Consider the following 139621-nt stretch of genomic DNA (forward strand, 5'->3'; position numbering starts at 1 on the left):
ATTCAACTGTATATATGTAGTAATGATGACTATTTTTGATGGACCTTATTAACTCAGAGTTGTCGGGGTTGCTCTCAGAAGACAGACTGATGTCCAGTCAGTCCGTTTAAACTGCAGACGTTTTAGATTTTCTGTACAGCTGGAAAACATTTTTATTTTGAAGGCTTAAGTTTAAGACTTCCGGTCTATTGGGACGGGCTTGACGTGTTTTGGCAGCACGTATATTCGAAAGTCTCGACTCAACCGCACTTGGTCCAAGCTCTTTGATGCACTACGGTGATTGGCTTAAAACCCGGAAGTGAGACACAGCAACAACCCAATTGGACATAGGTGTGTCAATCAACATCTTCTCTGTTGCCGTGTTTATCTGCAGCCACTTACTGTAATACATGCAGCATTACGTCTACACACGGTCACTGGGGTTACATTTAAAAATATATACAACATGTATTGTACATATATTGACAAAATGTCTCATTGGACCGTGGAAGGACTTCCGTGACGTAAACTACGTGTGACGGTAATAACCATAGACATATGGTAATAACAACGGGCCAGGTGATGATCAAATCAGGCTCCAGTCCCACACAATGCAGCTGTCTGGTATCTACCAGATTTTGGTTTCTGCTGCCACCTAGTGGAGAAGTGGTTAGCACTGCGCAGCAAGAGGTTTCCAGGCCTGAATCTGCCAGCCAGCTGGGGCCCTTCTGTGTTGAGTTTGCATGTTCTCCCTGTGTAAATGTGGGTTTCCTCCAGGTACTCCAGCTTCCTCCCACAGTCCAAAGACATGCAGGTTAATTGGTGACTCTAAATTGGCCGTAGGTGTGAATGTGAGTGTGAATGGCTGTCTGTCTCTATGTGTCAGCCCTGTTACAGTCTGGTGACCTGTACAGCGTGTACCCTAATTCTCGCCCAATGTCATAAACTTTATTGCTTTTTATAAATATACACTCATTCTGGGTTTGATGCATGCAACATGTTCCATTAAATCAGAATCAGAATTAGAAACACTTTATTGATCGAGTATGAATATAAGTATGTAAATATAAAGTAATACATTCAATATAATAGAAATAAAAATGTGCATTAACACTAAGACAGTAGGAAAAAGATATACATCTTTTGGGTATACATTGGGCTTTCATTAGTCATACTTCTTCTGTTATTATACACATATGATTACTGTCACACATGTATACTGCCAGGTATTAATACATACTTTCAACATATTGTACCGCAGTAACCAGAACTATAACTATAATATTATTACTTTCATTAATGTTGTTGTAAGCTACTGTCATTACCTGCATCTCTCTCTCTCTCTCTCTCTCTCTCTCTCTCTCTCTCTCTCTCTCTCTCTCTCATTGTGTCATATGGATTACTGTTAATTTATTATGCTGATCTGTTCTGTACGACATCTATTGCACGTCTGTCCGTCCTGGAAGAGGGATCCCTCCTCAGTTGCTCTTCCTGAGGTTTCTACCGTTTTTTTTTTCCCCGGGGTTTTTTTTTGGGAGTTTTTCCTTATCAGCTGTGAGGGTCATAAGGACAGAGGGATGTCGTATGCTGTAAAGCCCTGTGAGGCAAATTGTGATTTGTGATATTGGGCTTTATAAATAAAATTGAATTGAAAACTGAATTCACTTGCTGGGGCAACAAAAGAATGGGGACGATGTGGAACGCTCAAAAAGCACTAGTTTGGACTATCCTACAGGTAAACAGCTGAATTAGTAGCAGAGTAAAGTATCATGACGGGGTATGAAAGTGGCATCCTCGAAAGGCTCAGTTGTTCACAAGCAAGGACGGTCCCTTTGTGAAAAACTGCATCAGCAACAGTCCAACAGTTTAAGAAGAACGTTTCTATAATATCATCAAAAGATAAAAACAATCTGAAGAAATCTCTGCATGTAGGGGACAAGCCTAGTATTGAATGCCCATGACCTTTGACCCCTCAGGCAGCATTGCATTAACAACGGACATGACAGTATAAAGGATTTTACTCCGTTGTTGGAGAACGCAGTTTGTCACTGCATCTACAAATGCAAGTTAAGACTCTACCATGCAAAGTGAAAACCATTTATCTACAATATGTAGAGTTCTCAGGGCCCGAGCTCATCTGAGATGGACTGTCCCTGTCTTAACTTTTTTGGAACGTATTGCAGGCATATGATTCAGAAGGATTGTATATTTACAAAAAACAACAAAGTGTATCAGTTTGAATATTCGATATCTTGTCTTTGGATTATATTCAGTTGAATTTAAGTCAAAAGGGCATGTAAATCATTGTAAATAAGTGGTCCCATTTTTATTTGTAATCTTCTAGAATTCAACTGATATGTAACTGTAAATTCATAGAGAGGTAGGTAATTTGGTGCTTTACTGGAAAACTAATTAAAATTACACAAAGTGGGAGCAACTGTAACTGCTGGATAAGGCGGGATTTTTTTATGCGTCGTGGTAACGCAGACCTGTCTGTTTTTGTAAGCTGAAACCATTACCCTCAGTGGAAACAAAGCTTTTATTTACTTTAATTTCACAGATAAGAAACAATAAATTGTAAAGACAATAAAGCCTCCACAAATATAGCATTTTTAGTCTTGTGTGTGATTTATCCTGGCTTCATATGAGCAGCTAATTTACACAATGTAAAATGCCTTGGCTTGTGCTAATAATGTTAGCATGTTATATTTATTTATAAAACGTTTAGTATAAGACAGTTTTGTCAGTGAACCTTGTGAGTTGTAATGGAGCTGAATTATGTGACGTTACCATTGTTAAATGTTGTTGTCCCTGGTTTTATATGAGTAGAGAGAAGTTTGCTAGCTGCTAGGCTAATTTATACAATGTAAAATGCCATAGGCTTGTGCTAATAACGTTAGCATGTTGTATTTGTGGGGAAAATGTGTCCAGATAAAGACATGTGCTTTGTCTGTGAATGCTGCGAGTTACAGTGAAGCTGATGTGTGTACTTATGTTTGAAACTGTCTCTATTAAGCCATGTTTAATGTGTGTTTAATGTGTGTTTTGAATCAACTAAACTTTACAGCACTTTACAGAAACCCCCTCCGCTGCTGACTGCAGAGTAACACAGACACACCACTGCACAAGTATACATGCTCACAACAGCATAGGCCACGTGCGTAGGCGCACAAGTATATATTCCGCTTAAGGTGAAAGACTGGTGTGACCTGTCGATCAAACAGTTTTTCAGATTGTAGACCACTGTGCCCCTAAATGAACACCCACAAGATACATTTACATATAATTTATATAACATTTATTCATATCAACTTATATAATCTCATAATCAATACATGGAGGGAATAAAAATTACACACACACACGCACTCACACACACACACACACACACACACACACACACACACACACACACACACTCAGAGTTCTCAAGCAGATTGGGACATTGTAATCATCTTTGTGTTTTCATTGACGTCTTCCTCTTCGGGTAAGGGATCATACTCTCGGCGGTAGAGCAAACGTGTTACCAGCGTGATGATGAACATCTCCAGGATCAAAAGCTGCTGACTCATCACTGCGGAGACGGAGAGGTGAAAACACAACAGGCGAGTTAAAGGAGACTCCAAGGAGCCTTTCCTGGTGTGGCCAGTAAATGAATACAAGGATGGATTTACTCATCCTTGACGGGAACAAATGGAGGAATTGTATGGATGGATGTTGACTCACTGTATCCTCTGGCTGCGGGGGAGAAGGGCGGTGCACAGGCGATGGTTCCGTTCAGTGCCAAGATATTGATGATGGCTGTTTGCAGCTGGCTCAGGACCAGCACCAGCTATGAACACACACACACACACACACACACACATGTGCACTGTTTAATCAAACACAGCCCTATAACCTGACATGTTATTAGAAGTGTTTACCTACAGCCTCATATATATGAGTGGCAAAGGTTACTGTCCACCATGAGGTGTGTAAACAGCTGCTAGTGTGCAGTACGTGTGTTTTAAAGCGTCTCCTGTGCCTTACCTGGTACATGGCGTACTTGGGGATGATCTTGAGCGTGCGCAGGGCAATCCTCAGGTGCATGAACAGGATGGCTACAGGCCACAGGGCGATGATCGTCAAGATGCCCACGAATGGGTTGATCCATATAGCAGCTCCTCTGATGGACAACTGAAACATGGTCACACACACGGGAGAGTCAGGAAGTTGGCAAAGTTAACAAAGAATAATTCTGAGACAGTGTGATTAGATAAGCAGGGAGTCATGAGGTGCTGCTAAAAAAAGGTATTTTATTTAATCACCGGCACCATCATTTCTCCATATTTTTAAATTAATAATACTAACATTGTTATCTCTCTATAAAGAGTCTACAAAATGGATGTAGTTGCGAATGTTTTTCTCTCCTCTGCTGTCATCTTTCCTGAGGAACTCAACCCCCCACATGACCATTTGTAGTTCACTAACCTCATGTTGCATTGAATTCATGAATAAAACTTTTTCTCACATGCTTCCTGCGATTGAAGAATCCAAAAATTGAGAAAATTTTTGATAAATGGAAGTCACAGGCATCCACAGTTAACAAACAAATACAATGCATGCAGTATAATGAAAATCTCATTGATCCAGAACGAAAAATGAAAACCATCTATGCTCTCTTAAAAACCACTGACCCCATGGGAGTGTCCATTTCTTTCATACAAAGCGAACATAAAGCTTTCAGCATGTTGCACACTAGTCCCATGCCACAGCGGTCAAAAACCTTTTGCTCCTCTGAGGTGAAACACCTGAGGGCAACAATGTTGTTCCTACCTTTACACACTGAAGCTCCAAATATCAATACAGCACCCCCCAGTGTGCACCCATAGTAAATACAATTCATGTCTGCTGAGTGACATGACCTATTTGGCTCTTACACTAACTACAATATGATGTTTTTAATATAGAAAGCATTTGTTTATGAACTTCTGTTACAGAGTTTTTCAATAATTGCATGGCCTGCACCAAATAACATTCAACAATTTCTACAATCAGGCTTCCACCTCACCATCTGCGTCGATAGTTTCCCGTCTCCAAAATGTTTGTAAGCATGGGTCAAAGCTTCTGCCATCAAGTCTGTTTTTACAGATCACAACTTTTGCATGGGAAATTGCTTATAACACTTTCAGGCCTCGTTCTGTTTCAACGCAATGTTTACAAATGAGGCGAGGCAAGTTAAAGGTTTTTGTCAGTTGGGTCTGGCTTTGAAGAAAGCACAGAAAACTTTCCCTTTAAGTTCAGTTCCCCACCAGACAGGCTGTGTGTTTGTGAGGTACTGAGCACACCACTGGATAAATGAGGCTTTCATTATACTGCACGAGTTGTGCGAGAGTTTGCTGCTGTTAAACAAAGTCGCCTATAACTTTAATTCAATGAAAACTTTCTCCATTTCCGGATTCTTCATTCACCAGAGGCTAGAAAGTTTTCTTCACAAATTTAACAAAAGGGGTGAATAATAGATTAGAATATATCTTTATATCCACCATGGGAGGAAATGTGTCTTCAGCTCACCAAAACACAAAAGACAACATTGTAAAAAGCAGACAAATAGTAAGACAAGCATATAAAGTCATTACAATACACTGAAACACTGTAGATCAGCTCATTGTCTGTCTATGCTTTAAAATCCATCAGTCACCTTGTTGATTTAAAGGGAAATTTCGGTTTATTTCAACCTGTCTCCTATCGTCCTAAATTTGTTTCAAGTCACTAGTGACATAGAAATAAAAGTTAGCATGTTAGCCGTTAGCCTAGATACAGCCGTAGTGTCAGACCTGTTAAAACTTAATTGAACGGGCATCCCTTCAAGTGCAAAGTTAGTCCACTAACCGCCCTTATTTATTTGAGCCAGAATACACTGACGAAGAGCTTCATGAAATTGAAGAATGGAGAAGGAGAGAGAGGGAGGCACAACAGGTAACGTTAGAGGACGACAGAGGAGGAATGGCTGCTGGATGGTTTTAGCTCTGGAGATCGGTGGTGTAATGTTACCTGTGAATGCTGTACCCCAATGCCCACAGAAGAGGAATACCTCTGTTGCAAGGAATGGGAGCAGTTGCAGCCTTAGCTAAATGGTAAACAACAAACATGGCAGCACACCGGTAAGGTAAGCCAACACGTTTACATGTAATTTTCTATATGTTCTCTGACATTTATCCTAACGATATGAGGCGGTCTTTGTGGAGAAAAAGCTTGTTTAGTGGACTAACTTAGCACTTGAAGTATGCCCGTTCAATTACATTTTAACAGGTCTGACGCTACGGCTGTATCTAGGCTAACGGCTAACATGCTAACTATTATTTCTATGTCACTAGTGACTTGAAACAAATTTAGGACGATAGGAGACAGGTTGAAATAAACCGAAATTTCCCTTTAAGCATACTGATGGCACTTGGGATTCATTTTTATTTGCCAGAGGGACTCTACAGCGCCTCCTGGAGCTCAAGAGCTCAAACTGGCTGAAGAGAGGATGGGAGCTTCCTGCCAACACACTCCTCACTTTCTTCAAGGGCTTTTGAGGCTTGCCAACTATTTTACTTGCCAGTGTCACAATCTTAGAGAGTCTTAGAGACTTGGATGTTGAGTTAAGATGACCGTACCAGGTAGGAAGGTGAAAACACCACAGTCTCGTATGCTATCTCTCTCTGTGAGCTCACATGGGAGTCCAGAACTGTACCCAGGTATTTAAAAGTTTCCACAGTAGTTGTATAATTGATATTCAAATAGTTATTAAGTAACTAACTAATGAGTCTGCTGTTGTCGCTTTATTTCACATTTACAAGCCACAGGAGGTGGAACCAGAGTTTTTTCTTGTGTGAGGCGCAGCACAACGAGAAGAGGGACTCAAGCAAACATCGACAGTTTGCATTGTAATGAAGTAAGAAGGTAAAAAAGGGTGTTAATGTTCTGTCAGGAATCTGTTAACGGTTCAGTCATGCATGCTAACTTTAAACTACCAGGCAGATGTTTAGCAGATGTAATGTTTAACATGTTCACCATGTTAGAGAGACAAAGACAACAATTGCGTTTATGAGAGTGAGTCATGGATTGTTGATAATGATGCATTGGCACTGAGGCAAGATTATTAGTCTGTCTTCTGCAGAAAATATAAAGAAATCCCTTGTAAATCACAAGCAAACAGTAAACACAGTGGGAATCTGGCGTGTGTGACTCATCATCTCGTAACACAAAAACTTGAGCAAATAAATAGAAAATAGAGATATAATAGCATGAAAGGAGATGCCTCCATTATTTCCATGTCAACAACTCACATCAGCAAGGTCAAACGTCCCGTTGGTCGAGAGGACAATGGAAAGGATGGTGAAGGCAATCTTCAGGAGGGCAAACTGAAAGGATCCAAGTTTGAGCAGGAAGAGTGAGCGCCTGGATAGGGAACAGAGGAAACTATTTTACAGAAGCCACTGATGACAGATAAATGGATTCAGTCTCCAAAAAGGCATTTTAAAGACTTGTCAAGGTCCGAAATCCCTGAACTCATCCTGTATAATTACCGCAGGATGTTTAGAACAATTCAGCGTGGTCCTCATTGGCCTCGGACATGTCCATAATCACGCCCCAACATGTGGAACAACAACATCAATAGTCCCCCTGTGATGCAAGATACCATGGAGAGGAAGCTAGGCACTGAGTGTCTTGGCTTGACTATCATCATGGTGTATAGTGGGAGGGTTTGGGTGAAAGGATTTGCACTGAGTGAACGCCTGTCAAGCAGTGCACATTTATCTAAGGTTATCTGAACAACAGAATCTAAACAGACTGTTCCTGCTAAACACACAACAAACAAAGCAGCACGACAGACTTGTGTGAGGGCAGCCGGCGTTAACTCAGCCAGAAATGGGCATGATGTGCCTGCTGTGTAAAGAGAGCTACAACAAACACTGGGCCCCGCCTTTGAAGAGGTGAACGAACAGGAGCGTGTTCAACCTGCGGTGGGGTACATCTACTCTGAGTGTGTGTACAGAGATCTCTGAGGTTATGCAATCTTTAAATAGGCCAAAAATGACATCAAAGCACGAACACGTGGTCGAAACCATCTTACAAGCTGCACAAGACCTGTGCTTCATTAGCACTGCAGGATGTTGCCGTCACCACCTCAGCAATGCAGCCATTTCTCATAAAAGAGATGGTTCCGGTTTATTTCAAAGTGGTGCACAGTGTTTCCCAGGAAAGCAAAAGCACTGAGTTCCACAGAAAGTAGCCACCTGGATTGGCCACTATGACTGACTGCATAGAGATTAAAATCTGCAGCAACTTGCCAGCAGACCTAATCACCTTGCGCACTCATCCACACATGCCAGTATGTTTATTGTACATGTGTGAGGCTGGCTTTTACTGCGGATGTACGGTTTCCTAAGGGAGCTGGAGTCATTTCAGGCTAATTGGTCGTATTTACGGGAAATACACCAGGTTAACGTAAACTGGAACTTTCCTTTACAGCGGCAGTGTGCCAAATATGAGGACCATGGAACAATAGCACTTTCAAAGAAACATTGTCCCCCTTTGAACCGCCAGTGACCTCTGTTCACTGCAGCTTTTAATACGGACAGTTAAAGACTTTTTATAATGCCCGCTTTTTCAGATTCTTGCCGAGAACTTGAGAAGAACATGAGAAAGTCAATACCACTCTCATGTCTGTGCAGTAATTATGTAACTGGTTAGCTTAGCTTAGCTTAGCTTAGCATAGAGACTTGAAGCAAGGGGAAACAGCTAGCCTAACCTGTGTCAGAAGTTAACAAAATCCACTACCAACACCTCCAAAGCTCAGTCTTTAACAGGTTATACTTTGTTTAATCTGTACAAAACCCGGGGAAACAGGGGTCAGGCTAGCTGTTTCTCCAATTTCCCATCTTAGTGCTAAGCTAGGCTAATTGTCTGTTTAAGGAGCATATATGTCAGGAATCAGGTCATGAAGGACCCAAATGCAGAGCAGGAGGCAGGTTTAAGGTTTAACAAACTAACTACAGCTGATACCAAAACTCCTGAGGCCTCTCCTGCTGAGGACAATGGGAGCTAATTTGTACATACACTTGTTGGGAGCTGTCCAACGACACATACCGCTGATATCAAACTCAATATTTACTGAATGTTCCTCAGAAGCTGTTCACACCCAGGGAGTTTGGGGAAATAAGCAGTGCATGTTGCACTCGTCGTATATTTATTTACCGTGTGATGGCGGCGCGTGGCAGGCAGGGGCAACAGCAGCAGCACGGCCCTGTACTGATCTTGAGTGTATGTTTCCCTGCTCGCTTCAGGAAGGCCTCGTCACCACCCAACTCCTCCAGCATCATGATAAGGAACTTGAAGACCACAATGGCAAAGTAGCTACAGGGATAAGAGGAGAGATTGGTAAACAGAAGGAGGTGAAGAAAGCAGTAACAATGAGAGAAGGCGGAAGAGTCAGGAGAGAGATTAGCAGAAGAAGAGAAAGTAAAAGCCACACATGTTGCACAACACTGTCACTGTTTTCTATTAAACCCTCTCGAGGCTATGAAGTTCAAGTTTCAACATCTGTGGTCTTTTACTGTGGGGCTCTGTGGGTAAAAAAACACACAGCTCAGAGAAAGCGGGAAGGTGAGTAAAAGAGAAGCAGAGAAAAGGAGACTCACCAGCCGGAGATCATATCAGTAAACATGGTGGCTCTGGGGATCCACATGCCCAGACACGACATGGTGCCAATCACCTGAAACAGAGAGGAGAACCCAAATGAAGATGAAGACACAATATATTTGACCATTAATATCCAGAGTTTTTCAGTGTTAATCTTACCGGTGCCGCCCCCGTCACCCAGATGATCACACTCTTCTTATTGGCGGGCACTTTCTTATAGATGTAGATGCACTCTTCAATGAAGATCAGCATGGACACTACGGCCATGAAGGTGAGCACCGAGTATAGGATGATGCCAAAGAGGTCCAGCTCTACAGGGAGAGATGTGAAATTGCAACAAATTAGCATTGCTCTAATTTGAGCTGGGACTCTGGACCCAGAGGTCGTTCTCTGGAAACTGAAACTTGATAAAGTCTTTATGAAGGTAATATGTATTTATGTTAGCCTTGAAATGTTTGTTCAGGCAGGCTTGATTAACCGCTGCTGGAAAATAACTAGCAGTGGTACAACAAAGAATGCTGCATGTCCTGACAAGGCGAAGAGTCCACAGTCATACCAGCAGCTCTGCCAGGCTGTACTGAGGCACAGAAGTACTTTTTCATTAGTGCATATAATCACATAAAACTAAAAATCATTGCGTATTTGTAAACTTGGAGTTTTTCATATCTACATATAGCGGGTCCTCGTCCACAGAGCCCACCATGTTGCACCATCATGCTTCTACAGTAGCCCAGATTGGACAAACAAATCACTGGCTCTAGACAAAGACTAAAAATAATGGACGCAGCCAACATAATGTCACCCACTGATTTGTGGACTGCCGTTTTGAAGCCTCGAGTTTGGCATTTTGGCCGCCACCATCTTGGATTTCTCGAGCCAGGCATGCAGATTTTTAGGCGAGAGGGTGGAGCTGTGGAGAATACGCACGCACGCTCAAAACACGGCAAGTTGAGTGGCCTGCAGTGAGGCCTAGCAGACAGCCTGTCAGTCAAAGTGGCCACGCCCTTAATCATTCAGAACTTTAAGCCTTAATAACATTTAAACGGAATCATTGATTCTGAATGAATCTGAATTGGAGCCAGCCCCCAGTGGCCAGTCGATGAACTGCAGTTTTTGGCTTCACTCGTCAGCCCTGGAGGTTGCCACCTGGCTCTAGATAGGGTCCTCTGCGTTTTTATTTTACCTTAAGGCCACCACAAGTAGTTCCACTAGTGATGGGCAAAAATTAACAAACAAATCACTTTGAACAACTATTTTTAGTGTCTGGTATGCAATGGTTGTAAGTTTTAATGTAAGAACAACATGGACGCTTCAAAGAAAATGTTGTATTTTATTGCTCAGAGCGTTTAAACCAGTGGCTTCCTAACTTTCTGTGTCCAAGGCACACCAAAGGGCGAGCCAAAATCTCAAGGCATATCTGTTTTTATATCAGTAGCTTCTATAAGGTGTGTTATCACTCTTATCACAATATAAGACAACAAAAATAAGAAAAATCAGACAGGAAGCTTTCGTGATTCTTCTCTTTCAGTGGTAGGTCGTCTTCGCTGGTGCTTTGTAATTTACTCCGTACAATTAAGTGACCCATTGTTCCACTCACAGGTTTCTCCTTTTAAATGTTATCATCCCTCACACTGGCTGCCAATCACGGCTTTTGATGTGTCACACAGTTAAAATTACCATGCGTAAATGGCGACAAATACGTTCCCTGTGACGGTTTTAGGTTTTAGTTTGCCTCTTTATTAGAAAATGGGTGCACGTAACATACTGATACAGTCAATTAAAAATTCATTCTTAACTTTTTGTATAGGTCCAGCTGAATATTGCAAAACTAGGCTAATGTGTGGTTCTCAAAATCACAAAATCACAAAATCCCACGGCACACCTGAGAACCACTGGTAACAACACGTTGATAATGAAGAGCAAAGGAAACATGATCAGGAACTCATTTTTATATCATTCCTACTCCACATGAATGCAGCACATGGTTGTGGAGGTAACTGGGACGTCTGCTTCCTGGCCCTCAAAGAACAACAGGTAGTTGGTCGATGCCTTTTCTGTAACATCGTATTGAGGTTACATTGCCTACCTAGACACAAGTTGGATGCCTAATCATTGCATTACATTGAATATTTTATCTTTATTAATGTAGACTGATGACTGGTTTGTGGGACTTGCAGCACTAGCTTTGCAATGTACTATAACGGAGTATCAAGGTATTAAACTTGAAGGAATCGAAACTGTGAACATAATCAGGACTCCCACAGAAATGTAAGAGCCATATTTTTAGGATTAACCAAATACTGATACTGTAAGTCAACAATGATTCAGAGTTAGTTTTGAATCAGGGTGAAATTAAAAACAGCAATGCAGGAAAATCAAATGCAGATGGTTGCCATAGACTTGTATGTTGACAAAATAAGACAAGCTAGAAGTTGGATGGATCCTCCAGCTTTAGCATCTGTTGGACAGTGCAGTGTTTTCATCATGTCATATGATATATACGAGCGTGATGAGGTTCGCATCATCAAATTAAGACAAACAGAACTGACAGTCAGAGATGGAAAACAAGCGACGATGTTTGACTTGTGATTCTAAATCTGAAAGCAGCCATACACACATACATTATCAATGCATGTGGGAGGCATTTCGCACAATGCAAGAGAAGCAGGGTGTCATTTCCTGGAATAACGTAAGAGGATGAACTCAGCAGATGTTTCAGACAAAGGAACATATAGGATATGGCAAAGAGTGGGAGGAAAGGTTGCGCAAATTGTTACAGTGTGTTCCCTGTAACTGAGCAGTCATTTATTCCCTGGTATTCAAAGCCATTAGTGGAGATCAGTACACAAGCAAACACAAAAACATTCCCTCTTTGATGTCTTCTGTCTGTATAGGTGGTCACTGTGTCCTCATGTTGTTTGTTCAGCTCCTTTTTAATCATTTGGAATTCCTGTTGATAACGGACACAGCGGCCTTTTTGAACCGTTCCTAAATTCTCATAATGATGGTCCATTCCGTTTTCCTTCATCTCCTTTAACGACTTCTTTGCTTCTATTTTTAAACATTTGACATATTATGTAATCGCACATGTTCAGCTTTATGTGGTAAAGAGACTGATGGTGTTTTTCACTGACAAACTGATCCAGATGGTACCATCAAAACTTTAGCCCACCCAGAACTACATTTTTGAGGCTGATATCAAGACACAATATTTGGGAGAATATGGGAAAACAACAGGTTGACATTCCCCCCCCCCACATATAACATTCATGGGTCTAAATATTTTTAACAAGAATCTCCTAGATCTGAACTGTACTTGCTGTATACAAAGTAAATGTAACACACAGTATGCAATGAAGGACTTGTATCGGTGTCCGTCATAAAGAACACCCAATGGAAATTATTATTATTATTATTATTTGCCTTTTTCTTTTTAATTTAATATTATCATTATTATCATTATTTGTATTTATTGATGCTGTTTGTGTTCCTATTTATTTATTTTTGTATACCTGTGCGTGTGTGAGTGAGTGCGTGTTAGAATTTTTCACTTGATTTAATACAGCTTGTCATCATGTATGCATTTATATTTCATATTTTCATTTTAATTTCTTTTTGTATAATGTTGAAAAATGAATAAACAGTCTTCTTCTCTATATTTAAAAAGAGATTAATGGTTAAACTATTTAAACACTATGTTTACTAGAACTACGCAATCTTGTTACATTTATTTTATTCCGTTTCATTTTTTATTTTTTTAATTTCTTCTTTCCTATTTAATTTTTGTTTCTCTTATTTAACCTTATTTTATTTATTATTTAGTTACTCTTCACCCCATAAGATGTACATTATCTATTTTCCTTGGCTAAACAAGGCCAGGGTGGGCTCTCTATAGAGAGTGATGTACGGAATTTATGATTTATTCCTTTTATATGTGCAAATAAATAAACAATGAACAAACAGATTGTTAACAAAAAAATTAATTTTAAATAACTCTGACCAGGATAAGTAGTGATCTGGACATTTAACAGCTGAAAAATAAACATGACAGAGCTCTCTGTTGGACAAAACAACAGTGACTCTACTCCTTAATTACCCAGTTGTTATTTATTGGCGGACACTAATACAACATATCTGCAATAATCTGTTTATATACTGGCCCGGCCAATTTATCGATCAAGCATTATGAGATTACACCAGAGCAGTGGTTACCAGCTGGTGGGTCACGGTCCAAAAGTGGGTCGCCGGTCCATTCTGAATGGACTGCAAGTAACTCGCAAACATGTCAAGTTTGTAAAAAACACAATTTTATTTTCAAGTACAGTGAATTTCCAGTACAGAGATTTTATTCTGAAGTGCTGTTTCCTGCTGTAGAGTGAGTGAATCTCGGAGAGCTACTTGACAGAGACAGCAAACTAGCTCAACAACATGGCCAAACGCAAGTGTGATGCTGTATATTTTAAACTGTGTGGACCTTGAACTAATGACTGAGGGTGTTTTCACATATAGTCCTTTTTAAATGACCCGAACTCAGTCCTCTTAAAGTGCACCTAAATGTGGAGAAAAGGGACCAAGTTCTTTTTGTGTTCACATTGTCAGTTCATTTGAAAAAAGGCTCAGTTCTCTTTCTGGTCAACTTCAGCTCTGATGGGGCCTCAATCCTCTCTCTGTTCACACCATAGCCTACATATAATATATACAGACATAGTTCTGTTTTTACTTTTACTTCTGTGGACCAAACTACTCCTAGTCCTGCATCCTTGCAAGCGTTACAGGCGGACATGGTTTCATCTGTTCTATCAAGCGTCCCAGTGCAACAGTGTGTGATCTGGAGGGCTAAATACAACAGCAAAGAGCAAAGTGAATCTGGAGCGTGTTGTGCTCACAAGGCACAGGTTAAGCGAACTGCAACGCAGAGTTGTGAGCTCTCTTGGAGTGTTCACATACGCTAAAACCAACTGGACTAGTTGAGAACCACTGCACTAGAGTATGTATTCTCTAATCTCTCATGAGTAAACAAAAATGGAGAAAATAGATCTTAAAATAAAATAAAACTTATTTTGATTCGAAAATTAGTGTGCTTATTGGGTTACACATGATCTGTGATCTAACATTAGACAAAATGGGTATCTTTAAACTTCATTTAGGCTTCATCATGAAGTGAAAAAATGTTTTTTTGCTTAAAAAATACACTTCAAAAAGGTTAAAAATGCACACAAGCCTGTAGTGTTTAACAGCCAAAGTGCATGATGCAAAGTGTTGCACACAGAAGGCAGAGACTGAATTGATTTTATAGGTTTTTTAAGATAAGATGGTAAAAACAGCAGCAGGCAGTGGAAAACAAAATCTTAAGGTGCGACTTCATAAAAAAACCTCAACATAATGCGATAATGACTGCACTTTAATGTACACCCATTTATTATGATTCATTCAGAGATTTACTGCTTAAGGATTTAAGTAATAAAAACATTGCTAAGCTCGGTTTAAGTGGATTTTCTCCTGAACTTGCTGCAGATGTCAGGCTGCAGAAACCACCGAGGAGAGTTAGGAGCAGTGAAAAGCAAAGTGAAATGGATTAGTCAACATGAGTCAGGAGCTACACACCACCCTGGTGAAATGGATTAATGGATTTTCTTGATAAGTTTATTGAAAAGTTATAACCAGCAGCAGAGGGCTGAGCTGTGTCTGAACAGGTAACTGGGCTGCTTTGTTTACAGCATGTTTGAGAAGAAGGTACAGCAGAGATCCTGAGAAAAATCCAAGGGTGCCCAACACAAATCTTATTTTTTTTATACAGAGAGAATATATAAGTGTGATCTGATGAAGTTTGTCTGCTTCTTAAATGTGGATAAATCTCTATACTATCTTTAAAACCCATGAGAGGACCACTAGAGGCTGTACTGAGGACATCAACCACCCCAAACTTCCCAAAGTGGGAATCTAGACATGCATGTACCCGTCATTAATCACCACCACGGCTCCAGTTTAGCCCCTTTCCTCCCACTGTCACCACACACTGATCTACAGTTCAGTAAGCAATAAAGATCCCACCCCAACACAGATTCCTGCAGCTGATCCGGTGCACCGAGTGCACCCGCTTCTGCAAGAATCATCAGGCGCAAATGTTTTGGGGAAACAGTGCTCAGCTGTGTCAGAGCCAGTCTACTCACTGAGGATGATGTCGATGGCGAGGGGAGGTTTCTGCTTGCAGCTCGGGTCAGTGGTTATGTTCAATCCGCTATCCATGATGGCTGCTGTCGGGAGGTTTTCCACAAAGTTGTCCCTTTACATCCGCGGATGCTCGGTGCGCAAAAGTGTGGACCCGCGCTCTGCCTCCTGTCCAAAGTTGTGAAGAGTGTCCACAAACTTTCCACGGAGAATATCTACCTCCTGGGCAGTGGGCACCCCCACAAACACTTACTGCAATCGCTGGACCCGCCTCTTTACCCTGTCACTGTGAGTCGTCTGTCAAATCACCAGTACACCAGACTCACAGTGAAGCCAGGTTACCACTTATTAGATTAGTCACCAGTATACAATGTAATATCATCATAAGAATAAGTAACAGTGAAATATATGGCTGGAGGCAACAATTACTAAGTGAAATGTGGAGACTGACTGAAGTGTAGTTGATTCAAAACACACTTTAAACACACATTAAACATGGCTTAATAGAGACAGTTTCAAACACAAGTACACAAATCAGCCTCACTATAATTCACAAATACTTGTCACTATCTGGACACATTTTCCCCACAAATACAACATGCTAATGTTATTAGCACCAGCCTATAGGATTTTACATTGTATAAACTAGCCTAGCAGCTAGCGAACTTTTCCTCTTCTGATATAAAACCTGGGACAACAGCAACATTTAACAAAGGTAACATTACAAATTTGGCTCCATTACAACTCACAAGGTTCACCAACAAAACAATTGTCTTCTACTAAACATGTTTTCCAAACGAATATAACATGCTAACATTATTAGCACAAGCCTATGGCATTTTACATTGTATAAACTAGCCTAGCAGCTAGCAAACTTTTCCTCTTCTGATATAAAACCTGGGACAACAGCAACATTTAACAAAGGTAACGTTACAAATTTGGCTCCATTACAACTCACAAGGTTCACTGACAAAACAACTGTCTTCTACTAAACATGTTTTCCAAATGAATATATGCTAACGTTACAAGCCTATGACATTTAACATTGTATAAATTAGCCTAGCAACGAGCAGATATTTCCTCTGTTCATATGAAGCCAGGATAAATCACACACAAGACTTAAAATGCTATGTTTGTGGAGGCTTTATTGTCTTCACAATTTGTTGTTTCTTATCTGTGAAATTAAAGTAAATTAAAGCTTCATTTCCACTGAGGGAAATGGTGTCAACTCACAAAAATAGACAGGAGGTCCGCGTCGCCACGACGTGTAATTACATTTCTGGGGAGGTGCACGTCAGGCTGCGGTGTCGATTCAACGCAGAAGTAACGTTATAGATTCCCAATTAGCCTGGAAACTGGAGGGTTGGAGGTTTAAGTGTCTGTATGGACCAAATATGGAGTATGGAATGGGAGCCGGAGAAGTGCCAGTTTCTGAGCACTACCAGCGTGCCTTTGACTAAGGAATTGAAATCCCAACTCCTTGTGGTAGCCCCATCTTCTAACATCTCTACTAGGTCCTGTTTGTGCGTGTGTGTATGACAACACAACGAAAAACATTCCCCTTGGAGATCAATAAAGTATATCCTCTCATTCTGAAACCTGGAAATGAGTTACCATTTTATCTCTCAGGTTCCCTCATCTTAAAGTCAGTGGGTTTTTCCAAATACCCTTTTGGTTACATGCCTGAAACAAGGTCTGTGACTAACACAAGGACTCATTCCTGTGGCACTCCGTGGTCTGTATCTCAGACCAATTAAAATGATTGTTTCTTGTGAAGCACATTTGTGTTAACAATACAATAATATGTTGACTGGCTGCTACTATTTTGAGCCCAAGTTGTAACACCTTATTTGTCCCATTTTACCTGATGTCGCACATTATCTGACTTCACTCTACAGTATAAGTCAATCTCTACAATTAAGACACTTTCCCGTTTTGTTCTACAACATACAATACATCAGTAAATACCCTGTTTGAGAATTTCGAAGCTTCTATGTGTCTTAAAAAAGGCGGTTGCTAACAAGTGACGCAAGAGACGCAGGCTTTAAACTCTGTGTAGATGTGAACCCTTACAAAGTCGTTGAGGTCACATGTGAGTCGTTGACCCACCCGGCCATTGTGTGTGTGTTGTCAGGGTTAGATGGGTCCAGGTGTGAATGGGTGTTAAGCTTAACACTCAGAGCTGTGTTCTGGGTCTGCCCCAGGGACTCCTACCAGGTGGACGTGCCCAGAAATCCTCTGACAGGAGGCATACAAGAGACATCCTGATCAGATGCCCAAACCACCCCACCTGGCTCTGTTTGATTTAAAGGAGCAGCGGCTCCACTCCAAGCTCCTTCTGAATGTCTGTTTAAGTGTCTGTATGGACCAAATATGGAGTATGGAATGGGAGCCGGAGAAGTGCCAGTTTCTGAGCACTACCAGCGTGCCTTTGACTAAGGAATTGAAATCCCAACTCCTTGTGGTAGCCCCATCTTCTAACATCTCTACTAGGTCCTGTTTGTGCGTGTGTGTATGACAACACAACGAAAAACATTCCCCTTGGAGATCAATAAAGTATATCCTCTCATTCTGAAACCTGGAAATGAGTTACCATTTTATCTCTCAGGTTCCCTCATCTTAAAGTCAGTGGGTTTTTCCAAATACCCTTTTGGTTACATGCCTGAAACAAGGTCTGTGACTAACACAAGGACTCATTCCTGTGGCACTCCGTGGTCTGTATCTCAGACCAATTAAAATGATTGTTTCTTGTGAAGCACATTTGTGTTAACAATACAATAATATGTTGACTGGCTGCTACTATTTTGAGCCCAAGTTGTAACACCTTATTTGTCCCATTTTACCTGATGTCGCACATTATCTGACTTCACTCTACAGTATAAGTCAATCTCTACAATTAAGACACTTTCCCGTTTTGTTCTACAACATACAATACATCAGTAAATACCCTGTTTGAGAATTTCGAAGCTTCTATGTGTCTTAAAAAAGGCGGTTGCTAACAAGTGACGCAAGAGACGCAGGCTTTAAACTCTGTGTAGATGTGAACCCTTACAAAGTCGTTGAGGTCACATGTGAGTCGTTGACCCACCCGGCCATTGTGTGTGTTGTCAGGGTTAGATGGGTCCAGGTGTGAATGGGTGTTAAGCTTAACACTCAGAGCTGTGTTCTGGGTCTGCCCCAGGGACTCCTACCAGGTGGACGTGCCCAGAAATCCTCTGACAGGAGGCATACAAGAGACATCCTGATCAGATGCCCAAACCACCCCACCTGGCTCTGTTTGATTTAAAGGAGCAGCGGCTCCACTCCAAGCTCCTTCTGAATGTCTGAGCTCTTCACCCAATCTCTACGGCTGAGCCCAGCCACCCTCCGGACGTCCCACAGATGCTTGATCTGATTGAAATCTGGGGAATTTCAAGGACAGGTTGAAACTTTGAGCTCTTTGAAGTGTGTTGCGGTGGTAGCTTTGGAGAGTGTGGTTCTGTTGGCTAGTTTATGGTAGCACCACTCCACTGAACCAAAACACTCAAAGTCCTTCCAACTTAGTCACATACATACAGTCTTTATCAGTGTTGAATCTCAGATGTGCTCCATTCTTGGCTCCTCTGCTTGTTTTCAGAACAACATGTACATTTCTTGTGAAATTTGCAGTGCTGCGTTTGGCTCGGCCAGTCCTGGCAAGTTACATGACACATGAACTTATTGTTCTAATAGGGGAATTCCTGTTTAACTGGGAATATTTCCACAGGATACTGGAGAAAAAAACCTCCTGTAGGATAGATAATAAAGCTGAGGATCAGGGAGGGAAGGTTTACAGTGTGTGTGTGCGGGAGGGGGTGTTTCTTAAGAATGGAGCCCCTGGACAACACAAACACAGTCACTCACATCACATGCCCCCTCGTTCCCATAGCAACACATGCAGCCTTATCGTCATGTGAGGCATTTGCTGCAAATCTTTTTGCACCCTTGGCTGCATTTGAATAATTTTCCACAACACTGAGAGGCCTGTATTGAGGTCCAGTCACTGAATTTGAGCTAGCATTACACTCAACAGCAACACAGCCTGAGGTGCAGTTGTTATCTCTCATGAGAACTCGCCCTGACTTTTTTCTTTCACTTCTTAACATCACTTCTGCCCTGAGTTATCTCACACCCAAGTTTTATTGTGAGTCACAGCTGCCTGTCCGATCCAGCAAACTTGGCCTCCAGAGGTTAAAATAACTTGAACACATTTGTTTTTGCTTTGCTTACAGATCAAATCGCTTTATCCTTGAGCTGCGTGTGCAGGCACATTTGAGGAATGATTGCGAGAGAGGACTGAGGGGCACAAAACGGGCAAAATCAAAGTAAAGTACCTTAATACCCGCCTCGACACAATGTTGCATATCAGAAGTTTGACGCATCCCCGTCTCACTTTATGTGATCATTGAATCACTGGACTCAAGTCTGAGCAACTTTTGTTTCCTGTTGCGTCAAGGCACACCTTGTCTTACGTCTCTGTTCGGAGGGGGTTCAGACCCAACAGGAGGGATTTGTCCTGACTGGCCTGAGTTTATGAAATTGACAAAAAGAGGTCCAAGAATCCACAAAGCAGCCACAACACAGCGTCACTTACAGGAAAATGACACATTTAAATGAATTCTGCCTCAGTTTGGATATGAACAAGTCTGTTGTTAAAGAGAGACAGACTCTGAGGACGTTTACATCACAGGAAACATTCTTGGAAGATGATTAAGTGAAAAGCCCAGCTCACTATGACAGTTCTGATTTCACTGGGATGTGAGCAGCTGTAAGCCAGACACTCTGATCCACTAAGAGTCACTAAACTCCAAACATCGTCACCTGATCGCATCATCCATTGAAGGGTTGATGCTCTGACCTCCTGTCATGAGACACTGCTGGCTGTGTTTGTACATACTGGTGTTACAACCCCAAATCACAGTTTAATGGCAGATTTTCCCTTTAATGGTTAAACCATTCAAAGGTCTTTCGTGAAACTGCGGCTGCTTCGGCCTTGTGGAGTTAAGACTTGTTTGTTTTTTAACAAGTCAGTGTTTACTCTGCCGCAAAGACTGACACGGAGGTCATTGCCTTGGTAGCTAATGGACAAGCACCTTATTAACACACATGCACAAAACAAGCAAAATCTAAGAGATTAAAAATACAGTTTTTTTTCTTAGAGATGTGTTTTTTGTCAAAAGATTTTTTTATTCCATTGCATCAAATGCAGCCATGACTTGGCTTTTAAATTACATAGTATATGCCAGATCATGCTGTCATCACCTTGGCTAGTGTGCTGTACAGGTCTGCAGAACAGATGTGATATAACAGCGGCCGGTTCTGTCCCCACATGCCAATTTAGGATTTACAAACAGCCATGTCGGGCGCTGTTGTAGAGGAAATTAAAGCAAAGCAGGAGGGATTAAAAGGGATGGCCGAGCAGTCAACAGCAGAGGTGAAGGGCCTCGATGTTAGACTGATAGCAAAGGTGAAGGTTCATCTGGGTTCCTGAATCTCATTCCACACAACATGTTGTCCGCCTTCAAATACTTAAAATAGCATGAAACAATTTGACTGTTTTAGTTTTGGGTCAGAGCTTCTCAAAAATCATTCATTTTAGACTCAAACAAAAGTACAAAGTTTATTGATTCTTACCACTGTCTTTCTCTGACAGCACAAGGCCAAACACCATAACTGCATGCTGTATTTGCATCTTTGTATAACCTCAAGTCATGTTTCATGTCAGGAATTTAGTCCTTGCAGATGCCAACACTAAAAAAGCCATTACACACAAACACTGGCCTTCTCTTATTCTCCTGTAACAATGTAGATTCTGCTGTACAGTCAGTGTTTGTGATATGTGACACGTTTTATTGGAGGAGACAAATGCACACTCTAAATATTGAGGGGGACGTGTCCCCTGCGTCCCCTCTGAAATCTACACCTGTGGTTTCATATGTTGAAACTTCACGTTTGTTTGCATTTCTTTTTTTCTGTTGTGATTTGCTGTAAGGTTTTGGCACAAAAACACTTGATTACAGTTAGAAAAACATCATGTTTTGGCTGGAAATGTTCCAAAGTCACATTAAAAATCACCCACTTATGTGGATCTCGAGCATGTTCTGCGGCTTGGCAGCCGTCTTGCCTAGATGTCACGCCATGCACCATCCCCTCGTCCTCCTGATGACAAACTCAGCTCATATACATGTAATCTCAACTACGTCATACATATGAAATGTAAATGGAACATTACTTTGGAGAAACGTGCAAAGCCAAAAGACCACAAGTTTGAAATCTAAAAACATCTGGAGTCACTCTGCAGTTACACCTCCACAACACAAGTGGGTGGAGGTTTCTATCAAGTGCTGTAGAGTGTAGTTGATTCAAAACACACTTAAAACACACATTAAACACACATTAAACATGGCTTGATAGAGACAGTTTCAAACACAAGTACACAAATCAGCTTCACTATAACTCACAGCATTCACAGACAAACACTTGTCTTCATCTGGACACATTTTCCCTACAAATATCATGCTAACGTTATTAGCACAAGCCTATGGCATTTTACATTGTATAAATTAGCCTCGCAGCTAGCAGACTTCTCTCTACTCATATGAAACCAGGGACAACAGCAACATTTTGAAAAGGTAATGTTACAAAATTCAGCTCCATTACAACTCACAAGGTTCACTGACAAAACTGTCGTACACTAAAAATGCTTTCAACACAAACATAACATGCTAACGTTATTATCACAAGCCTATGGTAGGGATGCACCGAAATGAAAATTTGTGGCCGAAGCTGAAGCCGAATAATATTAAACGCTTGGCCGAATACCAAGTACCGAATACCAAATATCGTTGTTTAGTTTTTCATTAGTTTTTGCAGATGAACCCCCTCCAGATTAGTGTTGTCAGGGTACCAAAATTGGATCCCACTGTACAATACCAGTGAAAGTATCACGGTTCTGAGTAGTATCACGATACCACAGCGAAAATGAGGCAGATGTGCCTTTTGTTGTTTGTGAAAAGATAAATCACTTTTCTATTATAGGCTACATCAATGATATTTCAATGGAATAAATTACTTATTGACTTATTCATACTTCTAAAACAGCATCAATCAGTGATGAACATAGGGGGGATCAAAATAAAATAAATAAATAAAATAAGAATCAACCAGCCACCCTCCTCCCCTTCATAAGTAAAGAACAGTCCCTAATGTGCGGTGAGGTTTGTGGGCCGTGAACGGCTCGTTTCTCCTCTGACACATCACATACCTGTGTTCAACTGGCTCGGCTGTTCAGGTACTTCTGGGCCGTCCACACGCCAAGAAGAGGATATTATTGGAGCTGACTTCTCTGTCGCCTGGTAAGCCGATGGCCGCCGTATTTGACAAAAATACATTACTGTCTGTGTCTGTGACCCCCGTTCAACCCACAATCGCTGGGATTCGCCTTTCGTTTCTGCTGCTGGTTGAAATCTGTAGGCTGCTTGCACAGCGTGCTGAATGATTTAAGCCTATTTTCCTCGCTCAAAACTATTTTTAGTCGCAAATGTGAGTGCGGTGACAGACGGATCGCCACACTGCTGACATTTTACTCCGCGCGTCACGGCACGCTGTTTGATTGCGTTATCAAAACATGCCGCTATTATTCGGCCTTGCTTTTAACTTATTCCAACGAATACCGAATGTGTGTTTTTTTGCAATATTTGGCCGAATATATTTGGTTACCGAATATTCGGTGCATCCCTAGCCTATGGCATTTTACATTGTATAAATTAGCCTAGCAGCTAGCAGACTTTTCCTCTACTCATAAAACCAGAGACAACATGACAAAAGGCAATGTGACAAAATTTGGTTCCATTACAACTCACAAGGTTCACCGACAAAACAACTGTCTTATAATGAACACGTTTTCCAAATACAACATGCTAACATTATTAGCACAAACCTATGGCATTTAACATTGTATAAATTAGCCTAGCAACGAGCAGAGATTTCCTCTACTCCTATGAAGCCAGGATAAATCACACACGACTTAAAATGCTATTTTAGTGGAGGCTTTATTGTCTTCACAATTTATCTGTGAAATTAAAGTAAATAAAAGCTTTGTTTCCACTGAGGGAAATGGTTTCAGTTTATCAGACCTCTGTGGCTCGCACCTCAAAAAGCTACATTAGCTGCTGTTAGCATAACACCAGGATGGTTGGCAGTCAGGTTGCATTATGGCTATTGTAGTAGCTATAGTTTCACAAGGAAGAATGTGAGTATAAAAATATCTATATATATATATATATGACTCCGACACACTGATTTTCAGCATCATAAGCCTGATAGTGTTACAGGAATGCATCAGTTTTAAATTCATCAAAAGACCGCTGACAGCAAAGTTAGACGGGAGGTTTAAAAAAACATTTATTGTTATTTTCACGTTAATTGTGTAGAGGCATGTACTTCATTCACAAAATAGGAACAGTAAAATTAATCAGACAAGAAAAATATATATGTAGTCTTTTTCTTACATTATCAATATATATATACACACATTGTAAAATAGGACATTGTAACAAAAAGAAACCAAAGTGTAGCAATAAGCAAGTTATGATAGGCTACATCTGCAGTGTGAATACAGATGCAAAATGTTTATACAGTCTTTAAAAAAATTAAATGAAATTAGACTCAAATTTTTTAAATCCTTTCTCTGTTTTCACAGCAGTTTTTATGGCTTCATTTATAAAGTTGAGACAGACCAGAGTAAAGCTTATTTAAAGGAACACTTCACCCCCCAAATGACCATTTGTATGTCAATTATTCTCCCCGTGTTACACTGAATTCATATAGAAAACTTTGTTTTTCTGGCATGCCTCTTTGGTGAACGAAGAATCCAAAAACAGGCAATGGGGGTTGGTGTTAAACAACAGCAAAACTGTATTAAAACATCTGTTTACAACCTCTCAAACAACTTGTGCAGTGCAATCCAGGTTTTATTCATTCGGTCGTGTGCTTGGTACTTCCAACACACATGTATTTTCACTAAAATATTACGAACACATCCGCGTAAAAAGTCTAGTAGCTTGCCCGAGCTGTTTATGCAAGATGTTTTGAACATTAACATTTCGTTAAAATGCATATGTTTGGAAGTACTGAGCATACAACTTGATAAATGAGACATGGATTATGCTTGAGCGGTGTTAAGAGTTTGTGAACAGATGTTTTGATATAGTTTTGCTGTTGTTAAACGTGGACCCCTTTGACATCAATTAATCAAGAACTTTCTCTGTTTTTGGATTCTTTGTTCGTCATGGAGGAATGAGAGAAAAGCCAGGTTTTCTTCACAAATTCAACGTAACTTGTGTGATTAAATGAAATACAAATGATCATTCTGGGGGTGAAGTATTCCTTTAAAACATGACGCACCGAGCAATAATTGAAAAAACCCCACAGTCTGTTTTAACACCATCACCATAATCCCCGTTATCATGGTAAAACATGTTTTGTTTTTTTTTTTAAATTACACAAGTTAGGCGCCATGCTTTTGAGCATTAGTCAGATGTTATGTATGTACACAGACATGTAAAAATCTCATGGCTGCACAGAAGCATTTCTCCCAAGACAACAATATTACAAAAGAACACTCAATTAAGCATTACAAAACACACACGCGCACTTTAGTCTCCAGGCCAAAAGCCCGGAGAGAGAATATAGGCAATTTGTAAAACGACAAGACGACAGGTCCAATGTTTCAGTCAGTGGCTGTAAGTGATGAGGGGAACGAACCAGGCTCCTTAAAGGTGACAAAGAAATATTTTTGTCTTTTTTTTTAATGTTTTTTTTTAACTAAATGTTTAAATTGTGAGGTTTAAAAAAGATCTACACATGATCAGAACCTTGGCTTGGATCGTGATCTCTGACCGTAATTTAATCTGCTAAAGATTAAACCACAGTGTGATTCTGATACTCAGCCACCATGAACAAATGTCCTCCAATCACTGCTTTGTAAAGAGTACTTATAAATACACTCGGGCTCAAAAGATCAAACATGATTGGAAGGATGAAACGTAAACATAAAGTCCAAAGAGAAGGCTGTTTTTAACGCTCCAATCATTCGATCAGATCCCCCCACACTGTCCCATCTGTGGTACATTCAGCACAATGATTACTGAGAAACACACCGTACGACACCACTAGCTCACTCAGCACGATAGAAACAGCTGTAAACTTTTACATCACCAGAGTCGGGTGGGATCTAGTTAGTAGGAGGCTCTTCCAGCGACAGTCAGGGATGTGATCAGACAGACACGAGTGATGACAGACATCATTTGCTGGGTCTCCCTCCGATGTGAGTCGGAAGGTTGCATAATAAATAACAAAATTCCTTGGTAAAAGAACTTAATCCTGAACAGCTGTTATTTGGTTATACTGACGAAACTGTCCAGTTTTTAACAGATATGCATGTATGTGTCCTGAAATCTAATTAAGATACAGATTTTGTTCGACCCTCTGAGTCACTGTCACATCCCAGGTGTTCAACACTGACACAATAAAACAGTTTAACACAAACTGAGGCTCCTTTAACAGTTCAAGGTCACAACACTGAGCTGACCCCCAGGTACATACAGAGTAGATGAAGTGAGAAGAAGCTGTAGTCGACACCTGTTTCACATAAGATCAGGTGGGTTCAATTCACTTTCATTCCAAATGAAATCCTAGATGAGTTGTTACAGGAAAAAAATGCATATTAATTGCATGTTGTGAGAAGATTTAATTCTGAAGAAAGCTGCACCTGCAAATTAGACTGAAAGTGAATTGAGCCCTGAGCCACATGTTGATAAAGTTCAGAAAGACCTCCATCTGAATGAGGGCAGATAACAGGAGCTGTGTCGCCACCTGCCGGCCAGCACTGGTATTGCAAGGACATCATGACCCGCTACGGGCAGGAGGGACAGACAAACCTTGTAGAAAATATTGCGCCACACAGATTGGTTAATAGAATTTGGTCATGATGATATTGGCCAGTGAGGTTTAGATAAAGCTAGGATGCTGTAAACACTTCAGGTTCAGAGGTCAGAGCTCCTGACAGGTCAGCCCTTATTTGGCAATGAGTGTTGGTGTCTTAGTAAAGGCTGAAGCACTGAGCTGTAGAAAAAACAGGCGGTAGACATTGCGGGCTGCGAATCACCAGTCAGCATACTTACATATGATTCTAAAAAGAACAGGAAGTGACGGACGCTGCACATTGTTTGAAACGCATCTCCCAGATCAGACTGTTCGTTAGTAAGCAGCAACACAGGTTGGCCACGAAAACACATCAAGCTGATTCTTTTAGTTGTTAGTAGACTGCCACTTCAACTGTTACACACAAACAATATGCCATAAATCACATGATCATCCAACATCCATTATACCTGGGATGCTTTTTGGATATGATTTAAGAAAAAAAAAAAAGCAGCACGTTGTTTGATGGACATTGATAATCTACAAAGTGCAAATGTGCCACCTTGTGCTCTGATATCCAAGTCGCCATCCAAAACCTGGCAACAGTCTTCCCTGTTGTGCACGGGGTCCAGTCCGCTGAACCGTGCAGAAGAGTCCTCTGTGAGATAGTCCAGGTTTTTGGTGGGAAACATCCATCTCAAGTTGCGGATCACAGATGCGCTCCAACATTATGAGTTAAAAATAAATGACAAAAAAAACCTATCACGCAGGTAAACTGATCCATCTCCTCGGGATGTACTGCCTTCCTAAAAACATAAATGTTCAAACAAATACTTCTCCAGCTTGTCCCCAACTCTTCACTGCAGCTTTGCAACTATAAAATGAGTCCAAGTGCACCCAGGAAGCTTTTGGCACCAAAAAGTTCTCTCATTAAACACCAAAAGTAGCTCAGATTCCTTCCAGGATTCTTGATTTTTTTTTTCCATCAGCGATAAATGCTCCACTTGTGAGAAAAACAAAACAGCACGAGGAAATATGTATACAGCTGAATGTATGAGTGTTAGCATGTGTGTGTGTGTGTGTGTGAGAGAGGAGGAACAAGCTTGTATCACATGTCCTGTGAGGGCAGGTGTGAGATTTGCTTCTGACACTGCATGCCAAGACGCCAGTGCCATAGATGCATTACTGTGCTGTGATGGGCCAAAAAAAATTAAAAAAAAGCATTTCCATAGTTACTGTGAATGGGTCTGTGGGGATGGGGTTGCGCTGGGAGACTGTTGCCACGGTGACAAACATAACTGTTGCGTTGCTTAAGGCATCGTATTAGATGACTGAGGAGTTTCTCCTGTGGAAGAGAAGAAACAAAAATGATTAGATACATGACTGCTGATTACACTTAATATTTACAGAACTGTGCCACTACATGACAGGGCAGGACTGTTCTATGTTCTGTGGCTCTGACTGGTTGATTTATTGATTGATGGTTGTTCCACCAATCGTGCAGCTAAGGTGATGCCACACTGCACAGCTCTGTTAACTCTCAATTAAGGGAGTGTTTGCAGCAGGCAGAGGAAAATTACCTTGGCTAGTTCGGCTTTGGGACTTTGGCTGATGGATTTGTTGATGCATAGTCTGTTGTGTGCTTACAAAAGAAGTACGGGGCATGCAGTAGCTTCGTGGGTAGACCAGGTGTCCCATATACAAAAGGGAATGTCATGCTGCAGGGGCCATGGATTCGAGTCAAACCTGTGGCCCTTTGCTGCGCGTCATCCCTTCTCTCTCTCCCCCTTTCACACTGAATACTGTCCTATCAATTAAAGAAAACCCCCTCCAAAAATTATCGAAAAAAATGTAAGTATTTAAAGGTATACTATGCAGGAATTTGGTAAAAAAAAACATTACATAGACTCACTTCAGTTAATTACTCTAATTGCTATGACTGCACAAAGCTACAGTCATGCACAGTGTGGCCACAGAGCTGTGCAGGTGTTGTGGCCTTGTATTGTCCTGATGCTCTGCTGTTCCTTTGCATGGATTCTCTTCTATCTTGACAGTTTCTAATTGCTGTCGTTAATGCTGTCTTTATGTCCTTATGCTGTCTTTGTCCTGTGAATTTTATCCTTTTATTGGTTTCAAAACATCCTGCCAAAGGACTGCAGTTGGAAATCAGCCAGCTGGCTAACACGCTGATTAATGTGCGTTGTCCTTAGACATAAAATAAATGAAATTAAATGGTGTGTGCGTAACCTTAACGGGGTTGTAAGTGAAATTCAGAGTGCATTAGTTATCTCAACAAGGCTCTAAACATGACAACAACACAGAGAAGGAGTGTGACTTCATTCTCTGCACAGGACATCATTACTGCAATATATCTTTGCATAGCAAACAGTGGATTACTGTTACATTAATGCTCTGAATGTTGTGGACAGAACCTTTAATTTGGAGTTAAATATCATAACTTTGTTAATTAATGTTATCACCCACCCATTTCCTTGTCATACTAGGCCAAAGAGCCATGATAGATCAATTCAATGTTATATATAACTTGGATTATGGTAGCTACAGTCGACCACTTCTTTGCTATATTTTCATCACTTTGGCTGCAAAGTTCATTTTGTTACAAAGGGAGACAATGATGATGATTCTTCCTTGCACACCTTAAATATATGTCAACTATAAACAAAAAGAGTGCCAATGTGTCTGTCGGTATCAGACACTTAAATTTAATGGTTTAAAAACTTTTTTAAGGTAATTTCTGGCCAAATTTAAGACAGATTAAAAATCATCTTTCTCTTATTCAAGCACTGTAGGTGAATCTAAATATAGGCTCCTGTTCAGAGGAAGATTTAATGTAGGAATAAGGTTATTAGAATAAGTTAGGTTAATCTACATAAAGTAAAAAGAGGTTCAGAGGTAGGTTTAACGAACATCAGACATGTAAACTTTGACATGAATTATTTTGACAAAAGAAATTAAAAGACGGATAAATTACATTAACCCTTTGAAACTTGGAGTAACATCACTTTTCTTGTGCTGCTTTCAGACGCCTTTCACAAGTATTTAAACCTATGAACCTTGAGCACATTGGGGCGATTTCTTTCAAAGGTCAATGAGAAACTTGGTAAGAACTGTCTCACAAGTTGAAAAAAACAAAAAACAAAAACTCGAAGCTTGGAAAAAAAAAATATACAAATATATATATATATATTTATAATCTTTATTAATACATATTTTAAATTATGGTACAGAATTATTTGAATTTTAAAGCATTTCTTCCAGGTCATTTCCTTGTTTGTTTGTTTTTAACTTTCTTTTTCTTATAATTTTTTAAAAATTCATTTTTACTACTTTTCTTGTTTGTTTTTTTATTTATTAATTTCTTCCAAATTTTTTGGGGTCATTTCTTCTTTCATTGCTCACTGCCTTCTTCTCATGTTTTTGTAAGAAATCAAGCCAATTTGCTAGTTTTAAAGGGTTAAATAAAGATAAAATGTTTGTGGAAATTAACCTCACAAATTCAAATTTAAGACTATTTAATGACTTTTAAGGCCTAATGTTTATGAAACTGAGTTTAAGGACTTTTTAGGACCTGCAGACACCCTGAGTTCAAGTGGAAAAGACCAAAGTGTGTGAATCAAGTCCTCTACAAATAACTAATCAGACACCCTGCAGCAATTTAACTTCCCACATCAGCACAGAAAATAACCTTGAGATATTTTTCAGCAGTGACATATGCAAACAAAAAGTCAGACTGTACCCAGACTGACTAAACACACATTTACCTGGTTAGGACTCGCTCTCCAGGGAGATTGTAATAGTTTCACTTTCAGCTGTGAAGCCAAACAGAAAACGTGTTACAGTGACAGATACCAGACGGTGAGCTGTTCATGTTAATTCTGCTGGTGAAACATTACCAACCCTGGTAGAGCTCACCTGATTTGAGGGTGTTATTAGCCTGATGGTCTCCGATGTTGTTGGCATGCTGGTCGTTGCTCAGGAGGCGATCCTGCGACTCGCTGACGGGGCTCACAGGGACATCAGCAGCACTGGAAACATGCCCAACACATAAAAAAGCAAAATGAGCCGGGCATCCACAACTCATTCAAAAACATAAATCCTTTTCAGAGCCATGTGTCAAATGATATATCTTTTATTACACTGTGATTGATCACCTTTTACTGGGCTCAGGCTGCAGGGTCACCGTGGCCTGCTCTACATCAGCGTTGACCAGCCGTGTAGGGAACGTCAGACCATCTCCCTGACTGTTGTGAACAAGCAGGACAGGAGAAAGTCAAGATTAGCAGTCTGCCTGCAGGGCAACAAACTGCAGTTGCAAAACATCTGTCAGACACATTTTTAAATACTTCAACCACAGAAAAAAATGCTTAGCTTGAATCCAGCATAAGTGCTACAAGAGCCTCTTTATCATGTCTACATTTGTCTCCTTTACCTGGTGAAGACGGGCAGCAGCCAGTACTTCTTCTGGTCTCCAAAGACCTGAGCGATATTCTTCCGGAAACCCAGAGAGAAGCCGTTCTTATCAGAGCCCGTCCTAAAGACTGGTGCTCTAAAAGCCTCTGCAGAGAGGGACAACATGGAGAGAGAAGCAAGGACAGAGAACACCCAAGGTCATCAAGCAACCAACAGATTAAATTTCAATTGATGAGAAGAAAAGGAGTGGACTGAAGAGAACAATCTGTGTGTGTGTGAGAAGTGGTTATCACTTTCATATCTTGAAATTCATTTTCTTGAACGTTACACAGCCCCTCCAGGATGTTGCGACTGCAGCAGTAAATGCAAATTCAACCAGTCCCTGTGAATTCTGCGCATCACTGAATTTTTGTCCAATTACTGCATCTTTTCCGCAAATTTGACCAATCATCGTAGTTTCCCATGAGATTCGGCAATCACAGGAGTCCCCCGCAAAACATCACCAAACTGACTGGCAATTCCCTGATGTTTGCACAAAAGCAAACAACACTGATTGACAAACACTCTTCTACCGCAGAACACACTCTGAGACTGGCTGAAACATGTGGACAACAGACAAGACAGATCACCATGACACAGGCTGCTGCATCTTGATCTTTTGCACGTGTGAAAAGAGTGAACCCTGAGTTACATTAAATATGCATGCCTCATGGTAAGAGCTGTAAGAGCCACGTGAGCATGTTTTTATATTTAGTAAAAAATGCCTGTGTTGATAGCACATATCATACAGGTTCTGATGATATTTACACAACCGTTTCTGTATATTTAGAGTAGTGTTTGACAGTGGACTATACCAAAGTTATGTTTATATTAACTTGACTTATGTGTTAGAATACAGGCACAAGTTATTTACACCAGATGTGGTGCCATAACGCAGTTTAGTGCTCATGACAAAAGGAGAGTGTGGACAACTTGCTGTGTAAACACGATATGAAGTTTGTTTTGGTTTGGGTTGTGTCATGCACTGTTGACGTGTAATAACGGGCAATATGTGAGAATATATAGAAACAGGACATTAAGTCGGTAGTAGATTGGAGGAGATGTAATTTTCGAAGGACTTGGCCTGCTGTTTTGTTTCTTTTTTTGTATTCTCAATAAACCTTGTTCAACTTTTTCCCTGCCTTATGTGAGCACTGTGGATCTGCAGTGAAGGAACAGAAACACAAGTCAAAACCGAGACGCCTCACAAACTAAGTGTCTTAGGAACTTTGATATGTTGACACAGCCACTATAGTAATGTTAGTATAGGATAAATCACAAACTCTTGCCTTGTCTTGCCTTTGATTTTTAATGAATTATACAAAAAAATCAACTATTTCTTTCTATTCTCACTTGCTTCTCAGGGCTCCAGACTAACATTTTTTAGTAAAAGAACTGTAGCCTCTAACGGAAAATTTTAGGAGCATAAGCAGAAAATTTAGGGGCACACCTTAAAACTTCCTGCAATGCAACTATTCAGATTTTTTGCCATTTTAACTGTATCATAAACTACATGTAGTCTACTGTATATTAACAATAGACTGTTTTAATTATTGAAGTATTTAGCATCACAGAGATTTGTGGTCAGTGGAATGTGAGGATTCTTAAAATAACACCTGTACATATGTGAAGCCCTGACTATATCTGACTGATCTTTATTGAACGCTGTGGTCTTGGTTTTTTTTTTCCTTTAAAAAATATTAACCTTATAGTCAGACACAATTTATCTAGCCTCTGTAGTTGAGGGGACAGGTCGAACAGATATGATGCTGATCTACATGAGAATTCATGTAAAATGGAGGTTGAACCATGAAGAGAAATTACAGCTCGCCTGTAAAGAATTTCAAGAAATTAATCTATCATAATTTAAACAATTGGAGACTGAGAATAAACTGATGTGTGAGTCCTGTCCTTATTTACATACATGTCCGTTATTGAGCGTGTGTAGCCTGTTATATAGAGATGTATTGATACATTTTTGTTTAGTCACAAAAAGGCTATACAGAGATTTATGTCTATCAGCTGCTTGCGGTCTCGCCCTTGCAGACTTAACGTGATGACAGTAAATACGTCACACTACGTGCAACTGAAGTCCATGAGGGCTAATTCTGCAAGTCCAGAGGGTGGTTGCAGTCGGGAGCCCTGCTTCTGCAGTTTTCATTGCAAAAAAAAAACCAAAAAAAAAAAAACCCTGCCTAACACTGCAACAAGACATTGTGGAAAACCACTTGTGTTTTTGACCTGTTTAAATGACAGAGACATTTACTGAATGTGTGCGTTTGTTACCTATAGTGGACCTGTTCTTCCCCACGAGCCACAGGTGGTAGCTGAAGAGGGACAGAATACTGATGCAGAACATGGCCGCCACAAAAAAGAGAAACAAGACATGGAATTTGGCGTGAGTGTCTGGCAGCTCATTCTGGGGAAGAGACGGGACAAAAGGAGAGCGAGACACAAATCAGTAACAAAGTCACATCGACGATATTTATGGAAAGAAAGACAGAAAGAAGAAGAGAGAGAACGTTAAAAAAAGGGGAGGAAAAAGCAGAGTAATAAAGAGAAACAAAAACGGCTGTCATGTGAACCACGTCACTGCACGCACATCACGACAAAAACCATGGCAACGATGGTGAGGCACTGCAACACTAAAGGCTTTGGAGGACAGCTGGGGTTACCTTTGGGCAGTTCTCTGCCGATTTCCTCCGGCAAAGCTTTAGTACAAACAGAAACAAGACTTGTTAGCAACACCAGGAGAGAACAGGTGGGAGGGGAGGAAGCACTTAGAGATCAGTGGGCAAACACATGTCAAGGCCAAGTCGGGTGAACGGGGGAAAAAATGAAAGAAAGAGTGGGTGAGTGTACAAAGTGTGCCCAGAAAGGAGAGAACAAAGGGATGAAAGAGGAAGAGATGGGGAGAAACTGAAGTGCAAAAAAAGAAAGGAGGTGTTTGCGCCTGCATGAGTGGTGTGACTGATGGTTCTGATAGTGGAGAGGGAGACAGCAAAGAGAGAGATCAGAGAACAATGACCCAGTGTGCGAGAACTGGGGATAACAGACGGGGATACAGAGAGGGGGTCGGAGGGCGAAGGGTGAGAGAGGACAGAGAGAAAAGAAAAAAACCCACAGAGGAGCGGTACAGCTCAGCACCATGCACAACCAACCCAGAGGATGCTCATCCAGGCTCTGACATGCAGCTGAATCTGCATCCTCTGTAGCATCACACACACATTCACATTCAGGGCGCGTTGTTACTCACTGTCCAAAACTTTATGAAATATTGCAGCACAGTGGCTGCAATGAATAAACAGTACACCAGCGAGTAAGCCAGGAAGAGGATGAAAAACTTGTAGTTGGAGAATCCCACACAGTTGTTCACCCTGGAGACACACAAACACGGAGAAGTCAGGTTTGACATCACTTCCTCTGAGTGGAGATCTTATCTACCTGAACTTTGAGGGCTTTGTGTTGCTCTTAAGGTTACACCAGGGCGGTAGTTTGCTTTCTTTAGCACAAAGAGCTCTGTTGCTTCTTGTATTTGGTTAATCAAGGCTTGAGAATAAGATCCATGTGGATAATTAAGTTGTTTTTGAGCAGTTTTGAGCATGTTGAGCTAAAATAAAGTATTTGTAACATTAACTATTAGGTCTTTAAAACGAGTAGGGAACAAATGAAAAAAGCCATCAGATCTGACTCCTTATACTCGTTAACCTGCATGAAGCAAGTGAAAAACACTTGTAATACACATAAGACTGTACAAGAATAGCAGGCGTAGCCACTGTGACGTCACCAACTGGTTTATGGACCTAAGTTTTCACTAGGGCTACAACTATTGATCATTTGCCTCATTAACTAATCTATTATTTTCATGATTAATCATTTAGGCTTTAAAATGAATAAAAAATAGTTAAAAATGCTTATAGCAGTGTCTGGTGTGTCATGTTGGATGTCAGTGACAGGCCGGAGAACAGGTAAACAGTAGAGAGGAGCATGGAGGCCAGTGAAACATCATGGTGGTTGCTTCTTTCTACATATCTCTTACTTAGTCTCTCTTGAGCGACGTTTGAGCGCTGCTTGGGCTAAGACAGACAGCATTATGTTGGCTTGTCATTGCGTCTCGCCAGTAAAGGAGCTAAAATTAGCGTGTTCACCCAGGCGTTGTGTTCGCATCATTGCCGATTGGAGCTGGAGGTGATAAATATCCATGTCGACTGCAGTCATTCAACGTGGGTGTGAATGCCAATTAAAACCTTTCCCATTACATTAAAAAGACAGATGTTAGTGGGTGTTAACGGGGTTCTTGTGCAGTGGGAAAGGGGCTAAAGAAAAGCAGCCAATTCTCACATTTAAGAAGCTGGAATAAGCTAATGTTTGACATTTTTGCTTGATAAGTAACCGAAAAACAAATAATCGATTATCAAAATAGTTAGCGTTTTTTTTCCTTTCAATTGACTAACCAGATTTGATTGGATTTTTTTGGACCCGAGTAACTCGAGGTGACCATATTTGGACCAATGTAAACAAGTGAGTTATATAAAAATTCTGCAGCAGCTGTCATGAAGGTGAAAGTCAGCCATCGAGACCAGAACTGTTTTTTGTATCAGGCTGTGAACATGTTTATTGCTGCTGTAAAGCTGGGCATTTTAACATGTGGGTCTATGGGGACTTTGGCCATTCAAGGAAACGCAGTTTTTGGCAATTCCGCATTGGCTACATTTTTCAGACCTGGAGGTTGCTGCTTGGTAACACCATATGTTTTGCCCAGGAAAAGTAAAAATGAAAGGGATTAACATTCAATAGCTTGATGGGCCTGTTGCATTAATGCTTGGCATGAAGTGTCATCCAAACTCAGAGGGGTACAAGTAAGAATAACACGTGAGATGTCATCAATATACAGTATATCTATTTGTTGAGCAGGTCTTACATACCAGGGACAGTGGTGGTCCATCTTCAACACACACCTGCCACACCCAGCAAGAGAGCAAAAAAAAAAGAAAGGACAGATTTAAAAACACAAGAAAAGACCGACATAAAAGGATCAGAGATGAGAGAAAGTGAAAAATATTGTGGTTGAATCAAAGCTTGTGTTCAATAAATACTGTTTTCTTACATGTCACAGGCGGAGCAGTGATGACAGCGGTCTGGCTTGATAACTTGACAGCGGTCACAGTAACGGATTGCTGCATCGTGTCAACACAACATCTTGTTATTGAACAGCTCTGACACACATTCACATTTAGACATACACACACAGACACAGACGTACCTCCAGCTCCTGTGCGGGTATACAGAGGCAGACTGGTTGCGGCTCTCCACAGGATCTCTTGCTGGGACTCTGGCCTCTCTTCCTTCTCATAGCGCTCCTTCTCAGCCTTGGGCAGGCAGAACTGGAGTGAGAGAAACAGTTTTTTTAAAAAATGTCAGCAGGGGATTAAAGACACGCAGACAGAGTAGGCTTGTTTTGGAGAGTTGAGTTATTGTACCTCTTTGGAGGGGTTGGCAGGCTGAGTGAAGATGGTCTTCCAGTAAGACCACACAAACATGATGAAAGAGAGGTGGAAGAAGATCAAGTAGACAACTGCAGGGGAAGATTAAACAAAACATCACTGGTCAAATATCATACACCAACAGTGAACACAAGCATTACCATTAAGGAGCTGATATAAGGAACTGCTGCTGTCACTTTGGATACATCACTGTACATCTACATATTAAATTAATGAGAGAGGAATGCTGAACGAGGAGCTCAGCACCAACATCAGCACTTTGAGAGATCACGTTTTCTGTGCCAGCCTTCTTTTTTTTAGCTAAGTGTACAGAGCATATTTCACTGGACGTCAGAGAGATTATCCCAATACAGGGCAAAGTGGCTTAGCGCTGTAAACTTACGTTCACAATGTGATACACAAAAATGACTGTGATTCACCCAAAACACTTACTCTGCTCTCCTATACTGGGGATGGTGACTGTGAGGGGAAAACAGAGAACAAAAATGTTAGATAAGGAAGACCTTAACAGTGACAGTTATACAGTAACATTAAAATCAGTGGTGATACATCTGATTGTAGGCTTCAGAAATGCTTTACTACATAACCCCAAAAATTAAACATGGATATCATGTTAATAGTAGGGCGGCATGGTGGCGCTGTGATTAGCATTGTCACCTCACAGCAAAAATCCTGGTTCTAACTCGGGGAGCACTTCTGTGTTGAGTTTGCATGTTCTCCCTGTGTCAGTGTGGGTTTTCTCCAGGTACTCCAGCTTCCTCCCACAGTCCAAAGACATGCAGGTTAATTGGTGACTCTAAATTGTCCGTAGGTGTGAAAGTGAGTGTGAATGGTTGTCTGTCTCTGTAGCCCTTTTTAAACAGGAATTGTGCAAATTTGCAGGAAAGCCCAATCAGTCTTTTTTCAGCATTGGCAGTATAAAAACAAAATCGGGGAGTGCAGCAAAATGCCGCCTACCTAATTTTGTTTATACAGAATGCGCCTTTTTCGGGCCAATGGGGGGCGTGAGCAAGTTACAGAACATGTAGCTCAGTGTGTGACGTAACCAGTGACGTGGGAGGGAAGCTGCGGCTGGTCAGTCCTTCTGCGATTCTCTCATAAGTCGGCCCGTTCTTCACTGTCCCCGTCATCTGACGGTTAATGGCCTCTTTGCGAGGGCAAGGAGGGCGAGCAATTCCTTGTCTCCCCAGTTGCTCATCTTTACAGTGTCTGTCAGGTTTGCGTTTCCCTCTTGCTACTAGCTGCTCGCTAATTCCTGCTATCAGCTGTTTCCTGTTTATCCACCGCCAGTGGGTCACACATGTGGCGTCATCAACAGCTCCTCCCACAAGTCTTCAACAGCCCCTCCAGTTGCGGACGGCCGCCTCGGTCTGTTTAAACTAAAAGGGTTCCGCCAATATATCTACCCTGCGAGGCAGAAAATTGGACACCTCGGATCAACTCGCCAATACGGCTCTGTGTGTCTAAACGCTCGCAGTTTGCCGGCAAAATAGCCCAACATTTGCTGAAAATCTGGCAGTGTAAAAGGGGCTAGTCCCAAAAGGTGATATTTTAATCAACAAATTATTGATTAATTTTTTTTTTTATAAAACTTTTGGGAATTTAGGAGCTCCATATTTCTTTGACGTACAATAACAATAATATTTTTAACTCAGAAAAACAAGATGAAAACTTTCCTCGGAATTCTGAGATAATAATGTCGTAAAAAAAAAAAAAACCATAACTTTTTTTTCAGTGAATGCATAACGCTTTCATATCTCTCTGTGCTGAAGTATTGCGTCAAACCATCTGATTTATATCACATAAATATAATGTATGCATATAATGTCATGTAAATAACCAGGTGCCTCTTAAGTCAATAATATTTCTTTCCGTTCTCACTCTGTCTCCGTCTCCAAACGCCATCTAGTTGCCTTTTCACTATCCATTACGTGTAACTGCTCTTTTTGTACGCTTTTGTACAGTTATGGCTCCAGACTCTGGGTGTGTTCCAAATTTGCAAACTTCTTCTTTTTACTTTTAGTACACACTGCAGCTGCCATTAAAAAGTATGTACTGTTGCATGCAGTATGCACACAATTGGGACGTCCTCATAACCTTAAGCAGTGAAATTTGACCCTCTTGCTTTCATATCTGTTAACTTCGAGATAAATCAAATACCACTCACGAGTGCTCCAGAGACGGAGATCGACTTGAACTTTGCAATGTGTGTAGTTTAACTTCAAAGTTATAACTGCATAGATTGTAGGTTCTAACATAGTATATTTGCGACAGTGAAATTACAAGTGCAGTTCTCTGTCATTGTTATTTTTATAGTTATGTCCTGTTGTTGTTTGTGATATTTCTGGTTATTATGTTCACCTAAACCATCAATACTTCTATTATTACTGTTTGACTGGTCATCAGTTACTTGAATGTGCTGTCATCTGTCATTGCAGGCTCAGGCGATGTGACATATCGTCCACTGTGCAAAGGATTGTGGGACAGATTAGCCAAAAAAAGCATGCTGGCTTGCATACTGCAAAATCCAACTGGATGTAGAAGAACATCCTGGTATTTCTGGCATATTGCCTTTGACATACTATGGATTGGGACATATTAAATCTTTTACTGGCACCCTATATAATATGGTAGTGTGGATACTGGAAGGCACAGTCTGTCTTCACTTCCCAACACTTGTATTTTGAGTGCATTTGGTTGCCGAAAAACAAAGTCAATGATGAATTTGACTCTTAAAGTTGCTGTTATGATTATTATTTTAAACTGTCGACACCTATCGCATTGATAACGTTATTGTGAACTCCTTTGGCGACGTAATCATGTAGTAAAAATCTGATATCATGACAGTCCCATCTACATTTTTCCTCAAGTGGACAATGTAATCTCGCCACAAGCTGCATTCACACAACCTTATCTGACCACTTACACATCTTATCGTCCATCTTGTGAAGAGACTGATCTCTCAACTAGTGTTGTCTCAGTCAATATCGGACTTTCAGTTTCAAATTTTAGGCCAATGTGGGACAGAAAAAGTCCATTAAGTGAGAAAAATGGGAAGTGGAACATCAGTAATGGACAAACCCCAAAGTAACTTTCATTATTAACGTTCTTGTCATTTTCATTCCTTGGAAAAACACTGGATAGTTTTAACTTCTCAGCTAAATATCCTTTAATTAAAACTATCTGCTAAAGATTAATCACAGCTTGTAACTGTGAAGCACACCCTGGACAAATAAGCTGTAGGGTGGGGATGGAGCACAGATATGGACTCAAGTTAAGCCACATTCAGACCCTGACACCAGATCTTATCCAGTGGAGGTTTCTGTGATCTTAAAATGAAAAAGTTTGGGAAGTTAAATCAATCAAAGTCAATTTAAGGATTAATACTCCCCCATTTTCTCTCCTCTTAATACCCAAACTCTCAGGGCTAAATCAACACATCCCCTGTGCCAACTAATTACTGGTAGTCTGGGGAAGTATGCATCTGGTCCGCCGGCCAAATACCGTTTAGTTGGCGTTTTAATTCTCCATCCAGACTCCATTCAGCGCGACACAAAACAACACACAGGCAGCGATATTAACACCACGGAAGTTTCTGTGTCCAAACCACATTCCCCGTTAAAATAAGGCGACGTAAAGCGGTGGCGGCGAGCAGATAATTAGCTGTATCTACATTTGGACAGGCTCGCCAACACCATTGTTGAGCTGCAGTCCATTTACTTCCTCCTGGCCAGCAGCAGCAGCAGCAGCAGCAGCAGCTGTGTGTTTGTGTGGACAGCTCAGTGGAAACACCGGCGGTTTAACGGCTGTAACGAGGCACCGGACGGCGGCAGGACGACTACTTACATATACAAAGCTCCACCACGTAGGCGTAATACGACCAGCAGACGACCAGGGCGATAAAAATCACAGGTATCCATGCTAAGCCCCGTTGACAGCATCTCAGTACGTGTGTGGGCGCCATCTTTCTCCCTTTACTGGGGAAAAGGGAGTGTCGATGTGTGACGTCACCGGAGCAAAACGAGACTAGAGGTCAGAAAATATTTTTTGGGGGAGAATTAATTAAAGACTGAAATTAAGCCTGGTCATTACACTCTTCATGCCAAAATAGACTCTCAAATACATGTAATGAGCATTTATGACATATTCTATATTGGGGTGTGTGTATTTTATTGTGCCTTCCATGTTTATACTGTATTTAGTGCATATAGTGTGGTTGTATGATGTTTTGAACTACATATTTTTAATAACATTTTAGGTCTACATGTAAAAGACCAACTATAGGGACAAGAGCTGAAAATTAGCAATAGCTGGAACTATGTTGCATCAGCCCTTTCAAACAAAATAAAATAAAATAAGTAATTAAATTAAATTAAATTAAATTAAATTAAATTAAATAAGTAAATGAAATAAAATAAACTTTTTTTTTTTTTTTTTTACATTTCCGTTTATATAATTTTATTGTGCCTTTGTGTAACATTTATCCAAAAAAAGGGAAATTATGTATTTTTAACAATAAAGTTTTGACAAAAAATAGTCTGGAAAAAAAATCATGATTTGGATCCCTTTTTTCAAATCATGATTTGAAAAAAGGGATCCATTTCCACCACCACTGCTTTTTTATTTACAAAAAAAGGAAAAAGAAAGAAAAAATAGAAATAGCACATTATATAAACAAGGGCAATTGTAAGTGCTTTTACAGAGCAATAAAATATAAAACATAGGAAAGGATACCGATTTACGATAAAATAGCAAAGAGGAAAAAAGATATAAAAGGTAACAATATAACAATATATAACAATAACAATATTGTAAGTTGCTTTTTTATTCACTAAAAATAAATAAATAAATAAATATATTTATAATAATGATGATAATAAATAAATACATATATTTATAATCATGATAATAAAAATAAAGTTTTGACAAAGATAGGGATCTTTTTCCACCAACACTGCTTTTTTATTCACCATAAATAAATAAATAAATAAATAAATAAATAAATAATGATAATAACCATAAAGTTTTGACAAAAATGGTCTTGGAAAGAAAAATCAGGATTAAAAAAAAAAAAGGATCTTTTCCACCACCTCTGCTTTTTTATTCACCAAAAATAAATAAATAAATACATTTATTTATAACAATGATAATAACAATAAAGTTTTGAAAAAAAATGGTCTGGAAAAAAAAGTCATGATTTGAAAAAAAAAGAAGAATATTTCTCCACCACCACTGCTTTTTCATTCACCAAAATAATAAATAAATTAATATAATAACAACAATAATAATAATAAATAAAAATCCCTAAACCTTATACTTGTCAGAATTACAAGCTGTCTATAGGTGCTGTATCTATATATAGCCTATTTATGTATTCTTTTACAAAGCAGCAGCTGACTGAGGGGTGGTGTCACTGACTTTGTGCCTGCCCCTCAGGAGGACAGAGGAAAGCCCAGCAGCAGGAAGCACTCACAGGAACCTTCTGTACTTTGGACCATTGACCCTCCTTTATTTCTAGACTTGGTTATTAGTCACCTGGACCGCGATTCACCAGGAAGCTGAGGTCTAAAGTTAAACTAATATCCTGTAACACGTTAAAAACAGCGATAATGACTTCCGCTGAGATGCACGTGGAGACCTATTTGTCGCGCATCGGGTTTGCGGGCCCAGCCGAGCCCAGCCTGGAGGTGCTGCGGTCGGTCCACACCTGTCACCTGCTGTCGGTGCCGTTTGAAAACCTCACGGTGCACAGCGGCGGGCGCGTGCACCTCGCTCTCCCTCTCCTGTATGACAAGATAGTGACGCAGCGGCGGGGTGGTTTCTGCTTTGAGAATAACGGCCTCTTCTCCTGGCTGCTGTCCACGCTGGGCTTCCAGGTGACTCTGCTCTCCGGTCAGGTGAGGAACCACATCACGTGTCGCTACGGGCCACCTTTTGACCACCTGGTCCTCATGGTGAGCCTTGATGGGCAGCGCTGGGTGTGTGACGTCGGGTTCGGTGCCTCTGGTTTCAGTGCTCCCCTTTCCTTGGACACCAGTGGCCCCCAGGAGCAGGGCCACAGGGTGTACCGCATCAGAAAGGATAAGGAGATGCACTTTGTGGAGTGGCAGCAGGAGGAGAACAGAGGGGCACATGGAGACTGGACGCAGATCTACAAGTTCACCCTGGAACCTCGGCGGCTGGAGGACTTTGAAGAGATGTGCCAGTACCATCAGAGCTCCCCCAGCTCCATCTTCTTCTGCAAGTCCATCTGCATGATCTTAAAGCCAGGTGGGAGGCTCAGCTACGTCGGCCGCAGACTGACCAGCACCACGTTCCCAACAGAGGGAACAGTGTTGGAAGCCACAACCAGGGAACTTAAAGATGAGGAGATACCTGGTATTCTAGCAGAAGAATTTAAAGTTGTACTGAAGTCTCCGCTCATACCAAAAGATGAAGAAATCACACCTCCGCCGGTCATGTATTGATCATGCTTCCACAGGGGACATCTTTACACCTCTGTAGGCAAAGTGATGTAGAAATATATCTCATCAAGATGGCTATAAACTATCTTTGACTCATGAAGTAATTATTTGAAGTAGAATTACCACCTCATGGTTGTATGCCTCTGTGCACCAGTCAGGTTGCATGTACAGCTTACATCCATCAGTGACATCAGGGATGTCACAGTGAAGTTGACCCTTGACCTTTTGGATCTATATTGGGTCTGTTCTGAATTGCATACTTTTTTAAAAAAACTTTTAGTAGGTACTGCAGCTGGCCTTAAAAAGTATGTACTATTGCATGCTGGACATACTACCTCCCCACAACATTACGTGCTGAACTTTCAGAATCATCAGAGTGGATATAGTAGAACATCCTGGTATTTTTGGCATACTGCATTTGACATACTATGTATTAGGACATACTAAATCTTTTCCTGGCTTACTATATAGTGTGGGTATTGGAATGCAGTCAGTCAACACTTCATTATTTTGTCCCAACAGACATTTCTGTGCAATTTTGTTATAATATGTATGAATTCTTGCAGTTTTGTAAAAAACGTGTTGTGAGTGGACAGTGACCTTGATCTTTGACCACCAAATTCTCAGCAGTTTATCATTGAGCCCAGCTGGACATTTGAGATATCCCATTAACGAGAAAGACGGACGAGGTCACAGTGACCTTTGACCGCTAAATACTAATCAGTTCACTGTTAAGTAGACGTTTGTGCCACATTTTAAGAAATTTCCTTAAAGGAGTTCTTGAGATATTGCGTTTACGAGAAAGACGGATGCAAGATCACAGCAACTTTGACCCACAACCACTAACATGTAATCAGTTCATTGTTGAATCCAAGTGAACATTTGTGCCAAATTTGAGGAAATTGTCTCAAGGTGTTTCGGAGATACAGCATGAGAATGAGATGGACGTTTGACTGCCAAATTCTTAACAGGTCACTGTTATGTGGATGTTTGTGCCACATTTGAAGAAATTCCCTCAAGGTGTTCTTGAGATATCGCGTTTACAAGATAGACGAATGCAAGATCACAGTGACTTTGACCTTTGACCACCACAATGTAGTCATTGAATCCGAGAGGACATTTGTGCCAAATTTGAGGAAATTATCTTGAGGCATTTTTGAAATATTGTGTGAACAAGAATGCAACAGGTGAGGTCACAGTGACCTTTGACTTCTAGTCAAAGGTCACTGTTCTAGTCAGTTTACTGTTAAGTGGATGTTTGTGCCACATTTGAAGAAATTCCCTCTTGAGATATTGAGTTCACGAGAAAGCTTTATGCAAGATCACAGGGACTTTTGACTTGACTTTTCACGACCACCAAAATGTAATCAGTTCCTCATTGAATCCAAGCAGCAGTTTGTGTCAAATTGTGCCATATTTGTATAAATTCTTTCAGGCATTCTTGAGATATTACATTTACAAGAAAGACAGATTCAAGATCACAGTGATCTTGACCTTTGACCCACAACAAAAAACTGTAATCAGTTCATCCTTGAGTCCAACTGGACATTTGTGCCAAATTTGATTAATAAAGACCTGCCACTCCATCATCAACCTGTTGAACAACCACTACATGTACAGTACTTGTCTTGAGAACACATGAAACACAGGAGGATAAATTGTCAGTTTGATTTAATAAATTATACATTACACTTTTAAGATGTACAATGGTCATTGCATTAATCCATGTCTGTCTTCTTTTTTAAGACAAAGTCTGCGTTCAAAGTATTTACACATGTACAATTATCAGGCAGCACTTTACAAAGCAAGGCATGAACGACAATACAGATGTTGAGCTTCGAATCAAACCTCCAACCCTCACTCTCCTGCCTTCTCCGTTTGTCTGAGGGGGATCACTCAGCTGCCCCGTGATTATAATACATTTTCCCCATCCCTCCTTTGATGGGCGTCAAAAGGGAATTCAAGGAATTGAACGACATCCATCAAATCCACCGAGATCCACAGGCGATTCAAAAGGATTACGGTCCGAGGACTGAGCTGAAAATCAAAAGGGTGGGGGGACAGGATGTACGCAGGGTAACAGGTGCAAAACTGTGGCAACGTGTGACACAAAAATCTACTCTGCGACAGGGTTGGGGGGTGGCGGGACTGAGCTTGCTCTTCCAGCTTTCCGTTCGTAGTTGACAAGCCTCTGCCCAACCAGGTACCTGTGAAGAGAGATTATCCCAATTAATATAATCTCCACACTGGTAAATACGTGATGGCTTCTACACTGAAAGATCCTCACTTGTCGTTCTTGATGTGTTCATAAAGGCGTTTGAACTGTCGGATCTGGAAGGACAGGATGCCGATAAGCGAGACAACCATCAAGAGAAATGGGTAGATTCTCCTTTGCATCAGAATCTCCATCTCCGGGGTAACTCCTGAAAAAGTAATGCACTTGGGTTATGAATTGTTTCAGTCGCATTAGCTGACACTGTAGTCACTGAAACCGTCATCGGGAGATAAGACGGATTACAGTATCTTAGAGAAACCTCTGTAATTTAATGTAACTTCATAGCTTGCAGCACATTCACAGGTTTAATCTAATGGAAGCTGTCAGTGCTTTAAGTGGATTTAAGTGAGCAAGGCCAGGGCTTTATGCCTCTCCTCTTGCAACTGATATTATATGCATTACTCAGCACAGGGGAGAGTGTTCACTGATACTCGTCTCTTAGTTTGGTGCTCCAGTTTTGGAGGAAAAAAACAGCAATAATTTCAAAGCAATAAACTTTCTAATTGATTCCTGTGTTCACATGTACTCACCCACAGCAGGGACCACCCCAGCAGCGATCACATATGGCACGCACAAGGACAGTAGCAGGACTGAGATGACCGGAGCTGCCAGTTTACGGATGATGAACTGGAGATCAATGTTGCGAATTCCGTTTGCATAAACCTGAGGAAAAAGTACACAATTGTTATACCGTGCGGCCAATTACAGTGTAATTGATCCTTCTCTTAAGCTTGATTAATAGTTGGGAGCTTGATACTTTTGATGAGTGTGGCTTGATAGAAATGATGTATTTTCGACAGGAAAAAGTGTCACTTGATGTTTTCATGTCACACAACTGGAGAATTTTGTTATGTCCCAGTGTCCTGTGTTCACTCTCAAAATACAAAGGTTTTGGCGGGTCCTTGAATGCAGCATAGGCATAGCGTTTGACTCTTGGGTTGGATAACTGGTCGTTAGATTTGATCAAAACTGATAGATGGATAAACACCTGCTTGCACATGAAAACTTTTAGATACAGAGCTAATGATGGCTATGTTTCACTTTCACTGTGCCTGATGTTCTGCTGCTCCCCCTGTGCCCAGAGTACGCTCTGCGCTCCAAGAGTGTGGTGCAATAGATAACCAAGCGGTATATATTGGAACAGCACTCCTGATGAACAGTTAAACTCCCAAAGTAAAAAATCTATATGTGGCAGCAGATGTTATCGTGGCGGTAGGGTTGCAACGGAATGAGATTTTCATGGGGCGATATTCCATCTCAGAAAATATCTCGGTTTCACTGTATGACGGTATTACAGAATTTATGTTATCAGTAAGAATGATGCTTAAAGGAATAAAAGTGGCGGGGTTATTTTTGGTTGAATAAACATTTTATTACTGTAACTGATGATCTAAGTATGTGTTAAAAGTCTCCCCCTGAAAATGACTAAAATAAAGTGGACATTATCCGTCCAGCTGCATTTTTTTTTTCAATATCGCAGATGAGCAAATATACATGGTATGCTAACTGTCAGCTTTAATATCACACTGGTATATTGCTTCAACCCTTCAGAGTGGGCGACCACAAATAAATCAGTGCATGAAAAACCCTGGAAAACTCCATATATACAACAAGATTTTCATGTGATTTTTAAACAGCTGTCTGTGCAGATTACATTTCACTTAATGCGACCTAAATAAGCTCAGACCTTACAAAAACGCAGGGGGGCTCTGGTTACCATGGAGACGACGAAATCTTTCACCAAAGCATAAACAGAAAACATTGTGCTGCCCAACCATAAATCAGGTGTTAACCCTCTCTTTAGGTGGGAGAGAATGCAGTGTCAGTTAGAAAACAGCACATATGGATGTGGTAGGGATCTACTGTTTGCTTTAAGGCCGTCAGCGCAGAACATGGGAACATTAACTGGGGTTCTCTCAAATTAAACTACAGACTAAAAGCCGTTCAGTCAAATTTGTATTCAAGTGTTTGTTTCTTATCCCATCATGACACTAAAAACTATTTACAGTAGTGAATACTTGCTGATCAAAAGAGCGATATCCATCTAAACCCACCTGCTCAATAACAGTCTTCAGCCACCACTGAGGGCCCATGAGGGTGATGGCAGCAATGATTTTGGCATGGAGCACTCCAAGAGCCCAGTCCTGTAGATAACATAGAGATTAACAGATGGCCATTGATATAAGAAGTGAGAATTATATGACAATGCTAAGGAGCCACAAATGGGCAACAACAGTGAAGCACTAGAAGTAAGCCCCTGTAGAGAGAGATGGAGAAAGACAGACATACAACACAGACCTGCCAAGGGTAGAAGAGGGGCGTTTGATCCAGGGGGACTCTGAGCGGAGCCACAATGACCAGTTCAAACAGCAGGCCCAGTAGCAGCGGGATGACCCCAGCGACCAGCAGAGCTACAACCAGAGTCTTCAGAATCTGCATGAACAACATAAGAATATACAATGAACATCATAAAACTTCTAAATAAATAAACACTCTGATAAAAGGAACAAGTATGATAGTTTAAGTGTTATTCTCCTTTGATGGCACCAAATTTATTCCTAAACTGCTGCAGCACTGACAGAGTTAATGTAAAGGTTGGGATATTACGACTAAGCAAATGGATATCGACTAATGATCTTGTAATAAGCAGCCAACCATTTAACGAAAACACTGCATTAAGATCCACCTCTCAACAATCCAATTGCTGGAACGAGGACAACACATTACAATACACCGCTCTGCTGCCCAGTGTTGGTGTTTGCCAATAATGGAGGCTGCTCAGATACCTACCATGAGCGTCCACTCCTGGACTTTACGTGCAATGACGGTGCGTCCCTGGGGCATCCACGCCAACAACACGGTGACTCCGCGGATAGACAGCCAGCAGACATACAGGCCGCACGCTGCTGTGTACAGCTCGTGGATTTTGGAGTTTCCTGTCCAGAAGGACATCAGCCAGCGGCCGGTGAACACTGAAACACAAAACAAACATGACCTCTCGTCAACTTTTTAGAGTAATCCTTGGGTCTGGTTGATGAAGAAATGAAGTACTATTTGAGCTAGAACTTAAAGAAGAGCCACTTAAACAGCAGAGGCATGCATAGTATATATATATAGATTTACCCTTTAATTATGGTGTGGGTGTGGGTCTTCAAGGCAGAAAATAAATAGCTGGCTTTCTTTTATGCCACCACATCTTACCTGGTAGGGTGAGGCACACCAGACTGGCCACCAGCAGAGTGATGCACATGAACGCTATCAGCAACACAATCTGAAGAAGAGAGGACAGTGTTAGAATAAAAACAGACGTAATAAAGTAACCAAGCTTGGACATATCTGATCATGATTCTCCATTCTCTGTAACACTATAGAAATGTGTCTATGCTGTATTTCATAAACTACAACTGGAACACGTAGGACAATTATAACATCAAGGCCTTTGACATGAAGGAGGAGTTTGGTTGCATGGCCTCAGTAAGTGGTACCTACAGCTTTGGCACACTTCTAATGTTGTGCTGAAAACCACAATTACCATCTGGCATGTCTTTTTTAAGGAGACTTTGTGGGGAAAAACCTACAGTTTCTATCTTATACACAGCTATGAATGATAACACATTTCGACTTATATTAATTAAGTTTTGTGCATCATCACTTCAGAGTATGTTAAATGGAATTCACGCAAGAATTATGAACAAAAATTCATATAACGCCGTCAATCAAGGCATGTGAGCAGAGTGGAGCGATAGTGATAAATGTGAAAACCACAAGACTTTCTCACTCTAAAGGGGAAGCGAAGGGGTCTGTGGTAAGGCTGGAATCCAACTGGTCCCCCTTGCTGCAAAATGGCCTGATGGGCTGCATGCAGGCCCTCGCCAACAGCTGGGGCAGGGTTGTTATTGTTGTTATGGTGACCAGGAGGAGGGTTGTTGTTATTGTTGTTGTTCACAGGCTGGTTGGCATCATTATCGTCCTGCTCCCCGAGGAGGTAGGAGTGCAGGTCTCTGTGCAGGTAAAGATGTGAGAGCGGTTACAGACGGCCAATCAAACAGAAAATAAAAGTGTATTCAAGCTTATTGACTTACAGTAAATATCCAGCACTGACTGTCCAGGCCCTGACCAGACCTTTGAGCCACTGGCGAGTGTGTCCCTGCTCCAGTAGAGCTGGCAGCACAACCTGGAGTAATAATAGCTCCAAAGACAGCTCGCTGACCGGGGCATCACTGAGGGGACAGAGGTGGACAGGTCAGAGAAAGCCATTTCAACAGAGTGTGCCAGGGCATGAACCACAGACCTCTGTTCACAGTTGTTCCTTACAGCACATACTCATAAGGGTCACTGCTGCTTGTTTTAAAAAAAAAAAATCATGTTTGTTTTACAGTCAGTATTTCCCCTTTTGTTCAAATTGTACTGTGGTAAGATGTTTTGGCTACCTGGCCTGAGGAGGAAATGGTTTCACGCACCATTTCATAAGGACAAAGCTGCAGCTTTCACACAGCTCATTACTCAGTGGCCTTTATTTTTATTTCTCCTGCTGGTTACCTGTAGAGCATGACGTTGTACGGGAGGAAGGTGGGCAGCAGTACTTTGATCAGCCTGATGGGCAGCCACAGCATGAGCAACACGATAGAGCCGAACACAACCACGGACAGGATGAACCGCCGCAGGTGTCTGTAGATTGGCAGGTGAATCATCTCCTGCACTGGATTAAAATCTGGGTCATTGAGGTTTCTCAGAAACCACAGCACTCCCGGCCTCAGCACCTGCCGAACAAACCATTCAAGTTAATGTTCAGCTTTTTATCACAAGCAGAAATTATCCTGCAGTAAACTAATTTAGGAAAGTAGCTACATTAAAAAAACAATCTTACCTCTCTCAGTAGGAGGATGAAAGAGGCAAAGTAGAAGACATAAACCATTCCCACAAGCCAGTGCAGGAACATGGTGGTGCCAGGGGCTGATTTAAAACTCAACTCTCTGTCTTTCAGGGAGGCATCAAACATCTCCTGCAGGAGGAGGAAAAGAAAAATGTTAAATAAAGACCGCATTTAGACTGATTTAAATTCAGTGTTGGCTCTGAGATGATGCATCCTAATTGTCTTTGCCGAATTAATGCACAGTCGGCTGGAAGATAAAATGTGCTATGAATATCATTTGCACGTGTCATATGCTTCACAAATCAGAATCAGACAAAGCTCAATGTGTTTCTGAGAGTACAGGCAGGATGAAGGATTCCTCCACTGCTGCTCAAGTTAAGCAACTTTATTAGGTACACCTGTTCAACTGCTGGTTAACGCAACTCGATGCATTTAGGGAGTAGACATGGTCAAAACGACCTGCTGAAGTTCAAACCGAGCATCAGAATGGGGACGAAAGGTGATTTAAGTGACTTTAAACGTGGCATGGTTGTTGGTGCCAGATGGGCTGGTCTGAGTATTTCAGAAACTGCTGATTGCTTATTCCACACAGTCCACTTTCAGGCTTTCACAGGTGAACAGCTGCCGAGCAGGAGGGACATGGCTCCCTTCTGCTGCGTAAACAGCTCCACCTGTTCCGAGGCAGGTTGATCGACTCAGGACAGGCTCATGAAAACATACCCACTGCTTTACAATGTGTATCACACAGTAGGAGGGAAAGCTGAGGTGGCCACTTGAGTTGGAGGAGGACACGGGAGTGTGCTTAGTGTCAGAGAGTGAAAACTTGCTGACACACGGAGACTTGCAGACAACGAGAGGGAGGGAGAGAGCCGCAACGCTGAGGCATATGTGACACTTTCCAGTTGGTGGAGCCAGTTTGTTTTCTGTTTTTCTGCGTTAATAAATGTATGAACTGTGTGATCAGCAGCATCTGCTTCTGTCTCAGCTCTGTTTAAAGCCACTTCAATGGCTATTTGGCAGACGCCTCTATGGGGTAGAGAACACCACTCTCATTTTAGCAAATTGTGTTTAAACAACATGTCAGCATCCTCTGAAACCTCACAGGGAAGAGAGCTAAATGCATAAAATTAGACAAGCTGTCACTGACACTAGAGAAACCCTTTGAGGCTGGTAGAAAACATGGATAGCATTTCAGAAAAGTGTTTGTCACTATAAAATATGTATCTGTAACTACATAAGCCAGGTTTTTTGTTTTGTTTTTTGTTTGGGAGGGAATAGGTTGTGATATTCAAAATAATAATAATAATAATAATAATAATAATAAAATAATAATAAAAAAAAGGCTTCCAAAAAACAAGAATGAGATAATCTAACAGAATAAAACAGACATATTGAAAGTCAGGACAGAAAGGAGACAAAAAAAAGAGAGTCCTACTAAAGAGCAGATGTCGAGCCACCAGCCACAGATCAGTGGAAAAACACCAATCTCCACAACAACCAGCAGAGAGACCTGTAATGCAAGCAGAAGTTTGTCTCAGTTGCACAAATGTAGATATATTAAAAACTCAAAATCCTTAAAAAAAAAAAAAAAAGGTGCTGAAACCCAGTAATATGACATTTTCTTTTCAGGCACTTTTCAACAGACCAAGGCCGCCTCAAGCCTGACTATTATGATTATGTTTTGCTCTTACTGTACTGAAGCATTGTTATCATGCTCTGTTCAGGTAGTTCATTCCAGCGAGCAAATACGTCCGTCCATGTTTCCACCAAGGACGGTGCAGACACGAGTTACACAAAGAGGAAAATGCTCTTTAGAGGCGTTACCTTGACAACAATGTAGCAGACTCCCAGGAGACGTCGGGAACGCTGGAACCTGACCAGAGCAGCCAGTCCCTGAGACAGCCATTAAGGATCAGCACTGCTCACACACACATACACCCGCACAGACCAAACAGAGTAAATTCACATGCACCGTCTCTGCTTGTGACAGGATTATGTTTGTTAGAGTGCAGGGAATTAGGGCTTTCATTATTGATTAATCTGCCCATTACTTTCTCCATTTATCATTTTAATAAAATGTTAGAAAGTCAGGAAACATTAGCTGTGTAATTTCACAGAGCTTCAGGCGAAGTCTTTAAATGGTGTGTAACATCTGATAAACAGTCCAAAAATCAAAAGCTATTCAGTTTATTATCATGTATAACAAAGAAAGGCATTAAATTAACAAATTTATCTCCTCTACTGGGGCTTGATGGTGTTAGGCGAAAGGATACATGACAAAGGATAAGCGTCATGGCCAGCAGTATGTAGCCCACGATGGTTGTGATTAAGCCCTCAAAGTGCGAGGCTTGGACCTGCAGAAAGTACAACATTGAAGTAATTAATTACAGTCTAAGAGACACTTGAATATTGCGTAATAATGCAAAGTTAATTACAGCAGTTTCTTACATATTCCTCAAAGCCGAGACCCACGACGGAGAAGTGTCCAATGTGGTAGGGACAAAATGCTGAACGAGGGGAAAAAAAGAAGAGCTTTATATATTCATCATATATATGCAAATGCAATCAACCTGCACCACTGCTATAATTACATAACATGTCTGAGATATTGGTGTGAAAAAAAAGAATCAGGATCACACCATTGTAAAGAATTTGGTTTCATGTTTAGTGTTTTTGTGGTACGTTGGGGAACAACAATACAAAATAAATATCTTGATATTTTATAATCTCCTCAACAGCACTTCATTAATGCTAGGACTGGTTAGACAAAATCGAACAGAATATTTCTAATCTAATACCCTCTCTGATGCAATAAAGTTGTATGGATGACCTTTTTTCCCCATAAAATATCAACACAATAACGACTAAGTGGGTTAAAGCAAGCATTAAAACAAAAAAAGTCTGGTAAGTTGATAGATTTACATCACTTTACTGTAATGCAGCCTTTAAAATGAGGGGGAAAAAAAATCACCATTTATGCCACATCATGATACAACAACATCCAAAATCTAAGATGATACATAGTCTTACGTCTCAATAACGATACAATATCTTCATATTGCCCAGCCCTGAATGGAAATAAGCCTTTTAAGCTTCATTTGACTTTAGTCCTTGATGATTGTAATTACTGCTGTGCAAAGTTATTCTGTACTTTTAATTGTTAAAGATATTCAATTGATTAATCTTTTAGTGTTCTCAAAAAATACTGAGTCATTGATACATGCTGATTTCTGAATATTTGAGATGGTTTCAGCACTCCTTTTCTGCACCATCAATACATTGCTACCAGCTGCGCTCTCTTGCTCTTTTTTTTCCAACAGCAAACTGACACACACCTGCAGCGCCCACATAGCTCCTCCTCCTCTCACTCACTAACAGCACTATCTTCTCATCTCGTCACTCGTCTCATTCGCTCCAGCTGAATAAAATAATTCTCGAGTTTTGTTACAATCTGTGATAATACTATTTAACTTGATCTGATTTTCTTTTACTTATTTCTTACTTGTAAATTTATAAGATAATACAGTTTTTTGTTTTTTTGCACTTTATCGACTTTTGAATGTGTGACAATCTCAGAAGGTTTTTTCAACATGTGCTCTACCTCAAGTTTTAATATTCGGTAATTTTCCCCTGCTACAGGGTTTTGTTTGGGGATTTTTTCCTTATCCGCTGTGAGGGTCCAAGGACAGAGGGGTGCCGAATGCTGTAAAGCCCTCTGAGACAAATTGTTATTTGGGATATTGGGCTTTATTAATAAAACTGAATTGAAAAATTGAATTGAATCTCATGAAATCTTCTGCTCTCTGCCACTAGTCAAGAAAAGCTATCATCATGTAGCTTAGTCACATTTTTTCTCTCAATAAAATCTACAATTGTATGCCCGCATTGTTGGTTTTTCCCTTAAGTATCGAAATGTTATCAAATATAGATAAATTTCAAGGTATTGTATCAAAGGTAGAAATCCCAGCATTGTGACAACACTACAATCTTTATACTTGTGATGCGTCCTTGTTTTAGTGTACTCACCAAAGACCAGGATGAAGAGTGTGTTGAGAGACACTACCCAAAATACATGCTCCTACAAGACAAAAGAGTCCAAGTACAATTTTAACTGACAGACTCATCATACAAAAGTATAAAAGAAAAACATCACTGACGAATACGGATTATAAAGACTTACCAAAAATACCAATGAACCATCCAGGCCAAGCATCTACAAGGGAAATGAAAAGATTTTAAGTGCTTCATGTGCAGACTAGATGTATAACACAAATGGAAAAACCTCTGATGGTGTTTTGCAAATTGTGTACAAAGTATAGGAGATGAGTTACCCTCTCCCAGGTGAGTTCCTCCGCCGCTCTGTCCCACTCCAAAGCATTCCAGTTCATGTCATCTACAGAGAAACACATTCACTTTAAACACAATGAAGATTAATACATTCACAATCGTATCTTTATAAACAACATAACTCCATATCATTGCCAAAATTAATTCCATGCATATCTCCCTGCCTGTCAGATAAGGCCACAGCATTACAGAGCACCATATGGAGACCAGACAACACTGTTTTTATTTAGAAAAATAACACTCGAAACACTGTTAAAATTACATTATTAATGCTGCGGTGGGAGAATCTGTTTGCAAAACAACCTACAGTGAGAGCTTTCCCACTGCATTCATTTAGCTGTGCTGACACCCCACAGCTAGAATAATGTATAATACAATCACAATTCATTATGAGCCTGTTTGGCCAAGCCTGCTGCAAAATGAGTCCATTAACCACGGCGAAACAAAACAAGTGGGATATGAGTGCTACGGGAAGCATTGTGACATATCGTTACATCATTCTCAAATTAATTGTATGCTCTAACGCCAGTGGTATTGTTTGCTCTGGTGTTTCTTAGTGAGTGAAAGTGCATTTCCATAAACTCTGTAGTTTTCTATTGTAAGAGCATGCTGCATCAACAATACCCCTTTTTGACAGTCATGGCTAGGCTTGGTTTGAGTTGGTTTAGTTTGGGCTGTCAGCCTAGCACAGCAGTTTGCCTTTATTGAAGAGCAGCTGCTAACAAGGTTCCGCTAATTCAGTTATAACATATTTCATTCCCTATAGGTTTTTCACAGTAAAAGTCCTCTGTTATTTTGTTAAACAAAAACTTATAGTGAAGCAGCAAAGTAAGTAAATGTTAGGTTTTCGAGCAGCAACTTCTAATATGACAGTGAGCATTAAACAGTAAAATAAAGCAGATATCTAAAGTAAAAACAGGACGCAGGAGAGAAACTAAACTCCAAAAAACCAAAGAGATCCAGTTAGACGCTACAAAAGTCCTGAGAGCTGAACATAGAGACTTTTCAATACGCCTCTCTCTCTGGTCTCCTGCAGACAGAGGTGAGTGGAGTCTTGCAACACACACGCTTGTTTGGGAGGGAGAAGGGGGATCGTCAGGGGTTGGCTGGCTGCAATCAGTGAGACGTCATTGATACCCACTTGAGGGTGGGCGACCCTGCTTTTAGACCTGCACTAGAGTAGGTCCACCTCCTGCGCAGCTTGGCACATCTAGGCTGACAATGGAAAACCAAATTGGCACGGCATGGCTGTACTCGACGCGGCCAAGAATGACAATGGAAAAAGGGTACAACAGTCTTGTGTGCTGGCTTAACTGGCAATGAAGCAATTTGGAAACATTTGGTTCATGACCTTCTTCATTTCATTTGTGCATGAACTGTGCACCACTTTCTGTGTTTTGTGATGTTAAGCTATGTTATTTTGTAAGGTAAGGTAAGGTATTCCAGCACATCTCCATAAAACCTGTCCAGGCAGAACACAATGTGTAGTGTGATGGACACACAGGCAGTGTGCCAGTCTTAGTCATAATCACTGTTTGTTTTTGCTAATACACGTCTTGAATACCGATAAAACACCCTTAACATGGCCTGACAGTTCCTGTGATTTCAGTACTGATCAAAATTACGACTCTATCTGCCAGAAAAACCAGGCACTTTGATTGTGTTTATTTCCTTAACAAATTCCAACCTTGTGCTCCATTATTGGGGTCTGCGTCTTCAGCTGCTGCTCCCTCCTCTTCTTCCAGCTCTGGGTCATCACCCTGGTCTGGGGGGACATCAGGGGGCTCAGGCTCTGCTTCATTCTGGGCTGGCGGATCAGCTGGGGCTGGCTGGGCTGCAGGGGGCTCATCGGCTGCTCCCTGGCCTGCAGCTTGTGCCTGTGGGTGAGGGGAAAGGATACATGGCTTTAACGTAGGAAAAGGCAGTGGGGATGAACGTGTGTGTATGCGTGTGGTTAAGATTGGGAGTACATGTGTGTGTTAGGGAAGTATACTGCTGAGTAGGATGGATTATGGTAAGGTATGGCAGCTAAATTAAGCACACAAAGAACTGTGTGTGTGTGTGTGCGCACCATTAACACCTTCATTACTCAGTTGGTATGTTTAACATCTGGCTGAAAGAGCTGACTACTGTGCATACTCGCAGAAGTCAGCGTAACTGAATGACACTTATTTTTGTTTTTTTGACAGGAAATAACTTTGCTAGATTAACTGACTGGCTATCACTTAATCAAAGTACCTCATTGGCTTGTCCGGCTGCATTAGGCGGTGGCGGCTGGTGCTGCTCTAACCACTGGGGAGCCCCACCGTGGACTATCTGTTCTCTGAGCCACACCAGGCTGATAAATGCACACAGCGTGCAGGTGACGACAAAGCAGCCCTGTAGACAATCTGCGAGCAGGTTCTCTCTGCAGGAGCACAAAGGTTAACACTTGTGCAAACGCACTGAAATAGAGCTTTAAAAGTAAACTTCAAGGCAATGAAAAGAATAAGTTGTGTAGTGTGTCGTAGGAGAACTGGTAACATCACTTACGTAGAGAGCATGTCCAGCGGCAGTGTCAAAAGTGAGCTCACGGAGCCGGTAAACAGACACTTGTAGATGCGACCTGACAGAGAGAACATATAAATAAATTCATTTTGCACATATTAAATACATTTTTATTGCTGTATTGAAACCACTTACATAATATGTGTGAAATAAATAGATGTAGCCGACATGTTTTACATTGAGAACTGAGGGGGATTTACATATATTTGAACATGCACCACATTGCCTGTTATGTAATGCTGCTAAAGCTGTAATTCTCTTGATCGTGTTAAAGCATGAACATGAGCTAATATGGGAAGCTTATGTCACAGCCACTGTATACAATATCATCTACTTTCAAATATAGTACATAAAATTATGAGCCATTGTCCCGCATTGCTTTGATGGATCAATTTATGAAGATGGGAAACAGATGAATGTTTAAGATAATAAAACCAGCAAACAACTGATACTAGTTGTGAGAAAGGTGTACTCTAATATAATGTGGCCTTGAGTACACTCTCTGTTCATCTCTTTATTTGTGTCTGTGTGTGTGCTGCTTACATGCAGTGAGAGGAACCACCCCGAGCCATGCGAAGGCCACCAGTGTGTAATGGAACCAGTAGCGGATGGCCGTGCCCACACTGGTCAGCAGGCCGGCACAGATGTCCTGGATGGGCAGACGTGAGGGCATGTCTGGGGAGTAGACTGAGGTGGAGAGAGGGAAAGAGACAAAATGGTGCATAAAACTCACTTTCAATGAATAATCACATGTAAATAGGACTGATATAACTAGAAAAACAACCATATGGCTCTTTCTGCAAAACTTGTTTAGGAGACCCGAGGCTGTTCAACACGTTAAAGTGGATGATCCATCAATGTCACAAGCACTTACTTGGTGTGAAAGCAAATCTGTGCTTGCATAATTCACAGTACTCCTTTCTGCTGTGCTTCAGCCACTGGACCAAACTGCAAAGCAACATTTAGACAGTCAGAAGCAGAACACGATTCAACAAACTGAAACATATGCTAGTTTTTATAATATCGTTTTTTACTACCATGAAATATTCAAAAATTATCAATTGAAAGGCAAAGGTATGTGTATGTGTGAGTATGTATATATACATAGTTTGTGAATACATGCATAGTTTGGGTGTATGTACATATTTTGACAAAGCAAAATACGTGTCATGATTGGATAAGGATATGAAGATGAGATTATTTTTTGAATAAGGTATATGAATTTTTATTTTTTAAGTATTTTTGTAATTATTTATATCTTGTTTTAAGACAAATGTTATTGGTAATTCATTTAATATATTAGAATTGGTCTAGGAGAACTACAGCTTTACACTGATGGGGAGCTACATAATTTACTATTATGAATTTATGGAGAAGGGGTGGGAAGAAATATGTTTGTACTTCCTCCCGCTCCTTTTTGGACATGTAAATCAAATAATTATATGTTGTTTTCAGTTTTCATGCTTCCTTTAATAACCTGCGTTTTTTCACTTTATGTCTGTCTACCACTGTTTGCTATTTAAATGTTCGAAATAAACTGCTATTAACTAACTTAATATTTTGTATGTTTGATTTTAGGGAGAGGTATTGGAAAACTGGACATTCATTTCAATAGCAATTGAGAGCTAAAGCACAGAATTTAAAATCCTTAAACAGTATTAAAAAAAACCAATGATTGTGTGTTATTCTCTGTGTGTGTGTGGTCACATTTGAAATGTTAAAAGGTCTGATTTCAAAAATCATTTTATTGGTTCCTACTAGTTTGGACATTTGACTTTCCCAAATGTTCTTCACTAAGCCTTGGGATTAAAAAGATCCAACTACATACTATCACTAGAAACAACTCCTGTGTTGCAGATTTAAAAGTGAAGTTTGTAAGATTTTGGGAGGATTCGGTAGCGTCCAGCAGTGTTCGGGGTGTCGGTGGCTTAGTGGATAGATCAGGCGCCACATGTACAAGGCTGTTGCCGCAGTGGTCCGGGTTCGAGTCCAGCCTGTGGCCATTTGCTGCATGTCATCCCCTCTCTCTCCCCCCTTCACACTTGGCTGTCCTATCCATTAAAGGCAAAAATACACCAAAAAATATCTTGGGAAAAAAAGAGAAGAAAAAAAAAAAGGAATTCCCTAAGTGTTCATTGTTGAGGAGGTTTTTACCGGTAGCCGAATTATCTACAAAGGTCTCCTCCTCTCCTAAACAAATGGACCAGGTGAATACAGCAGTTTCACGTTACTAATCAGTCTAACTCCAGAGCTGCTCATTGCAGTTGGACTTCTTACTACGGTGGCCGACAAGAAAACACAAAGTTATTACACAACAATCCAGTGGTTTTCAACCTTTTTGTGCCCAATCTCAAGGCACATCTGTATTTATATCTGTGCACAACAGCTTCTATAACATGTGTTAGTACTCGTCACGACATAAGACAATAAAAATACGAAAAAATAAGACAGGTAGCTTTCGTGATACTGTTGGGTTTGTGAAATGTGTGGTTATCACAAAATGCCACGGCACACCTGGACTGGCATCACGCACACCATTTAAGAAACACTGCTATCATCTATTGCTGCAGATAAATCCCCCTACATCCTACACACTGGTCCTTTAAACCACAGTGTAGGATGTAAACATTGTAAGACCAAGACAAAGCTCCATCGTGTTGACCTGATATAACACACGGCTATGATGTGATGAAGACGCACTCTTAGCTGTCATGATCTCTGGGCCCAACAGACACTGACTGAGCATTTATCATGTCAAGTCATGGTCAAACACTCACTCTCTGATTAACAACAAACAAGAAGGGCATATCAGTTATGTCTAATCTGATTCATGCTTGTATGTTGCTCATAGTAACACCACCCCAGCTTGTTGTGACATCGGTCAGACTCTGGGATTAACAAATGGGTTATTACGTAAGAGTCGTTACACCATCCGATTCCTACACATACGACAGCATATAAGACCTGTGCCGTTTGACCTACACAGAACAGGGTTTACCTAACTTTCAGTTCAACTTACATCATCCAAGGTTCCCACTTTAAACCCCTGACCAGCTTTAACACAAAGCACATTGTAGCACATATGTCTATTATGTGAGTCAAATGTGAAACAACCTAAAATTCCCAGAAATACCCAAATAATTATTAGTCTATTCTAATCCAGACCAGCAGTCTGTAGTGCATAAAGCATGCCTGCTACCTGAGAGCTGCCTGGGGTTTGTCTCTATTTGATTTTTATTCATTTAAGTAAACACAGTGCACGAGGATAAACATACCGTAGCTGAGGTTAACTGCGGCCAACATACCCTCAGCACGACTACACAATAGCCTGTTATTCTAAACTTTGTGGGGGTTGGATGTGAACGAATATGGATACAGACGGGGGTACAATTACCACAGAACAATCCAGGGCCGCCCTTTGCTTCTGCCTGGGGATTTCTATGCACCTGACCCTCTTGTAACCAGTGACGCTCGCACACAGGACAGATGAGAACCCAGCACAATCTCCAAAATACCTGCAGGGGCTGGTATCGTTTTCACCATGTCAATACCACACACGGGGTCAGTAATCTGGGACACTGTGCAACCTGGATGTGACACAGGACGAACCTGTTCCGCATCCTTTCGCGGTTCTTCAGTTACATTTAGTATCAAGCCGCCACTAAAGGAACAATCACAGGGCCAAAATTAAGCACCAAATGATCCTATTACTTGGCAACCATCTTGAAATATAGAGCCCCATTAGGAACAACCATAAAAAAAATTTAAGTACGTGAATCATTACACCTTGTTCTTTCATTAATAATAAGTTATAAAGCATGCATGTATCACAACATTGTGAATAACCTTCACAATCAGTTGTTTACAGTCTATCTTTACTACAACTGTACACAGGAACATTAATAAAGATAAAGTTTTGGAGTGACTAATGCAACAAGTCAACACAGTATCCAGTCTTTGCCTAATTACTTACAATAGAGTCAATGTTCTTTTAGTGTACGTGTAAACCTATCTGTAAAGCAAGGAATCTGTGCATGTGTTACTGTATGCATGTGTATACTTCTTGCTGGGGACCCAATGGTGTGCATTGTCAAAACTGGTGCTATTTGGACACCCAAATGGACACCTATTAATACTAATAACTTTAAATAAGGCTCAGTAGCTCTGTGCAACAACAGGGACGGGGCTTCAGGGCTCTGCGGAGGATCAACCATATCTCGTAGTGCATTTCACCAACGTTTCTGATCCAAATAGCCATGACTAGGGCATGTTTTTCTTTGCCATACTAACTTATAATATTGAAAACATTACCCCCAGCAAAATACCTCCATTAATCAATTCACATCTCACAGTGCATTTCACAAATGTTTCTGATCCAAGTAGCCATGACTTGGGTATGTTTCTCTTCACCATACTGGTACTTAGAAACAGTGCACACAACTCAAAATCTCAAGATAATGTCGGGTGCACAGTTGCAATAAGGACTAAACAAACAAACAAACAAACAAACAAACAAAACAACGGCACTCACTGATCCATCTTCTTTTGTATTTTAATTGTGGACAGGAAACGAACGCCTTTCAGCATAAAGTCATCATCAGCCATCTTCACCATACTAACTTATAACACGTTACCCCTGGCAAAAATACATCCACCAATCAATTCATGCTCTGCTTTATAACAGCAGCAGCTATGTCAAAAGGGACTAATACACCTATTTGGAAATTAATACATCCACAAAATAGATTTGACTCTTGTTTCTGACCACAAGTAGGTGCAACAGGTGAGGTTGTCAGGGCGAATTTAGTGATGCGGGAGTCCAGGGCAAACTTTGCCTTACTTTACTCTTCACCCTTTCTCTAACGGGGAACGTTGGTAAGTTATTGGCAGTGGTAGAGGAAAAAACTATTAGTACCACACAGCAAAAGTCCTATATTAGAATTTTTAGTCAGTTTTCTGAGTGCAATGTTTTCCTCTGAATTGGAAGTACAAGCACACAGTAAGTACCATTAAGTTGCGTAATGCTGAAGTGCTACAAGGGCCTTTTTTTTTTAGTTTATTTAAGGGACAATGAGATAGAATAGCAACATATCTAAAAATCATAATAAATCTAGAGCTCTTTGGGCATCCAGACGTATTGATCAGAACCAAGGGATGTGCAGTGCTGAGAGCGAAGTTGTTTGAGCTGTTCTTAAGAAAGCTGCAAGCAACAATAACACAGCACTTCAGCTGTAATGAACAGGCATGTTTTGAAAGGGCACTAGTGTTAAATTAAGGGAGAAAGTTTAGTGGGGAGGGGTCTAGGGAGAAAGGGGGGAGGTCACACTACTGAAGAGCCTCACACACTTACCATTCCTGGTGGATAAACTTGATACTGCCAGTGCAGACACAAGGGTGGTACAAGGGTTTGTCTGGGGTCCCTTCAGAGCGGCACACACGACAAATATCCGCTGCAGACACAAACAAACACACACATTACATGTATGCTAGCATATGATAGAAAAGCAAAGCAAACAACTCGGAGATGTGTAGACAGAGTAGGAGACTGACAGTAGGAGACACAAGGGGGACTGGGTGTGTTGTGACAAGTGTCTTAGGGTATGAGAACACCAAAAGTTGTTAATGCAAGACACTAACACAAGCAGGATGCATCAATCTAAGTGAGTTACACTGGTTAAGCATAGGTCATACATCATGAGGCTGGTGACATTACCAATAACCTCTGGACCTCTCTACGCTCCCTTACATTACACTGCTGCTTCCCCGTATGATCTTACATTAAACTCAGCTGCATTAAAACAACATTTAGCAATAATTTCCCATCTTCCTGCATTAACCTAACGTTACATTAACAGGCTATTAAGCTATGCTACTCAGCTAAGTTAACCACTAGCAGGCCAGCCCAGCAGCAGGTTCGCAGTGATGCACTTGCGAAGCTAACGCTAACTTAGTTCACCCCAGCTGAGAAGCGACGACAAGCTACGTCTTTAGTTATTTTAGTTATTTACCTTCTTCGGCAGTATCCATGTTGTTCGCTAAGCACCGGTCACCGTTTCTTCCAGGAGCAATTTGTACAACGAACCCATCCACGACACAGACAATATCGTTTAGCTAGCTAAATTAAGCTAGCGAGACGAGTGTATCCTTATTTGTCGGATGCATTAACAGTCATAAAATGGTTTCCCCACGGACTTGAACACAAGAGCTGGCTCCGTTGTGTCCTCTCACATCCAGGCTGTGTCCGCCGCTCAACGAGATGTTTAATTTTCACGGTGTTTTTTCTTTTCAATGTAAAATAACGTTACATCCTCCGTTTTGCTGAAATGACAGTTTAAACATGGGAGACAAATGGCTAGCTGAGCTGGCTAACGCATGCGCTAACGTCACTGCTGCCTGCTCCTGTCACAACAGTTTGACTTTACGACAGCGGCTCAGGTTTGACGGCAGGGACACTTCCATAACAACCGTCACGTGGTTACTGAAATGCCAGCCATATTATATCTATAATTATAATACCACTTCAGCCTCGCTTCTAAACACAAATAAAATATTGTTTGAGCCTACATTACATAAAGTTCAACTTAATTTCATCGACGTGACTGTGTGATAGCTGCAGACACTGAGTATCAAATATCAAACCATGTTGCATAGCGACATCTGCAGGATGTTACTTTAACCAACAACTTTTATATAACATAAGTTGCACCTTTGCACTTTACAGAGTGGTTTGGAATCAGATCCAGCTTGTTGGAGATATCTCACTTTGGTATTTAATAGCAAAACAACTCTTCAAGTGTCAATCCTCCATTTTGAAACTTGGAAGGTTGATGGTATGTGTGTATATAAGTAAAAGACATTAAAATAACACACATACAAAAGCCTATAAACACAGATTAAAGCGGATTAATGGCATGTCCATAAAGGGCACATAAGCACAGAGCAAGAATGCAACTATAGACAAATGCACATAGCAAGGCACATAAACAAAAACAACAAGACATAAGCATTATTAATAAAACAATGATATAACCATATAACCAAAAACATGTTACAAACTGCCATCGTATTTTACTTGCGTTTAATCACTACATATGCAGTTTTTGATGAAGAAAAATTGATCATATTAAGTCAATAGTTTCCCTGCTTTTTGTTTCAATATTTATATATTGTTTATATTTTTATATTTCTAAGTGATGTGTTTCAGCAGCCCAAAGAAAAGCCTGCTGTATCAAATTGAACTGGATATTTTACAGTAACCAAGATAGCGACAGAGACAACGACGGACAGCAGATCAGCATGAGCCTTGCAAGGAAAACTACTGTACACAATTCTACCGTAACACTTATTAGTCATTGAACAGTAAATAACTTAATCATGACGTGTCGCTTGGCATGAATTCGTACTGTGCTGCCAGTCGGGCACAGCAGCGGCGCCGTGGCTTAGTTGGTTAAAGCGCCTGTCTAGTAAACAGGAGATCCTGGGTTCGAATCCCAGCGGTGCCTTTTGAGAGGCATGCTATGGTGGTGCATACCGATTTACTATAGGAAGTGAAGCGACCACCAAAAACTCAAAGTGTATTTCCTTGTGCTTGGTTGACACCAGCAAACATTGCTAGAAGTCCTTGCCAGAGACAAAGGCCAGAAGTAGCTAAGAGTGCTACAAGGGAAGCCTCTGTCTTGGTTGCCAGAGTTAACCGTAAAGAGGGATTTATACTTGTATGGCACAGCCTATGCTGTTGTGAACAGTTATACTTGTGTGGTTTTGTGTCTGTGTCACTCTACAGCTTCACCTTCAAAACACAAGTCGGAGGTGGAGGTTTCTGTGAAGTGCTGTAAAGTTTATTTGATTTAAAACACACCCCAAACACACATTAAACACACATTAAACATGGCTTAATAGAGACAATTTCAAACACAAGTACACAAATCAGCTTCACTATAACTCGCAGCATTCACAGACAAACACTTGTCTTTATCTGGACACATTTTCCCCACAAATACATCATGTTAATGTTTTTAGCACAAGTCCATGGCATTTTACATTGTATAAATTAGGCTAGCAGCTAGCAGACTTTTCCTTTATTTATATGAAGCCAGGGACAACAGCAACATTTAACAAAGGTAACGGCACCAAATTTGGCTCCATTACAACTCACAAGATTCACCACCAAAAACAACTGTCTTATACTAAACACGTTTTCCAAACAAATATAACATGCTAATGTTATTAGCACAAGCCTATGGCATTTTACATTGTATAAATTAGCCTAGCAGCTAGCAGAGATTTCCTCTGCTCATATGAAGCCAGGATAAATCACACACAAGACTTAAAATGCTATTTTTGTGGAGGCTTTATTGTCTTTACAATTTGTTGTGTCTTATCTGTGAAATTAAAGTAAATAAAAGCTTGGAAATGGATTCAGATTACAGAAAGAGGCAGGAGGTCTGCATCACCTTGGTGCGTAGTTACATTTTTGGGGAGGCGCACGTCAGGCTGCATAGGGTACAGCACCTATGTCGGCTCTACGTCGACACAGAGCCTATGCCGTAGGTATGGCGTCAATTAGATGTTTTGAAGGGGTAATCGCAGAGTGACGCAGACACACCACAGCACAAATATAAACGCTCACAATGGCGTTAGTGCGTAGGCTATAGCGTAGGGTCTGCAGCACAAGTATAAATCCCCTTTTAGACTAGTCATCTAGTGGGCTGGATTGGACTCTGACGGGCTGGTTCTGGTCCATGGGCCATATGTTTGACACCCCTGATCTAAAATGTATATACACTGCAGAGTTCAAGATAAAGACCAGAGCAAACATATCTCAATTACTAGCTTGCTACAGTTCAGCATTTAATTTGTTCACCATTTTAGGTCCCAAAACTCTTATTATACCACAGTGCTATTGGTTATGGATTTGATTGTTTTCTTGTTTGCTGTAAAAGGAATCAGTCAGTGCCAGATTAATCAATCAATCAATCAATTTTACTTTCAATGTTTTTATGACTTTTTCTGGTTGGGTTGACAGAAAGAACTTGAAGCTACCACAGAAACGTTATATTTTGACCATATACTTTTTTCGCTATTATTATCAGTTATAGCAGAAAAACACAGTACTGCCATTTTATTTTAGTAGCCTATAAATTCCACCTGTCAAGTGCTCTTTGTATGTTGTACTCAGAAATATGGAATCACACAGCTTTTATTTTGAAGGTTACTGCAGGAATTTTATTCTGTGATTGATCTAACTTGACTTTGTTCACACCAGCATTACGATCATCGACTCTGGCTGCGCAACTTTTTTAACCTCGCGAAGGACTTCAGATTGTTTCCTCTTTCACCGCTAAATCTGACAGCAACACGGTAGGTGTCTGATCCATGCAAACTGATTTATACATGCATATCTAATGCTGACATTCATTTGTTTGAGGCTAAGAAGATATAGTGGAAAAGGTTTGAGGTACTGGTGCAAAATGCTTTGTCACTGTGTCATTGAATGCTTATGTAATCAGGTTGAAATCAGTGGCAACCTTGGTGTGACAAACCAAAAGCAGAAGCCAATTGAATTTCATGAATGATATTATGCTGTTTCTACTATATAGACTGGTTGAGAACTGTCAGTATGAGAGTTAAGGAATCACATACTCATATACTTTGGTGTCTTATTATCTTAAAAATATTTTTAGATAATTAAGATAAAAGAATCATATCACAAGTTTTTGTTTTTTTTAACACAGAAATGTAATTTATTTTTTGTAACATGTCCCTTGTAGTTGACACCAAGTCAATCTTAAAAAAAGAATATTACATTACATTTACATTAAATTTATGTCCAATAAATGTATTTTTAAAGGTATTTTGCTTGCTTTTAACTGCTTATACTTAGTGTATGTGTGTGTGTGTGTGTGTATGTTTAAAAGACAAATAATCACACATCTTTTTTTTCCCCTCAATTTTCAACGAAATCTTTTATGACTCTCTCAGCGCTGTTTCCTGAAGTATGGAAAATGAAAAGAACCAAGGCCCTCTGTCCCTGAAAGAGGACATGGCTTAAAATGTTTATTTTGAAAGGCATAGAATTAACATACACTTCTAAAATCTTAATTAGTGCCATAAACATGTTTGCTGCATTCCCCCTTTTGAAACAAACACTGACCGGGAAAAAGCCTCCTCCAGTTTAAAAACCACCACACAGAGGCCTCCTATATTATTCATATGTGGCTCACATGGATGTGGCCTCCCATGGTGGCAGAGCTGGTTTAAGTGACTCCCAGTGACTTCCAGGTCCAAGCACATGAGAGAAACAATATTTTCAGTGATGCACCCTCTTATTCCCTCTCCTTCTGTCACCAGATGGCAAATGAAGCCAAGCCGTGCCCCTGTGATATCGGTGATCGGATGGAGTATGGAGGGCTCGGCCAGGAGGTCCAGATAGAGCACACCAACGCGTATGTGGTGAAACCATCCGCTGCATCTGACAAGGCCATCATTGTCATACAGGACATCTACGGGTGGCAGCTCCCCAACACAAGATACATGGCTGACATGCTGGCTGCCAATGGATACATGTGAGCAGAAATCAATGGACAATGATAGTCTGCTAAAAGCAAGTACAGGACATAAAGGCTGTATGACTTGTTTGTTGTTTTCCTCTGAGCAGTGCTGTCTGTCCAGATTTCTACGTCGGAAAGGAGCCATGGAGTCCATCACATGACTGGTCCACATTTCAGGAGTGGCTTAAAGACAGAAGTCCAACAAACATAAACAAGTAACTAAAAGCCTGTTTACACCTTATTAACCAGCTGATGTCCATGTTGAATATGAATGCAGCTTTAGCAGGTGTCCTGCCTTTAAAGGGACAGTTCTACCCAAAATCTAAATACATGTTTTCCCTCATACCTGTAGGGCTATTCATTAATCTAGATTGATTTGGTGTGAGGTGCTGAGTGCTGGTGATATCGACCATAGAGATCGCTTCTCTTGAGTGTAATAGATCTAGATGGCACTTGGCTTGTGGTGCTCAAAGCATCAAACAAATACATCTGACAAATTCAACAGCGATGTCTCTTTACAGAAAACATGACCTCAGCACTCTAAATATTCCACAGACTTTGTTGTGAGCAGTTTCATGTAGGAACTATTTTCTGTGCCCATCAACTGCATCACCATGCAGAAGGTAGAGTGCATCTACTGCTAGCTCACCTGGCACCACTGCTCAGCTGAGGAGGACACCAAAAATGTTTTAATCCCATGTCATCATGAGTATGAGCCTCTTGTCTATGAGTTGATGCACACTTTGTGGTGCCAAAATAGTGTATTTGATTTTGGGGTGATTGTCTCTTTAAGGATGTCTTGTCATTGTTTTCACCTTTATAGTCATTGAATGGGGCCATTTTTTTCTGTCATCTGGTGTTTTGGAAGGCTTGCTGATAACATGCATTCATTCTCTTCCTATACATATTCGTTTTAAGACATCTCGGTTACAATATTTCCTTTCTCCAGAGAGGTGGACACAGTGCTGAGGTTCCTCAAGGAGCAGTGCGGGGCCAAACACATTGGAGTAATCGGCTTCTGCTGGGGTGGGGTTGCCACACATTATATCGCCCTGCAGTATCCAGAAGTCAAAGCAGGAGTGTCATTCTATGGTATGTCGAAGGGTCACAGTTTACTTTATGTTACCTGTGGCAAAATGTGTGTATTAGAAATCAGCAATCCTTGTTTACAAGTTCTGTTTGGTTGCTGTACATTAGTTTAACGATGGGCTTGTGTGACACTGTGCAGGGATCATCCGTGAAAAAGAGGACAGGTACGAGCTGAAGGCTCCTACGCTGTTCATCTTTGGGGACAATGATCACGTTATCCCGCTGGATCAGGTTAGTGCACATTAACTTTGTAGCTTTCGTAAATGTATGATACAGGTATAATATTGTCTTTTCTGGTGGTATAACATGCCTGATGCTTCACTCTGGTACTGTAAATGGCATCCATAACTCAACATCTGTATGCCTTTATGTTAAAATGCAACAAACATCAAACATTTTTAAGTCAGAATAAAAGTCTTTAAAAAGTCATCATCTCTGCTGTAAAACCACTGACAACCATCCTTTTGCTCTGCAGGTGAATTCCCTTGAAGCAAAGCTAAGGGAGAAATGCACAGTTGATTACCAGGTGAAGATCTTTCCAGGTCAGACTCATGGCTTTGCCCACCGTAAGAGAGAGGACATCAACCCAACTGACAAACCCAGTATCCTGGAGGCCAGAGCGGACATGCTCAACTGGCTCAACAAGTACATGTAACTGAAGTCAGGAGTCAGCACAGACAAACCCAAAAAGGTCAAATGTAAAATGTAGAGTTGCCTTTTCACAGCGAGCTGAGGGTGGGGCTTGTTTGATTGATGACATTCCAGTTGTTTCGTAAATATATGATCTTTTGGATGTCCGAATGTTCATGTATGAGGATTGATAATCATGTTACTGAAATGTGAATATTAATTGTGGAGCCAAAACTATTGAGCACTTTTGCCTTGACCAATTTTTTTTTATGCATCAATTTATAATTTTTTTGTGTAAATTCTCAACTTTTATAAAGACATGTAATAAACACCTAACGTGGAATACACACAGAAATATTAAAGGCTTGAAATCAGAGCGACAGAGCGTGGAACTTTCAACGGACCAACATTTTAATGGTGACTTTTGATACTACAACAGCTTGAACATTTTGTATCAAATGATAAATAGCAATATGCAGTGCGGTTTGGACATGATGCTCGGGGAAGTGCCTAAAACCTCTAGAACAGCTCAGAAATCTTCAAATGTTTCAGGAGGCCTTCAGTCTTCGCTCTCTCCCGGGCTGCGGATGTCGTCAATCTTTAGGATCATCTTGACGACCTGTGTAGCCAGCAAGATCTGCTGCTTCTTGCCGATCAGGGTCTCGACCACGTGTTGCTGCTTCATGTCTGTGTAGGAGGAAACAAAAAAGCCATTAAATATCATGTTCGGCTTTGACGTTAAAGTGGTGTTAACATTGTGTGACAGTTGCGTCCTTACCATTGGTGTTGTTGTGCAGACAGTCGATGCCGAGGAAGGAGTTGTTCTCTCTGACCTGTCTGGCTCTGACCTCTGCCATCGTCTGGATTGGGTTCAGCCCGCTGTTCTCAGCCAGCGCCATTGGGATTACCTCCAGAGCATCTGCAAATGACCTCATGGCATACTGCTCCAATGATGGGCACTACAAAGGAGGGGAGCCGAAATAAAGATGATAAGAGCAGCAAGAAACTCAGAGCTTGCCATAAAGTGTCAGAAACATATTTACTCTAATTCTCAAGGAATACCAAATTTAATTTTGCTCAAGTCCAAAAGTATCTGTAGGTTTTAGTGCATCTCACCTTATCTGCAGCCTGATTAACAGCCAGAGCACATGCGATCTCTGAAGCTCCTCCTCCATACACAACACGGTTGTCTTTGACCAGATTGCGTATTACACACAGAGCATCATGGAGAGCGCGCTTGGCCTCTTCAATGATCTAATGAGACAGATGAAATACAAAGTGAGCCAAGAGAAAGTGACAACACACACTCATATGTCAACTTTGGGGTAAAAGTCCCATTTGTGTTTACCATTTTGTTGCCTCCACGGATGAAAATGGTTACAGCTCTGGTGTTTTTGCACTCCTGGATAACCAGCATGCGATCCTTTGTGGTGCCGAAAGAGATCTCCTTCACTACACCAGCTGTACCAAGCTTCTCTGGTGTCAACTCAGAGAACCGCGGCACAATGCGGCCTCCTGTGGCTATGGCGATCAGCTGCAGAGAAAACAAGTGACATGGATGATTAGACAAATACTAAAGTGATTTGTACTTTGTGCTCATCAGCAAAACAGCTCAGCATTGCCATAATATGTGAATACATGGTTTACTAAAGTGATGATGAGTGGAGAAGTATTTTGTTCATCCCTAACTTTACATCAAGGAGTTCTATCACGTAAAAAAATTCTCTCACCTCGATCTCAGGCCCTCCGACCCAGCGCACTGCTGGCAGCTCATTCTGCAGCAGAAGGTGGTTGGCTTCATCATCAAAGCCCCACTGGCAGATGGCCAAGTTAGCACCATTGCTTTTGACCTAAAAGAGAGATGCGAGTTTACATTTTAACATGTGCCAATGGAGACGTTAAAAATCCAGCTCTTAGCGCTTGAGATGCTGCAGCATGTACCTGTTGGATCATCTCCTCAAACTTCTCTTTTTCATATGTCTGCAGAGCTTTGTAGTCCTCCACAGAGGTCACATCCAACTTATGCTTGGTCTTGGGCTTAGGTGGCTCAAACGGGCAGGTAAGGATGGCAATTTTAGCATCTTTCAGAACCTGAGAGGCGACAAAGAATAATGGGTGTCAGCATCCTTATCCTACAGTGCTGCTGGCCACAGCATTGCAAAGCTACTAACAGTGTCCTTATGAGTTCCAGACTTTTAACAGGCAAAGCCTAAATTATTTCCATCAAAAATGTTGAAATACTGGGATATTTTGTGATAGTTACACAGATAGAGGGCAGACACACACAAATTTCACATTTGTCCTATGCACTGTTGACTGTTTGATTCCATGCTATCAAAGTCAAAACCAGAGACAGAGCTGATGACATCATCCGGGAGTGATATTCCCCTTGTTCGTACCTTGGGCATCTGAGGGTGGCTGAACTCCTTGTCAACTATGACTCCCTTGATGAGCTGTGTGTCCTCCAGCTTGCCTCCCACTTTGCCCTCCATCTTGATGAGCTCAAAGTCTACGTCCTTCCTCTCCATGTCAGCCACAGTGAGGATGGCATTCACTGCGATCTCTGCCATCTGCCTGTGACACCGGTTGATACTGAAAGACAACAGTAGAACTTAGAGATGCAATATCTAAGCTAATGTCACACAGTACAGTTATTACTATATATGGTCTCCTGTCATGGCAGAAATATATGATAAGGAAATGTAGCTTCTGAGTAACTTACATTTTGGATCCCAGCGTTGTCATGGCTGTCTCAATGAGCGGCTCTGTGTTGTTGACATCGCAGGGTAAGGTTTCAGCAATTTTGTCGAGCTGCTCGATGGCAATGCGTGCGGCCTGGTCATAACCGTCGGAGATCCTGATGGGGTGGATTCCACGGTCCAGCAGCTGCTCAGCCTGTTCAAGCAGAGCCCCAGCCAGCACTGAGGAGAATAAGGAAAATACAGTAGGTTAGTAATACCAACGATTGCTGGAATATACTTAAAAGATGTCAGGTTGCCTTGATCAGAGCTGCAATAATTTAGTTGTTGTCAAATACACTATGTAAACATGCTTTAGCATACTGCTAATGCATGCCATTTTGTTCAATATAGTTCCAGGATGCTTTGAGGTCTTGGTGCAATGATACAGCCAACATAGTATACATCAAGACATATAGACGGTGTTAACAGAAAGTCATGAATCTGATCAGAGATACTTAATTGATTCTCAGGGGACACTGTGATTTGTTACAGTCGTTCCGATGTAAAGAAAACAGAGTTGAAAGAAGTAAGAATAAGTGTATGAAATAGAAGTGTGTAAATTTAAAGAAATAAAAATGTGCATTAAGCTACAATGTATAACACTAGTACTAAAGATATTAAGAATAAATATATATATATATATATCGTCACTGTGCTGAATCTGGTGTGCAAAAATATACAAATATGTGCACTGTGCTGCATTACACTGTATTAACTAGTGTTACATTAAGAAATATAAAACATGTATTATGCTACGTTGGTTAACACAATATATACATCACTAGAACAAAAACAAGAATAAGAATAAACATAAGAATCATCTACAGTTATGTGCACTGTATAATGTATAAATATATACATTCAAAAAGGTGTTGGTGAGAGTGAAGTTGTATACTAAAGAATATTGCACGGTTGAATAATTGCACACATTACTGCACTGTAAAAAACAATTGTACCATCAGTCACAATTGCACTGTATAAACATAATAAATAATTATGAATCATAAATGAAGATACGTGTATTTAGGCCAGACAAGTCCAGAGAGGACCCAATAATCTCTCCTCTACAGTAACAATTATTGTCTCCTTTCCAGTAACATCCATCTAGGGTGGCATGATGTCATTATGATAATCCCAAATCAATCCCTATGCCTTATGCATCTACATTAGGACCTCCTGCACACCTAGCCTAAGGGTATACATCCACCTTTGCAGCCAAATGCCTCCAGACCCCTCATCTTTCCTTCGCTTACCAACAACTCCAGTGGTTCCATCACCAATCTCATCGTCCTGGGATTTGGAGAGCTCCACCATAAGCTTGGCAATCTGGTGGTCCACATCCATCATGCTGAGAATAGTGGCTCCATCGTTGGTTACAGTCACCTCTCCATCCCTGTCAACCATCATCTTGTCAAGACCTGCACGCAAAAATGGAGAACAGTGATTTAGGGGAAGTGTGATGAGAAAAAGCTGTCACAACTGTGTGAGAAAGGGATACCAAATTTACAAAGTCTCTTTATTTTAAGCATCTATACACTGTGTGTGAGGGATGTGGGAGTCAGATGTGACCACACTGCATTGATTTGTACTCACCATTGGGTCCCAAAGATGTCTTGAGAGTTGACGCGACAGCCTTGGCTGCCATAATATGAGACTGCAAAACACATACACAAACACAACTCATAATGTCATCTCACATTTTAGATAAAATCTCCTTATTGGTCTATATTCCAAAACAGATTGAGGTTGACATCTACAAGAATGAGTTCAAATTTTCATATGGCGAAGATGTGCATCAATAATGGCCATTTTTGGGCACAGCCCTGCCTAATAACACCCGCCGGCTAAACGCTATACGGAAAGCACATGGGCCTTGATGCTAGCATGACTAGCTTATCCTTTGGATAATGCTATTCTGTTGCTATTGCACCAACAGCTCAGCTTGTCAGTCGCGTATATGAATATAAATCATAACCCTATATATCTACACGCATATCGTGTTGGCTTAACGTAACCAACGTCATGCAACTAAAAGCAAAGTAGCATCTTGCTAACTGCCATGCCGCATTTTCCCGTTAGCTAGCCCATTGTACCTTCAGTGCGTCAATGCCCGATAACCGTGTCTTCTTGTCCTGGTCTTTAATTATGATGAAAGGCCTTCCATACTCATCGAAAGCAAGTGTCCCCAAAGCGGACATGTTGACTGAGGGATTGGGACACTTAGTAAGTGTTCACGGGGTAAAATAAGAGGTTTTTACGATGGAAATCTGGAGTGTGGCTGAAGTGCAAGCCGCACGGGTCTGCCGGCGACTTCTGGAAGGATCCACGGGCGGGGAGGGCGGAACCAAGTAGCCTTAAGTCGGTCTTATTACACATTTAAATACACATTTACATAAAATGACAACAATAACTAAGGAAATGTTTTGAAATTAGCTCAAAAGCCAAACACAAGCTTTTCAGAAAGAATACTTTCGGTTAAGAACTAAAAACATCTTTTCTTGTGATATGGTTTCTTCCGATCACGTCAAACTCCCTGATCTCGCGAGAATACCAGATATGTTACAATTCAATGAGAGTGATTGAACTGAGGGGATTTTAGCAGCTGTTATATAAAGGTAAAAAACATTTTCTCGGAGATTTTCACACAGCATTTACACTTGCTTCTAAATGTACTGTACTTATATTTAATAACACCTGAACTTAGTTTTAAATAGGGTGAGTTTAGCTCGAAAATACACACTATCCAGGGAACAGAAGTTGACATACGGCTTGTCTTCAGTGTGTCGGAGATGGCAGTTATTAGCTGCTAACATTTAACGTTAGCTAACACATTCCTTTTTTATTTGAGCATTAGATATGTTAAGATGAATAAATTGCTTGAGTTCACGAGCACTTGGGTAATGCTCAGGTAATGCTACGTTAGGAACTGACGCAACATCCGGGTACTTTATGGTGGTGTTCAGGGCTGTTGTGGTCCACAGCGTAGCGAAGGAATTTCTGTGGCAGCTGTCAAAAGTTGGAGTATGTCGGTAAGATGGGATAGCTTTAAAAACACAGGTGGACAACTCAATGTTTGCTTTTTAAATCACCTTAAGTGTTGTTATATTGATTTAGTCCAGCTCTGTATTGTTTACCCCGTCGTTTGTGTTGCACCTTTCTTTCAGGGCCTCTCAAATAACAATGTTCATTAATGTGTTTTAGGAGAGTCAGGGCCTTACAAGGGATTAGGAATACATGGCTGCTTTTGAATCAGCACCAATGTAAATTTGACTCATAAGACTACCTTAATACGTTAGGTATACAAGGTGTGGTAGTAAACACAGTATAAGCAAGGATTTAATACATCTGCAACAATATTTTGGCAGCATGTCAAGGCACATATGGCTGAATTCCATGTAGCTGGTTCAGTTTCAGGGTCCTGGAACTGTGTATGCATAGTTGACTGGGACATTTGAATGCAACAAAGCCATCTTCAATGATATTAGTAATATCACCTGTGCTTTTCTTACTATGACAAGTTAAATTTGTGGGGAAAAATCTGCGTTTACGTACTCCACCCACCTAAACATTGTTATAAACCAAGTACCCCAACTGATTGCAACAGTACCCCGGATGATGGTAGCCCCTCAGCAAGACAATGCACCATGCCACACTGCAAAAACTGCTCAGAAATGGTCCAAGGAACGTGACAAATAGCTCAAGCCAAGGTCAAGACAAGCCTAGTATGATCAAGCATATGTGGGACAAACCAGTACCTCAGAGGTGCTTTGTCCAGGCCTCGACAGGTCAGAGCCAAGTCCGATCTGCGGTGGAGCCTCTTACTTGTCGAGACATGGAGACAGGACCTCTGGGGGTGTCCTGTGTTGTCTGGCACCAAAGCGTTGTCAACAGATCATTTGAGTCCTGTGGGTTGCAAGGGGAATTTGAAAGCCAGGTTGATTCCTTGAACTCTTAGTCACGTCCCTGGGGTCATTCCTGAGCAGTTTTTGTGGTGTGGCATGGTGCATTGTCCTGCCTGAGGGGGGGTGCACTGCCATCAGGGAGTGCCATTGCCATGAGGGGGTGTATTGGTTTGTAATGGTGTTTGGGTGGGTGCTGCGTGTCAAGTGGCACCTGCATGAATAGCAGGAGCCAAGGTTCCTCAGAAGAGCATTGTATTGTAACAAAATGATCAATGTTATTCACTTCACCAGTCAGTGGTTTGAATGTTTTGGCCGATCGGTGTATGTGCATCAACAAATCACGTTGTTTCCTATATTCTCTAGCATGCCCAGTCAAGCGAAGCCTCGGTTTGTGATTCTCTACGGGTCTCAAAAGGGCCAGGCTGAGTCTCTAGCAGAAGGAGTAGCCGAGGCGGCAGAGGAGCAAGGACTGGTTGCTGAGCTCAGTTGCTTGAATCAGAATGAGAAGGTAGCGTTGCACATTATGAGCTTTATATTTAAAACGTCATCTAGCTCATGGCTGCTGGCAAACAATAACACATCAATAATATCTTCATGTATGTTTTGCCTGATGGTTTTGTGGATATTAATTTGAGTTTTCACATTGATTAGTGGAAACACCACTCACTGATTAATCATATAACTGGTTCCAGTACAATTTGGAGAAGGAGCATGCCCCAGTGATCTTTATTGTGTCTACTACTGGAGACGGGGAACCGCCAGACAATGCCCTGCAATTTGTAAAGCGCATCAAGAACAAGGCCCTCTCTGCTGACCACTATAAACACCTTTGCTATGCACTTTTAGGTAAATTCTATGATGAAAGTCTGAGGTAGCTTTTCTTTAATAGCCCATATGTGAATATGGGGAGCTTGATATGCAAAACATATTTGTGTAAATCATTACGATGCAGAGCACTGCACTGTGTTTACTTTCTGAGCAGTTGCTGGCTTGAGAAATCTTCATCTGTTTTCCTCTGTCTGCTTCAGCTTTAGGAGACACAAATTATGCAAATTTCTGCAACTGCGGGAAGACAATTGAGCGTCGTCTACAGGAACTTGGAGCCAAACAGTTTTACCCGACAGGATATGCAGATGATGGTGTAGGGTAAGTTTTGCAGTATAGACATCCAACTTTCAGCATTTGACTTTTGAGCCAACCATTCTCTTTCTTTCTTATTTATTTATTACACTGCTGTGTGTAATTTGTTCTCTCCAGGCTGGACGTGGTTGTGGACCCTTGGATTGAAGGACTGTGGAAAGCAATCAAAGAAGCCTTATCTGAAATGGCTTCTGATAGGACTGGTTGCTTCAAAGGAGAAGCAGGGGATTCATCAAAGAAAACTCCTGATTCATCCATACCAGATGTCCATCTAAACCTCTTGAGCATAACTGACCACCAGAACTGCGAGTCGACCAGAGTGTCTGTAGAAACAGTTTCCAAATCTCCAACTGCTGCTTCATCTTCAGCTTCTGCTACACAGACTGCCGTTTCTGATCTCAGCCCAGCTTTTCCTGCAGGGAGCCCTGGGTTGGCATCCCAGTCTCATGATACTGCCAGTGTGTCTACATCAGCACAGGAGACACAGAACGGGGACGCTGGAGTTCCCCATGTTGCATTGGCAGCCTCACTGACGCGCTCACTGCCGCCACTTTCTGAGTCCTCTCTTAATGTTCCTGCTTTGCCTCCTTCCTACCTCGATGTCTGTCTTCAGGAGGCGGATGCTGTGGAACAGGTGAGGAATGACGAAGCTGATAAAACCAGTATTTGTGCAACCTTTCATCTCATAGATGCTTTCCTTCAGGTTGTTGGACCGTTAAACAAAGATACTCTCCATGAGGTTCCCGTATCTAAGGCTGTTCAGCTGACCAGAGGAGATTCAGTGAAGACGGCTCTTCTCTTAGAGCTCGACATCTCTGTAAGCTTCACAGAATAATGTTTATTTCTGAACATTTTCTTAACCTGCAGTATTTAGATTAAGATGCAGTTGGAGTTAAGAGCTTTTTTTTCATTCTTAGGCTCATCAAATGATGACCTATCAGCCCGGCGATTCGTTTGATGTATTCTGCCCAAATCAGGCAGCTGAGGTGGAGGACTTGCTCCACAGATTGGGCCTTCATGACCAGAGGAACCATCAAGTACACATTTCTCTGCTTAAAGACACTAAGAAAAAAGGTAAAGTGTGCCTGATAGATTGTTTTAATATGCACCCAATGTACTCCTGACATTGAAACACAGCATTACAATTACCAACACAGCACTGACAACAGAGTATCTTAACAGTGACGGCACATTAAAAACTTTGCATTTTAAAAGATCTGTATCTTTCTATAATGATTTCCACATATTCTTTCCTCCCTGGTTATAGGTGCCAAGGTGCCACCCTACATTTCCCCAGACATTTCTCTGCTGTCCCTGCTCACATGGTGTGTAGAGATCAGAAGCGTCCCTAAGAAGGTACTGTGTGTGCAGACGTTTCTCTGCAGCTACTTACTTTGCAAATTGCATTGGCCAGGCCGCCTTTGGATGTGGCCCACTAAAACAACAAGTAGGATATCAGCATAATAAGAGGGAAGACATTTTTTAAGTGTCATGTTTTCTCCAGCGAGAGCACACTGCTTTTATCGCTGTTGTCAAAGCTCAGAGAAAAGTGTATTATATTTTATGAAGAAGTGCAATTATATTTGACACAGATGTTCCTATTTATTTTAGGACGATTTACTCGCTGAACTGGCCCACTTGTCAACCACAGCACCCTTTTTCAGTGGTGAACTGATGCAGAAATGTTGGAGGGCCTTTGGGGCAACAGCTGTTATTTGGGGGACAGGGGGACATTTACTGTGGAGCCAATGAGCTTTGCAAGGACACAAATGCACAGGGTCAGTTTGGATCAGGGGTTAATGGTCAATTCTGACTCAAAAGCATACTGCTACATTTTTGCACTGTTCTCGGTTCATTACCTTCTCCTATGAAGAAGTACAATTATATATGACACAGATGTTCCCACTTATTTTAGGAGGATTTACTGACTGAACAGGCATGAGTACCGAAATAGTTTATGCCAGGACAGGGTCTGGACCAAGAAGATTTGCTTAGGTTCAAAGTTTGGTTTGAAAAGCTCAGGCATGACTGGATTTCTTACGAGTGCAGATAGCCTCAAAGAATACTTAAACTTGCCTGGGCCATTAAAGGACTATTTCACTCTCAAAATGAACATTTGTGAATCAATTAGTAATGCAGTGTTACCTTGAAGTGAAGAAAACAGTCTTTTTCTCACATGCCTGCATGGAAAACGACAAACATATTGATTTATTGACTGATTTAGAGCCAGAAACATCCGTTTACAAACTCTGACACAACTTGTGCAGTATAATCCAAGTCTCATTTATTCACTCGTATTCTCAGTACTTCCCAACCACATCCATTTTTACTAAAACATTACGATTTAAAACAGAACTGAAAGTGAAACCTATCCATGCTTCTTCAAAGCCAGACTCCAGTACCAAGATTTTTTAGTGAAATTGCATGTGTTTGGGAAGTCCTGAGCAAACGACTGGATAGATGAGACTTGGATTACACTGCACAAGTTCTATGTGAGCTTGTAAACTGATGTTTTGATATAGTTTGGCTGTTGTTAAAGGAGGTCCTCAGTCAATCAGTAAACCAATATGTTGGCAGTTTTCCATGGAGGTGAGAAAAACAAAGTTCTCTTTGTGGGTGAAGTACTCATTTAACACAGCTGATATGTAGAGATGTCAAATGGCCACAGTGTGGAGCTTTGGCAGTGCCTAACGTTTGGCTGGGGATGAATGTCACCTGATTTTCTGACCCTTGCAACATTCTTTAAAACACTATTACCGCAGTGACAGTAGCTAACTGGTGCATCTCGATGCACTCCTTGTCTAATTTCCATCTCTCATGTTATTTACGCCCTCATTCTGAGTTTTACTAGGCGAGTTAAATTCATTATTTAATAAAAACATTATAGTCTAAACAAAATGAAAGCCATTAATTTCCCCCTGGCATGAGCTGCATCAGTAGTTTACTGCTCTGTGTAAACAGCACGCTGAATGACAAAAGGGAGACGATTTATAAAACTGTCAAAATATGGCAACAATTCAATTGCTTCTTTAATACAATACAATAAGTACAACAGTTTAAGTATTGCTCATCTTGCTGCATTGTTGGAGGCACAAAATGACACAGCACTTATAAGGCAATATTGTTTATATGAGCTTATAGCGGCGGCACAGTGGTGCAGTGGTTAGCATTGTTGCCTCACAGCAAGAGGGTTCCTGGTTCGATCCCCCGCCCCAGGTTTGGGTTGGGGTGGGGGAGCCCTTCTGTGTGGAGTTTGCATGTTCTCCCTGTGTCAGCGTGGGTTTTCTCCGGGTACTCCAGCTTCCTCCCACAGTCCAAAGACATGCAGGTTAATTGGTGACTCTAAATTGTCCATAGGTGTGAATGTGAGTGTGAATGGTTGTCTGTCTCTATGTGTCAGCCCTGTGATAGTCTGGTGACCTGTCCAGGGTGTACCCCGCCTCTCGTCCAAGATATGATATGCATTAAGATATTCCTTGGTCTGTATGATGAATCAAGACACATTAGAGAAACATAACTCCTGATTTCTGCAGTGATTTTCTATCAGAGAATCTTTTCAACTATCCCAATCAAATCTGTAACGTGTCATAAAAACATCTTAATTGTAACAGCCACCATCGGTTCAGTGGCCTGCTGTATATAAGACATGTGCACAGGCTCATTTTCTCCCCCGTGTCATAAAATTCCAGCACAGAAATTGATTGTCTCGGGTCAAACTGTTGTCTACAGACTTACAAGGCTGTAAGAGTTTTATTTTACAGTGCCTGTCTGTGTAACCCAAGCAGTTAATCTGTTTTACTAAAGCAGTTACAACACCTATAAGTTTTATACTTCATGATTTCTAGGATAGTGAAAGATAATTACCTCAGCCTCTTGTTAAGCACAATTCCCAGTTATATTTATAACGGCATCAAATACAGTAAGATATACTCGGCGTATCTTGGCTTGCCATTTCTATTGAGACAAATTTGAATGTTATTACTGCAGCCACTCAAAGACTGAATCAGATGCAGTGTTTTCTTCGACACTAGTCAAATAATGGTGAAGTGCTGCCTACACAGGACGGATTGAAAGATGGGGATAATAAGTGTTTCAGTGCAACTAATGCCACTAATCTCTCCATACATGCACTTATAAACTATAATGAATAGCTGAGATTACACAGAACACTTTGGCATGACAAATATTCAGAAGTTGTGATTACTGTATCGGAGTGATTAATGGCTGCTGAATAAAGCAAAATCACTCCAAAAGTTGTTCAGGAGTTGCATTTTAATATTTCTTCATGATCCCTTTATTTTTTTAATCCTTGTAATTTGCATCAGAGCCCACAAAAAGATTAACAATCACTGATGAAGCAGCAGTTAAACAGCACCTCGTCCTCAGCACATTTAGCATAGTAATTTGATCGCATTAATTGATTTTGATGGATTTGTTTTAAGGATTAAGAGAATGTGTCTTTGCCTCTGCTGATTTCTCAGTAGCTTTAAAAGCATTTAAAAAACTAAATGACAATTTTGTAAGGGCAGAAAGTGCTTTGCGAATAATAAAATGGCTGTGTTTTACCAACTGGACTGGTGTCAAGGTTTACCTCGTGCTGAGGGAGAGTAATTTTAGGCACATCACGTAGGTGCAAGGCTTTCAATCAAACAGCATACATGAGGAAGAAAGTATCACCTGCACATTTGCTCCTTGCCACAAAAGTCTGTGGATGGTTTACATGGATTTAAGATTTCTTCTATTTTGCCTCTGCCTAAATGTAGGTGATGTCGACTGATATATGGCATGATATAGACGAAGGTTTTACAAAGTAAGATATATGTTTGATATTTTGGGGTGGCACAGTGGTGCAGTTAGTATTGTCTCCTCACAGGAGGAGGGGCCCTTCTGTGTGGAGTTTGCATGTTCTCCCTGTGTCAGCGTGGGTTTTCTCCAGGTGCTCCAGTTTCCTCCCACAGTCCAAAGACATGCAGGTTAACTGGTGACTCTAAATTGTCCGTAGGTGTGAATGTGAATGTGAATGCTTTTCCTGGGGGACCCCAAGGTGTTCCCAGGCCAGATGAGATATGAAGTCCCTCCAGTGTGTTCTGGGTCTGCCTCAGTGCCTCCTACCAGTACGACATGCCCGGAACACCTCCAGCGGGAGGCGCCCAGGAGGCATCCTGATCAGATGCCCAAACCACTGCAACTGACCCCAAAGGAGCAGCGGCTCTACTCTGTGCTCACTTCAGATGATCTCTAGGAAACTCATTTCCGCCGCTTGTATCTGCAATCTCATTCTTTCAGTCACTACTCAGAGCTCATGACCATAGGTGAGGGTTGGGACGTAGATGGACCAGTAAATTGAAAGCTTCATCTTCCAGCTCAGCTCCCTCTTCACCACAACGGACCGACGCAGAGCCTGCATCACTCCATTCTACCCTCACTTGTTTCTCTGTGTTTTATTGAATTCTGTCTTGTCAGTTTTACCACCCTGAGTAGTTTGGATAGTTAAACACACCTGCCACCATAGAGCTATCAGTCTATTGGTCTGCATTATGTATGAATGTAGGTGTGGTTTCAAACATTTTGACCTGATGTAGATCCACGTTGGCTTGAAACATCTTGCTTAAAATTGAATTTTTTTGGCAAGGTTTAAGTGTGCAGGCGTTACTTTTTTCTTCTTTTCATCAAGGTTTACCTCTGCAGTTTGCATTTACACAAAGACTTACACTTTGTCCGTGTGCAGTGTGGCATTGAAATCTCTCCCACTACTGTGTTATAAAATGTATTAAACACCTTTTTTTTTACAGTTGTGAATGGAAACCTAAGTCATAAGAGCTGCAAAAAATCTTGACCTAAGTGCAGAGCAGCTTCGAGTGACTTTACATCCAATTTCTGTGTCTCTGTCAGGCATTCCTGCGAGCGCTGGTGGAGCATACAGGGGACAGTGTGCAGAGGAGGAGACTGCAGGAGCTCTGCAGCAAACAAGGCGCCGCAGACTACAACCTCTATGTGAGAGACCCGAGCCTCAGCGTCTTGGAGCTTCTCGCAGCCTTCCCATCCTGCTCACCTCCTCTCAGCCTCCTCATAGGTCAGAACGCCTGCTGTTATGTATCTTACTCAGCCATAAGGTCTGCAGCTCTCTGAGCCCATAAGAGTCAGGGGTTATTTAGCAGAAATCATGCTTGCCAGATGTAATGCACGTCAAGTTGCATGAGCACCACTCTGAGGTACAAAATCTGGTCAAACAGCATGTTATTTTTCATCATTTTTATTTTACTCTTCATGTCACATAGCAAATAAGTATGCACAGCATTAATTAAGTGACTTATGAGAAAACACAAACATTCAGGCATATTTAAAATGTTTTTCACTTTGTTTTTTATACACATTTATTATTATAATAGATGCATGTTTAATTAAATGCAGGCTTTCATGTTGCCTGAAGCAAGTGGGGAATTACAGTGATTGACATGAGATTGGGATTTACTCTGCACCTGTACAGAAATGTACAATTATTTTTCAGCTGTGAAGCTACATCTATCTGGACATGTTTCACCCAGTAGGGGTCACTGTAGCCCCAGCAAAGCGAGCTCAATGAGCCAAGTCTCAAGGCTGATTTTGTGAGAGCATTTAATTATACTGAATGGTCAGACCGTGTACATCAGAGGGCTCCCCAAAGGATCAACACTCATTTCCTTGTCTCATTTTTAAGTCCATGTAGCTCCAATATGGTTCTTGTGTCGCAGTTTCTGTGGATATAATGGCAGTATTATAGCTGCAAGTCAAGAGATATTTTCTTAGTTTATACAGAACTTCCCTGCGTGCTAATAATATTGATAATTTTTTTGCTGCTGCCCAGCATCTATACCTTCCCTCCTTTGACCCCTTTGAGCCAACTGTTGGTAGAAAGCTAACAATTTCTCCCAACTCATTAAGATAGTTGGCCGGTCATTCAGTATAGATCTAATAAGCGTTGACTGAAACTTACCAGACAGTGAAATTAGTTGGGCACAGCTTTACATACAAGTTGAGCTGTCCTCTAAAACAGCTGTGTCACAGCTCTTGGCCTTCCCCAATGTCGGTTATTTTTGGCCCACTTGCCAACCACAGCACCTTTTTTCAGTGGTGAACTGATGCAGAAATTGGGAATCGGGCCGATCGTGCCCTCGTGAAAAATGTGGTGTTGGAGGGCCTTCGGGGCAACAGCTGTTATTTGGGGGACAGGAGGCCGCTTACCGTCGAGCCACTGAGCTCTGCAAGGACACAAACGCACAGGGTCAGTTTGGATCAGGGGTTAATGGTCATCTCTGACTCAGGATGTCACTTGTAAAGCACACGGCTGCATTTTTGCACCGTTCCCGGTTCATTACCCCGAGCGAAGTGGAGGTGTTTGCTGATCAGAGTTTATGCTGTTATACACTAACTATAAATAATGAGGAGGGATGCATCTAAGCACAGATGTCTTTGGCCAAGTGCAGGCAGGGTGTAAAAGTAAATGCTGGATATAAATTGAGAAAGATACCTGCTTCCCAGAGTCAGCGCTCTTGTTATATGGTCCATTGTTTCACATAGTGTGTCAGATGAAAACTTGGGGTCATTGCCCCAGGGAGCTGAATGCTGTCCATGAGCATCTTTTTCAATTTACTTTACTGCAGGGCTCAAATAAATTGTACAGGGGTGCAGTTTTTTTTCTTTAGCTTGATTGTGACCTGTGGAAGAAAGTGAAGTAAAGTAAAGCGAATATCTGTCTGTATCCCAAAAGGCCAATGCTCCACTGTATCTCCAGAAAAGCTTGAAATCTAAAATGAAGTTTCCCGGTCACAGAGAACGCACCGCATCACATATATTCCCACTTTATTCATTTACGATATAATGAAATGCCAGGGAAAACCTTTAAATGGTTGTGGAAAACCATGAGCTTGCAGGTCTTTTTCTCAGAAGTAACTTGAAATTAGCATTTGTAGGCTATTAAAAAAAAGAAGAAATCTTCCCAAGGAGAATTCTTCTTAATGCTTTAATGCTAACAACCTCCCTAATTTCATCCACAGCCAAAGAAACCATCCATATATCTTAAGAGGTATAACTTTTATGTCCAACCACATTGCTATATCATTTTTCCCCCCACTAAAATGGTACCTCTGCATATAAATTGCAGCGCAGAGACTTCTGAGATGGAATAGATTATATTGTTGTGCAGTATGATCGATGATACCCCTGAAAATGATCATTTCTGAAAACATAGCGGGGACCCTGGGACTGTATTCTTTGGAACAGAGATCTTTTTTTGAAATACATATTCTAAGATGTATCCTCAAGCCACTCACTGCAACCAAAAAAAAGTGGCTTTGCACCCAGAGGTTTTAAAAGTGATATATCCTTTGTATCTACCAGCAGTATCATCATGGCGCAGCGATGTGAGATGATGGATTGATTGTCCTCTGTTTCGGACATGTGCTGTCACTCCGTGATAGAAAGGCAGCAACTCGAGCGGCATGCGGCTGCAGAGGATTGTGTTAACGTACATGATACACCGCCTGATGGAGAGGTGTGTGTTTCCATCAGGTGCTGATGGAAAGGATTGCAGGATATGTTGTATGTGGTGATTTGTCCAAACGGATTTTGCCCTTCACTCTGCTTTGTTTCTTTTTGAGAACCACTGAAAATGTAAATGTTTTTTTTAATCCGCTCTGTTGCAGCTTAGGGTTTTAATTATTAAAATAATTACTGCGAGTTGCATCCACAGTAAAAGCATATTGATTATAACAAAGCAAGGCCAGTCTGTAGTCTTGGCTCAGTAATACATTTTCAGCCTCCAAGTCTAAATATTTCTTCTTTTTCAGGACAAAACTGCCCCTCACTGAAGTTTTTATTTCAGTATGATAAACATTTATGTAACGTTACATTAAACATAGGACTGGCATGATATCAGCTTATCGTGGCCAAAAGATTTCTCTGTACCAATATTACTGCGATAGCCATTGAAAATTTGAAAAAAAAAGGTCACTGTAAAATTCATCTTTAACTTTTTATTGTGCATTTCGTATCTTTTTTGGCAAATGAATTACATTCAAAGTATGAGTGTAGGGAGGTGGAAAGAGAGTCTGTAACCATAACTGTACAAAAGTATACAAGAAGGAGCAATTACACTTGCTCACTGTATAGTGAAAAGGTAACCAGATGGTGTTGGGGGAGGGAGACAAAGCGAAAACAGACAGAAACAGAAATGATTTAAGAGGCACTGGATTACTTACACAATATTATCACATGTGTATCATTAACACAGTATCAGTATTTCATTTTCAAATATCATGCTTATCGTCAGTATCGTCATCATGACACCCCTGATCAAACATTAAAAACAAAAAGGCATCTTCGGGTAATGTGTTTACAGAAGAAAAACATCATTCAGAACATTATATACACTTCTATGTCCTTCAAACTTTGAAACTTCAAAGACCTTGTATGCAGAATAGAAATAGCATAGTAACAGGCCTTTCTGCGTTTTCCAGGCTCTCTGTAAGTAACTGGCCAACTCAAAGGTACACTATGCAGAATTGTTGGTTAGTTTCTAAGCACGCTCGCTAGGGGTGGGCAATATGGCTCTAAAATAACATCACAATATTTCGGATTACTTAAAATATACAGTACAGGCCAAAAGTTTGGACACACCTTCTCATTCAATGCGTTTTCTTTATTTTCATGACTATTTACATTGTAGATTCTCACTGAAGGCATCAAAACTATGAATGAACACATGTGGAGTTATGTACTTAACAAAAAAAGGTGAAATAACTGAAAACATGTTTTATATTCTAGTTTCTTCAAAATAGCCATCCTTTGCTCTGATTACTGCTTTGCACACTCTTGGCATTCTCTCCATGAGCTTCAAGAGGTAGTCACCTGAAATGGTTTTCCAACAGTCTTGAAGGAGTTCCCAGAGGTGTTTAGCACTTGTTGGCCCCTTTGCCTTCACTCTGCGGTCCAGCTCACCCCAAACCATCTCGATTGGGTTCAGGTCCGGTGACTGTGGAGGCCAGGTCATCTGCCGCAGCACTCCATCACTCTCCTTCTTGGTCAAATAGCCCTTACACAGCCTGGAGGTGTGTTTGGGGTCATTGTCCTGCTGAAAAATAAATGATGGTCCAACTAAACGCAAACCGGATGGGATGGCATGTCGCTGCAGGATGCTGTAGGTAGCCATGCTGGTTCAGTGTGCCTTCAATTTTGAATAAATCCCCAACAGTGTCACCAGCAAAACACCCCACACCATCACACCTCCTCCTCCATGCTTCACAGTGGGAACCAGGCATGTGGAATCCATCCGTTCACCTTTTCTGCGTCTCACAAAGACACGGCGGTTGGAACCAAAGATCTCAAATTTGGACTCATCAGACCAAAGCACAGATTTCCACTGGTCTAATGTCCATTCCTTGTGTTTCTTGGCCCAAACAAATCTCTTCTGCTTGTTGCCTCTCCTTAGCAGTGGTTTCCTAGCAGCTATTTGACCATGAAGGCCTGATTCGCGCAGTCTCCTCTTAACAGTTGTTCTAGAGATGGGTCTGCTGCTAGAACTCTGTGTGGCATTCATCTGGTCTCTGATCTGAGCTGCTGTTAACTTGCGATTTCTGAGGCTGGTGACTCGGATGAACTTATCCTAAGAAGCAGAGGTGACTCTTGGTCTTCCTTTCCTGGGTCGGTCCTCATGTGTGCCAGTTTCGTTGTAGCGCTTGATGGTTTTTGCGACTCCACTTGGGGACACATTTAAAGTTTTTGCAATTTTCCGGACTGACTGACCTTCATTTCTTAAAGTAATGATGGCCACTCGTTTCTCTTTAGTTAGCTGATTGGTTCTTGCCATAATATGAATTTTAACAGTTGTCCAATAGGGCTGTCGGCTGTGTATTAACCTGACTTCTGCACAACACAACTGATGGTCCCAACCCCATTGATAAAGCAAGAAATTCCACTAATTAACCCTGATAAGGCACACCTGTGAAGTGGAAACCATTTCAGGTGACTACCTCTTGAAGCTCATGGAGAGAATGCCAAGAGTGTGCAAAGCAGTAATCAGAGCAAAGGGTGGCTATTTTGAAGAAACTAGAATATAAAACATGTTTTCAGTTATTTCACCTTTTTTTGTTAAGTACATAACTCCACATGCGTTCATTCATAGTTTTGATGCCTTCAGTGAGAATCTACAATGTAAATAGTCATGAAAATAAAGAAAACGCATTGAATGAGAAGGTGTGTCCAAACTTTTGGCCTGTACTGTATATACACACACACACACACACACACACACACACACACACACACACACATTATCAATTTAAGAACATATAATTGCTACAAAAAAGGTGATATAGTGGTTTTACATGTCAACCTAACAGTTTGCCCCTATTCAGTAAAAAAAATGTAAAGCTGTGATGCTACCAGAACTATCGCACATTCACATATATGTAGTTTTTGTCGAGCTGCGAGTGGCATGTAGGTTTACATTACCAGAGGTTTATGACAAAATCAGTTGATGACACAGATTCCCGTGTGCGTACAGCGAGAGAAGAGAGGGAGAGACACTGTGCTGCTGCCAGAGGAGCTGCTGAATGAGTTCCCTCTGAGCGGTAAGTCGCTAAAAGAGTCTGAGAAGTCCGGGGCTGTTCATATTATTTGTGTTAGTTCGACGCCGTGTCTCTTGGAAGCCTGCTGCTTACAGTCTGGCACCTGGTTGCTACCTTTTTATAAAGCCAGACCTCACCTGAGTGCTGTGGGGTTACATGCCCATACACATCTTGAACACAGAAAATAAGAAAATACAGGCAGAGAGCAGAGTCTCTGCAGAAAAATATGCCACCGTATACTTCTAGTGTGTCATGAGTGATGAATTAGAGTGATTTCTTCTGTATGAGTCTATTTTTTTAATATAATGATAATAAAGGAAGACATTTAAAAATGAAAAAAAGCATATTAATACAATTTTATAGGATTTAGTTAAATAAACCCATAGATTTACATTTAAGTTTAAGTTTAAGAGAATACATTATTTAACAACTAGAGATACCATAGATACACACTGATATCAACACACCACCTACCTACCACTGCTGTAGTACAGGGTACCAGGATTGCTGCCACAAGCCACCCGGTCCCTGAATGACCAGCGTGAGATGGATCAGCGGTTTGTTGCGGCTTCTGACTGTGGTGGTGAAGAGGGAGCTGAGCCAGAAGGCAAAGCTTTCGATTTACTGGTCCATCTACGTCCCAACCCTCACCTATGGTCATGAGCTCTGGGTAGTGACCGAAAGAATGGGATTGCGGATACAAGTGGCTGAAATGAGTTTCCTCAGTGGGGTGTCTGGGCTCAGCCGTAGAGATAGGGTGAGGAGCTCGGAGTAGAGCCGCTGCTCCTTTGTGTCGAAAGTGGCCAGTTGAGGTGGGTCGGGCATCTGATCAGGATGCCTCCTGGGCGCCTCCATTAGAGTTGTTCCGGGCACGTCCCACTTGTAGGAGGCCCGGGGCAGACCCAGAACACACTGGAGGGATTACATATCTCATCTGGCCTGGGAACACCTTGGGATCCTCCAGGAGGAGCTGGGAAGCGTCACCCGGGAGAGAGGTGTCTGAGGTGCTTTGCTTGGCCCGCTGCCCTTGCAACCTGGCCTCGGATGAGCGAATGAAAATGAATGGATGGAGGGATATGAGAATCTTTCTCATTGAACTCTTCAGGTGTAATTTTCTGTATGATTGAGATGACTCATTGAGTTTTTGAGTTTTCATCAACATAACTCTACTGGTCACACAAAGGTCTTATTATTTAAATCAGTTATAACAACATAATTTCCTGTACCATATTCATACTGTATCATCTTACAGGAATGCAGTTTTGGTTTGGTCCATATGTTATTAGCCTGTCATGCTCTGTAAAGTATTAGCCCTCGAGTTTGTTGTTTTTTCTTCTAGTATCTGAAGGAATCTAGATGAGTGTTTAATACAAGTCCGCTGTTTTGGCCTGTGTTTTTGTACAAACCCTTCTTTCAAACTTTTAAGTGCTTCATGCATCACCATTTAAAAAAAAAAAAAAAAAATCCCTGCTCAAAGAGATGAAATGGACGTCAGAGTGCGGAGCTGTCTTGCTAACACCCTGGCTGTTAAGATGTCAGAGGAAGAGGAGAGAGCAGATTTAGTCCAGCTGTTTGTCTTTCCAAGCAATTTAGTTGAAAAATGTGTTATTGTAAGGCCTCAGCTGGTGTGTATGGAGCAGCTTTACTTTTCCAGGTTCTTCTATCACCGAGATGCAAATTATTTGTAAGCGAGTACACTGCAAGCACATCACGCAACTCTCATTTGCTCTCTTTGCCCACATCTAGTCCTCGGCGGTGGTCATAGAATAGTGATAGGCAGATCTTGGTGCTACAGGGTGAAAAGTTCTCTCAAAAGTTCCCCTGATTTTTTTTCTGACACATCCTCACGGTTGCAATGCACACTACATATTACCCAAAAGAGGGCACCTTCATGGCTGGCATTGAAATAAGGTCTGCATAAGCAATCTGTTTCCTACTGGCTCCACATCTGGACACTTGGGATTCCATAACCCTGAGTTTGTAATTTCATAAATATAGAAGTGTGTCCTAGAAACAAGACTGTAACCTGGGTGGGGGTTACTGTGGATAGATCGGGTAGGTAGGACGTCTCTGGAGACCGAGATGACTTTCACTTATTTTGTCTGCTCTCTGTCATGGGTGTCTGTCTGTGTAACAAAATCTTAGTGATGCAGCGGGGTGATTGACAGTTGTGCTTGCCTTTCAGAGCATTTGCCGAAACTGCAGCCCAGGCCTTATTCAGCAGCCAGGTAAGGTGACAGAAAAATAAGAATAGATGTTACATATCGTACTGCATGAAACTGTGTACAAATGTGCACCTGTATAGAATTATTTATGTGGAATAAGAAGTATCTACGAGGACGTATGTCTGTCTTATTCTCACCACACAGTCATGCAGGCTGTCCAGTTTCGACTGGCTGCACAAAAAGACAAATATGTTGATAGTTCGTGGAGGATTTTAATCATTGGATGTGTTTATTAAACATTAAAACCTCCGCCTAACTTTAAAGTTAGAGTCCAAACATGAAGCTGTCCACATAAACAGTGTTTAGATATTGAAATATTCACAACAGGCGGTGCATTACATCGACTGAGTATTCCTTTCTATCTTTTTGTAATGCTGATGATATTTAAATTATGGCATGCTAAGGGAATAATTGATTCATCTCATTTATTTGAAGATGGATCTCTTTTATCATTTGCACAACTGCAACAGAAATATGAACTCTCCTCCGCTTATTTGTTTAGATATTTTTAAATACCCCCGATTAATTCTGCTCGGCATCTCTGACACAGCTGCCTCCTTTCATACTGGATTGTATTGTTGATGATGGGAGAGATAGAGGGAATTTTCTGAAAATCAAATTGGATTTTAAAAAACATCCAAAAATCCGGACAATGAAAATAGAAACTGACAAAGAGGGCTGGATATGTTTTTTTGTGTCAGACTTAATAAATGTTGATGGAATTTATGACTTGCAGAGGATGTATTATACCACAGAGAAGACTGAGGGTGAAATATCATTTTTGTGTTGGTGTTGTAAGAAGAAAAGTAGTTTAGTAGTTTTATGCATGTATTTTCATCTGGAAACCCTCTAATCTCACTTTGTTTATTAGGTACTACTAGAGAAGACAGTTTGCATTATAAAACATATTGATCTCACACTATTGGCGGTGAGGAAATTCATTGCTTTCCTCTACTATTATGCCAACTCCTTTACAGCGGTGGGTTGAGCTTTCAAATGATGGGGCATTTGTAGGGTTTATTATAACACCAAGGACAGCTCCATGAATTGTATTAAGTGTAGCATTTTCGCATGATGCTTGAAGTCATTTAGAAACTATTTGTGCATCTATGTCCCTTTGTCTAACCTTGAACACTGTTGTCCATGTGATGTGCGCTTTTGTTCAGTGCAGAGGGAAAAACGTGCACAGAGGAATGCACTTTAAATACTGTGTAGCCTTTAGCTAGTTGAGCTTAGTTTGAATAGGCCCAAGTGTTCCTTCTTTTTGCCTCACTTAGCCAGTCATTGATTTGCTCTTCCTGTTAAGATAGTACCCATTAGGTTTGCTTTAAAGCTCATGTTCAACAGCAACATCTAAAGCTATGTCAAAACTTTGCTGCTCCTCTCATTAGTCCGTCATTTAGCTGCTTGTTGTGTGTGTATGTGTGTGTGTGTATGTTTGTGCACAGAGACATGGAACGGACAAGAGAGATGGTGGCTGTAGTTTATCAGATGGTGCAGAGACATTAGAGGCCTGCATTATTGATGCTGTGGTCAATAGAGGTCTCCAGTGGCCCACAGGAACTGGAGAGTGAGGGATGAGAGAGCGTGAGAGTTCTTCAGCTGGCAGTGAGGACTGGAAGGAGAGGAGGGAGAGGCAGTTTTATTGAAGCAAGCCAGACAGGAAGTTATTTTTTCTCACTCCCTAGGAGTATTTTTTTTAGCCTAGAATGAAGCACGTCATTGTCTTATTCCTGACCATTTATATTCCCGGGTGTGCTTGTGTAGTTGCCAGGGGTTATGTGGAAAGAATTCAGAGGCACTCAGCTAATTTAAAAATAACTGAAATTATGATTTGGTGTAGATCTACGTGTATGTATGAAGGAGGAAAACAAACAAATAGGATGATGATAAACACAAATATGATTGCAACTAGGTGTGATGTTGATTTGCAAAGGTGCAAATGGAAGCTCTACCAAACCAACCTAAACATAGACTTTTCATACTTTTGTATAAAAAGACACTGTAAAAATATTCATTTTTGTATAATTATGCTGATGACATTGAGTAACGTCCAGTTTGAAGTAAAACCCTAACATATCTAGAACTTGACTGGCTTTGTTTGACAAAGCATGCTTAAAGGAACAGCTCACCCCAGAATCAAAAAGACATATTTTTCCTCTTACCTGTAGAGCTATTTATCAGTCTAGATTGTTTTGGTGTGAGTTGCAGTGTTGGCGATATCGGCCGTAGAGATGTCTACCTTCTCCTTGAAATAATGGAACTAGATGGCACTCAGCTTGTGGTGCTCAAAGTGCCAAAATTTACATTTAAAAAACTCAACAGCAATGTCTATTTACAGAAATCATGACCTGGTTACTCAAGATAATCCACAGACTTTGTTGTGAGCAGTTTGATGTAGGAACGATTTTCTCACTACCGATCTACAACCGTAAAACCGTGCAGAAGGAACCATGCATCTACTCATGGAAGGCAGGCTCGTGCCAGCGAGAGATGTTAACATTAATGATGGATCTATACTTTTGTGTCAGCTCTATGCAGAGCCTACGCACGTGACCTACACTGTTGTGAGCATGTATACTTGTGGCATGGTGTGTCTGTGTCACTCTGCAGTTACACCTCCAAAACACTAGTCGGCGGTGGAATTTCTGTGAAGTGCTGTAAAGTTTCGTTGATTCAAAACTAGGGCTGTACCCAAATATTCGTATATTTGAATGTTCGTTTCTATGGGTAGGTATTCGTTATGAAAATTGGGTATTCGATATTCGTTTTTTATTTACTTTTTTTTTTTTTAATTAATTTATTTTTTTACATATTTTTTTGGTGCTAAATGTAGTCTTTTTGTTGTTGGTAAATGTAGGTTATCAATAAAAATCAAAACTTTTAAACTGCATTGTTAAAAATGTGAAAATACAGTATAGCCTATCAACGGAGCTTGTGCGCACGGCACGCTTGAGCGCATCCGTCTGAGGCTGTGGATCAGTGCCAAGTTTTACCACTTTATCACTGTTCCCTCTAACTTGTAGCTATTTTTTCGTTATCTTTTGAATTTAATATGAATTATGGGACCGTTTTTGTCAACGTTTGTTTCCCCCATTTTGTACAATAAATTATTGTTTAAAGTTTCAACAAGTTTCTCTTGGAGTGTGTGACACAAATGTGTTTTGAAAACGACCGACTGTCACCTGCTCAACGCATCAGTACCTTCAGATGCCATGACAGTAATAGCCAATAATGTCAAAATATCATTTACAGACTGATTTAACAGACGATCACTGCTGCCCGACCCGCAGGTTACGGGTCGACCCGCGCATCACTACTCAGCTCAGTCTATAAGGCTGTACACAACAGTAAGGCTATAGACATTATATTCTATTCAGGCCAGCAGAACCAGCAGCGCATCTGCTCTACAGTGCACGGCACTGCTGATTAACCATTTTATTGCAGCACAGAGTGTCTGCCAGCAACCAATTACTTGCAGAGGCTTCCTACAACTTGTTTCAACGGTTCCGATTTAATCAGAAGACAAATTAAACAGGATGACTAGCCAATGTGAAAATCAAAAGAAAGCATAGAATAATGTACTGAAGGAGACTGTTGTGCCATCACATTTTTTTGTGGTTTGAGAGCAAAGATCCGGTTGCCGCTGTGCAAAACTCTGCAATACAATTAGGTACGGAGTCCGCAACTGTCTTATACTAAACACGTTTTCCAAACAAACATAACATGCTAACGTTATTTGCACAAGCCTATGGCATTTTATATTGTATAAGTTAGCCTAGCGACAAGCAGAGATTTCCTCTACTCATACAGTATGAAGTCAGGATAAATCAACCACAAGACATAAAATGCTTTTTTGTGGAGGCTTTTTTGTCTTCATAATTTATCTGTGAAATTACAGTAAATAAAAGCTTCATCATTGATTTGATGCAGAAGTATAAATCCCACTTTAGCTAGCTCAGTGGTGCTAGGTGAGCTAGCAGTAGATGCACACTTCCTTCTTCGCCATGATACAGTTGGCAGGTGTAGTTTGATAGTAGGAAAATGGTTCCAGACTGCTCACAACAAGGTCTGTGGATTACCTTGAGTAACTGGGTCATGATTTCTGGAAAGAGACATTGCTGTTGAGTTTTTCAAATAAACTTTTTGGCGCTTTGAGCACCACAAGCCGAGTGCCATCTGCTGATATCTCCAACACTGCAACTCACAGCAAAACAATCTAGATGGATTAATAGCTCTACAGGTCAGAGGAAAATATGTTTTTTTGATTTTGTGGTGAACTGTCCCTTTAACCTCATCAGACAGGACTATGGGTGTGCATCAGATAAAAAATGTTGGGAACCAATGGATGATCATGATTTTGCACCTTTCAATGTCATGTCCATGTTTGTATTTGTTGTTGCATTCAGTGTCTGTTTGTCCTTGGTATTTTGATCAGCTGTTGTTTAACAAGATTTTTCTAAAGGTGTTTACTGTGAATCATTTGTAGGAGCATTGTTGTCTATTCTTGAGACTTCATCCTCCCTCGTAATGCTTGTACCTTCCTGTTCTCCCTCGGCTTCTCTCTGTATTTCACTCTATTTTTCACTTAATCTCTGCACATCTCCCTGCTTGTCACTGTCTGTATGCCTTGCACACACACTATTGTTTCCCTCCATCTCTGTCTGCCTGCATCTTAAACTCTCCGCGGTGCCATCTCTATAGCTCCTGTCTCAGGTACCCAGGAAAGGTGCATTTTGTCTTCAACGTGGTAGAGTTCCCAGCATGCCCCGGGCGCCCTGCGGGAAGGCGAGGTTTGTGTACCGGTTGGCTGTTTGACCTCATCAATCCTGTCCTGGTTTTCCCTGAGAAGGCTGAATCCTCCGGCTGCCCGGCTGTGCCAAAGGTAATGAGTACACTGGAAAACGAGAGCTGAAGCTAGATTCGGTGAATCTGTGAACTCTTGGTCTCGGCTGATGTATTTCCTGGTCTTGGCTGATAAGTGCTCTTATTTGCAAGTACAAATGTTCAGGTGCTGTATTACCCGCGACCCCCCACTCACAGGGAGAAAACAAACACACGAACACTTCCTGGCGAGGTTGAAATCCTGTTACACTTTACCTTTGCCGTCCCTTCTTTGTCTTTGTCTTCAGTTTTGTTTCAGTAAAAAATGCCAGAAAAAGCTAGACTGCCCATTCTCCTTCAAATTACAGTTCAAGAGGCTGTTGAGGGAAATGGAGGACAAGTATGGAGCAGAATATCAGAAAATTGTGCAGTGTCTCCGTGAAAGTGCAGAACTCGAGGCGCTGGGGATTTAACCTGTTTCTACTGCGTGTTTTAGGGAGCTCTGGAAACTCCATTTGAATGTGTGAGACACCAAAAAAAAGAACAAGCTTTGGGCCAGTTATGTGTGTGGTTAATTAAAAAATAAATTTAAATTAAAGCAAGTAAATCCTCTCTACAACAGACTCTGTGGATTTCAGTTGGAGCTCATGAGTTTTCCTATTAGTATGTCTAAGAATATTAAGTAGATCAATTAATAGATTGGTACGCCCTCAGTGGCTTCTCAGCTTTGTTGTAATTACTCTCATTATTTTAAATGCTTGCTAATGGCCTCTGACCCCAGATCCATGTGAGTCTGAGACCCAACTGCTTCTTTCGGCCTCCCCCTGACCTGTCGGCGCCCTTCATAATGGTCGGACCAGGGACAGGAGTCGCCCCCTTCGTCGGCTTTCTCCAGCAAAGGTATGGCAAATTTGATAACGTATTATAATATTATCTTTCACCCTTTTAAGTGACATTTTCTATCAAGTAAGAGAGCTGTGGTGCGTATCGAGATTCACCGTTTTATAAATGTCTCCATCAAGAGGATCAAGTGCGTGTGGCAGTGTGCTTGATCCAGCCAGTGTTGTACACGTTCCCAGATATGCTGCTGGAAAAGGTCAGCGAAATGTTCATGTCAAGCATCAGAAGCGTGCAGGTTGTACGCTGATTGGTGTGTGGTGCGACAAGGATTATTGCTGCTAAAATTCTGCACCCGGTAATGAATATTCACAGCGTTCAAATGATGTTAAGTGCACATCGTCCATGCATATTTTCGAGTAATCTGCAGAGACAATTAAATCAGACCCTGCTCAAAGCCGATAAAAGTCGACGTCATGTACAACTCATAAGGCATAATAAATCTATCAGCGAGGGCTGTGATCACGTCAGGGATTATTTCAGATGCTTCGCTCGTCTCAACAAGAATAAATTAAGCCCTCTCTCTCAGATGCACAAGTTTATGACTCGATCTGTAATGAAGAGCCAGGAGTCAAAGCAAAGCAAATGGAGCGTTATTGATTTGAAAGTAAAAAGTCCAGTAGGTGGTGGCCGCGTTGTTGGAGTAAATCATTGCTTGTAATTGCTGATGAGGTGGTGTGAGGATATTGACCGTTAGCCGAAGTTCTCACCAGCTTGTTAAACCATATCTGTAAGTCTGAATCCTCGAGGGGGGTGGTTGAGAACCTGACATTTTGTCTAATTTTCTGATGTCCTGAATTGATAGCTAAATCAAGATTGCAAGATGACCTGTCAGAAGGACTTAATGTGACTGAAGCTTCTTTATCCGGGCGGATGGCTTGTCTGCTGAACCAGGCCGGCAGCCACCATGACTTGTTAGAAAGCGGAGTAAGCCTTTTTAGCCAGACTGACATGTCTAACTCTTGGGTGGCTTTGTGTAAATGAGGTTATGCCCCAGTCAACTCCAATTGTCTCTAAATTCCCCGGATGTCTGCTCTGTTGTGGCGGCGGAGTCAGCGGGTGATTGCTCTGAGAGGTGACTCGGCACTGACTGAAGTGATGGCGGCTGCGGCGGTGGATTGTCTGCAGCAGATTCTGGGGAGGATGAGTGGTCATCTGGGTTGAGAGGTGTTTGCGCCTTTGGGATGCAGCAGCACTGAAGGTGGCACATGTTTTCGGGCCGACTGGCAGACAGACTTCTTTTCTTGATGATCAAGGCTGAGCCAGAGGGACAGTCCTGTGGTATAAGGCAGTGCTATGAACATATCAGTCTTACTTTGATCCTTACAGTGTTACCCAAACATCGCACTCTATAAATGTAAGCAAACAAAATACTCACTTTAAGATGAGTTACGAATGTTCTGTCCTTGCAGACCTGCTTGTCAGAGCTTGATTTTAAAAGCCATCATACAACAACTGCAGCCCAACATCAGATGCAACCTTGAGATTCTTTTTTTAAATTTAAAATGTCTTTTATTAATTTCATTTTTTCCTTTCAAGAGGCTCTTCACTGTTAGATTATAAACTCGTGAACCAGCTCGACTGCCTCCTCAGCCCCCTCTCCCTCTCCGTGTCTCTCATCCTCTCCCCTGCCAGCTGCATATTGTGCTGAAGGATTGTAAAAATCTGTCATGGTGCGCGGCGCTGCACAGAATCTAACTTGAGATTCCAAACAAAGCCTCGCTGGCTGACGCTGCACTCTGATAGGAGATAACAATCACCAGTTTGTCAACGGGACGCCGTATCTGCCTCCAGGCCTGAGAAGGGTCCTGTTAGCAACAAAAAGACAAGGGGACACTTCGATCCTCCTACCTCTCCCCCTCTCCCACCCCTACTGTTAATCGATGGCTGTTTTCAAAAGAACTTTGTGTGAGTTTGTAACGCTGGTAACAAGTGGAAGAAGCTTGTCTAAAGGTCAGAGGCTCACTTGGTGGCACAGGGAGATTTTAATAAGGCCCCTCCAGTAGTCTGGTATTGATTGCTGTGGTTTGCGTTGAAGGATTTTTATGGAGAATGTGATTTTCAGTGTCTCTCTGTTTAGCCAGGAGCAGTGACAGTTAAGCAAATATTGTATTTTAACTGAGTGGTTAGCCTTAATCGCCTTAACAGCTCTAACAAACTTTTCTTTCAGAAAAAAAAAATCTCTTTGCACAGTTTAATTTTTACGTTTGCCAGCAGGCATACTTGGCACATCCAATATGACAACTTCTATTAAAGTTTCTGTGAACAAATATTGAGCTTCCATTTATCAGTCTAACCAGACAGCTGATTACAATTAGGCTACGGCATCCTGCTACTCAGCATTGTCCTGTATTTTGAAAACACTGTGAATTCAACGTGTTGGATGTATACGGGTGTAATTCTGCAATGTAATTTCAGTGATTAAGCCTCGAGCTGTTAGTGTATTTAGGCTTTTGTTTTGTTCCTTTTTGTATTTTTGCGCATAAAAAGCCACTCAACACCTCTTGCACGGAGCTGCAAGGAAAACGGATGAAAGATATGAGATAATTGGGATGTTTACCAAGTCTTCACCCCAGCTTTCCTCACAGTTTCCCCCTCCTGCTGATCATCTGAATGGCACTGAAAGGCAACCGCCTCTGATTTCGACCCCAAATGGAGTGCTCTGTAGACGCTGCCTTCCCCCTGGGATTGTATTGCAGGCTGTTAAAGTGTGGGCATGTGATGTGATGTGATTTGTATTCAGAGAAAGGCGCCGGTGTGGTCTACTCAGAATGGAATCCAGGTTTTCATATTGGTATTGATCCCTTTAGGGCAGGCAGCGAGAGGAGAGAGACGAGCCCACTAAAATGAGTTTACTTGAGGCTGTTTGCAGATCAGAAGAATCTCGTCCAGGATGCTAATGGATGGGATCTGAGCATTTGGATCAAGACAGCTCTGTTACTGGGGCCGCAGTCACAGGCAGAAAGTTCAAACAAACTGCGTCTCCAAAGCGTTTATTAACTGGTCAACTTCTCATTTAATTAATGAGGACAAAGCTTTGTTTCAGTATTTACAGACTTATGTATTGATTTTGTTGCTCTAAGGCTAAGTAGTGTAGCGCTGCAGGTAACAATTGATTAATCTGTTAAAGTTTGTTAAAGTTAATTTAAACTATGGAAGACCAGAACGACCATGCTTGCAATTATTTTTGTAATGCTGTTACCTTGAGATCATGAGCTGATTATTTTGTTATCTAATAATGGATTTGTTTATTCTGTCAGTTCTCAAGAAAACAAAAGGCAGACTTCTCAAAATTATGAGATAATTTATCAAGGGAAAACATCTTTTGTTTTCTTGAGATGAAGGGGTGAGATCAAGTTTACGACATTAATTATCCTGTTATCATGAGAAAACAAACTTTGTTGTATCAAGATAACGTATTAAAACATTTAAAAAATTGCAAGCATGGTCGTTCAGCTTCCATATGAATCCTTTGTCTAGAAATTCTCAGAAAACCGAAGCCCAATGTAACGTTTTCACATTACGCTTCTTTTCTCTAACCATTAATCCAAACACCATTGAATTTACAATAACCTAAAACAAAACAAAAAACATGTAGAAGCCGAATCCAGCAAATTACATCTTTGCTTGATGAAGTATTTAAATGAGCAGTTAAGTGGTAAATGGACTTTTTATGCATGAGCTCCGTTTTGACCAAACACTTTCAGTATGGAACCTTTGGAACCAAAATGAACCTTTCAGATATGGTCCCTAGACTCAAGGTCTGTTCAGTGTTACCACCGCAAACAGTACTCTCCACAGTATGAACAGTGGTTACATGAGCCTCAAAACCAGCCACAGCTCAGCCCTGAGCAGAGCGACCGTCCTCTATTGACCAATCAGACTGCAGTGTTCACAGCTCCACCTTTTAGTACCAGATCTGTGTGCTAGGTACCCCAACAGAGGGGGGGACCAAAAATGGGGATGCTGTTGAACAGCTCCATTGGTACCATCCACAACTTTTCACAGTGGAAACGGGAAAAAAAATACTTACCAAACTGTGCCGTACCGTACTGCTTGGTGGAAACGGGGCTCTAGCAGCCATTCAAAGTGCTTTACAGCAAAGGCACCATTTACACACTGGTGGCCGAGGCTACCATGCAAGGTGCCACCTGCTCATCAGTTTAACATTCACACAGGAGCACTTTTGGATTCAGTATCTTGCCCAAGGACACTTCAACATGTAGACTGCAGGTGCCTTCCAATTAGCAGACTTTACCTCCTGAGCCACAGCTGCCCCAACAAACTTTTTGTCAAGCCTCTCTTTAGACGCCTGCCCACCATGCCATTATAAACCAGTTTTATTTTTTTATCAGCCATTAGCAGTGGGGGGGGAAACTAGCAACAAAATGAGCCAAATTTAAGTTAATTGATGTAACATTTTGATGATCGGGTTCAGCTTTTTATCAAAGAGAAATAAGGTTTCTCCTTTTACATGTCTTTTATCTTGACTTTGCTTTTGACTGATGTCTGCTTGATAGACATCACCTGTTTTGCTGAAGATCTTTCTTCCTCGTCCTTGTACATTTCATCATTCCGTCAGGAAAAAAAGAACGCACCGACATGAATTCTGAAAGCCTTGCTAGTGTGAAAGCAATCTTGTTTGCTCATTGCCCCCGAATGAAACAATTAATTCAGCTTTAGTTTCACCCTAGTTTTACTATTAAACCAAAAAATCATTGCCTATTCATATTTTCTGGAAGGAGAAGATGTAATTTTTTAAATTTTTAACAAGGTAATTTCACTGTTTTTGTGTAAGAACCGTATCAGATGCAAACCTTTACACAAAGCAGAGTATTTCATATGTGTTGAAACACATTGTTACAACATTAAACACCAACTATTTTTTTGTTATTGATTAAATGACTTATAATTTCAGGAGTAAAGTTGTGTGTTTACACTTTTTATGCACTCCATAGTTCCACTAAGTCTAAGAGTTGGCTGCCATTTTAATTTTGTTACTGCTGGAAAACACAAAGCACGATTCAGTCTGTTGGTGAATAGCAAAGGTTGGTGTTTAGGGGAAGCAGCACCTTATCCTCGGAGTGCAGCAGCGCAGCACAAAGAGCCCAGTCTCAATGCCTCTCTGTGGTATTCCTCAGCCCCTCGTCGTGGTCGGTCACCTCAACACCCCTCTGTCTTCTCTCATCCCCGTCGCGCGGCCTCCTCCCTCGTCCCCACTCCCTCCAGACGGGGGTAACAGATAATGCCGGGCTCTTTGGAGAGTCAACTGACTGATGGCATCATGAAAGGTTGGGGGTCAACTGTTGTTATCTGGGAGAGAGCTGTCACCTTTGCAGCAGGTGTGCGGCACAGATACCAGCATCTTCAGAGCCCTGCTTTGTGCCGCTGCGTTGCCACCGCCTGCAAAGGATTCTGGGAGCTTTGCCAAACTCCCAAGCCACAAGAGGAATCACTTTTGCAGGAGCAGTTCTTTTGCACTCAAGCACAGTTGGACACACAAGCGAGCGAAACGCACACCCACACACAAAGCACAAGCCCTAGTTTTATTTTCAGTGCTGTTTATAGTGATGCGATCTATCCTTCTGTTTGGGTGAAATTTAATAATACATATAATGTCCGCGCTGCAGCATGCATAGTTGTTTCTGTGCATTAGGCAATTGTGGCACTCGGTGTACTGTCATTGCAGACAGTGCTTAATGGTGTCACTACTCTTCTTTAACCTCTGCTGTGGGGAAGGACTCCCTCTCCTCCATCTGGTCTGGTCGTCTGTTGGTATTGATTGACCGCTAACATCCACTGTTTGACTTTCAGGGAGGAGGAGAGGAAGGAGAACCCCGAGGCCACGTTTGGCGAAACCTGGCTGTTCTTTGGTTGCCGCCACAGAGATCGAGACTACCTGTTCAGGTAAGCTGTGTTTCTTGTGGTTATTCAGAAAACCTTTACACTCATACATTGTCATACACGATACATACTTTCTTAACCTTTTGTAAGCCAGATAAACTGCTTTGCATACCCACATCCCTCTTCACCTTGCCACAGAACATTCCATATTGAAATCATTGACCTGCATAATGAACATCTCGCTGTCTCTTTACAAAATGTGGGTGTTCTTCCTTCAGTTCCACACACAAGCATTGTGAACACACAGCTCCACAATGCCCATGGAAGGTGTATTGTTGGATGTACGGGAAGAAAAGACGAGCCAAGGCCACATGATTTTTTACTTATGTGTGAAAAGGAACAAGAACACAAGCATTGTGTCACAGTGACATGCAATCATGACTCAAGGCAGGTAGTTACATAGAGGTTATGTAAGTTTTTATTGTGGTTGGGTTGTGAAAGAATATCCAGTTTCAGGTTGATAGAATATTCATATTTGTTAAGCTCAGAGGCTAACAAATATCTCATGACTTCTTCACTCTTCCTTCATTTTTGGAGACGAAGAGTTAACAAGGGAGTAATATTCAGAACATCTCAGGTAACCAGCTACAAAGCAAATATGTCAAATGAAAGCTTTTTTGATTAAAAAAGGGATCAAATGACTGTGTGCTGTAAAAGTTGTCACTCTTCGTGATGAAACCACAGAGATTTTTTCCTTAGCTCTACAGAGCATTTGAGCAACTTTTAGCTCATTGTTTCGGTTTTACGGCCCGAAACTTTACTGTTTTGATTAACTTTCACTGCTCTCATCAGTGTCGTTTTGGAGCTTTTTTGAAAAGGAAAAAAGGTCTTATAGCCTAACATATGCTACCTGCCGAGCCCCTGACAGAAGACAGAAAAGGCTAGTTGGTGAACACGTAGTATTTAGCAGCTAAAGTGTGAAATAATTTCATCATGAGATGGTGAAGACCAAATAGAGCTAAGAGTGGATACTGGACTTGTCAGCTGGCTCCAAATGAATGCTAATGTTGCTTTGCCGTGTCGCTGCATGTGTAAATAAAGCTACTGTTTGCTAACAAGCATGTCACGTAAACTGAAAAGGTGATGCTATGTCAATGTTGTGTTCACATCATGTTTTTTTTAAAGCTAAAGCTGACTAGCAGCCTTGATAAAATGCAACCCTGTTGTTTAATATCTGTTCATGTCAAATTTATGTCATGTTTATTTATCTGTAAAAAAAAGTGTCAGGGGTCTGTGTTTTCACTGTGTACTAATGTTAAACTGCTTTTCTTGGATTGACCTCTTGTTTTGTTAAAGCATTGTAAACCGACATCAACGTGGAAGTAGATCTTTGCTCTGATCAGTTTGTTTTGGCTTCACTCTCCCCCTGACAACACGCTAATTGATCGGCCCTTGTTGGTATCAGCAGCACGCGTGTACTCAGTGCTGGTGCACTGATCGAGTTCTTTTTCAGGATTAAATAGTGTGCACGGATTAGCATCCTTAATCACACAAGAATAGATCACAGAGGATGTTGTTTGTTCCCCTTTGCTTCCTCTATCCCTTTGTTAAATACAAACCCACAGCCAGGTAGTTGGCGATGGTTTGTTCACAGTGTGGGCTTCTCTGATGAACACCCCCACAGTGTTGACCAAAGCGATTAGTCCGTGTTTTATGAGCCACCCGTGAAGAGTTGTACTCAATTTAAATAGGTTAGCAGAAATAAGAACAACATTCCTGCAGCTGAATTGCCTGCCTGCATTCATCTCTGTTGGATTTCTCTCAAAGTAAATGCATTTTGGTGTGTGACTTTGTCTGGGAATGGAGAACTCTGCTTAGCATAGTTTGTAGCATATTTTTTTCAACCTCCCATATTTTTAAAAGAAAAGTTCACCCGAAGTCCTAAGTAGGGGTTACAAATTTGAACTTGCATAAATATGGCATAAACGGCTTTTTAGGCTTATAAATATTGCAAAATGCGGAGACAGGATGTGACCAACTCTCTGATCGTGTTCTGAATTTTCAGCAAAAAGCAAACACGGCTTGCGATGCGCCTCAATCAGCCGCAGCACTTAACATCCCTGTGAGAGGTTGATGCCAATCTTCCTGCTTGTCACATCAAACTTGTCCTCTCCTCCGCTGCACTTATCCTATTCCCCGCCCCCCCGACTCCTCAGACGCTTCATGGCAAGCGGTTTCATGCTGTAGGGGAAACATAACTGGAAGGCCCGCTGGGTTCATGTCAGGGTCCGGGATATTGCCACAGGCTGTTGTGTGTGTGTGTGTGTGTGTGTGTGTGCGAGTGTGTTTATAAGTACACAGAGGAGTCTGGTGGGTTTTGGCTCTCAGAAACCCCTCGACTTTTTCGTTTGTCTAACAAGTGAACTGTCCTTTCTCATCCTTTTTACTCTTCTTGTTGCTCTCTTGTTCAAACAGACTCTGTAATGACACAATTTGGTCAAAACAATAGATTTCTTTTAATGACTCCGACTCCAATCAAAGGTTGGACGGTAGACAATTCAGGAGAAGCAGCACAAGATGTTTCACAAACAATAAAGGCAGCAGTGCTTATATCTCTCTTTAGTATATACATCGCAGCGTCTGTATGTTATTGGAAGATATCTTATTTTAGTCTCGGGGTCGCTGCAAAACACAGACCCCTGAAGCGAAGACCTTAACCCCTGATCTCGGAGCCACGGCTTGTTATGAGTGTGTGCGCGTCAGCGTCTGCGTGTGTTTCTGCTCATTGCGAGTGCTTAACTTAAAACGAGATGCTCTGAGCCACAGTAAACCTCACTCCCTCACCACCTTCCTCTTTCCTTTCCTTCCAATAGCACCTCAGGCCCTGTAAAAACAATGAGGCAGAAGAAGGAGTAGTTGGCAAGCGAACCACCGATAGAGAGCAAGGTTACACCCAACTGCAAGGCTGGAAGGATTGATTGTAAAAAGATGCTTATAACAGTGACTCGACCTTGCTTATGAAATCCATATTTTTTTTCGCACTTCTCTCGTTAAACAAGATAAATTGGTTGTCTGGCACGGTTGTGCTTAGACCTTTTGCCCATCAGTGTTCTGTTTTATCAAGCTTGACAGGTTTTTTCTGTTCTTAGGAAATGTTCTGGGGGTTGTATACGTCTCGTGAGGCGGTTGAAGCTCTTGCTAAATATCTTAAGAGAGTGAAAGGATAAACAGCACTAAGCAAACTGTGTTGAATACTTGGCATTATTAGGCCAGCAGTTTATACATTTTTTCTAGGTTACAGTAAAAATATGCATGCATTTTTTTTGGGGGACGAAAATCACGTACGGGTGCTCTCCCACAAAGTTGGACTGCTCTCTATCTCTTCTCCGCCTCAGCAACCGAATCTTGGCTCCTCTGATTTCTAGCTTTGGAGAGACTTTTCGCAAATCACGAACAACCTGTTCAAGATTACAGGAATACCCCTTGTAGGAAATTGGATTTACAACAGCCTTTAACGTTTGGATGCTCTGCAATCTTTCTTCTGTTCCCAGAGAGGAGCTGGAGGGCTTTGTGTCCAGCGGTACACTGAGCCAACTCAAGGTGTGTTTCTCCAGAGATGACCAGGAGGACGAGGCCGCAACCTCCGCCGTGGCACGACCCAGATACGTACAACACAACCTGCTTCTAAACAGCCAACACATCACTGATATCCTGCTGAAACAGAACGGTTACATCTACGTCTGCGGGTAAGACTGACACCGATAATAATGTTTCAGTTGTAAAATTAATTTTGAGTGATACATTTATTCCAAAGTCCACCTGGGACGGTTGTGTCATGTTCCAAGTGTACTTGTATTCACTGTGTCGACTCCAGAGCATCTCACTCGCAGCTCTATCTTCGCATGCCTCCTCTGTTTTATGTCAGATCACCGTGTGTCTCTGAAGGCTTGAAAATTACTTGTAAATCTGCATGGAGCCATTTTTAAAAACCTTTATTTAACCGAGGGGGTCTCTGGAAATACATTATCTCTTTTACAAGAGAGGCCCAGCCAACATGGCAGCGTTGAGTAGTTACACAGAATCAAATAAAAATTCATTTACAACATTCACATCCAGTGTGTAGCACAGTAATGCAGTGCCTAAGAGTCATAAAGGAAAGACCTTGACTGTTTAAAACATGATTTTTTTTTAAGAGGTGTTATGAATGTGGCTTTAGAACATCTGATATGAATGCAGTGTTTTGAAAAAAGTTTGTCTTGAGATGGTGAAGCACAGAAATGCTGTTTTGCGAAGTTTGGAACAGACTGAAAATACTGAAGATTATCCATCGTGATGATCAGGTCTTCTCATCATTTGACAGCATTTTACAGAGGCAAAGGGAAGTTTAAGAAGGGCTTTAAATATAGAAATAACAAACAAGTCATCTGCATTTTCAGTGTTAAAGCTGTAGTTGGTCACGTTCATAAAAATAATTTGCCATTTTTGCTGATTCTGAAAATCATGTTCCTCCTTCTCCTTGTGCTACTTCCAATGGCATTTACTAAAGTCCGCCACGGAGGTTCAGAGGAGTCTTAAATGTAGCTGTCAGTCATGACGATCACGGGTCAAACTGTCAAACTAGGCAGCGCTGATCACATATAAATCAAGATTCTGTTACTGCGTTGCCAATTTCTCAACTCAGATGTTCTCAGAAACATATTCAGGTGTACTGTTTAGCTGTAACGTGAGAAAGTTTGTCACCTGGCTGCCATGTTGGAAGCAGTTAAGCCAAAACAAAGCACCACCCACCGGCCAGACAACATTATCATTTTAGAGTTAAACAGTACACTAAAACTTTTGGTAAAAAAACATCTGAGGCAAGAAATACGCAGTGCAGTCACAGAATATTTGTTTCACATTTGTTTAAATCTAGGCTGACGACCCACATGTTTTCTAACGCCTTTGATTGTCCTTATAGTTTCTGTTTTGTCTTTCATTACTTTGTTTTCAGATCTTACTATTGTGTGCTTTATTTTATTTATTTTTTTACTCATTTACTTGGGCATGTTTTTGGGTTTGTAGTGTTATTTCTCTAATGATTTGCTATTACCGTGTTATGTTATTTTAGCACTTTATTCAACTCTGATTGTTTTTAAACGTGCTTTATTAATATATTTGATTTGATTTGATTTGATCAGTGCTGCCTAGTTTGAAAGTTTGACCGCAGTTCATGAGCAGCGATTGACATGATTGACAGCTGTGTTAGAGACTCCTCTGCTCTGATCGGTATTTTATTTCAGGCACAGTACATCCTAACAAATGCCATTAGAAGTAGGGATGAGAAATATAACGACTATGTACGATATATCGATATATTTTCAAGCAAGATATAAATGTAGACACTGCTCTTCATATTGATATAGGGTCAAGTTGCGTTACATGACGCATACCAGTGAGCATCTCTCCTCTCTCAGCACAGCTCCGCCCCACTCACTCAATCATTCACACATTCTCCAGCAACACTCAGACACAGAGCTGCTCCTCTGTTTAATCTGTCTGTTAATTAGTCTACAGTGTAACATCGGTCTATATGTTGCACTTGCTACGCTAAATCAGTCTGTGAGATGAATGAAGGTACCGCAGTAGCACACGTGCAATCCAGCGCTGCGCTGCATGTGTGGGAGACAGAGCTGCTTGATTGTGTCAGGTGAGCGTTTATTTGTCGCATAGCCGTCCTTCTTGGTAGTAATACTCTAATGTGTGACATTGAGACGCCGCCCGGATGCAAGCGACTGATGTACTGTATATAACGCAGACAAAGTGGCTAATGTGCCTTCCCTCCCACTGCTTTGTTGATGCTCTGTGCATAAATAAGAATAATAGCCTAAATAAATGAAAATATTTAAGTCAGATTACAGCAGATTTTTAATTGTTTCAGACCTACTGGATACTTTTATACTCATGTTATAGTTCTATGGTCTGTGCTGCAAACCTTTAAACCTCTGCAGCTCCAGTGCTGTGTGCAAAAACATTAACGTACAGCCCTGCTATTTATTTTATATATTTTTTAATTTACATGTTGTGCAGCTGCTTATATTCAAACAGGGAATGAAATCCCTGTGTTTGCATTTTAATTTGATCACAGTCTGTTTTATAAAAGTGCTTGTGACATCTCAAATGTGGCTTTGACTTGCAGCTGAAAACATGTAGCCCACTTCGTAGAAAATACAGATATCTACATGTTGTGTATCGCCAGTCAGCCTGAAAATACCAGGATATGAATTTTTGTCTATATCACCCAGCCCTAATTAGAAGCACTACAAGAAGGAGGAACATATTTTTTCACAGACTATCTGTCTCATGTACTGCTGTGTGGATGTTGTGACAGAAAGTTATCATTATAAAAGTTGCCACCTGTTGCTTTAACATATGCAAATCACAGTAAAGACAGTTGAGGCACACTGCTTCACAACAACGTACAAAAACAGGCAATTAAACAGGACATGAAAATATAATTTCTACTTGAGCAAATATTGTCCAGACTATCAAAGCAGGAGTGAATTATTGCTTATAAGAGAGAGTGGGAGAAAAACCTGTATTTTGCTGCTTGAGAATAAACTGCTCGAAGACATGCTGCCTGTGAAATGCTGCAGTGGAGACGTGATGTAGCCGTGAAACAAACAGGCTGCATCCAGTGCCAAGTACAGCTGCCGACCTTACCTGTCGGCCAATGACTGACTCTGCTTTGGAGCACCCATAAAAAATTAACAAAAGGTGCTGAAGCGCCTCACATTTTGTGAATTTTCTGCCCACAACTTCTCTCTCTAAACCCTTTGCTGCTGCTGACCTCATACTGACGCAACATCTGTTACAGTCTGTACAGTATACGTACCCACTCCCCCTTTTCTGTATCACCACACATTGTTTTGGACAGTACAAAGACAACAAACAAAACAAACATACAACAAGTCATGTCAACACTTGTATCGCTCAGTATCACCTTCTTTGTCTTGAGTTTCTCCTCTGTCATCACTGCCAGGCGGCTTAACTCACCTCTGAGTAAATGATCTTTGAAACATCATTACTGTGTGAAATCCTCGGAGTCAAAAAAAATATCACTACAGGTCCGCAGGATGATGAATCTTCTCCAATATGCTGCAACAGCAAGATAGAGATTTTAGCAATTTCCTCCCAGGATATACTCCTGGACCGGCAGAGCTTTATGGTTTTTACAAAATATTGGTCACTGTGCTTAGACACAAATAGGACCGTCTCAGATCTGTGTCTATTGATTGCGTTGCCCTTTTCTCTTAATATATTCACACTCTTCTCTTCACCAGAGATGCCAAGAACATGGCTAAAGACGTGAACGACACCCTGATGGAGATGATCAAAACAGAGCTTCAGGTGGACCAGCTAGAGGCCATGAAGAGACTGGCAGGGCTGAGAGAAGAGAAACGCTACTTACAGGACATCTGGGGTTGACAGTGGATGACCAGATAAGGGCATTTGCAGAATCCGCTGGGCCTTTTTACACCTTCAAAAAAAAAAAGAAAAAAATCAGCACGCTCAGCTGTAACCTCTAGAACCATAAAATTGTTGATGCTGAAGCCCGGAGGTAGTTTACACCACCCAATGCTACCAAGATGGAATAGGCCATGCTGACCTGGGGATATCGGTTCACTACATCATTCTGGGCTTTGCTGTTTGAACAGAAATGATCTTGGTCAGGGCAATAGTGCTGGAGATTGGTCCTGCAGTGTGAAAATGCTTTTAGTGTCGACAAGTCTCCTCCGTTCGTCCTGTCTGGGGAAAAGGCATTTACTTCCGTTGGCGGTGATGGAGGGATTTTGATGAGAACGGGAGTGCTCCAACCTAGATGGAAACAACACAGCAATCTGTAGTTCTTTAACAGCACACACACAGTAAATTGTTTATTGTCATTCAGGGGGATAGAAGTCATTTTTTCCACAAGTTATTTTTTATTTTTAGAGTGTGCCAAACACCACTGATTACCTCTGGAGTCATAATCAGCAGCAATTTTTTTTTTTTTAAATAACTGATGATGTGAGAATGAATCTCAATTCCAAAACAGGTCGTGGTTTGTTCCATTGTTATGTAAAATCATATTTTCATCCAGAATACTGTGATTATAGTCACCTTGTCAGCCTTTTTAAGGTAATGAAGACCGATTTTAATGTATGTGATCCTGAAAAAGTCACTTCTGCCTAAATGAAGTCCTCAGAGATGAGGATGGTTATCATATTTATCATTATACTTCGAATTTTAAGTGCAGAGGGCGTGAATTGCAGCTCTGACCAGAGCAATTTATCTAACTAACTTTGTTTGTGCCTGTCTGCCCCCACATACCCAGCAGACTGCCAGTTTGGAGACTCTGAACTCCAACTTTTCTAAGTCCTGCAAACCCGACTGAAATCTCCCAAACTGTGGTAGAAACAAACACAACTGTGCCTTGTGTGATCAGGAATTAAAAAATATTTCAGCATAAATTATCACGGTCTTCAGTTTTTCTTTTGTCATGCGCACAGGTGTGTTTGTAGGTGACCTTATTTGAAGTGTGGGCGTGGGTGTGAGTGAGCATGAAGGGGAGGGGTGACTGGAAGTTTCAGCAGCAGGTTCAAAAGGCAATGGGAATCATTTGGGAATAAACTGTGATTGATTGGGAGTGATTGTTTTTATAAATTTAGATCTAATTTGATTGCTGAAGGTGACTTTGGTCAGAAGATGAAGGCGTACTCTGCTAATTGAAGGCTTTTCGCAATGGGCTTCTTAGCGCAGCAGAGCCCCAGAGAGAGGCTTCTCAGAATTAAATCTTCTAACAGCAGTCTTTTTATTTATCCTCTTGTAGGGAGGGGAGAGAAAAACATGTTTACAATCTCTGCCGCCTGCGCCGTGGATGACACCCCCATTCGCTACATTTTTGAGCCGAGTAAACAAAACATTCACTGTCGCAGAAAACAATCCCTGATAGTGAATAATTGGTTTAATACAGTGTTGTCGAAGGTAGAGCTGTCCTTGTGTTTGTCCAGGCGCAGCTGGCTGCACCTCCTCGCCCTCATCTCTCAGCGTCCTGCTGCTGCGCCAAGTCACAGGAGCAGAGGACAAAATCAAAATAATGATGCTGTGCGCCTCCAATGGCACCACCAATCTCATCTCACACACACACACACAGGCATGATGATACATGGCCTCCATTTAATGCAATTTGTTCTTGGAGAAATGACAACAACTTGCATGGATGCTGTAACAAGAAGCAAAGTTTCATCATAGTGACACGTGATCATTATGAGTGAATAATTTTGGGAGTACTCTGAGCTGTACTGCCCTTATTTACCTACACTATTAACATGCCCTCATCTCCAGGTAAAAAATGACCCCCGCCATAAGACGGAGAGCCTGCCGGCTGCTTGTGTCACCCTGTCCAGCAACCACCCAGGACTGATGAAGTTTTAAATTATGTCTTCATAATTAAAAAGGTTCACAGTGGCGGTTTTGTCCCGCAGCAAAAGCGAAAGATAGAGCTGAGGAGATTGTCGGAAATAAATCAGAGAGCTGGAGGTCAGAGCGACCGCGGAATAGTAGCACCTCCGTGATAGATACCCCTTGTTAAGATTGGCTTAAATGAAGCAGAAAGATGTGTGCTGAAGATAATGACTGTTATTATGGAAGTGTTGAGTGAGCCAAGTGGGGAGATGCACTTTATGTCGACCAGCTCAGAGATTTCAGAAAGGTCTGCTTAACATTCGGCTTCTTGGTGCAGAAAGTACAAGTAGTGATGATGAGGAGAGTAAGTGGAACCTCCCACACTCTGCCCCCCTGAGCTCGGCAAAGAGTGCACTTTAATTAGGCGAGTGACAATATGTTCAATTCAGTTGGCTCAGGTGTGTGGATATGACTGCAGTTCAAACAACGCAGTGCTAGTTTTAGGAGTAAACAGCAAGTAGAAGCCAGAAGTTTTCTCCCTTATGAGAAAACTTTGGAAGAATCAACTCTGCAAATGTGCATGTGTGTACTCCCACTGAACTTCATCTACAAAATATCACCCAAATGAACACGTACTGACCAGGAAGACACTCATTTTAAATACAAAAGAACACAAAGAAGCAAAACAACCAAACATAAAATGATGTCAAAGACACAAAATTACCTCAAAGAGACACAAATGACAACAAAGAGATGCAAAATGACCAAAAAGAGCTAAAAAATGCTTTCAGAGATACAAAATCCCCTCAGACACAGAATGACTTCAAAGAGACACAAAATTACCTCAAAGATACACAAGACGAACCAAAACGAGACACAATATTACCTTAAAGGGACACACAGTGACTTCAAAGAGATGCAATATTACCTCAAAGACGTACAAAATGACTACAGAGAGATGCAAAACAACCAAAGAAATACAAAATTACCTCAAAGAGAGAAAATTAACCAATAAGAGATACAAAATCATTTCAGAGACATAATGACCTCAAAGAGACACAAAACAAAGCAAAACAAGATACCAAATGGATTTAAAGAGACACAAAATTACCTCAGAGACACAAATGACAACAAAGGGATGCAAAATGACCAAAAGATATTAAATGACTTCAGAGGGACACAAAATTACCTCAAAGAGACACAGTGACTTAAAAGAGATGCAATATTATCTCAAAAACAGAGATGCAAAACCACCAAAGAGATACAAAATGACTTAAAAGAGACAGAAAATTACCTCAAAGAGGCAGAGAATGACTACAAAGAGACAGAAAACGAACCAATAAGAGATACAAAATCACTTTAAAGAGATACAAAATTACCTCAAAGAGAAAGAAAATAACTACAAAGAGATGCAAAATGACCAGAAAGAAACATAAAATTACTTAAGAGACACACAACTGACAAAAAGAGATACAAAATGACTTCAAAGAGACACAAAACAAACCAATAAAAGATACAAAATGACCTCAAAGAGATGCCAAATGACCTCAAATAGATAGAAAGGACTGCAAAGAGATTCAAAACAACAAAGAATAGATACAAAATGACCTAAAAGAGACATGAAATGACTTCAAAGAGACACAAAACTACCAGAAAGATATGCAAAATGATTTCAAAGAGACAATAAACTACCTCAAAGATACACAAAACTACCTCAGAGGCAGAAAATGACTACAAAGAGATGCAAAACAAACCAATAAGAGATACAAAATGACCTCAAAGAGACAGCAAATGGCATCAAAGAGATAGAAATGACTAGAGAGAGATGCAAAACAACCAAAAATAGATACAAAATGACTTCAAAGAGACATAAAATGACCTCAAAGAGACATAAAATGACTTCAAAGAGACACAAAAGAACCAAAATGAGATAAAAATGACTTCAAAGAGACAGAAAATTATCAAAGAGAAATTATCTCAGAGACACCAAATGACTCCAAAGACATGCAAAATGACAAAAGATATCGAGAGATATCAAGAGATATCGAATTACTTCAGAGACAGAAAATTACCTCACAGACACAAAACTACCAAAAAGAGATACAAAATGACTTTAGAGACACTAAACTATCTCGAAGAGACACAAAATTACCTCAAAGAGACAGAAAATGACTACAAAGAGACACAAAACGAACCAATAAGAGATAGAAAATGACCTCAGAGACACTAAACTACCTCGGAGAGACACAAAATCACCTCAAAGAGACAAAAAATGATTGAATAAGAGATATAAAATGACCCCAAAGAGACACAAAATGACTACAAAGAGACACAAAACAATGCAAAACAAGATACAAAATGACATGAGACAAAAAATTACCTCACAGACACAAAATACCATAAACAGATACAAAACTACTTCAAAGAGACAACAACAACAAAAAAGAGACCACCACAAAGTCTGTGCGTCTCTTGCTCCTATATAGAAGAGGTGGTGGGGCCTTTTGCAGATCTGTGCCCAGGAGCTCATTGTCTAATAATGCGCCCATGTGTGTGCATGTTGCAGAGGCAGGGAAGGCAATAGGGTTATCCACTAAATTAAAGTTCCCAACAAGCAGGGTGGCTCAGTTTCCATGAAATTTGACCACAGAGAACAACATGATTTAATCCATCCCTTGCACAGTCCCTGTTGTAGATTCCTAGTGTTACGGTTTCCGTTGGAAATATGAAGTTTTCTTTCAGTTTGAAAACTGTGCTCTTGTGGAGAAGTCCTCTGGCATTACTACTGTCAGCAGAAAGCTTCATCTGCTCCAAGCTCTTCGCCTCACCTGTGTTCCATCATTTAAAAGGACACTTCCACTCCGTCTCTGTTGTTCTCATGTCTGCTGTCAGTGACCCAGGAACGCCAACTCAGCTCTTTGATGTGGTATCGATGACAGGTCTGCTCGCACACACACACACACACACACACACACACACACACACACACACACACACACACAGACACACACAAACATACACAGATACACACTGAGAGCCACAGTCGGCCCGCTCTCCTGAGTCCCAGCTGTGCACAAACACTTTAACTTCAGCATCTGTCAGGAGTGCTGGAGGAAAATCTATGTTTTTCTAAAAAGGCTGCAGCACTTCTATTGAGTTTCCTGTTTTCACTGTGAGATACCAGTGTTGTTCTGGTCTGTGTTTATTGATGGAGCAGGAGAGATACCCCTGCTTCCCATTCGGCAGAACAAACATTCTCTGTAATTGATGCAGGCAGGAGGAGAAAGTATTCAATAAGAAAGTATTGTTCTCCCAGAAGGTTTAAAGAAGTATTTCTGTATTAGATTAATCTGACCAAAGGGGAGAGTACTGTAAGAATTATCAGAATAAATATATAATCACTCACGTTACATGTGCCACATTTAAGACTGATTCCCCACACCAGTCAGATACTGTTTGTCCAGATGAATTAAATAGAAACTGCTTGGCTCATCAAATGTATTAATGATGTCCCAGCGATGGATGCTCTTTCTGTCTTCATTAGTCAAAGAAATGTAAAAATTGGTTGGGCTTTTTTTAAAAAACGTACAACGATGGATGAACACTTAGCAGAATTTATGGCTTCCTCAGTCCTCACAGCCATAACGACTTATGCAAATTGAAGGTTAAGTGCTGAGATGAGACTGTTCAGCAAAAAAAAAAATACAGGATGTATACAAACTAAGGACGGATGGAAGAATGAACTGTGTGCACTCGACATTTGTCTTTATTTGTTGTATTGGATACGCTGAACGTGTGTTACCATGGAGCTCAGGCAGTGAGTCCAACTGAAAATATCTGAAAGTGCATATGAAAGAGGAAATTAAAAAGATAGTCTGTGTGCTTTGTTTATCACAGTGCATCTGTACAATAACTGAGAAGTTAAATATGAAAGGGACGCGGGTGTGAGCTGTCACAATACATTTAGTTTGATCTGACAGCGATATAAAAAGAGACAACAAGACGACAAGGAGTGGAGATCAAAATGAAGTTCTAAGAGAGAAAGCAACCCGGGGGATTTAGAGAGCTGCTGTAGTGCTGCTTTATTTTTTAAGGAATTTATCAAAGGTGTCACTGTAGTATGAAATAGAGAAGGCATCTCAGTCATTGTTTCCACTGTGAATGGACTTTCAGCAGAGGTGGCACCAAGTCATTGTACCGTAAATATTATAATAAACTCCCAGTCCCTTTTACTAGCCCAGTGTAGCTACACAATTTAACAAAAAAAAAAAAGCCTGTCTTAATTAGACATCTGGTGTGGTTGCCAGCAGTTCATTTTTATAGAAGTTCTTTAGATGTATAAAACAAGGTTGTTGGCTACCCACTTGAGCTTACGTTAGTTAGCTGTTTAGATTGCACATCCAAATATAAATACTTAAACTATGGAGATGCTACACATTTTTAGCTCAGTTAGATTCTCCACAATTCAGCAGTTCATGTTACTGAAACCATGAGCGCTAAAGAAGACCGTAATTCATTCAGATTTACTGGCATGAAGAAAACAAGCGGTGACTCCATTTCTCTGAAGCTGTCGTAAAGTCAGAATATGTGTCCATTCCTCGATTACCCTGTAAGTTATTCATATTCCTTTAGTCTGCAAGGGTCCGCTGATATTGTATTGTATTGCATCACATCACATCACATCACATCACATCGTTTTGTATCGTATCATATCATATATATATCATATTGTATTGTATCGTATTGCATCGTATCGCATTACATCCCATCGTATCGTATCATATCATTTTGTACTGTATCGTATCGCATCGTATCATATTGCATCACATCGGATCATATTGTATCGTATCATATCATATTGTATCGTATCGCATCGAATCGCATTATATCCTATCGTATTGTATCGTATCACATTGTATCATATTACATCACATCGGATTGTATTGTATCATATCATATCATCATATTGTATCGTATTGCATCATATTGCATCGCATCATATCGTATCATATATATTGTATCATATCATATCACATTGTATCATATTGTATTGCATCGGATCGTATTGAATCGCATATTGCCTTAACAGGATAAAGTTGCGTTTGGGTCAGTATGTCGGGTGCCGTAATCCTGGAGTGCCATAAAAAGAGTGTCATAATGCTCTCTTTCTGATGCCTTGTCTTTCAGCGCTAGATTAGATGAATGATTTGTAATTGATATATATATGTATATGTAAGATTTCCCCGATTTTGCTGAGCAACATTTTTATGTAAAAGGAATTAAAGCCCTGTCCCAGATATGAGCTTGTTTATTTCAGCGATTTTAGCAAATAATAGCCTGGGCTATTAATTGAAGTTTTACGGTAAGTCAAGTTCCAATTCAAGACAGGCAAGCCCCAAGTCAGGTACCAAGTCCTAAACTTTGAGTTTTGAGTCCTTAACAAGTCATAATGCATGTTTCATCAAATGTAATGCCATTTTAACAACAGAGGAATTATATTTTAAATGAACAAAAATCATGTTTGTGTTTTAAAATTAGTTTTTGTTAGAACAAGTTTGTTGGAAATCGTTGTGTCTCCGTCTGTGATTTTTCACCCACAGTTGCATTCTGCAATTTTTTTTGTTGTTGTTGTTGTTGATCACTGCATAGTTTTTGTATGTGAGCGAAGTTATCTTTGGTATCATTTATTCCAACTTAGTTCTTCATGGTTCTCTACTGCGACTTGATTGGATGCTGGACTGGTTCAAAGAAAGTGGACCTGTGGAAAAAGGTGTCGACTTTCTGGTGTTTATGTTGATTCAGGAAATAAATCGATTTGTGGCACAGTTTTTAAATAACATGCTTTTTAATTCAAAAGGCTCAAGTCCAAGCGAAGTCATGAGTTATTGGTGTTACAGTCCCAAGTTGAGTAACAGTAACAAGTCTGTTGCAGTTTTGTCAAAGAGATAAAAAAAAATGACTAAAAAGAGCTAAAAAACAAAATGACTTCTGAGAAACAAAATCACCTCAGCCACAAAATGACTTCCAAAGAGAAGCAAAACAACCAAAAATAAATCCAAAATGACTTTAAAGTGACACAAAATTACCCCAAAGAGACAGATAATGTCTACATAGAGACACAAAATGACCAAAAAGAGATACATGACTTCAAAGAGACACAATTTTGTCAGGTCTAAAGTCATTAAAATTGTGACTCCAGTCTGACTTGAGTTTGAGTCACGTGAATTGAATCCACAACTCTGGCTTAACAGAGACATGTGAAAGGTAGTAACTATGTTACTTTGCCTACAATCTTTCCATCGTCCTCTTGCTGAAGCTTCACCGTGGCACCAGTGACTGTCCTAATCTAACCCACCGCCTGATAAGCAGCCATGAGCTGTCTGGTGAGTGGGGCTCATCAGTGGCAGATTAATGTCCGGCTGTAGTCCCTGCGCCACGCTGCGAAAGAGATGAACAAAGGGAGGCAGAAAGTAGAATGACATTGTAAAGAGGGAAAGATTGACTGTTAGTGCCTGGAAATTGGGTAAAATATAGAGAAGGAGACGAGATTGAGAGAGGCATACAAAAACAATTTTCCTCTGTGGAGAGCGGGATGAACAGATAAGGGTTGGTGAGGATAAAATAGTGACTGACATCAGGTACAGGTAGGAGTGCAACAGCAGAATGTAAGAGGTCCCTGACTCTGAATTTATTACCGTGCTTTCTGTGCAGTCGGGGGTGAACCAGGGTGAGTTACAACATCGCCTGACCCTATTTCAGATTTGACTCCTGCAGAGATGGCCTCCGAGTCACCCCACAACATGCGCACACGCTTTTGGACATTAATAAAAATACACCCCAAACTGGCGGTTCTCTTGCGTAACAAGGGTCCAAGAGCAATGTAAAAAGTTTATACCTTCATCAAACACCGAACGTGGAACAGAGGTGATATATGGCCCCTGAGGCGAGGGAAAGCATTAAGGATGTATTTAAAAATGAGCAGCTGTTTGTGTGATTAATCATCTTCCCATAACGTGACAACTCTTGCGCATGTAATGGGACAACTGGGATTTCACTCAGTAATTACTGTTTTATTGAAAAATCTATACGTACAAAGAACAATTACAGGTTACAGCATAAACTGTTTGTATTGCAGTATATCAGTGTTATCAATGCATCAACATAGGAATTGTGTTTTCTGCTCATTTGAGAGATTGGGCATTAAATGAATTTGATACGCAGAGATATACACATGTATTAAAAGGAGATTAAAAACTGCATAACACTGCTGGGAAAACAAACACAAAGAAAAAGTACTGTTAAAAAACAAACTTTTACTTCACCAGAAATGTAAAGTTTTAAACAGCTCGGATACATTTTGCCACTTTGACAGTCAAGTTGTATTACATTTGGCTCTTTGCTGGTTATCTGGCAACCTCACAGTGACAAAACTTCAGGAAGTCACTGCTGACGCCAAGAAATAGGCTGATACATATCCCCCTTAAAACCATAACTTGTGATTTTTTTTAACCTCTGTTTTTTTGTACAGAATACCATAAAATTTCAATTAAAAGCCTTGTCCTAATTTAACACCCAGTCTCCTTTACTAGCCCCATGTAGCTACACATTTTACTCAAATAAAGGCCTGTCTCAAATAAGCCCAGTTCAGACCGATGATTCGCAACGAGACAAAACCGTTTTAGAACATTGAAGAGAAAAGTTGCAGCGGTGTGAACTGGCCGGGCTTAGCTCGACTCAAGCCAGCTGATGGTGTATTTATTGTGGTGTATTTATCATGAACATAGTCCATCTGATGATCGTTTTGATGATCTGTTTTTTTCACTGTTTCATCACTATTACAAATGCAGCTATAGCCAGTATCTCACTATCACTATCCTCATTCATATTTTAAGAAGCTACAAATTATATTCAGCCACAAAATAAACCTGGAAATCAGAATAGAAGTACAGAGAGTTGTTGCATAGAGATGATACACCATCTCATCTAGTTGCATTGGTGTGATCTGCCAGGAAGTTGCAGAACAGTGCATTGCAAGTAGTTGCCTGTTTCAACTTGTCTTGTTACGAATCTTTGGTCTGAACTGGGCTTTAGATGCCTGGTCTGGTCGCCAAGCAACTATTTTTATAAGTTCTTTGGATGTATAAAACCAGATTGTTGACTACCCACTTGAGCTAACGTTAGTCAGCTGCTTAGATCCCACATACAAATATAAATGTTTATACTTTTATACTTTTTATATGGAGATGCTACACGTCGTTAGCTTGGTTGATTTCATTTTACTGAAACCATGAGCACCCGAGAAGACCCTGAGTCATTCAGATTTACCAGCATGATGAAAAAACAAGTGGTGACTCGCTTCTTTTCAGGCTGTCATGAAGTCAGAATATGTGTCTGTTCCTTGATTATCCTGTGAGTTAATAATGTTCCTTTAGTCCATAAGGGTCCACTGATAAAACGAATTAAAGGTGTTTTTCATAAAAATTAATCCAAGTTATGAATATTGTTTTAACAGGATAAAGTGGTGTTATCCTCGGGTACCATGAAACAAGTGACATAACACATAAATGATGCGTTATTTGAAGCCTAATTTTATACAAGGAATATTCATACTGGTTCAAATAAACAATTTGATCTTTGCTGAGCAAAGGGTTTTGTGTAAAAGAAGTTAAAGGCCTTCCCCAAATAAAAGCCTGTTGAGTTCACTGATTTAAACAAATAATAGCCCGGGCTACTAATTGAAGTTTTACAGTAGATTTAGGGCTGTGCGGTATATGCGGTAGACGGTAGAAATGATATAAATTTGGCCCACGGTAGAGATTTGCGCTCTACCGTCCTATCGTCGATGACGTCATCGCACCTGCCTCAGTGTGAAAATGGCTGCGAGAACAGAGACAGCGGAGCAAGAGGAGCTGGTTCACGTCCGTGATTTAGCGTAGCACGTGCAACATGTGTTGCTGGAGAACTTGTGAGTGAGTGAGTTATGAACAGCCCCGGACTTCTCAGACTCTTTTAGCGACTTACCGCTCAGAGGGAACTCATTCAGCGTCTCCTCTGGCAGCAGCACAGCATCTCTCCCTCTCCTCTCTCACCGTGCACACACTTGAGTTGGTTTTCAGCAAGAGAGTTTGTCATAAACCTTTGGTAATGTAAACCTATGTGACGCTAGGGGCTCCACAAAAAAACTCCATATGTGAATGTGTGATAGTTGTGGTATCATAGCAGCCTGTCACAGGTTACAGCGTGATGATTAGAGGAGAAATAGCAGAGCATAAAGGTCCAGGTGGAAAAAACACAACTCAGTCATTTAGGATTTTGCTAAAAGAAGGAAATTACCTTTTGATATAGATCCCAGGGGACATTTTGCACCATAGAGTACTGGGTTTTAATTTTGAGTTTTGAGATCTGCATTCTGCACAATAAATGCTCTAAAAATACATTATCTTTGCTTTTGTTGTTGTTGTTGTTTTTATCAATTTAGCTTTGCTAAGGGACTACAAAACCCATTCAGAAACACTTCTATTATAACTTTTACACTTAAATTTATACCGCGATATATACCTTTACCGTGAAGGGATTCGATTTATACCGTGATATAAATTTTAGGTCATACCGCCCAGCCCTAAGTAGATTGAAAAATAAAACCTGGTACTGCTTTAAGGGGGCTAGTAAACTCTTTGTTTGTTTGTGTGTTTGAGGGTCACAATCAGTGGGAAATGACTTCACTATCAGATTTTTGATCCGTTCAGTCTGATAACATTGTGAAAGTCTAGAGCTGCATGGTTAAATCATATTATCCCCATTTAAGTTAGCAGAGCGCTAAACCAGCAGTAAGCCGTTCAGCCAGAGGAAATCTGTAGTGTCCTTGCTCCATGAGCTCATGGATGTAAAATATTCGGGTAATTTGATACCCAGGCAGTTAACTGTCTTCACTTCCTGCACCACTTAGGCCCCTCAGGAACTGCACTGGGCTTTGAGGCCAATTTTTGTAGTAGCCAAACACTGTAATTACACTTGTCATGTGATGCCCTGTGGCTCAAAATACTTTTCCTCAAAGACTAACATGGAGAAAGAGACGTCTCTTTATCAGTGGATTCATTTTTTTGAGTGTCATGACCCCAACGAAAGGACTCGTTTCATTATTCAGAAATTGATGCATTCGGTGCTACAACAATTGGAAAGTCTAGAAGAGCTGCATGATTGAATCATTTATTATCCCCATTCAAGTTATCGTAGTGCTAAACTGGAAGTAGCTGGCTCAACCAGGCTGTGTCTCCTCTGGGGGCCAGGCAGTGCGAAAGCAGTGCTATTTATGATAAAATAAACGAAGCACAAAAAGTAAGGACATTTGTGTTTGATAGGTTATTTCTTTGTTGTAACAATGCTTCTTGGCAATAAATCTTATAACCTTGGAAAGCCTGTTTATTTCCCTTTTAAATGGTGCCACATTTGTGGGATGAGCAGCAGAGCTGAGTGTGTGGGTTGTGCCCATGAAAAATTTGGCAAATCTTCTCTGCCAGTGCCAAACAGCTTTTATTTGCTGTTATTTGCTGTTATTTGCTGTAACTCTTGTTTTGAGCTTCTGGTACCTCGAGGTGGAGATTATTTCCAGAATTTGGGAGTGGAGAGGATGGAATGGCCTGCCAGCGGTCCTGACCTTAACTCCACTGAACACTTGTGGGATCAGCTTGGGTGTGCTGTTCGTGCCGGAGTGACCAACACAACCACGTTGGCTGACTTGTGACAAATGCTGGTTGAAGAATGAGATGCCATCCCACAGCAGTGTGTGACCAGGCTGGTGGCCAGCATGAGGAGGAGGTGCCAGGCTGTTGTGGCTGTGTGTGGTTCTTCCACACTCTACTGAGGCTCCCGTTTGTTAAATGAATATTGTTAAATTGCCAATATTTCTTCTTTCGTCAGACTTCAATCATCCAATCCACCAAACAAGTCAACAGCAAAAAAAAAAGCTGTTTGGCATTGGCAGAGAAGATTTGGCAAATATTTCATGGGTGCAACCCACATACTCAGCTCTGCTGCTCATCCCACAAATGCATGTTCCTTACAAATGTGGCACCATTTAAAAGCAAAATAAACAGGATTTCCAACAGTGTAAGATTTATTGCCAAGAAGCATTGTTACAACAAAGAAATAATCTACCAAACACAAATTTTCTTACTTTTTGTGCTTTAGTTTTGTAGGGGAACTGCAGATTTTGGTGTTAATTCTACTACAGGCTACATCTTTCACAATATACATAGTCATTTGATCCATGCTGATATAAAAAAAATACTGATTAGCATTAGCGTATAATCAAAACTCAACCCACTTGATATATCAAGTAAGTAAGGACATGAACACAGTGACTGCATAGGCCTACACTGAAACTTTTTTGGAATTTAACTCAGGTATACCGTCCAGACTGACCAACTAAGCACCTTCCCTCTGTGAGAGCAACGCTATGAGAAAACCATTAGAGCATCATATTACAGAGTGCATTACATCAAAGGACCAAACAATGGCTCACCCACACACTCTGTTAAGGATCTCATTTTTCCAGAGAATCATTACACTGGAGTTTGATCCAGAGCCAGTGATTAAAAAGAGCTTACACATGGCAGTTTCCTTTTGGAGCCCATAATGGTGCTACAAAACCCGTCCATGGCTGTTGCTAAGTAACTGGTGCGGCAAGTAATCTTTTCATCATTGCACTAATATTAGAGAGAGCTTTAAAACTCGCAGTCCACACATCTTAGTTTTAAAGTAGTGGAAACAACTCAACACACACTTGTGATGTAATTTTGATGAAGGAAACAGGAAGGATGTTTTCTAACAGGTACCTCCCTGACACTTCAGTGAAGAGTGTCAGCAAACATTTAGCTCAGGAGGATGGTTTTTATCAGAGACTATAATTAAATAGGTAAACAATGGAACACTCTTGCATTAGAAAACACCAATCAGCACACAAAAGAAAGCAGGATTCTATTTTTTCCTTGATGCATGCAATTATTATAAGTTCACTCAACAGCATATATCATCATTTTAGTTTTAATTGCCTCTCACGTCTGTGCTCTGAATATTAAAAGCAGTGAGAGAAATACAGACAAAGGTTTATGTGCATGAGCAAAAAACACTGTTTAACAAAAGCAGCGAGATGAAATGTGCAAGTTCTGATTAATTTAATCCCTGCACTCTAACACCTCATCGTTCATGCATTTATTTCAAATTTCTGCATTGATGATTAAGCTGCCAAAATAAACAGGGGAGGAACTTGAAAAAAAAATCTCTGGTTTAACAAAACATGTTGTTTAAGACTTGTCCTTAATACTTAAAAACGTTGCCTTGCTACTGCTACAAGAAAACATAATGTCCAAAATACACTGTAGCAGAATTTCACATCTTATTACAAAGTAATCAGAATTTTTTGACTGACGCAAAGATGGCGAGCAGAAATATGACTCACCTGGTTTCCATCTTTGTCCATCAAGGCCTCTGTCACAGCAGACATTTTGACTTGTCATACAGGCACAGCTGGATTATGAGATGATGGAACCCTGAGCATAAAATTGCGAAAGGCACCACCAAGTCTCCCACACAGGAGCAAGACACATAGACTGTATAGCTACTTAGCCTCTTTTTGTTGTTGTTTTTGCATCTCTTTGTAGTTGTTACACATCTCTCTGTGGTTTTGTGGCTTTTTTGTGGCTCGGTTTGTGTCAATTTGTAGTCCTTTTTGGAGTCTATTATAGTTGATTTGTGTCTCTGTGGTTGTTTCTCATCTCTTTGTAGTTGTTTTGTGTCTTTTGGCAGTTGTTTTGTGTCTCATTGTAGTCATTTTTGAGACTATTATACTTATAAATACTTGTGTCTGTGTGGACCATGCCTGTAGCAGCATGTACAAAACCAGGACCCAGACACTGAAGCAATTAAATGTAATTTGGCTGTCATTATTTATTATTATTTACATGTATGCCTCTTCTTCTGTGGTGTGTCAGAATGTCTTTTGTGAAAAGGCCTATTACTTAAGTGCTCATTAGAATAACATAAGTGCAGGTTCAACTGAACTAACACCAGATTTTCATTGCAAGTGTATTAAGTGATAATATCTTTGGGTTGTACTTGAATGCAACAACATGCAAGCTGTAATATCCAGCCCATCAGCATGATTGATCTCTGCAGTCAACACTGATTTCTCTAGTCAACATCCCCTCAAGCAACCAATTTAAACGAGCAGCCACGACTCCACACAAATATATCACTTCTGCTGTGACTTTACTTTCAACCCACTTGCTCATGTTGGGTTCTGTGTTTTAACTTCCACAATATACTATCATGACACTTTATTATGACTTCGTCTGTCCAGTGTAGAGGTTTTAAATTATGTTTCTCCATCACACAGAGCTCACAATAACAACGCTGCTGATTTTCTCTCCCACCAGCTAGTTAACGTCAGTTAATTGTGATCACCTGTGTTTCCAGGTGTAAATCAGTCCTTGATTGGGCACATAGGATAAAAACCAGCAAGCACTGGGCCCTGCAGAGCTGGATCCAAGATTACTGCTCCAGTCTTTTTCACTCTGTCCCTGTACAGCATTTCATAAAACTAATACATTGAAAGGCTTACCATCCTTTTAAAAAAATCACAATAATGAAAAGTCGCCTGCTGTATGAGTCTACAATATATTTCCCCCAAGAACTGAGCCACATGCTTATGAATGCGTGTAAACTTACATGCCATGCACTCACATGCACACCCAGACACAACTGCTGAAGCCTAAATTTTGCCATTTATCTGCAGACTGGCGGCGGTTCTGTGATAAATCACAGCCGCTGACAGATATCTCAGGGTTTCATGCAAGCTCATGAACCTCGCCCTGAGAGGAGAAGCGACTGAGTGAGACATTTGAGTGCTAAGAATATTTTCCGTAAACCTCACAGGAGGCCGGGCGAGAATCAGAAAGCAGACTTGAATTGTGTTAAAGGGTATAGTCTGGAGTGAGATAACAAATATCTAACTGCAGACGTAAATGTAATCAGTCCTTCAACTAGGGCATCAAACTGCCCACCCCCCCAAGATTACTATTATTATTATTAGTAGTAGTAGTATTGGTATTATTAGTATTAGTAAAGTGTCCTTATTTCTAATGATTACTTTGTAGTGGATGAACAGTATGGCTTTACCCTTTTTAAAATTTAAATTGTACAAATAATAATAATGCATTTATTTATAGGCATCTTTCAAAACACTCACGGACACCTTACAAGACACAGTAAAAAAAAACAAAAACAAGCAGCAACGTATCCTTAGATCAAAAGTCAAACAATTCTGTAATATACAATAAAAGTTAATAAAATGACTAGTCCCAACCCTCATCTACGATCTTCATGGAGCTCTGGGTAGCGCCCGAAAAAATGTGTTCGCGGATACAAGTGGCCGAAATGATATTCCTCCGTGGGGTGGCTGGCTCAACCTCAGAGATAGGGTAAGGAGCTCCTGAGGGAGCTCGGAGTAGAGCCGCTGCTCCTTCACACTGAAAGGGGTCAGTTGAGGTGGTTTGGCCATCTGATCAGGATCCCTCCTGGGCACCTCTCGCTGGAGGTGTTCAGGGCACATCCCACTGGTAGGAGGCACCGGGGCAGACCCAGAACACGCTGGAGGGATTATATATCTCATCTGCCCTGGGAACACCTTGGGGTCCCCCAGGAGGAGCTGGAAAGTGTTGCTGGGGAGAAGGACGTCTGGGGTACTTTGCTTGGCCTGCTGCCCCTGTGACCTGGCCCTGGATAAGCGGATGAAAATGGATGGATGGAAAATGACCAGAAATTTTTTTTATAAATATTAGGTATAAGGTGTGTTTTCATACGGGATTTTAAAGTATATGGCGAATGTCATGTGGGCGAGAGTTCCAGAGGTGGGGGGCAGAACAGCTGAGGGTTCTTGAACCCATGGTGGTCAAGCGGGCAGATAGTGATGTGAGTTGGAGTGCAGAAGAGTATCTCAGATAACGGGAGGGTGTGTAGATATAAAGGCATTCAGACAGGTAGGATGGGGTTCGATTATGAAGGGTCTTAAAGGTGAGAAGCAGAATCTTGAAATCAATACGATATTTAACAGGAAGTCAGTGAAGTGGCTGGAGAACAGGAGTGATATGATCTATGGAGGGGGTTCTGGTGATGATACGGGCGGCTGAATTCTGGACCAACTGGAGTTTATGAAGACACTTGAGAGAGAGACCAAATTGCAATAATAAATATGAGATGTAACCAAAGAATGAACGAGGATAGCATCACTCTGAGATGCAAGTGATGGGCGAAGATGATAAATATTTTGTAGATGAAAGTATGCAGACCAAATTGAGCACTGTGTTAGTTCATGCAGGACACGATCTCAAGCTCAGATCACATCCCAGCTACATCAACTGATCTCAAACAGCCCAATCAACTGATGGAGCAGCTGATTGATGGAATAGAGTCAGCTGATAGATCACATGATATCTTTCAATGCAGTCAGTTGGCGAACTTTGGCCTGCCTACTGTTGCTGCTTCCTCTGCAACCTGACTCCACCACAGCTCCTCCTTTTCATGTTGTGTCTGACTTATTAATGTCATTTCTGTTTGTCATTGATGCTGCTTTGTTCTGTTCCTGGGCGGTCTTTGCTGGTGCTCTCCCTGCCTTAGGCTTTCCATGTAGGCACATGGAAGGGCAGGGAGGTGTGCTCTCCGCTCCATATGGCTTTCCATGCAGGTAGTGGAGGGGCAGGAAGGTGTGCTCTCTCCACCTTTGGCTTTCCATGTAGGCGCACGGAAGGGCAGGGAGGTGTGCTCTCTCCATCTTAGGCTTTCCATGTAGGCGCATGGAAGGGCAGGGAGGTGTGCTCTCTCCACCTTAGGCTTTCCATGCAGGTGCATGGAAGGGCAGGGAGGTGTGCTCTCTCTGCCTCAGGCTTTCCTCATTTGTGTGTTGAAGGGCAGATAGGTGTGCTTTCCGCACCATATGGCTTTCCACACAGGTAGTGGAAGAGGCTTTCTGAGTAGGCCTGGAGAAAGGCAGAGAGGCCCCAGAACAGAGCCATACCAGCAAATATAATACTGCAAATGGAAATAAAGTTTTCTTCGACTTAAGGGCTCCTGACTGAAGTAACATTATTGATGTGGGCCTCAAACGACAATGTACTGTCCAGGATGACAGGAGGATGATTTTCTTTTACTCTCCACATACACTCCACTTCACAATTTCCTTTATAGTGCTTTATGTTATTCTTTAAAGTTGTGGTGGTGGTGATGGGCGGGCTTGTGGAGATCTGCCACTGAATCTAAAAGTATAATAAATAAGCAGAATTTGATGCTGAACTCTCCGGTTTAGATGAGGTGCTGCTTAAATTGTTGAAACAGCTGCAATTTTATAGTATTTTGTTATTCTGATTGAATACCAAAGAACCAGATGTGTCACAGCGGTACTACGCGGATATTTGCATAATAATTCTGGAGATTAATAAAACAAACCACCTTGTAGCAGCCATCGTGTGAAAATGCAAAGCATTGCACTTTAAAGCAGTACAAGATAAAGACAAAGAACATCCCTTATCAAGGTCTTGACTCTCTCTTTGTTCCAGTTTTAATTAGAGAGTACATCCAGCTACTTGTCCTCCCTGATGTTCACAGCGTCCCTCAGGTTGTTTCTGTTTAATTGGGATCGTAGAATGCAACTGTTGTGTCTTGGAAAGCAAAGTTTGAGGAGAGAGGGGAGCGTTTTCTAGACTGCAGGGAGAAAAGTCAGCTTTGTTTCCTCGACAGTGTCACAGAGAAAAGTGGTTATGTACATTATCAAACACAAACTAATGTATAGCTACAGAAAGTACACAGCCCATGATCCTTGTGTCACATGCAGGCCAGATCTTTACTGTATTTCCTTGGCATACTTATTATATGTTCCTTGAAAGAGCAGCAGCATGTGAAAGGGTCCAGGCACTCATCAATCACATCAGAGCACATATTTCAGGTGGGAGGCGGTTTCTCTGCCCACGCTTTCAGTCTGTTTCAAAGCATGCAATTTCAGATCAAGATTATTTGTCAAAGCAAACAACTCTTGAAAACACATGTAAAAGCCAACGGGGAAAATCGCTCCACCTGACTCTGCATGCCACGAGCCAGCAGTACATCTAATTTCTTGATTTGACTCGTACACACCTGCAGGTTTGATCTGTCTTCTGCCTCTCTCCCATCCGTGTTTGTCACAAGAGTTTTCTTTTTAGTTTGCGCTGACAGGATGAAAGCACCGACAGTAACTTTAGACAAATATCTTGAGCTTCAGAGAGCCACAAATTTGCAGGCTGACAGATGAGGAATTAAAGCTGAGATGGTGGGAGATGTCACTGCAGAAGCTTTACCAGTTAGCTACAACTTGACAAGATAAGTGAAGCAGTTAAGCATCAGGAAGGAGAAGCTGGGCAGAATACTACGACTGTACTGCTTCGTGTGGGGCGCCGAGGGGGAGCTGCGTGGTTATAGTTTCCTTGGGCTGAACAGATAGACTTAATCTAACCATGCGTGAGTCGCTCCTGTTGTGCCATGAAGCATGCAGAGCAGAGGCAGCTGATTACGTATTCCTCATGAAGACGATGAGATGGGAGGGCAGATATATGCATACGGTGATATCCAAATAATATGCCACTCAAATACCTGAAACTTGGACCACCTCGGCGGCCTATTTAATAGTCTAGTTTAAAATTCAGCTTTAGTTTGGTCACGGTGGGAAAGAGGGCAACAGACAGCTGAAAGTATAATTTTTTCTTTCGCTTCCAAACTGACAGAAATGGGTAAAAATTAAGCTGAGAAGCAAAGATTTCAGACCTACAGGAGAGAGAATGAAATAATAATAATAAAGGTTTCCTGTCTGCAATTAGGTCAAATGATCGTTTGTGCCCCGCTGCATAATGTGGAGTAATATTTTGGCAATATTCCAGGGTATGCTCGGTCTTTTATCTGCGCCCACAGACCTCTCGCAGCCCTTGAAGTAACCCAGACCAACCCTTGTCAAAATCCTTCAGTCTGCTGAATCAGAAGGGAAAAAATCTGGTGCAATTACATCGAATTAAGTGAGAATATTCTGTCATTTATACATATTTTTTAAAGGACTGACATAATTCCAAATGCCAACCTTATTTACAAGATATTGCCATGATTTCTTTTTACTAGAGTCAGGCTCTTTGTGGCCTGAGGGTAGAGGCTCCTCCTGAGCCTCTGGTGTAACGGGTACCTTCCTCCTGACCTCATCAGGGAGAAAAGGCTGTTACCTGGGTGGTTGGGATCTTTAATGATTCTCCTGGCCTTATTTTGCAGCGTCTGGTGTAAACAACCTTAAGGCAAGGTAGAACAGCATCCATCCTGGAGGCTGTGACCTTCACCAGGGGTCACCGCAGCCCCACGGCGGGTCACAAGACCTCCTTGATTTAAAGAGGTGTTAGAAAACTTTTTAAAAAAAATATACGGCAGACCTGCATCTCAGGATTTCTTGCATTTCTGACAAGAAAACTAAATGATTTTTTTAAAAGGTGAGATATTATTCAAGACATAAACTTAAAAAATCTGTTAGGTTAAGGGCAGAAGACCTGAACACTCACGGAGCCTTCTCTCTCTCTGCTAAACAGCCTCAACCTACATAAAAAAGTGCGCAGTTGCAACAACCAAAGAGCTAACAAAACATACAACATACAGTTTGGATAGGAGAGGGAGTTTATAATGCTTGATGAACATTTACACAACATTTAACTTTCCCTCAGTGAAAATACATACAGTATACACTCACCAGCCACTTTATTAGGTACACCTTGCTAGTACCAGGTTGGACCCCTTTTGCCATCAGAACTGCCTTAATTCTTGGTGTCACAGATTCAACAAGGTGCTGGAAACATTCCTCAGAGATTTTGGTCCATATTGACATGATGACATCACACAGTTGCTGCAGATTTGTCGGCTGCACATTCATGATGTGAATCTCCCGTTCCACCACATCCCAAAGGTGCTCTATTGGATTGAGATCTGGTGACTGTGGAGGCCATTGGAGTACAGTGAACTCACTGTCATGTTCAAGAAACCAGTTTGAGATGATTTGAGCTTTGTGACATGGTGCATTATCCTGCTGGAAGTAGCCATCAGAAGATGGGTACACTGTGGTCATAAAGGGATGGACACGGTCAGCAACAATACTCAGGTAGGCTGTGGTGTTTAAACCATGCTCAGTTGGTACTAAGGGGCCCAAAGTGTGCTAAGAAAATCTCCCCCACACCATTACACCACCACCAGCAGCCTGAACCATTGATACAAGGCAGGATGGATCCATGCTTTCATGTTGTTTACACCAAATTCTGACCCTACCATCTGAATGTGGCAGCAGAAATCCAGACTCATCAGACCAGGCAACATTTTTCCAATCTTCTATTGTCCAGTTTTGGTGAGCCTGTGTGAACTGTAGCCTCAGTTTCCTGTTGTTAGCTGACAGGAGTGGCACCTGGTGTGGTCTTCTGCTGCTGTAGCCCATCTGCTTCAAGGTTGGACGTGTTGTTGGTTCAGAGATGGTCTTCTGCAGACCTTGGTTGTAACCAGTGGTTATTTGATTTACTGTTGCCTTTCTATCATCTTGAACCAGTCTGGCCATTCTCCTCTGATCTCTGGCATCAACAAGGCATTTTCACCCAGAGAACTGCTGCTCACTGGATATTGTCTCTTTTAGGGACCATCCTCTGTAAACCCTAGAGATGGTTGTGTGTGAAAATCCCAGTAGATCAGCAGTTTCTGAAATACTCAGACCAGCCCGTCTGGCACCAACAACCATGCCACGCTCAAAGACATTAAATCACCTTTCTTCCCCATTCTGATGCTCAGTTTGAACTTCAGCAGGTCGTCTTGACCATGTCCACATGCCTAAATGCATTGAGCTGCTGCCACGTGATTGGCTGATTAGCTATTTGCGTCAACAAGCAGTTGAACTGGAGTACCTTATAAAGTGGCTGGTGAAGGTATATTTTCAATACTTATTTATTTATAGGTTTCCTTCATATCAAACTCCCTCCTCCAACCATAGGGACTGTTTTATGTATTTTTCTGTTTCATTGTTATTGATGTTAAAGAACATCTCTTATTTTATGTTTAAATTGTTGCTTAATAAATACGAATTTATTGTAGCTTGTGTCAACTGGTCTTCTTTGTGATTTAAGATGAAGCTGTAAATGTGTTACTATGACAAAGTAAGTCACTTGTATGCTGCTGTTGTTATCATCCTGAAGCCAGAACCACTTTAACAGTGAATAGAGTGAGCATTTTGAGGTTTAAAAGTTGTTTAAAAATCGTTGATGATGAAAAGACGTTTAGAATTGGTTCAAAAGTGGAAGTTTTTTCACTGACTATTTGAAGACGATGATTTAACGGTTACATTTAGAGCATATTTCACTGGGTTTTGCAACAATTAGACCTTCAACTTAGAAACTTGGATGGTTTTAAAACTTTCACTTTAGAGCCAGTTCTGAACATCTTTTCACTAGTAACCATAGTCATTTTTAAATGTATTTTCAATGGAAAAATACTCACTGGGATAGGTTAATGGAGCTAGGTGCCCTTACCCCTTGGGACCCAGTCCTTGTCTTCATAATGTTATAGTTTGTGAATGGATTGACGCAGAAAATCTTGTACTTTTAATTTTGATGAATAATAGAATAAACTCAATAACCCTTTGTTGATCTTACTTGAACATGTGTTTATTACCAAACAAATCTGATCAGAGAAACTTCTGCCGCAGTGCGTTTGCATGGACAGAGACATACCAAAAGCTCAAGGTAACAGAACAATGATTCAGTCTTATGTAGTATATTTCCCACGTCATGCAGATCTGTTCAACACTGGAGTCTTAACATCGACAAGGTCTTCATCGTACAGTATCTTAACCTTCAGGCGCCCTGAGCCTCTTCACACGCCTGTGTGCAGACAGTGAAGTACCTCCATACAGTTATTATTATTTATGACGACATTGACATACTTTCATATTTCATAATTTTCCACAACATGGATTCTTTTCTTTGTATCTGTGACTGTTTCTTGGAGGCAGGTATTGAGGAGCATGTCAGTGAAGTTTAATACAAGTTAATTTTGACTGTGGATGATGGGAAAGTCATTGCAAGTACTCAGTCATTAGGGAAGACGTATTTTTAAAATCAAATTTATTGCAAGTTAAAGGACAGTGTGCCGTAATTCTCTCCTCTCTTCTTGTAGTGGCTGTTCAACATACCAAAGTTCCTAGGCCACTTAATTTCTGAGGTGTCTCGGTTTTGACTCGTGTTTCTGTTCCTTTTCTGGAGATCCACAGTACTCGCATGAGGCAGAGAAAAAGTTTATTGAGAATACAAAAAAGAAAAACAAAACGGCAGGCCAAGTCCTTCCAAAATTACATTTTGTGCTGTCCTCTACCCACTCCATGTCCTATTTCTATTAGTTGACTAAACGATTAAACGTCCGCCCCCTCGCTAGTCAGCACCAGAAATAATAGTCCGTTAAACTCATTAGTTAGTGGGCGCTACAGAGCTATCAGACAGCAGTCCCCCTCCCCGCGGTAATGCTCAAGAAGACTGGACTTTTAAAACAGCATCGTGGGAAAGTGGAGAGCTGTCCTCTCGCAAAACCAGCACGGTTTGGCAGTACTTTGATCTAGAATATGAAAACAAGGTAGCATGTTGGCTGGTTGGTTGTCAGAAAAAACTGGCACATTATCACCCGACTGGAGCAATGCGCAACCACATTCAACTCAAGCATTTGGATGTTAACCTGCTCAGACCGACGGCTGCTGCTAGCGATGTTAGCCACATCAATTTGACATCGTTCACCCGTAGACGCTGTGATCCCGCCCGCAAAATGATTACCTCCAGGCTGGAGCACATTCACCTTAAAATGAGTGTTGTCCTTTTTTAAGACTAGTCGACTAGTCTTAATTAAAATTTTCGTTTAGTTGACAGGGAAATAAGTCACCAGGAACAACCCTAATTTCTATATATTCTCATCGTATTCCCGTTATTCTACATCAACACAGCATAACACAATCAAAAACTTATTACGATCCAAGTCAACACAAACATCATGTCATCTTTACACATGATGTTGTCCACAATCTCCAACTGTCACGCGCACTGATGCTGCTCTGTTCTGTTCCCTGGGGAGTCTTTGCTGCTGCTCTCCCTGCCTTAGGCTTTCCATGTAGGCGCATGGAAGGGCAGAGAGGTTTGCTCTCTGCCTCAGGCTTTCCTCTTATGCACGTGGAAGGGCAGAGAGCTGTGCTCTCTCCGCCTTAGGCTTTCCAAGTAGGCACGTGGACGAGTCTTTCTGCATAGGCCTAGGAAAGGCAGAGAGGCCCCAGAACAGAGCCATACCACCAAATGTAATACTGCAAATGGAAGTTAAGTTTTCTTTGAGAAAAGTGTTCCTGACTGAACTGGCGTAAATAACTTACTTAACTAATTTATTCTAACATATAGTAAATATAAACATAACTTCAGTATAGTCCACTACCATACACTATTTAAAATATATAACCTATATGATGTGTCACATCAACACGGATATTCTTACTAAATAGAAACATGTACTTAAGTGGCCCTTATACTTCTCTTACATTTTCTCCTACGCACCTGTCCACAAGAAACTGAAGGTGTGCATAATGAGCCTTAACATTTAGGTATTTAGTCATTGCATGTATGGACTTATATAAATTTAGATCAAATGACAGCACAAGATGAAAATCAGCCACAAGCATGGCTAAAAATATATAGTTATTTAACGTTGTAGCACAAAATGTCCTGACTTTCAACCTATAATGAAAATACTGCAAATACATATGCCTCATCTTTATAAGATTGTACTAAAGTATACTGCAACTAACAAATATTGGAACAAACTAAATAGAAATGGTTCAAGGAAATGAGAATAATCTAAATATATCACAACCTTGACATCCTGCCTCCCTGCATGCCTTCCTGTCTTCACTGGAGAGAGGCGGGGGGGGGGGGAGTGTGAGGGCTGTGTGCAGGAGAGAGATGAAGACAGGGAAGCTCAACCTTGGTGTGGTCCTGAGAGGGATAATTGCTGGGGCCAGAGATGGAGACTAGGCGACTAATGAGGCAAGTCACTAATTAGCTACCGGTGTCACTGGCCTTTCTACTTTCACCTGCCATAGCATGTGTGTGGGAGGGTGCATGTGTGTGTGTGTGTGATGGAGACAAGGAGTCTTGCCAACATCATTTCAGCAGGTATGCATTTTATCATCAATTTAACAAAGAGAAAGTCCAACCTTGTGCTTGTTTGTTTGCATTTATTAAAACCCTCAGGTTCAGAGCCGTTCACATTTTACCACAGATCTCCATTTACTGCCACTTTCACCCCCCTTTTCCCACCATGACACACTGTAAAACGTCTTTAAGAAGCAGACCAGCACCCATATTTACGCACTTTATAACTACAGTGCCACAGCTGGTCTTTAACAGATGAATTTGGCGCCAATGTAGATGTGTGACATTTATGTTGAGTCTTAGGGCTGCTGTGAGGTAAAAACTTGTTTTCTAAAGCCCCGTTTCCACCGAGCAGTACGGTACAGCACAGTACAGTTCGGTAGGCTTTTTTTCCGTTTCCACCGTGAAAAGTTGTGGATGGTACCAATGGAACCGTTCTGTACCGTCCCCATTTTTGGTCCCCCCATCTGTTGGGGTACCTAGCACACAGATCTGGTACTAAAAGGTGGAGCTGTGAACACTGCAGTCTGATTGGTCAATAGCAGACAGTCACTCTGCTCAGGGCTGAGTTGTGGCTGGTTTTGAGGCTCATGTAACCACTGTTCATACTGTGAAGAGTTTTATTACAGCAAAGGATGTTTTGCTGCCTCTTGCAGCAGCTGTTGCTGGAGAGAAAATCACTTAATTCACCAAGCCGACTGCCGGCAGCTTTTAAGGTGGAACGTTTACTTGTAATGTTACTCAATGCATGAGGTGACGACATGAATCCATCAGCACACCATAAGTTTCACTGACAGCTTTGACCATCACTTGAGTTTTTATAGTATTCCTTAGATGACATACACTTGTAGTAATGAGTGCATCTTCAAGCGTTTATATATTAATTTAGACCGAGTTATGTGAACTGCATATATTCTAATCCTCACTCAGAAGGGGAAAAAAGCATCGTGGAGCATCGTTCCTGTGGGCTCCAGCAACACTAAACCCTGCCCACATTTAAAAGTACTGTTTGCGGTGGAAACGCCAGGGTCTAAGTACCATGTCTGAAGGGTTACTTTTGGTTCCAAAGGTAGCTACTATACCGAAAGTGTTTGGTGGAAACTGGGTTTAATTTGCCCCTCTTTGTCCATTCCAGAGTCCGCAATCTCCCTGACATGTTGGTAGATGCAGACACCCGATGGGCTTCTTTCCCTGCCACCATTCCACTTCCTGCCAAAATAACAAGAAAGCCAATACTTTTGTCAGTCATATCACCAAACAACAATACAAGAATAAGAAATGCATTACTTGTCTTTCATGTCCCTGTGGTCTGCGATGTATATGCAAAACCAGCCGGCAACTCAGAACCAGAATCAACAAACATAGAAGCTCTATTCATAGAGTGGATTCATAATCCCCATGTCGCTACACACTTCCAGGAGGCCAAACATTCAGCTACTGCACTCACTTTCTGTGGCACTGATGTAGTTAACCCTAGCTGCAGACATACAGATCTGAAGAAGGATCTTTCTTCTTGACACTGAACAGCCTGGATGAAACACTTCATTTGTCCTGCTTTTTATAGACGTCTGCATGTACCAGCAGACTATCATTCTGTGTATAGGTGTTGGTGTTTGAGGATGTTGTGAATGGTACAACACTCCTAGGACAGGTCACTGTGATTTGGTAGTCAAGCTTCTGCGCCTCAGAGCTGATCTCATCTAATTAGTGGCGCCAGCTGACTGATTCATCACACCTGGCAGGACTCTGTCTGTGTCTATATCTGTTCTGTGAAACACACATGTCAGTAGCACTGATAATAGTCAAGGACTGAAATGTTTGCTGCTGTTTTTATTCACTTTTTATTATTTTTGCACTCTTCATTTTGTGCACAGATGTCCTAAATAAATTGGCATTGTTTGCATTGATCTTAGCCTATGATCCTTTCTGTGGCTGTCCAGCCCAGTTGCATTGCTGTTTGGATATCTTCTCTGCCATCCTGACATTCATGTTGCACAGCAAAATAAAAAGTGTTGCTAAAGATAAAAAAGCATTTGCCTCAAGCCTCAGCTATCCTTTAGCTCTGGCGAATCCACATCTTCAGCCATCGCCTCCTGGAACACTTCCTGCCAGGGTTCAGGTGGTTAGGATCAGTGACACATGCAGCCGGCCCTCAGTAGGAGTTACTTGTGGTCCTCCAGGCTCTCTCTGGGGAGCCGTTCAAACCCATCAACCAAATCCCCCCGAAGCTATTGTCTATGAAGTCTTCTCTATACCGCCAGCCAAGAAGCAGAGCGACCTTTGTGCTCTCTTGGTTCATCATCCAGACTGCATGCTCTGGTCCCTGAAGGCTTTTGGAGCTCTTTAAGGTACAGATGGATGCTTTTTATTCTCTCTATCGCTGGGGAGAAATTCATGCAACAGTTTGTCCGTTATAGGCTGATGGTGTGGACTTGCCCCTTGGGTATATAAGGGCCTATAGACCCTTTTACTGTTGGTAAACAGTATGACATTTTTCGGTGGGCGGGGCTTAACTGGAGGCAAAACAATTCTCCACAGACATTAGCTAACGCTAGCTAGCAAGTTCTGTTGGCTTGTTTTCGACAATGGAGGAAGATATAACGGGTCTCTCTGAATAGGGTGCGTTCGGAAATATCTATTCCGAGTGCTGGATTGCACTATGACACAAACTGGACCATTCGTAAATTCGGAGCACTGTCTGACTGTACCGTCCAGTTATCCAGAGCACCACACTCTAGGCACTCTGTCTGGGGAGACGGAGCAGCAGAGTGCTGTGCGGAGTGAATGTGTGATCGGCTTAACCTTTGTTAATTCATGTAGAAATGTAATGCTCTGTTTCTTTGACCAAAAGAACTTTAATTTTAGTGTAGAGCGTAAGACTGAATTTACAAACGCACCATGTCAGGTCACTCACTTTCTGGGACTACCAGTGGTAGTAAAGTAAACACTGACCAACGGGACCAGACTGGCCTATGAGTATGCTCTCACTCAGTGGATGGATGATGTCACAGGAAGCTTAATTGTTGAGTACTATGCCAATCTTACAAAGGACAACGACACGGATTCCCCCAGTTTGTTTTGCTATCAAAGCTAACGTTAGCTAATGTGCTACAAAGTTAGCGTTGCAGAGAAAACCAATATTTCGTGGACATGGTAACCCTTAATACACATAAAGTTAGTCTACAACAGGAAATACTTTTTCCCTAACCTGATATGAAGTGTGCGCTGCACATGTGAGCATTTTTGATGATCACCCCCGTCCAGTGCTTTCGTCTTATCACATTTAACCATAGCTGCCTTTGTTTTTGTTGACGGGCAATGGCAATGGGTATGTGATAAAATTTATGTCTTGAGCCATGACTCCTTCTATTCTGGCTCCCAACAAGAGGACATTTTAACACTCCTATGTAGCCTGCAGGCCTGTGGTGGAGAGTCTTGTTTTACCTCCAGCTAATAAAATGACGTCATCGTAACTTCTGCCCTAGAAGGGTCTATATGCTGGTGGTGTGTCAAAGTCGATGCTGCTGTATAAATATGATCCTCAAATTGTCACATGCTTGGTGGTGAGATGGCATTTAGTGTGAGGAGCTTTGGCGTCATGGGCAGTTACACAGGCCTAAATGTGTCTACTTCATGTCAGTGGTAATAAGTCTGCCCCCTTTCTCCCTTATCTAACCGATCCCATTTTAAGACCAGGTCAGAGATTGCAGTGCTGGTCCTCTCCCTATGGAGCGGGCTGGTGAGTGAGGACCTTCAGAAATTACTCTGGCTTCTTCACTATTTTATCCCCTTCAGCTCTTTATCTTGAGGGTGGAGGAGATGATGGGACTTTACTGTAATTGCTATAGAACAGAAATTGGAGAGCTGCCAATCTAGCTGCTTCCCATGTCCATCAGTCAATGGCTGGAAAGGCTCTTGATGGCATTAACTGGGATGAACATGGCTCACCTTTTGTTTGGTACAAGGTTTGTCCGTGACATTAGCTGTAAGTGAAAATAATGCTGCTAAAACCAGAACCGAGAGGATATGAAAAACCCCAGAGTGAGACATGCCTTTTATGCCCGTTTCCTACCATATTTTAAAAAAGACTGCAGTAAATCAGTAGGAATTATACTTTAAATGGCAGACAATATATAGCAGGGTTTTATTGCTATTTTATTTCAGTACTTTGGTACAAAGCCATAAAAGTTTCTATTTTTTTATGCGTGAATGTACTATCTCTGCACTCCTCGCACTGCAACCTTTTTAATACACAGCC

The 139621-nt window shown here is 41.2% G+C and overlaps 7 protein-coding genes and 1 non-coding gene across 10 annotated transcripts; 4 read left to right on the forward strand and 4 right to left on the reverse strand.

Annotated features, from left to right (window-relative positions):
• Positions 1–3260: 3260 nt before the first annotated feature.
• Positions 3261–16020, reverse strand: slc51a (solute carrier family 51 subunit alpha). The gene is made up of 8 exons (XM_049565109.1): positions 15819–16020; positions 9808–9959; positions 9648–9721; positions 9205–9363; positions 7293–7404; positions 4009–4155; positions 3706–3811; positions 3261–3553 (listed from the first exon to the last, which is right to left on the reverse strand). The coding sequence occupies exons 1-8, from the start codon at positions 15892–15894 to the stop codon at positions 3408–3410; spliced, it is 972 nt and encodes a 323-aa protein (XP_049421066.1). The 5' UTR covers positions 15895–16020; the 3' UTR covers positions 3261–3407.
• Positions 16021–25579: 9559 nt separating this feature from the next.
• LOC125881780 (palmitoyltransferase ZDHHC20-B-like) lies at positions 25580–40706 on the reverse strand. Of its 2 annotated transcripts, XM_049565107.1 has the most exons (14): positions 40578–40706; positions 37164–37190; positions 36708–36802; positions 36491–36611; positions 36335–36404; positions 36153–36185; positions 34484–34604; positions 33903–33938; positions 33514–33646; positions 31208–31334; positions 30930–31019; positions 30691–30803; positions 30540–30587; positions 25580–28102 (listed from the first exon to the last, which is right to left on the reverse strand). In XM_049565107.1, exons 1-13 carry the CDS (start codon positions 40693–40695, stop codon positions 30544–30546), a joined length of 1128 nt encoding a protein of 375 aa, XP_049421064.1. In that variant the 5' UTR covers positions 40696–40706; the 3' UTR covers positions 25580–28102; positions 30540–30543. The 2 variants fall into 2 exon arrangements, with proteins under 2 accessions (XP_049421064.1, XP_049421065.1); XM_049565108.1 differs by lacking the exon at positions 33903–33938.
• A 1310-nt stretch (positions 40707–42016) lies between these two features.
• Positions 42017–44893, forward strand: LOC125881783 (arylamine N-acetyltransferase 1-like). Its single transcript, XM_049565110.1, has one exon. The coding sequence runs from the start codon at positions 42341–42343 to the stop codon at positions 43196–43198; it is 858 nt and encodes a 285-aa protein (XP_049421067.1). The 5' UTR covers positions 42017–42340; the 3' UTR covers positions 43199–44893.
• Positions 44850–63655, reverse strand: LOC125881775 (E3 ubiquitin-protein ligase MARCHF6). The gene is made up of 25 exons (XM_049565101.1): positions 63246–63655; positions 62588–62687; positions 58112–58185; positions 57781–57924; positions 57223–57295; positions 56929–57097; positions 56378–56567; positions 54675–54736; positions 54524–54556; positions 54370–54421; positions 52792–52850; positions 52617–52697; positions 52168–52236; positions 51779–51853; positions 50338–50472; positions 50010–50230; positions 49553–49690; positions 49249–49471; positions 48672–48741; positions 48261–48442; positions 47769–47903; positions 47525–47614; positions 46001–46133; positions 45483–45618; positions 44850–45402 (listed from the first exon to the last, which is right to left on the reverse strand). The coding sequence occupies exons 1-25, from the start codon at positions 63262–63264 to the stop codon at positions 45312–45314; spliced, it is 2754 nt and encodes a 917-aa protein (XP_049421058.1). The 5' UTR covers positions 63265–63655; the 3' UTR covers positions 44850–45311.
• Positions 63656–64665: 1010 nt separating this feature from the next.
• Positions 64666–64739, forward strand: trnat-agu (transfer RNA threonine (anticodon AGU)). The gene has a single exon. It is a non-coding gene; the product is annotated as a tRNA-Thr (tRNA).
• A 1738-nt stretch (positions 64740–66477) lies between these two features.
• On the forward strand, positions 66478–69882 carry cmbl (carboxymethylenebutenolidase homolog (Pseudomonas)). Its single transcript, XM_049565111.1, has 6 exons — positions 66478–66597; positions 67588–67802; positions 67895–68002; positions 68737–68879; positions 69016–69107; positions 69352–69882. The coding sequence occupies exons 2-6, from the start codon at positions 67588–67590 to the stop codon at positions 69529–69531; spliced, it is 738 nt and encodes a 245-aa protein (XP_049421068.1). The 5' UTR covers positions 66478–66597; the 3' UTR covers positions 69532–69882.
• A 13-nt stretch (positions 69883–69895) lies between these two features.
• On the reverse strand, positions 69896–74587 carry cct5 (chaperonin containing TCP1, subunit 5 (epsilon)). The gene is made up of 11 exons (XM_049565104.1): positions 74341–74587; positions 73841–73901; positions 73501–73665; positions 72229–72427; positions 71906–72098; positions 71448–71597; positions 71237–71356; positions 70855–71040; positions 70623–70760; positions 70285–70465; positions 69896–70193 (listed from the first exon to the last, which is right to left on the reverse strand). Exons 1-11 carry the CDS (start codon positions 74443–74445, stop codon positions 70066–70068), a joined length of 1626 nt encoding a protein of 541 aa, XP_049421061.1. The 5' UTR covers positions 74446–74587; the 3' UTR covers positions 69896–70065.
• Positions 74588–74737: 150 nt separating this feature from the next.
• mtrr (5-methyltetrahydrofolate-homocysteine methyltransferase reductase) lies at positions 74738–111174 on the forward strand. Of its 2 annotated transcripts, none has more exons than XM_049565102.1 (15): positions 74738–74862; positions 76513–76657; positions 76842–76995; positions 77178–77295; positions 77407–77923; positions 77993–78106; positions 78207–78363; positions 78557–78645; positions 83182–83362; positions 91078–91120; positions 95822–96002; positions 96723–96841; positions 102653–102745; positions 106234–106428; positions 110002–111174. In XM_049565102.1, the coding sequence occupies exons 2-15, from the start codon at positions 76514–76516 to the stop codon at positions 110144–110146; spliced, it is 2250 nt and encodes a 749-aa protein (XP_049421059.1). In that variant the 5' UTR covers positions 74738–74862; position 76513; the 3' UTR covers positions 110147–111174. The 2 variants fall into 2 exon arrangements, with proteins under 2 accessions (XP_049421059.1, XP_049421060.1); XM_049565103.1 differs by lacking the exon at positions 74738–74862 and adding an exon at positions 75179–75276.
• Positions 111175–139621: the final 28447 nt, after the last annotated feature.

The sequence above is a fragment of the Epinephelus fuscoguttatus genome, linkage group LG21, assembly GCF_011397635.1.
Source record: "Epinephelus fuscoguttatus linkage group LG21, E.fuscoguttatus.final_Chr_v1".
Taxonomy (NCBI): Eukaryota; Metazoa; Chordata; class Actinopteri; order Perciformes; family Serranidae; genus Epinephelus; species Epinephelus fuscoguttatus.

Coding starts and splice junctions, on each gene's coding strand:
- LOC125881783 (XM_049565110.1), top strand. CDS start 42,341: ATGACTTCCGCTGAGATGCACGTGGAGACCTATTTGTCGCGCATCGGG.
- mtrr (XM_049565103.1), top strand. CDS start 75,197: ATGGTGGTGTTCAGGGCTGTTGTGGTCCACAGCGTAGCGAAGGAATTT. Junction 76,996..77,177: donor CCTTTGCTATGCACTTTTAG/GTAAATTCTATG, acceptor TGTCTGCTTCAG/CTTTAGGAGACACAAATTAT. Junction 78,364..78,556: donor TAAAGACACTAAGAAAAAAG/GTAAAGTGTGCC, acceptor CCCTGGTTATAG/GTGCCAAGGTGCCACCCTAC.
- cct5 (XM_049565104.1), bottom strand. CDS start 74,445: ATGTCCGCTTTGGGGACACTTGCTTTCGATGAGTATGGAAGGCCTTTC. Junction 71,598..71,905: donor GCCACCCTCAGATGCCCAAG/GTACGAACAAGG, acceptor GTCGCCTCTCAG/GTTCTGAAAGATGCTAAAAT. Junction 70,194..70,284: donor TCTGCACAACAACACCAATG/GTAAGGACGCAA, acceptor CCTCCTACACAG/ACATGAAGCAGCAACACGTG.
- slc51a (XM_049565109.1), bottom strand. CDS start 15,894: ATGGATAGCGGATTGAACATAACCACTGACCCGAGCTGCAAGCAGAAA. Junction 9,722..9,807: donor GGGTGACGGGGGCGGCACCG/GTAAGATTAACA, acceptor TCTCTGTTTCAG/GTGATTGGCACCATGTCGTG. Junction 3,812..4,008: donor CCAAGTACGCCATGTACCAG/GTAAGGCACAGG, acceptor GTGTGTTCATAG/CTGGTGCTGGTCCTGAGCCA.
- cmbl (XM_049565111.1), top strand. CDS start 67,588: ATGGCAAATGAAGCCAAGCCGTGCCCCTGTGATATCGGTGATCGGATG. Junction 68,003..68,736: donor AGTCCAACAAACATAAACAA/GTAACTAAAAGC, acceptor TCCTTTCTCCAG/AGAGGTGGACACAGTGCTGA. Junction 69,108..69,351: donor ACGTTATCCCGCTGGATCAG/GTTAGTGCACAT, acceptor TTTGCTCTGCAG/GTGAATTCCCTTGAAGCAAA.
- LOC125881780 (XM_049565107.1), bottom strand. CDS start 40,695: ATGGCGCCCACACACGTACTGAGATGCTGTCAACGGGGCTTAGCATGG. Junction 36,803..37,163: donor CCCCAGTATAGGAGAGCAGA/GTAAGTGTTTTG, acceptor CTTCCCCTGCAG/TTGTCTACTTGATCTTCTTC. Junction 36,186..36,334: donor CACTGCTCCGCCTGTGACAT/GTAAGAAAACAG, acceptor TGGGTGTGGCAG/GTGTGTGTTGAAGATGGACC.
- LOC125881775 (XM_049565101.1), bottom strand. Junction 58,186..62,587: donor AAGTTTATCCACCAGGAATG/GTAAGTGTGTGA, acceptor GTTGCTTTGCAG/TTTGGTCCAGTGGCTGAAGC. Junction 57,098..57,222: donor CCGCTGGACATGCTCTCTAC/GTAAGTGATGTT, acceptor GTGCTCCTGCAG/AGAGAACCTGCTCGCAGATT.